Source organism: Mya arenaria, chromosome 7 (genome assembly GCF_026914265.1).
Source record: "Mya arenaria isolate MELC-2E11 chromosome 7, ASM2691426v1".
NCBI classification, from domain to species: Eukaryota; Metazoa; Mollusca; class Bivalvia; order Myida; family Myidae; genus Mya; species Mya arenaria.
This window is the reverse complement of record NC_069128.1, coordinates 16302316-16445359: the sequence shown is the minus strand read 5'-3', so window position 1 is coordinate 16445359 and position 143044 is coordinate 16302316. Positions and strand designations below refer to the sequence as shown.

The window sequence follows — 143044 nt, the reverse complement described above, 5'->3', positions numbered from 1 at the left end:
ATTAACTATCAACATCCAGATTATACTATTAACTATCAACATCCAGATTATACTATTAACTATCAACATCCAGATTACACTATTAACTATCAACATCCAGATTACACTACTAACTATCAACATCCAGATTACACTATTAACTATCAACATCCAGATTACACTATTAACTATCAACATCCAGATTACACTATTAACTATCAACATCCAGATTACACTATTAACTATCAACATCCAGATTACACTATTAACTATCAACATCCAGATTACACTATTAACGATCAACATCCAGATTACACTATTAACGATCAACATCCAGATTACACTATTAACTATCAACATCCAGATTACACTATTAACTATCAACATCCAGATTACACTATTAACTATCAACATCCAGATTACACTATTAACGATCAACATCCAGATTACACTATTAACTATCAACATCCAGATTATACTATTAACTATCAACATCCAGATTACACTATTAACGATCAACATCCAGATTGAATTAAATGCTTGTTGTTTACGTTGCTAAGCTATCAGAATACTCGGTCGCAATCTTTAAAGTTAATACGGATTGGTTCATGATATTTTACAATAGTTTAAGATACAATTAAGATTAAACCGATCAATAAATCAATGCCGGGTCGAGGGCGCCCTAGAGCGAGAAAAGGAGGGTAGAAGAAGTGAAAAATGTGCGGGAAGAGGCGCAGCCACGTGCATGGCGGCAAAGGCAGCCGCTGGAGATACCCTTAGCACCGCAGATACCCCTGGCGACGCAGATAGCCCTGGCACCACAGATACCACTGCCAAACGTGGATGGAAACTACATTGATGGTAATGTTATTGATTTTCAAGATATAATTGCTCGGTCCCAAATTTTGCCTCCTCTATCTACTGAAAATGTTGTTCCCACAAAGGATAGGCATAGCTCTATAGATACTGGGTGTTGCTTGACGGGGTCTGGTCAAGTTGGAACCAATCCCTTGAGTGCAATCTTTGGTGATGGCGACATGTCTAGTTTGGCGAATGGTGTTTTGTCAACACATGTACCAACACAATTATACCGACAAATCATGAGGGGGTTATATCAATTTGGCCCTTCTTTTAAAAGGGGTAATGGAAAGGAATGACACGTGCAAAGGTTCGGTGTCGTGTTGCCTCCGGTACAGCACTTGTGTTTATTCGACTTCTGTGGTCACAAATTCCCGTTAAAATGCGCCAAAATATTGCTTATATGCTGCTGTTGTTTTAATGCAATGATTTATAATGCAATACAATATTGTTTGTTAGGCCGTCGTTGTTTGCAAGCGTTGGTGACGGGTGGTCTCGAACCTTCGTTTGTTGCGTTCACACCTCTCGTTCGACAGCAAGGTTAACTTCTCACACCGAGACTACAAGGCCATTGTGACAGCCCACCATCCACCCTTTGACACATCGACTGTATATACACAAGGGTAATATGTGTGAAAGAGTTGCATCCCTTGTAAAGAAACGTATTTTGAATGACAAACATGTCAATGGATAAAGATTCCGACTATAAATCTGGATTAAACTGCGCGACGGTTTGATGATTTATTTTTTCAAAAATAAAGCATTTTAATAAATGTCAGATTCTTCTGTCAATGTTGAAGATTGCTTGCTGTCATTTTGCAGTCCCACGAGTATTGTGTGTTTTTCTCGTAGAACTGCATTTCTTGAATAATGCTATATCATAATCGCAAATACACATGTACATATATAGTTTGTATAATTGTATTTGCTTCGTTTGCTTTATTCCGTATTCAACAATGAACTTAAAGGCCATTCAAATAATTAAAATCTTCATTTACCATTCCCAGCCACATGTAAAGATGTCTTTAACAGGAATTAGTTTGTGAATGTTAACATCCGAAATCAAGATAAAATGTTAATGGCATTAAGTATTTTATGTGCTTTGTTTAACTAACTCTTTTTCATGATTAACATGCGCCAATGATTTTTTAGATGGTACTTTTAATGAATATAAAATGAATTAACAGTATAACAACAAACTGGAAAAAGAAAAACCACATCTGATTTCCAATTTCAAATCATAGTGATTTTCAAATTCAAATACTAGTACATGGCGATCGATTGTGAAAGATTATATATCCGAAAAAGGTCGATGATCAAACCTTTCGAATACTTCAGTGAAGCATTTACACTGCTCAGTTTTACCATAATCACTGTAATAGATGGACGCTACATACCAGCCTTTATAAGAAATATTTATAGCTACGTTGCCACAAATTCCCGTTAAAATACGCCAAAATATTGTTTATTTGTTGTTGTTGTTAAATGCAGTGATTTATATTGCAATAAAATATTGTTTGTTAGTCCGTCGTTGTTGGCTAGCGTTGGTGATGGGTGGCCTCGAACCATCGTTTGTTGCGTTCACACCTCTCGTTCGACAACAAGGTTATCTTCTCACACCGAGACTACAAGGCCATTGTGACAGCCCACCATCCACTCTTTTAACACATCGACTGTATATACATAAGAGTAATATGTGTGAAAGAGTTGCATCCCTTGTAAATAAACGTATTTTGAATGACAAACATGTCAATGGATAAAGATTCCGACTATAAATTTCGATTAAACTGCGCGACGGTTTGATGATTTTTTTTTCAAAAATAAAGCATTTCAATAGATATCAGATTCTTCTGTCAAAGTTGAAAATTGGTTACCGTCATTTTGCAGTCCCACGAGTATTGTGTGTTTTTCTCGTAGAACTGCATTTCTTGAATAATGCTATATCATAATTGGAAATACACGTGTACATATATAGTTTGTATAATTGTATTTGCTTCGTTTGCTTTATTCCGTATTCAACAATGAACTTAGAGGCCTTTTAAATAATCGAAATCTTCATTTACTATTCCCAGCCACATGTAAAGATGACGTCAACAGGAATTAGTTTGTGAATGTTAACATCCGAAATCAAGATAAAATGTTAATGGCATTAAGTGTTTTATGTGCTTTGTTTAACTAACTCTTTTTTCATGATAAACATGCGCCAATGATTTCTTAGATGGTACTTTTAATGAATATAAAATGAATTAACAGTATAACAACAAACTGGAAAAAGAAAAACCAGAACTGATTTCCAATTTCAAATCCTAGTGATTTTCAAATTCAAATACTAGTACATGGCGATCGATTGTGAAAGATTATGTATCCGAAAAAGGTCGATGATCAAACCTTTCGAATACTTCAGTCAAGCATTTACACTGCTCAGTTTTACCATAATCACTGTAATAGATGGACGCTAGATAGCAGCCTTTATAAGAAATATTTATAGCTACGTTGCCACAAATTCCCGTTAAAATACGCCAAAATATTGTTTATTTGTTGTTGTTGTTAAATGCAGTGATTTATATTGCAATAAAATATTGTTTGTTAGTCCGTCGTTGTTGGCTAGCGTTGGTGATGGGTGGCCTCGAACCATCGTTTGTTGCGTTCACACCTCGCGTTCGACAACAAGGTTATCTTCTCACACCGAGACCACAAGGCCATTGTGACAGCCCACCATCCACCCTTTTAACACATCGACTGTATATACACAAGAGTAATATGTGTGAAAGAGTTGCATACCTTGTAAATAAACGTATTTTGAATTACAAACATGTCAATGGATAAAGATTCCGACTATAAATCTCGATTAAACTGCGTGACGGTTTGATGATTTTTTTTCAAAAATAAAGCATTTCAATAGATATCAGATTCTTCTGTCAAAGTTGAAGATTGCTTACCTTCATTTTGCAGTCCCACGAGTATTGTGTGTTTTTCTCGTAGAACTGCATTTCTTGAATAATTCTTTTTCATAATCGCAAATATACATGTACATATACAACTTGTATAACTGCATTTGCTTCGTTTGCTTTATTCCGTATTCAACAATGAACTTAAAGGCCTTTTAAAAAATCGAAATCTTCATTTACTATTCCAAGCCACATGTAAAGATGACGTCAACAGGAATTAGTTTGTGAATGTTAACATCCGAAATCAAGATAAAATGTTAATGGCATTAAGTGTTTTATGTGCTTTGTTTGGCTATTTTTTTTTCATGATGAACATGCGCCAATGATTTCTTAGATGGTACTTTTAATGAATATAAAATGAATTGACAGTATAACAACAAACTGGAAAAAGAAAAACCACAACTGATTTGCAATTTCAAATGCTAGTGATTTTCAATTTCAAGTACTAGTACATGGCGATCGATTGTGAAACATTATATATCCGAAAAAGGTCGATGATCAAACCTTTCGAATACTTCAGTCAAGCATTTACACTGCTCAGTTTTAACCGTAATCACTGTAATAGATGGACGCTAGATACCAGCCTTTATAAAAAATATTTATAGCTACGTGGTCACAAATTCCCGTTTAAATACGCCAAAATAGGGCTTATATGTTGTTGTTGTTAAATGCAGTGATTTATATTGCAATAAAATATTGTTTGTTAGTCCGTCGTTGTTGGCTAGCGTTGGTGATGGGTGGCCTCGAACCATCGTTTGTTGCGTTCACACCTCTCGTTCGACAACAACGTTAACTTCTCACACCGAGACCACAAGGCCATTGTGACAGCCCACCATCCACCCTTTTAACACATCGACTGTATATACACAAGAGTAATATGTGTGAAAGAGTTGCATCCCTTGTAAATAAACGTATTTTGAATGACAAACATGTCAATGGATAAAGAATCCGACTATAAATCTCGATTAAACTGCGTGACGGTTTGATGATTTTTTTTAAAAATAAAGCATTTCAATAGATATCAGATTTTTCTGTCAAAGTTGAAGATTGCTTACCGTCATTTTGCAGTCCCACGAGTATTGTGTGTTTTTCTCGTAGAACTGCATTTCTTTAATAAATGCTTTTTCATAACCGCAAAGGAACATGTACATATATAACTTGTATAACTGCATTTGCTTCGTTTGCTTTATTCCGTTTTCAACAATGAACTTAAAGGTCTTTTAAATAATCGAAATTTCTATTTACTATTCCCAGCCACATGCAAAGATGTCTTCAGCAGGAATTAGTTTGTGAATGTTAACATCCGAAATCAAGATAAAATGTTAATGGCATTTATTGTTTTATCTGCTTTGTTTAACTAACTCTTTTTTCATGATAAACATGCGCCAATGATTTCTTAGATGGTACTTTTAATGAATATAAAATGAATTAACAGTATAACAACAAACTGGAAAAAGAAAAAAAAACAGAACTGATTTCCAATTTCAAATCCTAGTGATTTTCAAATTTAAATACTAATACATGGCGATCGATTGTGAAACATTATATATCCGAAAAAGGTCGATGACCAAACCTTTCGAATACTTCAGTCAAGCATTTACACTGCTCAGTTTTAACCGTAATCACTGTAATAGATGGACGCTAGATACCATCCTTTATAAAAAATATTTATAGCTAAGTGGTCACAAATTCCCGTTAAAATACGCCACAATAGGGCTTATATGTTGTTGTTGTTGTTGTTGTTAAATGCAGTGATTTATATTGCAATAAAATAGCGTTTGTTAGTCCGTCGTTGTTGGCAAGCGTTGGTGATGGGTGGCCTCGAACCATCGTTTGTTGCGTTCACACCTCTCGTTCGACAACAAGGTTAACTTCTCTCACCGAGACCACAAGGCCATTGTGACAGCCCACCATCCACCCTTTTTAACACATCGACTGTATATACACAAGAGTAATATGTGTGAAAGAGTTGCATCCCTTGTAAATAAACGTATTTTGAATGACAAACATGTCAATGGATAAAGATTCCGACTAAAAATCAGGATTAAACTGCGCGACGGTTTGATGACGATTTTTCAAAAATAAAGCATTTCAATAGATATCAGATTCTTCTGTCAAAGTTGAAGATTGCTTACCGTCATTTTGCAGTCCCACGAGTATTGTGTGTTTTTCTCGTAGAACTGCATTTCTTAAATAATGCTATATCATAATTGGAAATACACGTGTACATATATAGTTTGTATACTTGTATTTGCTTCGTTTGCTTTATTCCGTATTCAACAATGAACTTAAAGGCCATTCAAATAATCGAAATCTTCATTTACCATTCCCAGCCACATGTAAAGATGTCTTTAACAGGAATTAGTTTGTGAATGTTAACATCCGAAATCAAGATAAAATGTTAATGGCATTAAGTGTTTTATGTGCTTTGTTTAACTAACTCTTTTTCATGATTAACATGCGCCAATGATTTTTTAGATGATACTTTTAATGAATATAAAATGAATTAACAGTATAACAACAAACTGGAAAAAGAAAAACCACATCTGATTTCCAATTTCAAATCCTAGTGATTTTCAAATTCAAATACTAGTACATGGCGATCGATTGTGAAAGATTATATATCCGAAAAAGGTCGATGATCAAACCTTTCGAATACTTCAGTGAAGCATTTACACTGCTCAGTTTTACCATAATCACTGTAATAGATGGACGCTACATACCAGCCTTTATAAGAAATATTTATAGCTACGTTGCCACAAATTCCCGTTAAAATACGCCAAAATATTGTTTATTTGTTGTTGTTGTTAAATGCAGTGATTTATATTGCAATAAAATATTGTTTGTTAGTCCGTCGTTGTTGGCTAGCGTTGGTGATGGGTGGCCTCGAACCATCGTTTGTTGCGTTCACACCTCTCGTTCGACAACAAGGTTATCTTCTCACACCGAGACTACAAGGCCATTGTGACAGCCCACCATCCACTCTTTTAACACATCGACTGTATATACATAAGAGTAATATGTGTGAAAGAGTTGCATCCCTTGTAAATAAACGTATTTTGAATGACAAACATGTCAATGGATAAAGATTCCGACTATAAATTTCGATTAAACTGCGCGACGGTTTGATGATTTTTTTTTCAAAAATAAAGCATTTCAATAGATATCAGATTCTTCTGTCAAAGTTGAAAATTGGTTACCGTCATTTTGCAGTCCCACGAGTATTGTGTGTTTTTCTCGTAGAACTGCATTTCTTGAATAATGCTATATCATAATTGGAAATACACGTGTACATATATAGTTTGTATAATTGTATTTGCTTCGTTTGCTTTATTCCGTATTCAACAATGAACTTAAAGGCCTTTTAAATAATCGAAATCTTCATTTACTATTCCCAGCCACATGTAAAGATGACGTCAACAGGAATTAGTTTGTGAATGTTAACATCCGAAATCAAGATAAAATGTTAATGGCATTAAGTGTTTTATGTGCTTTGTTTAACTAACTCTTTTTTCATGATAAACATGCGCCAATGATTTCTTAGATGGTACTTTTAATGAATATAAAATGAATTAACAGTATAACAACAAACTGGAAAAAGAAAAACCAGAACTGATTTCCAATTTCAAATCCTAGTGATTTTCAAATTCAAATACTAGTACATGGCGATCGATTGTGAAAGATTATGTATCCGAAAAAGGTCGATGATCAAACCTTTCGAATACTTCAGTCAAGCATTTACACTGCTCAGTTTTACCATAATCACTGTAATAGATGGACGCTACATACCAGCCTTTATAAGAAATATTTATAGCTACGTTGCCACAAATTCCCGTTAAAATACGCCAAAATATTGTTTATTTGTTGTTGTTGTTAAATGCAGTGATTTATATTGCAATAAAATATTGTTTGTTAGTCCGTCGTTGTTGGCTAGCGTTGGTGATGGGTGGCCTCGAACCATCGTTTGTTGCGTTCACACCTCGCGTTCGACAACAAGGTTATCTTCTCACACCGAGACCACAAGGCCATTGTGACAGCCCACCATCCACCCTTTTAACACATCGACTGTATATACACAAGAGTAATATGTGTGAAAGAGTTGCATACCTTGTAAATAAACGTATTTTGAATTACAAACATGTCAATGGATAAAGATTCCGACTATAAATCTCGATTAAACTGCGTGACGGTTTGATGATTTTTTTTCAAAAATAAAGCATTTCAATAGATATCAGATTCTTCTGTCAAAGTTGAAGATTGCTTACCTTCATTTTGCAGTCCCACGAGTATTGTGTGTTTTTCTCGTAGAACTGCATTTCTTGAATAATTCTTTTTCATAATTGCAAATATACATGTACATATACAACTTGTATAACTGCATTTGCTTCGTTTGCTTTATTCCGTATTCAACAATGAACTTAAAGGCCTTTTAAAAAATCGAAATCTTCATTTACTATTCCAAGCCACATGTAAAGTTGACGTCAACAGGAATTAGTTTGTGAATGTTAACATCCGAAATCAAGATAAAATGTTAATGGCATTAAGTGTTTTATGTGCTTTGTTTGGCTATTTTTTTTTTCATGATGAACATGCGCCAATGATTTCTTAGATGGTACTTTTAATGAATATAAAATGAATTGACAGTATAACAACAAACTGGAAAAAGAAAAACCACAACTGATTTGCAATTTCAAATGCTAGTGATTTTCAATTTCAAGTACTAGTACATGGCGATCGATTGTGAAACATTATATATCCGAAAAAGGTCGATGATCAAACCTTTCGAATACTTCAGTCAAGCATTTACACTGCTCAGTTTTAACCGTAATCACTGTAATAAATGGACGCTAGATACCAGCCTTTATAAAAAATATTTATAGCTACGTGGTCACAAATTCCCGTTTAAATACGCCACAATAGGGCTTATATGTTGTTGTTGTTAAATGCAGTGATTTATATTGCAATAAAATATTGTTTGTTAGTCCGTCGTTGTTGGCTAGCGTTGGTGATGGGTGGCCTCGAACCATCGTTTGTTGCGTTCACACCTCTCGTTCGACAACAACGTTAACTTCTCACACCGAGACCACAAGGCCATTGTGACAGCCCACCATCCACCCTTTTAACACATCGACTGTATATACACAAGAGTAATATGTGTGAAAGAGTTGCATCCCTTGTAAATAAACGTATTTTGAATGACAAACATGTCAATGGATAAAGAATCCGACTATAAATCTCGATTAAACTGCGTGACGGTTTGATGATTTTTTTTAAAAATAAAGCATTTCAATAGATATCAGATTTTTCTGTCAAAGTTGAAGATTGCTTACCGTCATTTTGCAGTCCCACGAGTATTGTGTGTTTTTCTCGTAGAACTGCATTTCTTTAATAAATGCTTTTTCATAACCGCAAAGGAACATGTACATATATTACTTGTATAACTGCATTTGCTTCGTTTGCTTTATTCCGTTTTCAACAATGAACTTAAAGGTCTTTTAAATAATCGAAATTTCTATTTACTATTCCCAGCCACATGCAAAGATGTCTTCAGCAGGAATTAGTTTGTGAATGTTAACATCCGAAATCAAGATAAAATGTTAATGGCATTTATTGTTTTATCTGCTTTGTTTAACTAACTCTTTTTTCATGATAAACATGCGCCAATGATTTCTTAGATGGTACTTTTAATGAATATAAAATGAATTAACAGTATAACAACAAACTGGAAAAAGAAAAAAAACAGAACTGATTTCCAATTTCAAATCCTAGTGATTTTCAAATTTAAATACTAATACATGGCGATCGATTGTGAAACATTATATATCCGAAAAAGGTCGATGACCAAACCTTTCGAATACTTCAGTCAAGCATTTACACTGCTCAGTTTTAACCGTAATCACTGTAATAGATGGACGCTAGATACCATCCTTTATAAAAAATATTTATAGCTAAGTGGTCACAAATTCCCGTTAAAATACGCCACAATAGGGCTTATATGTTGTTGTTGTTGTTGTTGTTAAATGCAGTGATTTATATTGCAATAAAATAGCGTTTGTTAGTCCGTCGTTGTTGGCAAGCGTTGGTGATGGGTGGCCTCGAACCATCGTTTGTTGCGTTCACACCTCTCGTTCGACAACAAGGTTAACTTCTCTCACCGAGACCACAAGGCCATTGTGACAGCCCACCATCCACCCTTTTTAACACATCGACTGTATATACACAAGAGTAATATGTGTGAAAGAGTTGCATCCCTTGTAAATAAACGTATTTTGAATGACAAACATGTCAATGGATAAAGATTCCGACTAAAAATCAGGATTAAACTGCGCGACGGTTTGATGACGATTTTTCAAAAATAAAGCATTTCAATAGATATCAGATTCTTCTGTCAAAGTTGAAGATTGCTTACCGTCATTTTGCAGTCCCACGAGTATTGTGTGTTTTTCTCGTAGAACTGCATTTCTTAAATAATGCTATATCATAATTGGAAATACACGTGTACATATATAGTTTGTATACTTGTATTTGCTTCGTTTGCTTTATCCCGTATTCACCAATGAACTTAAAGGTCTTTTAAATAATCGAAATCTTCATTTACTATTCCCAGCCACATGTAAAGATGACGTCAACAGGAATTAGTTTGTGAATGTTAACATCCGAAATCAAGATAAAATGTTAATGGCATTAAGTGTTTTATGTGCTTTGTTTAACTATCTCTTTTTTCATGATGAACATGCGCCAATGATTTCTTAGATGGTACTTTTAATGAATATGAAATGAATTAACAGTATAAAAACAAACTGGAAAAAGAAAAACCACAACTGATTTGCAATTTCAAATCCTAGTGATTTTCAATTTCAAGTACTAGTACATGGCGATCGATTGTGAAACATTTTATATCCGAAAAAGGTCGATGATCAAACCTTTCGAATACTTCAGTCAAGCATTTACACTGCTCAGTTTTAACCATAATCACTGAAATTGATGCACGCTAGATACCATCCTTTATAAAAAATATTTATAGCTAAGTGGTCACAAATTCCCGTTAAAATACGCCACAATAGGGCTTATATGTTGTTGTTGTTAAATGCAGTGATTTATATTGCAATAAAATAGTGTTTGTTAGGCCGTCGTTGTTGGCTAGCGTTGGTGATGGGTGGCCTCCAACCATCGTTTGTTGCGTTCACACCTCTCGTTCGACAACAACGTTAACTTCTCACACCGAGACCACAAGGCCATTGTGACAACCCACCATCCACCCTTTTAACACATCGACTGTATATACACAAGAGTAATATGTGTGAAAGAGTTGCATCCCTTGTAAATAAACGTATTTTGAATGACAAACATATCAATGGATAAAGATTCCGACTATAAATCTCGATTAAACTGCGTGACGGTTTGATGATTTTTTTTTCAAAAATAAAGCATTTCAATAGATATCAGATTCTTCTGTCAAAGTTGAAGATTGCTTACCGTCATTTTGCAGTCCCACGAGTATTGTGTGTTTTTCTCGTAGAACTGCATTTCTTGAATAATTCTTTATCATAATCGCAAAGGAACATGTACATATATAACTTGTATAATTGTATTTGCTTCGTTTGCTTTATTCCGTTTTCAACAATGAACATAAAGGTCTTTTAAATAATCGAAATCTTCATTTACTATTCCCAGCCACATGTAAAGATGACGTCAACAGGAATTAGTTTGTGAATGTTAACATCCGAAATCAAGATAAAATGTTAATGGCATTTATTGTTTTATCTGCTTTGTTTAACTAACTCTTTTTTCATGATGAACATGCGCCAATGATTTCTTAGATGGTACTTTTAATGAATATAAAATGAATTAACAGTATAACAACAAACTGGAAAAAGAAAAAAACAGAACTGATTTCCAATTTCAAATCCTAGTGATTTTCAAATTTAAATACTAATACATGGCGATCGATTGTGAAACATTATATATCCGAAAAAGGTCGATGACCAAACCTTTCGAATACTTCAGTCAAGCATTTACACTGCTCAGTTTTAACCGTAATCACTGTAATAGATGGACGCTACATACCATCCTTTATAAAAAATATTTATAGCTACGTGGTCACAAATTCCCGTTAAAATACGCCACAATAGGGCTTATATGTTGTTGTTGTTAAATGCATTTATTCATATTGCAATAAAATAGTGTTTGTTAGTCCGTCGTTGTTGGCTAGCGTTGGTGATGGGTGGCCTCGAACCATCGTTTGTTGCGTTCACACCTCTCGTTCGACAACAACGTTAACTTCTCACACCGAGACCACAAGGCCATTGTGACAGCCCACCATCCACCCTTTAAACACATCGACTGTATATACACAAGAGTAATATGTGTGAAAGAGTTGCATCCCTTGTAAATAAACGTATTTTGAATGACAAACATGTCAAAGGATAAGGATTCCGACTATAAATCTGGATTAAACTGCGCGACGGTTTGATGATTTTTTTTTCAAAAATAAAGCATTTCAATAGATATCAGATTCTTCTGTCAAAGTTGAAGATTGCTTATTGTCATTTTGCAGTCCCACGAGTATTGTGTGTTTTTCTCGTAGAACTGCATTTCTTGAATAATGCTATATCATAATCGCAAATACACATGGACATATATAGTTTGTATACTTGTATTTGCTTCGTTTGCTTTATTCCGTATTCAACAATGAACTTTAAGGTCTTTTAAATAATCGAAATCTTCATTTACTATTCCAAGCCACATGTAAAGATGACGTCAACAGGAATTAGTTTGTGAATGTTAACATCCGAAATCAAGATAAAATGTTAATGGCATTAAGTGTTTTATGTGCTTTGTTTAACTATCTCTTTTTTCATGATGAACATGCGCCAATGATTTCTTAGATGGTACTTTTAATGAATATAAAATGAATTAACAGTATAAAAACAAACTGGAAAAAGAAAAACCACAACTGATTTGCAATTTCAAATGCTAGTGATTTTCAATTTCAAGTACTAGTACATGGCGATCGATTGTGAAACATTATATATCCGAAAAAGGTCGATGATCAAACCTTTCGAATACTTCAGTCAAGCATTTACACTGCTCAGTTTTAACCGTAATCACTGTAATAGATGGACGCTAGATACCATCCTTTATAAAAAAAATATTTATAGCTACGTAGTCACAAATTCCCGTTAAAATACGCCAAAATAGGGCTTATATGTCGTTGTTGTTAAATGCAGTGAGTTATATTGCAATAAAATAGTTTTTGTTAGTCCGTCGTTGTTGGCTAGCGTTGATGATGGGTGGCCTCGAACCATCGTTTGTTGCGTTCACACCTCTCGTTCGACACAACGTTAACTTCTCACACCGAGACCACAAGGCCATTGTGACAGCCCACCATCCACCCTTTAAACACATCGACTGTATATACACAAGAGTAATATGTGTGAAAGAGTTGCATCCCTTGTAAATAAACGTATTTTGAATGACAAACATGTCAATGGATAAAGATTCCGACTATAAATTTGGATTAAACTGCGCGACCGTTTGATGATGATTTTTCAAAAATAAAGCATTTCAATAGATATCAGATTCTTCTGTCAAAGTTGAAGATTGCTTACCGTCATTTTGCAGTCCCACGAGTATTGTGTGTTTTTCTCGTAGAACTGCATTTCTTGAATAATGCTATATCATAATTGGAAATACACGTGTACATATATAGTTTGTATAATTGTATTTGCTTCGTTTGCTTTATCCCGTATTCACCAATGAACGTAAAGGTCTTTTAAATAATCGAAATCTTCATTTACTATTCCCAGCCACATGTAAAGATGACGTCAACAGGAATAAGTTTGTAAATGTTAACATCCGAAATCAAGATAAAATGTTAATGGCATTAAGTGTTTTATGTGCTTTGTTTAACTATCTCTTTTTTCATGATGAACATGCGCCAATGATTTCTTAGATGGTACTTTTAATGAATATGAAATGAATTAACAGTATAAAAACAAACTGAAAAAAGAAAAACCACAACTGATTTGCAATTTCAAATCCTAGTGATTTTCAATTTCAAGTACTAGTACATGGCGATCGATTGTGAAACATTTTATATCCCAAAAAGGTCGATGATCAAACCTTTCGAATACTTCAGTCAAGCATTTACACTGCTCAGTTTTAACCATAATCACTGAAATTGATGCACGCTAGATACCATCCTTTATAAAAAATATTTATAGCTAAGTGGTCACAAATTCCCGTTAAAATACGCCACAATAGGGCTTATATGTTGTTGTTGTTAAATGCAGTGATTTATATTGCAATAAAATAGTGTTTGTTAGTCCGTCGTTGTTGGCTAGCGTTGGTGATGGGTGGCCTCGAACCATCGTTTGTTGCGTTCACACCTCTCGTTCGACAACAACGTTAACTTCTCACACCGAGACCACAAGGCCATTGTGACAGCCCACCATCCACCCTTTAAACACATCGACTGTATATACACAAGAGTAATATGTGTGAAAGAGTTGCATCCCTTGTAAATAAACGTATTTTGAATGACAAACATGTCAATGGATAAAGATTCCGACTATAAATCTCGATTAAACTGCGTGACGGTTTGATGATTTTTTTTTCAAAAATAAAGCATTTCAATAGATATCAGATTCTTCTGTCAAAGTTGAAGATTGGTTACCGTCATTTTGCAGTCCCACGAGTATTGTGTGTTTTTCTCGTAGAACTGCATTTCTTGAATAATGCTATATCATAATCGCAAAGGAACATGTACATATATAACTTGTATAATTGTATTTGCTTCGTTTGCTTTATTCCGTTTTCAACAATGAACTTTAAGGTCTTTTAAATAATCGAAATTTCTTTTTACTATTCCCAGCCACATGCAAAGATGTCTTCAGCAGGAATTAGTTTGTGAATGTTAACATCCGAAATCAAGATAAAATGTTAATGGCATTTATTGTTTTATCTGCTTTGTTTAACTAACTCTTTTTTCATGATAAACATGCGCCAATGATTTCTTAGATGGTACTTTTAATGAATATAAAATGAATTAACAGTATAACAACAAACTGGAAATAAGAAAAAAAACAGAACTGATTTGCAATTTCAAATCCTAGTGATTTTCAAATTTAAATACTAATACATGGCGATCGATTGTGAAACATTATATATCCGAAAAAGGTCGATGACCAAACCTTTCGAATACTTCAGTCAAGCATTTACACTGCTCAGTTTTAACCGTAATCACTGTAATAGATGGACGCTACATACCATCCTTTATAAAAAATATTTATAGCTAGTGGTCGCAAATTCCCGTTAAAATACGCCAAAATAGGGCTTATATGTTGTTGTTGTTAAATGCATTTATTCATATTGCAATAAAATAGTGTTTGTTAGTCCGTCGTTGTTGGCTAGCGTTGGTGATGGGTGGCCTCGAACCATCGTTTGTTGCGTTCACACCTCTCGTTCGACAACAACGTTAACTTCTCACACCGAGACCACAAGGCCATTGTGACAGCCCACCATCCACCCTTTAAACACATCGACTGTATATACACAAGAGTAATATGTGTGAAAGAGTTGCATCCCTTGTAAATAAACGTATTTTGAATGACAAACATGTCAAAGGATAAGGATTCCGACTATAAATCTGGATTAAACTGCGCGACCGTTTGATGATTTTTTTTTCAAAAATAAAGCATTTCAATAGATATCAGATTCTTCTGTCAAAGTTGAAGATTGCTTATTGTCATTTTGCAGTCTCACGAGTATTGTGTGTTTTTCTCGTAGAACTGCATTTCTTGAATAATGCTATATCATAATCGCAAATACACATGGACATATATAGTTTGTATACTTGTATTTGCTTCGTTTGCTTTATTCCGTATTCAACAATGAACTTTAAGGTCTTTTAAATAATCGAAATCTTCATTTACTATTCCCAGCCACATGTAAAGATGACGTCAACAGGAATTAGTTTGTGAATGTTAACATCCGAAATCAAGATAAAATGTTAATGGCATTAAGTGTTTTATGTGCTTTGTTTAACTATCTCTTTTTTCATGATGAACATGCGCCAATGATTTCTTAGATGGTACTTTTAATGAATATGAAATGAATTAACAGTATAAAAACAAACTGGAAAAAGAAAAAACCACAACTGATTTGCAATTTCAAATCCAAGTGATTTTCAATTTCAAGTACTAGTATATGGCGATCGATTGTGAAACATTTTATATCCAAAAAAGGTCGATGATCAAACCTTTCGAATACTTCAGTCAAGCATTTACACTGCTCAGTTTTAACCATAATCACTGAAATTGATGCACGCTAGATACCAGCCTTTATAAAAAATATTAATAGCTAAGTGGTCACAAATTCCCGTTAAAATACGCCAAAATATTGCTTACTAGTATTTGTTGTTGTTGTTAAATGCAGTGATTTATATTGCAATAAAATAGTGTTTGTTAGTCCGTCGTTGTTGGCTAACGTTGGTGATGGGTGGCCTCGAACCATCGTTTGTTGCGTTCACACCTCTCGTTCGACAACAAGGTTATCTTCTCACACCGAGACCACAAGGCCATTGTGACAGCCCACCATCCACTCTTTTAACACATCGACTGTATATACACAAGAGTAATATGTGTGAAAGAGTTGCATCCCTTGTAAATAAACGTATTTTGAATGACAAACATGTCAATGGATAAAGATTCCGACTATAAATTTGGATTAAACTGCGCGACCGTTTGATGATGATTTTTCAAAAATAAAGCATTTCAATAGATATCAGATTCTTCTGTCAAAGTTGAAGATTGGTTACCGTCATTTTGAGTCCCACGAGTATTGTGTGTTTTTCTCGTAGAACTGCATTTCTTGAATAATGCTATATCATAATTGGAAATACACGTGTACATATATAGTTTGTATAATTGTATTTGCTTCGTTTGCTTTATCCCGTATTCACCAATGAACTTTAAGGTCTTTTAAATAATCGAAATCTTCATTTACTATTCCCAGCCACATGTAAAGATGACGTCAACAGGAATTAGTTTGTGAATGTTAACATCCGAAATCAAGATAAAATGTTAATGGCATTAAGTGTTTTATGTGCTTTGTTTAACTATCTCTTTTTTCATGATGAACATGCGCCAATGATTTCTTAGATGGTACTTTTAATGAATATAAAATGAATTAACAGTATAAAAACAAACTGGAAAAAGAAAAACCACAACTGATTTGCAATTTCAAATGCCAGTGATTTTCAATTTCAAGTACTAGTATATGGCGATCGATTGTGAAACATTTTATATCCCAAAAAGGTCGATAATCAAACCTTTCGAATACTTCAGTGAAGCATTTACACTGCTCAGTTTTAACCATAATCACTGAAATTGATGCACGCTAGATACCAGCCTTTATAAAAAATATTTATAGCTAAGTGGTCACAAATTCCCGTTAAAATACGCCAAAATATTGCTTATTTGTTGTTGTTGTTGTTAAATGCAGTGATTTATATTGCAATAAAATAGTGTTTGTTAGTCCGTCGTTGTTGGCTAGCGTTGGTGATGGGTGGCCTCGAACCATCGTTTGTTGCGTTCACACCTCTCGTTTGACAACAAGGTTATCTTCTCACACCGAGACCACAAGGCCATTGTGACAGCCCACCATCCACCCTTTTAACACATCGACTGTATATACACAAGAGTAATATGTGTGAAAGAGTTGCATCCCTTGTAAATAAACGTATTTTGAATGACAATCATGTCAATGGATAAAGATTCCGACTATAAATCTCGATTAAACTGCGTGACGGTTTGATGATTTTTTTCAAAAATAAAGCATTTCAATAGATATCAGATTCTTCTGTCAAAGTTGAAGATTGGTTACCGTCATTTTGCAGTCCCACGAGTATTGTGTGTTTTTCTCGTAGAACTGCATTTCTTGAATAATTCTTTATCATAATCGCAAATATACATGTACATATACAACTTGTATAACTGCATTTGCTTCGTTTGCTTTATTCCGTATTCAACAATGAACTTAAAGGCCTTTTAAATAATCGAAATCTTCATTTACTATTCCAAGCCACATGTAAAGAAGACGTCAACAGGAATTAGTTTGTGAATGTTAACATCCGAAATCAAGATAAAATGTTAATGGCATTAAGTGTTTTATGTGCTTTGTTTGACTATCTATTTTTTCATGATGAACATGCGCCAATGATTTCTTAGATGGTACTTTTAATGAATATAAAATGAATTAACAGTATAACAACAAACTGGAAAAAGAAAAACCACAACTGATTTGCAATTTCAAATCCTAGTGATTTTCAATTTCAAGTACTAGTACATGGCGATCGATTGTGAAACATTATATATCCGAAAAAGGTCGATGATCAAACCTTTCGAATACTTCAGTGAAGCATTTACACTGCTCAGTTTTAACCGTAATCACTGTAATAGATGGACGCTAGATACCAGCCTTTATAAAAAATATTAATAGCTACGTGGTCACAAATTCCCGTTAAAATACGCCAAAATAGGGCTTATATGTCGTTGTTGTTAAATGCAGTGATTTATATTGCAATAAAATATTGTTTGTTAGTCCGTCGTTGTTGGCTTGCGTTGGTGATGGGTGGCCTCGAACCATCGTTTGTTGCGTTCACACCTCTCGTTCGACAACAACGTTAACTTTTCACACCGAGACCACAAGGCCATTGTGACAGCCCAGCATCCACCCTTTAAACACATCGACTGTATATACACAAGAGTAATATGTGTGAAAGAGTTGCATCCCTTGTAAAGAAACGTATTTTGAATGACAAACATGTCAAAGGATAAGGATTCCGACTATAAATCTGGATTAAACTGCGCGACGGTTTGATGATTTTTTTTTCAAAAATAAAGCATTTCAATAGATATCAGATTCTTCTGTCAAAGTTGAAGATTGGTTACCGTCATTTTGCAGTCCCACGAGTATTGTGTGTTTTTCTCGTAGAACTGCATTTCTTGAATAATTCTTTATCATAATCGCAAATATACATACATATACAATTTGTATAACTGCATTTGCTTCGTTTGCTTTATTCCGTATTCAACAATGAACTTAAAGGCCTTTTAAATAATCGAAATCTTCATTTACTATTCCAAGCCACATGTAAAGATGACGTCAACAGGAATTAGTTTGTGAATGTTAACATCCGAAATCAAGATAAAATGTTAATGGCATTAAGAGTTTTATGTGCTTTGTTTGACTATCTATTTTTTTCATGATGAACATGCGCCAATGATTTCTTAGATGGTACTTTTAATGAATATAAAATGAATTGACAGTATAACAACAAACTGGAAAAAGAAAAACCACAACTGATTTGCAATTTCAAATGCTAGTGATTTTTTAATGAATATGAAATGAATTAACAGTATAAAAACCAACTGGAAAAAGAAAAAACCACAACTGATTTGCAATTTCAAATCCTAGTGATTTTCAATTTCAAGTACTAGTACATGGCGATCGATTGTGAAACATTTTATATCCGAAAAAGGTCGATGATCAAACCTTTCGAATACTTCAGTCAAGCATTTACACTGCTCAGTTTTAACCGTAATCACTGTAATAGATGGACGCTAGATACCAGCCTTTATAAAAAATATTAATAGCTACGTGGTCACAAATTCCCGTTAAAATACGCCAAAATAGGGCTTATATGTTGTTGTTGTTGTTAAATGCAGTGATTTATATTGCAATAAAATAGTGTTTGTTAGTCCGTCGTTGTTGGCTAGCGTTGGTGATGGGTGGCCTCGAACCATCGTTTGTTGCGTTCACACCTCTCGTTCGACAACAAGGTTAACTTCTCACACCGAGACCACAAGGCCATTGTGACACCCCACCATCCACCCTTTTAACACATCGACTGTATATACACAAGAGTAATATGTGTGAAAGAGTTGCATCCCTTGTAAATAAACGTATTTTGAATGACAAACATGTCAATGGATAAAGATTCCGACTATAAATCTCGATTAAACTGCGTGACGGTTTGATGATTTTTTTTTCAAAAATAAAGCATTTCAATAGATATCAGATTCTTCTGTCAAAGTTGAAGATTGCTTACCGTCATTTTGCAGTCCCACGAGTATTGTGTGTTTTTCTCGTAGAACTGCATTTCTTGAATAATGCTTTATCATAAATGCAAATACACATGTACATATATAGTTTGTATAATTGTATTTGCTTCGTTTGCTTTATTCCGTATTCAACAATGAACTTAAAGGCATTTTAAATAATCGAAATCTTCATTTACTATTTCAAGCCACATGTAAAGATGACGTCAACAGGAATTAGTTTGTGAATGTTAACATCCGAAATCAAGATAAAATGTTAATGGCATTAAGTGTTTTATGTGCTTTGTTTGACCTTTTATTTTTTCATGATGAACATGCGCCAATCATTGCTTAGATGGTACTTTTAATGAATATAAAATGAATAAACAGTATAACAACAAACTGGAAAAAGAAAAAAACCAGAACTGATTTCCAATTTTAAATCCTAGTGATTTTCAAATTTAAATACTAGTACATGGCGATCGATTGTGAAACATTATATATCCGTAAAAGGTCTATGATCAAACCTTTCGAATACTTCAGTCAAGCATTTACACTGCTCAGTTTTAACCGTAATCACTGTAATAGATGGACGCTAGATACCAGCCTTTATAAAAAAATATTTATAGCTAAGTGGTCACAAATTCCCGTTAAAATACGCCACAATAGGGCTTATATGTTGTTGTTGTTAAATGCAGTGATTTATATTGCAATAAAATAGTGTTTGTTAGTCCGTCGTTGTTGGCTAGCGTTGGTGATGGGTGGCCTCGAACCATCGTTTGTTGCGTTCACACCTCTCGTTCGACAACAGCGTTAACTTCTCACACCGAGACCACAAGGCCATTGTGACAGCCCACCATCCACCCTTTAAACACATCGACTGTATATACACAAGAGTAATATGTGTGAAAGAGTTACATCCCTTGTAAATAAACGTATTTTGAATGACAAACATGTCAATGGATAAAGATTCCGACTATAAATCAGGATTAAACTGCGCGACGGTTTGATGATTTTTTTTTTCAAAAATAAAGCATTTCAATAGATATCAGATTCTTCTGTCAAAGTTGAAGATTGCTAACCGTCATTTTGCAGTCCCACGAGTATTGTGTGTTTTTCTCGTAGAACTGCATTTCTTGAAAAATGCTTTATCATAATCGCAAAGATACATGTACATATACAATTTGTATAACTGCATTTGCTTCGTTTGCTTTATTCCGTATTCAACAATGAACTTAAAGGCCTTTTAAATAATCGAAATCTTCATTTACTATTCCAAGCCACATGTAAAGATGACGTCAACAGGAATTAGTTTGTGAATGTTAACATCCGAAATCAAGATAAAATGTTAATGGCATTAATAGTTTTATGTGCTTTGTTTGACTATCTATTTTTTCATGATGAACATGCGCCAATGATTTCTTAGATGGTACTTTTAATGAATATAAAATGAATTGACAGTATAACAACAAACTGGAAAAAGAAAAACCACAACTGATTTGCAATTTCAAATGCTAGTGATTTTTTAATGAATATGAAATGAATTAACAGTATAAAAACAAACTGGAAAAAGAAAAAACCACAACTGATTTGCAATTTCAAATCCTAGTGATTTTCAATTTCAAGTACTAGTACATGGCGATCGATTGTGAAACATTTTATATCCCAAAAAGGTCGATGATCAAACCTTTCGAATACTTCAGTCAAGCATTTACACTGCTCAGTTTTAACCGTAATCACTGTAATAGATGGACGCTAGATACCAGCCTTTATAAAAAATATTTATAGTTACGTGGTCACAAATTCCCGTTAAAATACGCCAAAATAGGGCTTATATGTTGTTGTTGTTAAATGCAGTGATTTATATTGCAATAAAATAGTGTTTGTTAGTCCGTCGTTGTTGGCTAGCGTTGGTGATGGGTGGCCTCGAACCATCGTTTGTTGCGTTCACACCTCTCGTTCGACAACAAGGTTAACTTCTCACACCGAGACCACAAGGCCATTGTGACAGCCCACCATCCACTCTTTTAACACATCGACTGTATATACATAAGAGTAATATGTGTGAAAGAGTTGCATCCCTTGTAAAGAAACGTATTTTGAATGACAAACATGTCAATGGATAAAGATTCCGACTATAAATTTGGATTAAGCTGCGCGACCGTTTTATGATTTTTTTTCAAAAATAAAGCATTTCAATAGATATCAGATTCTTCTGTCAATGTTGAAGATTGCTTACCGTCATTTTGCAGTCCCACGAGTATTGTGTGTTTTTCTCGTAGAACTGCATTTCTTGAATAATTCTTTATCATAATCGCAAATATATATGTACATATACAATTTGTATAACTGCATTTGCTTCGTTTGCTTTATTCCGTATTCAACAATGAACTTAAAGGCCTTTTAAATAATCGAAATCTTCATTTACTATTCCAAGCCACATGTAAAGATGACGTCAACAGGAATTAGTTTGTGAATGTTAACATCCGAAATCAAGATAAAATGTTAATGGCATTAAGAGTTTTATGTGCTTTGTTTGACTATCTATTTTTTCATGATGAACATGCGCCAATGATTTCTTAGATGGTACTTTTAATGAATATAAAATGAATTGACAGTATAACAACAAACTGGAAAAAGAAAAACCACAACTGATTTGCAATTTCAAATGCTAGTGATTTTTTAATGAATATGAAATGAATTAACAGTATAAAAACAAACTGGAAAAAGAAAAAACCACAACTGATTTGCAATTTCAAATCCTAGTGATTTTCAATTTCAAGTACTAGTACATGGCGATCGATTGTGAAACATTTTATATCCGAAAAAGGTCGATGATCAAACCTATCGAATGCTTCAGTCAAGTATTTACACTGCTCAGTTTTAACCGTAATCACAGTAATAGATGGACGCTAGATACCAGCCTTTATAAAAAATATTTATAACTACGTGGTCACAAATTCCCGTTAAAATACGCCAAAATATTGTTTATATGTTGTTGTTGTTAAATGCAGTGATTTATGTTGCAATAAAATAGTGTTTGTTAGTCCGTCGTTGTTGGTAAGCGTTGGTGATGGGTGGCCTCGAACCATCGTTTGTTGCGTTCACACCTCTCGTTCGACAACAACGTTAACTTCTCACACCGAGACCACAAGGCCATTGTGCAACATGTCAATGGATAAAGATTCCGACTATAAATCTCGATTAAACTGCGCGACGGTTTGATGATTTTCTTTCAAAAATAAAGCATTTCAATAGATATCAGATTCTTCTGTCAAAGTTGAAGATTGGTTACCGTCATTTTGCAGTCCCACGAGTATTGTGTGTTTTTCTCGTAGAACTGCATTTCTTGAATAATGCTTTATCATAAATGCAAATACACATACACATATATAGTTTGTATAATTGTATTTGCTTCGTTTGCTTTATTCCGTATTCAACAATGAACTTAAAGGCATTTTAAATAATCGAAATCTTCATTTACTATTTCAAGCCACATGTAAAGATGACGTCAACAGGAATTAGTTTGTGAATGTTAACATCCGAAATCAAGATAAAATGTTAATGGCATTAAGTGTTTTATGTGCTTTGTTTGACTATCTATTTTTTCATGATGAACATGCGCCAATGATTTCTTAGATGGTACTTTTAATGAATATAAAATGAATTAACAGTATAACAACAAACTGGAAAAAGAGAAAACCAGAACTGATTTCCAATTTTAAATCCTAGTGATTTTCAAATTTAAATACTAATACATGGCGATCGATTGTGAAACATTATATATCCGAAAAAGGTCGATGATCAAACCTTTCGAATACTTCAGTCAAGCATTTACACTGCTCAGTTTTAACCGTAATCACTGTAATAGATGGACGCTAGATACCATCCTTTATAAAAAATATTTATAACTACGTGGTCACAAATTCCCGTTAAAATAAGCCAAAATATTGTTTATGTGTTGTTGTTGTTGTTAAATGCAGTGATTTATGTTGCAATAAAATAGTGTTTGTTAGTCCGTCGTTGTTGGTAAGCGTTGGTGATGGGTGGCCTCGAACCATCGTTTGTTGCGTTCACACCTCTCGTTCGACAACAACGTTAACTTCTCACACCGAGACCACAAGGCCATTGTGACAGCCCTCCGTCCACCCTTTAAACACATCGACTGTATATACACAAGAGTAATATGTGTGAAAGAGTTGCATCCCTTGTAAATAAACGTATTTTGAATGACAAACATGTCAATGGATAAAGATTCCGACTATAAATCTGGATTAAACTGCGCGACGGTTTGATGATTTTTTTTTCAAAAATAAAGCATTTCAATAGATATCAGATTCTTCTGTCAAAGTTGAAGATTGCTTACCGTCATTTTGCAGTCCCACGAGTATTGTGTGTTTTTCTCGTAGAACTGCATTTCTTGAATAATGCTTTATCATAATTGGAAATACACGTGTACATATATAGTTTGTATAATTGTATTTGCTTCGTTTACTTTATTCCGTATTCAACAATGAACTTAAAGGCCTTTTAAATAATCGAAATATTTATTTACTATTCCAAGCCACATGTAAAGATGACGTCAACAGGAATTAGTTTGTGAATGTCAACATCCGAAATCAAGATAAAATGTTAATGGCATTAAGTGTTTTATGTGCTTTGTTTGACTATCTATTTTTTCATGATGAACATGCGCCAATGATTTCTTAGATGGTACTTTTAATAAATATAAAATGAATTAACAGTATAACAACAAACTGGAAAAAGAAAAACCACAACTGATTTGCAATTTCAAATGCTATTGATTTTCAATTTCAAGTACTAGTACATGTTGATCGATTGTGAAACATTTTATATCCGAAAAAGGTCGATGATCAAACCTATCGAATACTTCAGTCAAGCATTTACACTGCTCAGTTTTAACCGTAATCACTGTAATAGATGGACGCTAGATACCAGCCTTTATAAAAAAAAATATTTATAGCTACGTGGTCACACATTCCCGTTAAAATATGCCAAAATAGGGCTTATATGTTGTTGTTGTTAAATGCAGTGATTTATATTGCAATAAAATAGTGTTTGTTAGTCCGTCGTTGTTGGCTAGCGTTGGTGAGTGGCCTCGAACCATCGTTTGTTGCGTTCACACCTCTCGTTCGACAACAAGGTTAACTTCTCACACCGAGACCACAAGGCCATTTTGACAGCCCACCATCCACCCTTTAAACACATCGACTGTATATAAACAAGAGTAATATGTGTGTGAAAGAGTTGCATCCCTTGTAAATAAACGTATTTTGATGACAAACATGTCAATGGATAAAGATTCCGACTATAAATCTCGATTAAACTGCGTGACGGTTTGATGATTTTCTTTCAAAAATAAAGCATTTCAATAGATATCAGATTCTTCTGTCAAAGTTGAAGATTGCTTACCGTCATTTTGCAGTCCCACGAGTATTGTGTGTTTTTCTCGTAGAACTGCATTTCTTGAATAATGCTTTATCATAAATGCAAATACACATGTACATATATAGTTTGTATAATTGTATTTGCTTCGTTTTCTTTATTCCGTATTCAACAATGAACTTAAAGGCATTTTAAATAATCGAAATCTTCATTTACTATTTCAAGCCACATGTAAAGATGACGTCAACAGGAATTAGTTTGTGAATGTTAACATCCGAAATCAAGATAAAATGTTAATGGCATTAAGTGTTTTATGTGCTTTGTTTGACTATCTATTTTTTCATGATGAACATGCGCCAATGATTGCTTAGATGGTACTTTTAATGAATATAAAATGAATAAACAGTATAACAACAAACTGGAAAAAGAAAAAAACCAGAACTGATTTCCAATTTTAAATCCTAGTGATTTTCAAATTTAAATACTAGTACATGGCGATCGATTGTGAAACATTATATATCCGAAAAAGGTCGATGATCAAACCTTTCGAATACTTCAGTGAAGCATTTACACTGCTCAGTTTTAACCGTAATCACTGTAATAGATGGACACTAGATACCAGCCTTTATAAAAAATATTTATAGCTAAGTGGTCACAAATTCCCGTTAAAATACGCCACAATAGGGCTTATATGTTGCTGTTGTTAAATGCAGTTATTTATATTGCAATAAAATAGTGTTTGTTAGTCCGTCGTTGTTGGCTAGCGTTGGTTATGGGTGGCCTCGAACCATCGTTTGTTGCGTTCACACCTCTCGTTCGACAACAACGTTAACTTCTCACACCGAGACCACAAGGCCATTGTGACACCCCACCGTTCACCCATTTAACACATCGAATGTATATACACAAGAGTAATATGTGTGTGAAAGAGTTGCATCCCTTGTAAATAAACGTATTTTGAATGACAAACATGTCAATGGATAAAGATTCCGACTATAAATCTCGATTAAACTGCGTGACGGTTTGATGATTTTTTTTTCAAAAATAAAGCATTTCAATTATTATAGATATCAGATTCTTCTGTCAAAGTTGAAGATTGCTTACCGTCATTTTGCAGTCCCACGAGTATTGTGTGTTTTTCTCGTAGAACTGCATTTCTTGAATAATGCTTTATCATAAATGCAAATACACATGTACATATATAGTTTGTATAATTGTATTTGCTTCGTTTGCTTTATTCCGTATTCAACAATGAACTTAAAGGCATTTTAAATAATCGAAATCTTCATTTACTATTTCAAGCCACATGTAAAGATGACGTCAACAGGAATTAGTTTGTGAATGTTAACATCCGAAATCAAGATAAAATGTTAATGGCATTAAGTGTTTTATGTGCTTTGTTTGACCTTTTATTTTTTCATGATGAACATGCGCCAATCATTGCTTAGATGGTACTTTTAATGAATATAAAATGAATAAACAGTATAACAACAAACTGGAAAAAGAAAAAAACCAGAACTGATTTCCAATTTTAAATCCTAGTGATTTTCAAATTTAAATACTAGTACATGGCGATCGATTGTGAAACATTATATATCCGTAAAAGGTCTATGATCAAACCTTTCGAATACTTCAGTCAAGCATTTACACTGCTCAGTTTTAACCGTAATCACTGTAATAGATGGACGCTAGATACCAGCCTTTATAAAAAAATATTTATAGCTAAGTGGTCACAAATTCCCGTTAAAATACGCCACAATAGGGCTTATATGTTGTTGTTGTTAAATGCAGTGATTTATATTGCAATAAAATAGTGTTTGTTAGTCCGTCGTTGTTGGCTAGCGTTGGTGAGTGGCCTCGAACCATCGTTTGTTGCGTTCACACCTCTCGTTCGACAACAACGTTAACTTCTCACACCGAGACCACAAGGCCATTGTGACACCCCACCATCCACACTTTAAACACATCGACTGTATATACACAAGAGTAATATGTGTGAAAGAGTTGCATCCCTTGTAAATAAACGTATTTTGAATGACAAACATGTCAATGGATAAAGATTCCGACTATAAATCTCGATTAAACTGCGTGACGGTTTGATGATTTTCTTTCAAAAATAAAGCATTTCAATAGATATCAGATTCTTCTGTCAAAGTTGAAGATTGCTTACCGTCATTTTGCAGTCCCACGAGTATTGTGTGTTTTTCTCGTAGAACTGCATTTCTTGAATAATGCTTTATCATAAATGCAAATACACATGTACATATATAGTTTGTATAATTGTATTTGCTTCGTTTGCTTTATTCCGTATTCAACAATGAACTTAAAGGCATTTTAAATAATCGAAATCTTCATTTACTATTTCAAGCCACATGTAAAGATGACGTCAACAGGAATTAGTTTGTGAATGTTAACATCCGAAATTAGGATAAAATGTTAATGGCATTAAGTGTTTTATGTGCTTTGTTTGACTATCTATTTTTTCATGATGAACATGCGCCAATGATTGCTTAGATGGTACTTTTAATGAATATAAAATGAATAAACAGTATTACAACAAACTGGAAAAAGAAAAAAACCAGAACTGATTTCCAATTTTAAATCCTAGTGATTTTCAAATTTAAATACTAGTACATGGCGATCGATTGTGAAACATTATATATCCGAAAAGGTCGATGATCAAACCTTTCGAATACTTCAGTGAAGCATTTACACTGCTCAGTTTTAACCGTAATCACTGTAATAGATGGACGCTAGATACCAGCCTTTATAAAAAATATTTATAGCTAAGTGGTCACAAATTCCCGTTAAAATACGCAACAATAGGGCTTATATGTTGCTGTTGTTAAATGCAGTGATTTGTATTGCAATAAAATAGTGTTTGTTAGTCCGTCGTTGTTGGCTAGCGTTGGTTATGGGTGGCCTCGAACCATCGTTTGTTGCGTTCACACCTCTCGTTCGACAACAACGTTAACTTCTCACACCGAGACCACAAGGCCATTGTGACACCCCACCGTTCACCCATTTAACACATCGAATGTATATACACAAGAGTAATATGTGTGTGAAAGAGTTGCATCCCTTGTAAATAAACGTATTTTGAATGACAAACATGTCAATGGATAAAGATTCCGACTATAAATCTCGATTAAACTGCGTGACGGTTTGATGATTTTTTTTTCAAAAATAAAGCATTTCAATAGATATCAGATTCTTCTGTCAAAGTTGAAGATTGCTTACCGTCATTTTGCAGTCCCACGAGTATTGTGTGTTTTTCTCGTAGAACTGCATTTCTTGAATAATGCTTTATCATAAATGCAAATACACATGTACATATATAGTTTGTATAATTGTATTTGCTTCGTTTGCTTTATTCCGTATTCAACAATGAACTTAAAGGCATTTTAAATAATCGAAATCTTCATTTACTATTTCAAGCCACATGTAAAGATGACGTCAACAGGAATTAGTTTGTGAATGTTAACATCCGAAATCAAGATAAAATGTTAATGGCATTAAGTGTTTTATGTGCTTTGTTTGACTATCTATTTTTTCATGATGAACATGCGCCAATGATTGCTTAGATGGTACTTTTAATGAATATAAAATGAATAAACAGTATAACAACAAACTGGAAAAAGAAAAAACCAGAACTGATTTCCGATTTTAAATCCTAGTGATTTTCAAATTTAAATACTAGTACATGGCGATCGATTGTGAAACATTATATATCCGAAAAAGGTCGATGATCAAACCTTTCGAATACTTCAGTGAAGCATTTACACTGCTCAGTTTTAACCGTAATCACTGTAATAGATGGACGCTAGATACCAGCCTTTATAAAAAAAAATATTTATAGCTAAGTGGTCACAAATTCCCGTTAAAATACGCCACAATAGGGCTTATATGTTGTTGTTGTTAAATGCAGTGATTTATATTGCAATAAAATAGTGTTTGTTAGTCCGTCGTTGTTGGCTAGCGTTGGTGAGTGGCCTCGAACCATCGTTTGTTGCGTTCACACCTCTCGTTCGACAACAACGTTAACTTCTCACACCGAGACCACAAGGCCATTGTGACACCCCACCATCCACACTTTAAACACATCGACTGTATATACACAAGAGTAATATGTGTGAAAGAGTTGCATCCCTTGTAAATAAACGTATTTTGAATGACAAACATGTCAATGGATAAAGATTCCGACTATAAATCTCGATTAAACTGCGTGACGGTTTGATGATTTTCTTTCAAAAATAAAGCATTTCAATAGATATCAGATTCTTCTGTCAAAGTTGAAGATTGCTTACCGTCATTTTGCAGTCCCACGAGTATTGTGTGTTTTTCTCGTAGAACTGCATTTCTTGAATAATGCTTTATCATAAATGCAAATACACATGTACATATATAGTTGGTGTAATTGTATTTGCTTCGTTTGCTTTATTCCGTATTCAACAATGAACTTAAAGGCATTTTAAATAATCGAAATCTTCATTTACTATTTCAAGCCACATGTAAAGATGACGTCAACAGGAATTAGTTTGTGAATGTTAACATCCGAAATTAAGATAAAATGTTAATGGCATTAAGTGTTTTATGTGCTTTGTTTGACTATCTATTTTTTCATGATGAACATGCGCCAATGATTGCTTAGATGGTACTTTTAATGAATATAAAATGAATAAACAGTATTACAACAAACTGGAAAAAGAAAAAACCAGAACTGATTTCCAATTTTAAATCCTAGTGATTTTCAAATTTAAATACTAGTACATGGCGATCGATTGTGAAACATTATATATCCGAAAAAGGTCGATGATCAAACCTTTCGAATACTTCAGTGAAGCATTTACACTGCTCAGTTTTAACCGTAATCACTGTAATAGATGGACGCTAGATACCAGCCTTTATAAAAAATATTTATAGCTAAGTGGTCACAAATTCCCGTTAAAATACGCCACAATAGGGCTTATATGTTGCTGTTGTTAAATGCAGTGATTTGTATTGCAATAAAATAGTGTTTGTTAGTCCGTCGTTGTTGGCTAGCGTTGGTTATGGGTGGCCTCGAACCATCGTTTGTTGCGTTCATACCTCTCGTTCGACAACAACGTTAACTTCTCACACCGAGACCACAAGGCCATTGTGACACCCCACCGTTCACCCATTTAACACATCGAATGTATATACACAAGAGTAATATGTGTGTGAAAGAGTTGCATCCCTTGTAAATAAACGTATTTTGAATGACAAACATGTCAATGGATAAAGATTCCGACTATAAATCTCGATCAAACTGCGTGACGGTTTGATGAATTTTTTTTCAAAAATAAAGCATTTCAATAGATATCAGATTCTTCTGTCAAAGTTGAAGATTGCTTACCGTCATTTTGCAGTCCCACGAGTATTGTGTGTTTTTCTCGTAGAACTGCATTTCTTGAATAATGCTTTATCATAAATGCAAATACACATGTACATTTATAGTTTGTATAATTGTATTTGCTTCGTTTGCTTTATTCCGTATTCAACAATGAACTTAAAGGCATTTTAAATAATCGAAATCTTCATTTACTATTTCAAGCCACATGTAAAGATGACGTCAACAGGAATTAGTTTGTGAATGTTAACATCCGAAATCAAGATAAAATGTTAATGGCATTAAGTGTTTTATGTGCTTTGTTTGACTATCTATTTTTTCATGATGAACATGCGCCAATGATTGCTAAGATGGTACTTTTAATGAATATAAAATGAATAAACAGTATAACAACAAACTGGAAAAAGAAAAAACCAGAACTGATTTCCAATTTTAAATCCTAGTGATTTTCAAATTTAAATACTAGTACATGGCGATCGATTGTGAAACATTATATATCCGAAAAAGGTCGATGATCAAACCTTTCGAATACTTCAGTGAAGCATTTACACTGCTCAGTTTTAACCGTAATCACTGTAATAGATGGACGCTAGATACCATCCTTTATAATAATTATTTATAGCTAAGTGGTCACAAATTCCCGTTAAAATACGCCACAATAGGGCTTATATGTTGTTGTTGTTAAATGCAGTGATTTATATTGCAATAAAATAGTGTTTGTTAGTCCGTCGTTGTTGGCTAGTGTTGGTTATGGGTGGCCTCGAACCATCGTTTGTTGCGTTCATACCTGTCGTTCGACAACAACGTTAACTTCTCACACCGAGACCACAAGGCCATTGTAACACCCCACCGTTCACCCATTTAACACATCGAATGTATATACACAAGAGTAATATGTGTGTGAAAGAGTTGCATCCCTTGTAAATAAACGTATTTTGAATGACCAACATGTCAATGGATAAAGATTCCGACTATAAATCTCGATTAAACTGCGTGACGGTTTGATGATTTTTTTTTCAAAAATAAAGCATTTCAATAGATATCAGATTCTTCTGTCAAAGTTGAAGATTGCTTACCGTCATTTTGCAGTCCCACGAGTATTGTGTGTTTTTCTCGTAGAACTGCATTTCTTGAATAATGCTATATCAAAATCGCAAAGGAACATGTACATATATAACTTGTATAACTGCATTTGCTTCGTTTGCTTTATTCCGTTTTCAACAATGAACTTAAACGTCTTTTAAATAATCGAAATATTCATTTACTATTCCCAGCCACATGCAAAGATGTCTTCAACAGGAATTAGTTTGTGAATGTTAACATCCGAAATCAAGATAAAATGTTAACGGCATTAGGTGTTCTATCTGCTTTGTTTAACTAAGTTTTTTTTCATGACAAACATGCGCCAATGATTTCTAAGATGGTACTTTTAATGAATATAAAATGAATTAACAGTATAACAACAAGCTGGAAAAACCAGAACTGATTTGTAATTTCAAATGCTAGTAATTTTCAATTTCAAATACTAGTACATGGCGATCGATTGTGAAACATTATATATCCGAAAAAGGTCGATGATCAAACCTTTCGAATACTTCAGTGAAGCATTTACACTGCTCAGTTTTAACCGTAATCACTGTAATAGATGGACGCTAGATACCAGACTTTATAAAAAATATTTATAGCTACGTGGTCACAAATTCCCGTTAAAATACACCTAAATATTGTTTATATGTTGTTGTTGTTGTTGTTAAATGCAGTGATTTATATTGCAATAAAATAGTGTTTGTTAGTCCGTCGTTGTTGGCTAGCGTTGGTGATGGGTGGCCTCGACCCATCGTTTGTTGCGTTCACACCTCTCGTTCGACAACAAGGTTAACTTCTCACACCGTCATTTTGCAGTCTCTTGAGTATTTTGTGTTTTTTTCTCGTAGAACTGCATTTCTTGAATAATGCTTTATCATAATCGCAAATACACATGTACATATATAATTTGTATAACTGCATTTGATTCTTTTACTTTATTCCGTTTTCAACAATGAACTTAAATGCCTTTCAAATAATCGAAATCTTCAATAAATTTTACTTCTTCCGGTTACATGTATATATGACGTCAACAGGAATTATTGTGAATGTTAAAATCCGAAATCAAGATAAACTGTTAATAATGGCATTATGTGTTCTAACTGCTTTGTTTAACTAACTCACTTTTCATGATAAATATGCGCAAATGATTCTTATAAGTTGCATTTGCATTGCCTGGAGATTGCGGATTTTGCATTGTTTTTTGGCAGTTGGTAGTTGCATTATTGCGTTGCGTTGCATTGCCAGGAGATTGCGGATATATGTTGCGGATTTTGCATTGGCTTTTGGCAATTGGTGGTTGCATTATTGCGTTGCGTTGCATTGCCAGAATATTGCGGATTTTGCATTGGCATTAGTTGCTGGGTTAACCCACGTTTCTAAACAGTCTATTCCAGCACGGGTAAGGCATAGGAAACTATAGCATTAGCAAAATGTTATTACATTATGTATATACATGTACACTTAATACAACGGGTCAGCCAAGTCTCTCTCGGCTTGCGTGGTTCGTGTCCACTCGGACTTCCAGCCGTGTTTCACTAGGATCGATTATGGAGCTCGTTCGTTTTCACCTATTGTCATAACTAATGCACTGTTTTCATCATCCCTTATCGCTTTTGCCACCTATAACTATAACTTCTGTGTTTACCACCCCTGACCGATTTTGCTAGCTTTAACCATAACTGTTTTTTTTTTCACCATTCCAAACCGATTTTGCCTGACCGATTCTGCCACATTCGGCCACAGCTACTGTTTTCACCTTCTTTGAACAATTCCGACACCTATGAACGTAAACGTACCAGTACGATGAAGTTTCGCAACCTCCCTGGTTATGTTTCCGAATGTTTTTTTTTATTTTTGATAAAGTGTATCATCGCTATGTGAAAATGTTCTTTAACGTATCCAACGTAGTAGCCTTTTTTTAGTTTATTAACAAGATGGTTGGGAAATATTGAATGATACAAATATATTTTAACCCTGGTTGACCAAAAAAAAAACAATTAATAAAACTTTGTTTAGAATGTCAACATATGAATACAAAACCGTGTTCGCGTGGCTGTTTGACAGGTAAGGTGAGATAAATGGCACTATTTCTTGTCAAACCTAAATGGAATCGGTCATGCTCAGGTTCAGTGTGCAGTTTTTATTCTGGACACGTGCTGTTAATTAATGTTCTATGGACTAATTAGTGGTGTTGGTCGTGGGGAAAGAGGTACACACTAAAAAAAACCTGTGGCAGTATTTATAAAGCATTGTAAGTCATTTATTAACTTAAGTTGAGTTCTTAAAATTTTCATAGTCACATTAAAAGTAACGAAATATAGTTGTTAAGACTAAAGCACTAAGGAAGATAGGTAGACCATCGTTTGTAATTACCTCTAACGACTTCTTTACCAAATCCGGTCAGCCAATTTTAACCAAACTTCATAAAATGGTCCTTAATTTTGGTCCTCTTTTACAGTGGAATATTCCACGTTTAGGTAATATGAGTTTCACAGATAGGTTCGATTTGCCTTAAACCACCACTACCTGATGCCTGATGGTTTGTTTTTGTTCCACCAATTTGTACACTTCAATGTCAAAAAGCTGAAAAAATCTCTTCATTTATTGAACAAATGCATGGCAACTCAGCAAAAACATTTTAGTAAACAGGTACATCTAGTCTCACTGTTAAGCAAGATTAATTTAAATTAAAGTATTAAATAAATTTAAAACATATACTTGAACAAACAGTTTATCTAATTTTGAAATTATTTTACCAGAATAGTCCTGAAGAGGTTCTCTTACAATTATGATTCTCATGTCGTTGCTATTATTTCAGACAAGAAGAAAGTGGGCCGTTTTTGTGGAGACCTAAACAAATATGAATGAAACGGTTGTACACAAAAAAGTATAATTTCGTCTGCAACCCGACAACCTATATATCTGCATGAAAATTACACCATAATTCCCAACCAAGTTTGCTAAATATTGTGCATGATGTCATGAAGAACGATGGAAAAAGGAACTCGGGTATGAGAAGCATCGTGCCCCTCTCCTCTTTGCGCCCTATCGGTGTGGGGTTCGACATCATGTCAATCTTCCATTACCGCTTCCTTTAGATGCACGCATATTTTATAAATTGCATTAATATTAGGGTATCATATGAACCCAAGTGTAGGCTTCAAAGCGGTAACATGTTATTGGTAACGGTATTGTAATGTTTATATGTATCTGTAACCTGGTTATTTGTGTCGATTTCCTATGCTTTTAATGTATCAGTAATGCTTCGAGGCCGAAACTTAAACAGTTATTGGTGGCGACATTGCAATGTTAATGTATCAGTGATGCGTAAAAACCATAACTGGGTTATTCGTGACGATATTGAAATGTTTATGTATCAGTAATGCGTAAAGACCATAACTGGGTTATTCGTGACGATATTGAAATGTTTATGTATCAGTAATGCGTAAAGACCATAACCTGATTATAGTGACGACATTGTAATGTTTATGTATCAGTAATGCGTAAAGTCCATAACCTGGTTATGGTGACGACATTGTAATATTAATGTACCAGTAATGCGTAAAGACCATAACCTGTATATTGGTGACGAAATTGCAATGATTATTTATCAGTAATGCGTAAAGTCCATAACCTGTATATTGGTGACCATATTGTAATGTTTATGTATCAGTAATGCGTAAAGTCTATAACCTGTATTTTGGTGACGATATTGTAATGTTTATGTATCAGTAATGTGTAAAGTCTATAACCTGGTTATTGGTGTCGATATTGTAATGTTTATGTATCAGTGATGCGTAAAGTCCATAACCTGTATATTGGTGACGATATTGTAATGTTTATGTATCAGTGATGTGTAAAGATCATAACCTGGTTATTGGTGACGATATTGTTATGTTTATTTATCAGTAATGTGTAAAGTCTATAACCTGTATATTGGTGACGATATTGTAATGTTTATTTATCAGTAATGCGTAAAGACCATAACCTGTATATTGGTGACGATATTGTAATGTTTATGTATCAGTAATGCGTAAAGTCTATAACCTGTATATTGGTGACGATATTGTAATGTTTATGTATCAGTAATGTGTAAAGTCTATAACCTGGTTATTGGTGTCGATATTGTAATGTTTATGTATCAGTGATGCGTAAAGTCCATAACCTGTATATTGGTGACGATATTGTAATGTTTATGTATCAGTGATGTGTAAAGATCATAACCTGGTTATTGGTGACGATATTGTAATGTTTATTTATCAGTAATGTGTAAAGTCTATAACCTGTATATTGGTGACGATATTGTAATGTTTATTTATCAGTAATGCGTAAAGACCATAACCTGTATATTGGTGACGATATTGTAATGTTTATGTATCAGTAATGCGTAAAGTCCATAACCTGTATATTGGTGACGATATTGTAATGTTTATGTATCAGTAATGCGTAAAGTCCATAACCTGTATATTGGTGTCGATATTGTAATGTTTATGTATCAGTAATGCGTAAAGTCCATAACCTGTATATTGGTGACGATTTTGTAATGTTTATGTATCAGTAATGCGTAAAGTCCATAACCTGTATATTGGTGACGATATTGTAATGTTTCTGAATCAGTAATGCGTAAAGACCATAACCTGGTTATTGGTGACGATATTGCAATGTTTATGTTTCAGTGATGTATCATGAAGATGGCGATGTCACGTCGACCATGGCGTTTCTACGGAGCTTCATGGCGTTCCACAGCGTTCATTCGGGGTTCTAGATGGCTTTTGTCTGCGTTCTCACGGCGTTCCATTTGTAACCTCGAACGCACTGCACGTGTACTGCTTTTTGACGGCGCTCACACTGAGCTGAAGGTGTTATTTTAGCATCACCTATATAAACGATATCTTCATCAGCTCTACATTCTTCCATATACTCAATAACAGTTGAGACCATGTCCGCCAAAAAGCCTCAAGCGCCTTGGGGCTCTCCTCCGTCGTCGTCTCAGAATGAGATCCACAACGTCTGCACCATCCTGGATCTGCTGGATCTGCATATAGGCAAGCAGTAGCCCCGCTTGTGGTGGCACATCAGTCATGGTGATTTTGCATTTATCTGTCCTTGTACTTTATTGTTGGGTTGGTTCATTGTCATGCAAACGCCGACTGACGCGGCAGAAACGCATTCGGAGCTTAATGATCGCCATAACGGTATCGTATAATTGTTTTGAAAGTTTATTAAGAAAAACGTCATTGTAAGCGCTGTAGACGCGCCGTATAAGCGCGGTAAAGACGCGGTGTCATCTCAAAGATCGCAGATCGATTACGCCGTACAAGCGCCACCTTTAACCATTGCGTTTGCACTGCGACTTCTGTGCGCTCCTGTGGCGATCCAGTGGCGTTGTCGGAGACCTTCCTGCCGGAGACCTGCGCTGCTACGGCGACCTAACGGCGATCCTACTGCGCTCTTATCATAACGACGAGCGACGGCGTTTGTAAACAGTTACATGTGACGATATTGCAATGTTAATGTTTTAGTAATACTTCTTGGTCGTAACCTTAACAGTTATCTGTGACGATATTGCAATGCTAATGTATGAGTATTAATTCTTGGTCGTAACCTAAACAATTTCCTGAGACGATATTGCAATGTTTATGTATCAGTAATACCTCCCTGTGTTTGTGGTGACGACATTGGAAATGTTTATATACCAGTAAAAATGCGTCAAGGCCGTAACATGAACAAGTATTGGTGACGATAGTGTAGTGTTTATGTGTGAATAATGCTTCAAAGTGTTAACCTACAGCCTTTGCATCACCAGTGACGTCAAACACACTGGGGATGGATACCGATGGTACGGAGGGAGAGAGAGATAATACATATTATGAAGAGACACAAATAAATCATTATAATAAACATACAGATACAATAAGACAGAAACATGTTAAATAACTACAAGCAGTCTTATAAAAATGTATGAAAATATATAACTAATTACATAATTAACGTACTATAAACAATAAATAAACCTAAATTTTCTTGAATTGTACGATTAAGTAAGAAATCACTTGAGGATGGCTACCGCCTTGGCCCGTTCAGTGTAGTAAAAACTTATTGTTGGATGCTACCACATATTGCGGGCAGTGTAGTAAAAACTAACTGTGTTCATTACGGCCTTGGCGAGGTCAGTGTAGTAGAAGCTGACTGTGGTGTTTACGGCCTTGGCACGGTCAGTGTAGTACAATCTCACTGTGGTGTTTACGGCCTTGGCACGGTCAGTGTAGTACAATCTCACTGTGGTGTTTACGGCCTTGGCACGGTCAGTGTAGTAAAAACTCACTGTGGTATTTACGGCATTGGCACGGTCAGTGTAGTAAAAACTCACTGGTGTTTACGGCATTGGCACGGTCAGTGTAGTAAAAACTAACTGTGGTGTTTACGGCATTGGCACGGTCAGTGTAGTAAAAACTCACTGTGGTGTTTACGGCATTGGCACGGTCAGTGTAAAAAACACATTGTAGTGGTAACGGCCTTGGCACGGTCAGTGTAGTAAAAACTCATTGAGGTGAATACGGCATTGGCACGGTCAGAGTAATAAAAACTAACTGTGGTGTTTACGGCCTAGGTACGGTCAGTGAAGGAAAAAGTAACAGAGGTGGTTACGGCCTTGACACGGTCAGTGTAGTAAAAACTAGCTGTGTAGGTTACGGCCTTGGCATGGTCAGTGTAGTAGAAACTAATTGTGGTGGTTACGGGCTTGACACGGTCAGTGTAGTAGAAAATAACTGTGGTGGATACGGCCTTGGCACGGTCAGTGTAGTAAGAACTGACTGTGTAGGTAACGGCCTTGGCACGGTCAGTGTAGTAAAAACTAACTGTGGTGGTTACGGTCTTGGCACGGTCAGTGTAGTAGAAACTAACTGTGGTGGTCACGGTCTTGGCACGGTCAGTGTAGTAGAAACTAACTGTGATGGTACGGCCTTGGCACGGTCAGTGTAGTAGAAACTAACTGTGGTGGTTCCGGCCTTGGCACGGTCAGTGTAGTAAAAACTAACTGTGTAGGTTACGGCCTTGGCACGGTCGGTGTAATTTAATCTTAATGTGGTGGTTACGGCTTAAGCTAGGCCAGTGAAGTAAAATCTCACTGTGTTGTTTACGGCCTTGGCACGGTCAGTGAAGTAGAAACCAACCAGGGTCGTTACGGCCTTGGCACGGTCAGTGTAGTAGAAACTAACTGTGGTGGTTATGGTCTTGGCACGGTCAGTGTAGTAGAAACTTACTGTGATGGTTACGGCCTTGGCACGGTCAGTGTAGTAGAAACTAACTGTGGTGGTTCCGGCCTTGGCACAGTCAGTGTAGTAAAAACTAACTGTGTAGGTTACGGCCTTGGCACGGTCAGTGAAGTAGAAACTAACCAGGGTCGTTACGGCCTTGGCACGGTCAGTGAAGTAGAAACTAACCAGGGTCGTTACGGCCTTGGCACGGTCAGTAAAGTAGAAACTAACCAGGGTCGTTACGGCCTTGGCACGGTCAGTGAAGTAGAAACTAACCAGGGTCGTTACGGCCTTGGCACGGTCAGTGAAGTAAAACCTAACCGAGGTGGTAACGGCTACGGCCTTGGCATGGTCAGTGAAGTAAGAACTCACTGCGAGTTTATACTAGTTTGACATTTTTTCTTCAGTAGATTTCGCCGTTTGCTTAACACTATTGTTAACGTTATCGCTGTTAACTTTCGTTAATATTCTGGGTTTAAAGGATACATTGTAATTTGCTGTATTTCAAACAAAAATTGTGACAGTCCCTTTTTGCTGTACTTGAATAAATGTAAGTAGCACACCATCAAATAGTTAACGTTTAAAAGTTAACAACGATGTTGTTAAGCACGTAATTACTTTAACAAAACTCTGAACAATAGGTCTTATTGTTATGTATAGATGATCTTAAACCAAATTTATTTCTATAATTCGAAACAAAACTAAGGAATATAATGTAATGGTGTAAGATTTGTTTTGTTACGGGAGGGACCAATAATGTTTTTTTTTTATTGAATATGAACGTTAGAAACAATGGGTTGTAAGCTTGAATGTGAATGAATGTCTGTATTCAGTTTGGCACCCAGTGCTGCCTATGCAGGGATTGCATAGAGAACTGAACAGAATATAACAAAAAATAATATATATATTTTATTAGGACTTTTGCAAAGTTCAGAGTAGTAGTGTTTGGCCAGTTCTGGCACATTTGTCCATATTATGGTTAAAAAAACAACACATTTGTCCATATTATGGTTAAAAAAACAACACATTTGTCCATATTATGGTTAAAAAAACACATTTGACCATATTATGGTTAAAAAACACATTTGTCCATATTATGGTTAAAAAAACACATTTGTCCATATTATGGTTAAAAATCACATTTGACCATATTATGGTTAAAAAACTCATTTGACCATATAATGGTTAAAAAAACTCATTTGACCATATTATGGTTAAAAAACACATTTGTCCATATTATGGTTAAAAAACTCATTTGACCATATAATGGTTAAAAAACTCATTTGACCATATGATGGATAAAAAAACTAATTTGACCATATTATGGTTAAAAAACACATTTGACCATATTATGGTTAAAAAACTTATTTGACCATATTATGGTTAAAAAACACGTTTGACCATATTATGGTTAAAAAACAAACTTGACCATATTATGGTTAAAAAACAAACTTGACCATATTATGGTATGTTATGATGTGTACCGAACGCAAAGCGTCGGGCAGCGCAAAGCGCCGCGGGCACTTCGTGCCAGTCCCTGGCGAGACTTATGATGTGTATATGGTGTGTTATGATGTCTTTACAAGCGCCAGTGTCCATAGGCCAGCGTGTGCACCCCATCCTCCTGAATGACCCGCTTGTCATCGTTTGCGCTCAATGCTATGTTGTTTAACTCCTCCATGAATATATATCATGACCGTGGCTGCGTATTACATTCATTTTTCGTAACTGCTCTTTTCGACTAAACGGACAGGTCTTGTAGTCATCAAAGCTAATCTCCTTTTTGACCACACTCTGCTTAACACCTTTGCACCGCTTTACTTCCTGAGGCCTCGCCAGGGGTTCGTTAAGGGAGCTCTGCGACCTCCTAGCGAGGGACGAGCCCTTACCCTCATACATCCTATAACTGTAAAGCTTAGCTCTTAGTCCTACAAACTCATGCATAATCTTTCCACCACATTCATCCTTAAACATTCCTACAACCTTTTTGTTCACGCCAGACTTGATACCAGATGGGTGATCAGCTGGGAAGTTGCTGGTATCAAACATTTGTTCTACATTTTCATTTATATCTGCTTAAAAGTCCTCAGTTTTAATCTCGTATGCTAAACTGTCAGTGTCAGTAAACAAAAGCTTAGCGCCGGACGTTCCATAAGCGTCCAAAATGTAGTTAGGTTTGATATAGTAGTAGTGAAATTCATACATCAAGGTTTTGCTCAGGTCAAGAATACACATCCCCAAGTAAACCGGCTTGTCAAACCTAATCTTGGTCTTTTTTATATGTACCGCTACGAGATATTCGTCAAATATGGTACAATGTTTGTAGTTTGGTTTTGCAGATAATTTTGCAGCCTTTGTCTCGTTGTTGACTAGCCTAATGTCAACCCTGTTTCGGATGTTTTCCATAGTCTTTCCAAAAACAGAGTTGTTCATGAGCTTAAAAAAGTCCTTTTCGAAGTCATTGGTTGCTTTAGCTCGAAGAGATGTGTTGAGATCAATGTACTGTCTGAGCCAAGTACTTTCGATAAATTTGATACTTCTATGGATCTTTGTTATTTTAAAACCCAAGCTTTCATAGAGCTTAAGATTTTCGTAATGCACTACGTATTTAGTTTTGTTATTGAGATTAGGGATAAGTTTTTCAACCTTATTTACAGTGACTTGTTCTGGGGCTAGAGGGTAGTCGTTGTGTAAATCATGTAAGTCTTTGGGATACTCTAAATCTACTTCGAGGATGCATGTCTCCTGTTTCCAATCCTCGAGTTCGCTTTCACTCATCCACTTTACACCACTTATAGGCTTGCTCATAGCCCATCCATACAGATTGTTTGCATCCAGATACTGTAGATACGTACTATCCATTTTAGGATCAAACTCATCCCCCATGTATTTATTATTAGCCTCTCCATATCGGGTTGTGATGGTTGAAACACCTCCTCTAATCCCCTTTTCAATCATGAGTAACATATCTGGATCGCTTTTCAATTCTAACTCAACCTCAGTTAATTTCAACGCAGCATCCCATGCCAAACCTGGTGCTGTATAATACCAGGCTAGGTCCAGGTTATAGTTTGTCAAGCATACATCACGGAAGGTCTCAAATACATCTGCCAGAAGCAATACATCTGACGTGAGATACAGATTGTGATAGTATCTCATTGTTTTACATTCAAACTCTTTTCAGACCTTTTGTGCGTGTAACATAGTCTTCGTCCGAAATGTTATCGCCACTTAACTTTGAATAGAATTCTTCCTTTGGAGGTAACTGTTTTTCAGCCAACTTTTCAAGACCATCGACGTAATCATAGGAATAGACACCCTTACGTATTATCAGCGCAAAGCGTTGGTCACTTTGTGCTTAACTCAGGTGCTCACCTTCATACTTACTTTCCAAGTTAGCAAGCAATGTTTTGAGCTCGTTTTGTTAATCTATTAAATCTTTTAAGAAATCAAATTCTCCTATATCTATAGCATTGCTAATTGGATTTTCAAGTTCTTTAATGTCTCGATATACAATATACTTTGCGGCGTTGTATTCTGCCTTATTAATTTTTTTCCTCAGATACTCCTTGATATTTACAAATTGATCTTTCTGAAGGTTACCTACCAGTTTATCTAGACTAGAAGCCATAAACTTGAAACTGTCAATAAACCGCAGCTTATGCTTCACTTCCTTTTCTTCCCCCTTTTTGTTAGTAAAACTGTCAATTACATACTGTTTGGTGAATGAGATGTATTTTTCTTCGTTGTTAGGGATGCAGTTAATATTACCCTCGGATTTGCCTAGATTTTCAATAAACAAATGACTGTCATACCCACTCAAATTATGAAATACGACTGGGGTAAATTTAGGTTTTCGATACTTGAGGTTGCAATCGTTATGAGCAGCTCCTCGATACTTACCAGAAAAATGGCAGTGATCTCTTACCCTATCCTCACCCAAATCTCCTAGACATATCCAGCATACTGTTTCCTTTTCGAAATCTCTTTGTTGTTTTTTGGAGATGATCATCTTAGCACGTCCACATTTTGTCTAGATGTCTTTAATGCTTTGTTCCAGGCTGTCAACAAAGATCTGAGATATATCCTCATCTTCAGTTTGCTTCGTGTAAATGATAGGATTTTGCTTTAGATTAATCATTTTGTAAACCTCATCATCAAAGCACTTGATATAGTAGCAGAACCCGCTAGATGTATGCTTTTGATATTGTTTTGTGTAAGACTCGTCAGGGTTGGGTTGGGCTGTATCCAACTTTTGTGTGAAGCTTTCAAAGTCAGCATACACAATAAAGGGTACTCTCATTGACTTGAAAAAGTGTAAAAAATTTAAGGTTGATCCTTCCTCAAGCATTTCAATCTTTACAGCATCATTGGAGTCGCAGTACTCTTTATGCTTACCTAAGGATTCCTCCGAGTTGAAAGAGTTAAGGCATCTATAACAGTAATGTCTTTTATGTCCGTTTTTACTCCATTCGGCGGACAACAACCTGCTCATGCTCTTAATGAGACAGTAGTGTTGTTTTTCCCCAGCATCTATAAGTAAAAGGTTAACGCAAGTGTAGGGGTCATGTTTGCTAATCCTAAGAGGATAGACGTCTTTATTTTCATAGCCGAAGACATTGACAGAGATGGTGGCATTTTCTCTTTCAAACCTATCTATCGCCTTTAGGGTAACCGGATACTCAATACCATTCATATTTAAGAGATCTTTATGACCCTTTAGTGATTTATCGATACGTTCTGAGTTTTTATCAACAGGGTTTAGCGCTCGCAATACACACCAGGTAAAACACACATCATCCTCGTTTTTCATGTTTATGAATGCCGTTTTCGATTCAAGCTTGTTGGGAAGTGGAATATAAGAGTTACCTCGCAGTGGTTGATACTTGACTGTATGTATCTCCAGACTGATGATATCTTTGAATACCCAATTACTACCCTGTCTTTGAAAGTTTGATATTGCTTCCATAATCCTATCAGTCATTGTGGTATACAGATAGCTCACATCTGTTCCTTCTAGATTAACCTCAATATGAGAGTGAAATGATGCAGGCTCTGATATAACATCACCTGTTAGTATACTGGTTCTCTCCATCCTACAGTTAAGGATTACTTTAATTTTCGTCATACGGTTCGCAGAAATAAGTCTAACAACATCGGGTCTTACGTAGCCGCTTCTTCCCTCAATTTCGTATTGCGTAGTAAATCTTCTTAAAGCCGACCTACTTTCCTTTACTACAAATTTTGTTTGCTTTTTAAACAAACCTTTAACCTTCTCCTTGAATGAGTTGAATGGACCTGAAATTACTTTCGGAGGAGTTGGTACATGATCAACCAACCAATCATACCACTTATTTAACTTATTTTTAAGGGAGCTCTTAAGGGAGCTCTGCGACCTCCTAAGGGCTCTTCCCTTGCTAAGCCTCGCTGTGGGATCGGTACATGATCAATGACATTATCTTTGACATGTTTTACCCGATGCTCTACATTTACGGGTTGTGGAGTAGCCTCTCCCATATCTGGTATACTTTCATCCATTAAAGATGAAGTGTGCTCGGTGCTCTGTGCTAGCAAATCCACTAACTTTGCTTTGCGCAATGCAGAATATCTTTTTAAGCCACGTTCTTTAGCCATGACTTTCAAATCTTTCACAGTTTTGTTATTCATTTTATTACATATATATTTTTCTTTAAGTCATTTTCATAAATTTCAATTTTTTCATAAACTCATCAAGATTGACACGAAGTGTTCCACATTACATATGATGAATATATTACATCATATTTAATGAACTAGGTTGGAAACAAAGTAGATATGTTAACTAAGTTTTGTATAACCTATTCCGATTTGGCACGAAGTGGCACGAAGTGCTCTGCACTAACTTTATCTTTATCCTCCCCCTCCTCAACTTTAACTAGGTACTTTTTATTCCCAACCTATTTTTCCAAAATGTTATGGTTCTTGGTGACTTTTTGATGAAACGAGCTGCCTTGTAGATGGATGGAAATTTATACTCCTTATCTAATGTAACATCCGTTAATGTCACATGCTTCGGGTTGTTTCTATTTGTCTTTAGTTGCGTCTGCGACTCCATTACCTCCTCAGGTAGAATACCTCTTTTTCCAACAGCTCTATCAATTGAGGTTTGTTGCAGCAAAAGTAGCCTTCTATTTTCTTGTCTTTCAAGATCTGTCTTAGTACTGATAGTTGTCATTTTATATCTAAAATACATTTTCTTTAAGCCATTTTTAAGATTTTTTTGGTTAAGCAAGCGTGCGAGAGCTCCCTTAATAGATAACACTCATCTTCTCTCCGTCTGACTGAAATGATAGCATTTTATCCGAGATGCCTAGAGCAAATGCTTGTGTATCCGCGGGTACATTTGCATTGAACTGCGCTTTGACCTTCGCGTCTGTCACAGAGCCTCTCACTCTGCTTGCTCACATCAAACACAAAGAGTGGGTATAAATCCATGTAATCGCTCGGAGTGATGTTCGGATTACTCACCAACTCATCCATGTGAAAACACTTGGATCTGAATGCCGCAGCGTCGCCATATACCCGACTAAACTGTTGCTTAATAAATTAAATATTGTAATCAATAGCGAGGTATCTAGTTTCATTTAACGTGACGTGCATTTTACTCACATTAACGTTGTCAAAGATAGCCGGATTCTTCAACTGATTGTTATCTTTTTCAGTCTGGAATCCAACAATAATCCAACGAGGTTTTTCTGGTGAAGACTTGACACTCAGGCTCCAGGTAAAGCTGGTGCTCTGAGGGACGGTGATGTTTTCACATTGTCTCATTCGGTAACCAACCGGTAGAGTCACCTTAGATTGAATCGTATTGTGTAGCTGAAACTTTTCAGCATCAGCTGGTAGCACGTGTTGCATAAACCATGAAAGCTTATCAAGAGTTACTTTACCAGGCCCCGCAGCTTCTAAGCGGAAAATTGCATCATTATTACCCTTTCTGGTGAGAGTCAACGTTTGCCTCATCCCATACAGGATTTTATTGTAATCCTCACAAAATCCGAAGATATGTTTGAGAGGTATCCTGAAACTAAAGGTTCCTTTAGGATTTGGAGATTGAATGATGTACCGTTGTCGAATACCAAACCCTGTATTATTATCAAGATGAGTAGCAGCCGCCGTGTCTTTAAACCACAGCTGATTTAACCCCTGACTTTTGCTAAAGTCATCGGAATATTTTAACAAACCTAACATGGTAGTCCCCTGTCTCGGAGAATTGATAGATTCAATCTCTTGCGAAGAGATCTGATATTTGATGTTACTAAACAAATACATAATTGCATTGTTTGTTAAAGAAACGACATCACCATTACCATATAGATCTGTGCCATTAGCCTTTGTGAGTCTACCTTCGACAAGGAGATAAGACTCACTCGGATGTGTGAATATATCTTGCGTCTCGATGCTGATTCTGATCTCACCACCAGGATTGTTTAGACTTGCCCCAGTAACAGGCTCATACTCTTTGTGTTCGTAGGATTCAATACTTTCATCTTTTATAGATGCCTCAGTAAAATTTAGAATGTCTAGATTACTCATTTTTTAAAATAACAAAATAATTTTTTTTTAACTTATTTACGAGAGAATGTTTTTTTAACCACCTTAAGTCAGATATAGTTGTGGGGTTGCCTTTGCACCTGCGAGGTATATGCTCCTACGCTTAACGTATTTTACCCTATTAAACTTAAATCCTATATTTTTCTTAATCTTCCTCAGACCTTCCTCATCTACTAGGCATTCATTTACCATTTTCTCTATTTCTTTCATCTTGTTCAGATGCTTTTCTATCAATGTGATAGGTACTCAGTCGGTGCCATACTTACCCTTTTGAACAGCCCCCGCCTCATCTTCACCACTCAGTTTTATCACCGCATTGTTAATGTTGATAGACGCAGACTGAAACTTGGGATAGTCAACTCTTTTGAAATCTAGATTACTCATGGTTTTTTAATATAATTTTGATTTCTTTAACTCATTTTCATACTTTTCAGAATCTACCATTCAACTTTCGAACAAGATCTTGTATAGCTATAGCATTTTGATTGACCCCTGAACCATTAAGGTGTTGATGTTTTCCGAGCCGCTGGCGAGGCTTTCCGAGCCCCTGGCGAGGCTGTGCCCCCGTTGATTTGGAGTCACACCTGTAAAAAATGTACTAATGATTTTATTTGCCCTTTCTTTATGTTTTTTTTTGGGGGCGAGCATTTTGGTCACCCCCCTTTCAACAAGTTTTATACCCGCATCAATAGCCGATTTTTGTCCTATCTGTAAAGCTTTCTTTTACCCTTCTCTAGCAATACCTAAGCTGACATCTCCGATAGCTTTTGCTGCTGTAGATGAAAACACTCTTGAAAGCATACTAGCAACAGAATCAAGGATTCCGGAGCCTCCAATAACATACCGACGTTTAAAACCACGATTTTTTATAATGAACATACTCTTTTATAGTTCTGAAAAGATCTTTTTAAATGTATCATTGTTTACTACTTTTTGACTCTTCAACTGATTTAAAATTAATACTATCTCATCCTTTACTCCGGTATTTCCCGCTTTCATGCTTGCCAACAGTAGTTCAACACGGTCTAGTATTACGTCTGTGGATGATGGATATACCACCCCTTCCCCAAACTGTTGGGGCTGCAATCGATCTTCCCCCAAAAAAATTAAGAGATTTTTCCACTTCCAACTCTTAGGTTTTTTCCTCTGTGTAACGTGTTCGTGCTGTACATTATACAGCATACTTATCATAGTCTTGCTGTGTGTAAACCTTATCATCTGGCACTTTACTTATCAGTAATTCCCATAGACCAGGTGTTCCATCATACTCTTTATCTCCAATAAGTATACTGTCATCGACTATCGTTATAGGTTTATCACCATTGAAAAAGTTTCCATGTTTATCATATATCCCATACGTCTTGTCAACACCATCCTTTGATGCAAACTTTCTCAAGTACTGTTCCGCAATAGGACCAATAAAGTTGGTTTCTTGAGTTTGAGAGACTTCAGGCTCCAGCATCTTGATACTTGGAAACTGAGGAAATGATAAGCACTCGTTCCTCGCTATCGAGTTGGATTCTCTTCAACTCCCTTTTGAATAGGTTTAAGCTCACTAAGAATATCCTCCGTCATCTCCCGCTGAGTCGATGTCACGGGTTTAAAAAAACATTGAGAGTTCACCTTGCATATTTTTGGTTCATCTACACGGTCGGTGATATTGTTTTGCTGAATGTTTCGTTTGGTTTTTAGATACTCTTGAACAATAAAGTCCCTCATCTTCGGGTCTGTTATTTTTAGAAACGACATTTTTTATAGGGCCCGATTTTTTTTCATCACGTTTTTCATCACGTTTTTCATCACGCTTTTCATCACATTTTCATCACGTTTTTCATCACGTTTTATTGTTGGCACTCTGATTCTTTTCAAACATTTTACGAAAAGACGTTCCCGCTTCTAATAATGTGTTTTTCATCTCGGAATCCATGGTTTTCTTAATGCTACGTCTCAATCCTTCTTTCATCTCCCTTAACTTTCTCAGCTCAGAAACTATCACGGTGAACTCTTCATCAGATATATAGTCATCTATAATAGCTTTAGAGATGTGTTCTTCGATCGTGTTTAGTTTTGATTCCGCCATTATTTGAATCTGTAAATGCTTTTCTGCTTTTAATGAGAGTTTCTTACTTATAAAACCTCCAACGATGCTAAGTAATTATATACCTGTAGCAGTGGCTTCCATAACAATTACCGCAGGAGTAGCAATAACGGTTGAAAGTAGACCTACCCCACCTAAACCAAGACCCATACTCACGGTTATGAGACCTGTATAAATTATCTGTATGATGTTGCTTGCGCTGTGATACTTTTTACTTATAGCTTTTTGCTTATCACGCTCATCCTCAAGCAGTCTTTGAACTTTACCAATTTTCTGTAACCGATATCCATGTCCTTTATCTAGTGGAGGTGCAGAAGCTATTGCGCCTCAAACATTATCGAGGGATGGATACAGTTTGTTGTTCTTTTGCTCTATTTCCATATTTTTAGTATGGATATATTTTTTTAACCCGCTTGTGGGGCGCAACCCTTGCGGGGGACGAGCCCTTGCCATCATCGTTAGTGGGGCGCAGCCGCACCCTTGCCCTCCAAGACGGATACCCTATTTTTTAACTCCTCCACATACCGTCTGAGATTAGTATATGAATCTGTATCCAGAGCATCCGTATACTTGTTAGCAGCATGTGTAGCAACTAAATCCGCAGCTGCGTAATCTTTTCTAACGTCTTCAAGTTTAGTATCTACATACCTTTTAACCTTTTCATCACGATTATTTGCATATGTTTTATCACGTTGGAAGATATCATCAGCATCATCCGTATATTTTTCAAGGGTGGTATCTACTCCAGTAAGGATATTTTGAAGTTGAATTATTTTTATACCGATAGAATCATCGAGTACAATGAGACTATGATCTGCATAATGTTTAGTGGATGCATCTTGATCAACACTCGGGTCAACTAAATTCATAATTCTATTTGTGCTCATATTAATAGGACCGATTGCCGTACTTGTCCCATCCCTTCTTAAAATAATATTGTTTATGTAAGTAACTGAAACTCCAGAGACTTCTGTAGGCCTCTCCCTACTACTACTACCAAATTTATCAACAGGCATTTTTATAATGTAGTTATTTATTTTTTTTAAATCAGACTGTTGATAATGTTTTGCAAGCTATCTCCATCTGACAATAGTTTCAAAACATACAAGCATAGATGCCCACATATAACTGTTCCAGCCTTTTGAACTTGATGTGTGTTGTATGTAATTGGCATTCGGGTGCTTTGCATCAAATATTTTATCAACTCAGTAGGTGGTTGTAAACCATAGCTATCAAAATAGAGCTTGTTTTTTTCATCTTTCCACCATGCAACCCAATGTGTACCACCACCAGTCCTAGTTCCATATTGATCATTTAGGTTGTCGTTGTCATCTAGGTTGAGTATACCACACTCCTTTTTTGTCCGAAAGCAAAAGTTGCGCCTGCGACTCCAAAGCGCCGGGCAATGCGGAGCATCGGGCACTTTGTGCCACTTTGTGTCAGCCCCTGGCGAGGCTTTAGACAATCATCCAACTCATTGCGCATAAACACCCCTTTAAAATGTGGTATTTTTAATAACTCCACAGCATCTATCAATTCTAGATTGCTTAATGGTTTGTTTGGTAAGACTACCTTGTCAACTGATATGTTCATTTTATAAAAACTATATTTTTGTTTTTATGTCAGAAAGGTCACTTCGTTCCACCCATGAATTAAACGACTCTGGATAACCGAGCCACTTTACAAGAGCCTTTTTACCCTTCTTTTGTATCACCCTCTCAATTCTAAAAATCTCTTGGTCAGTCTTTTGAAGCTCCTGCTCGTAAAATGTACCTTGAATTTCTTCTTTGTTGTAGTCTTTAATTTTGTATGTTACAGGGTTGGTATACTGAATCTATGATACTGTAAACACCTCCTCAGTCCATCTCGGTGTGTAGCCCTTTTCAAACGTTTTTTTTTTGGTAATCCTAACCCTATCACCAACAGCAAATTTTGGTTTTGAGCTTGTTGGCATCGGTGCTTTGGAGTCGCTGACGCAACTTTTACGTTCGGGATACAGATTTTTATACACACGATTCTCATTCTTTAACATACTAACTTCTACAGGAGTCATCTTTATCGAAGAATGCTTTGTGTCGTTAAATTGATCTACAAGATCATTCAATATATCAATGTACTTGTTGGTAGAATTAGCGCTAAAGTACTTCCACATTTTCTCCTTCATTGTTCTGTTCCATCTTTCAACCACAGATGACTTCTCTTCATTTTCCGTACTGTAGATCTCAACAAGGTTTTGTACATCCTTGTTATAGAACTTTTTACCCTTGTCCACCCACATTTTCTTCGGTTTCCGCTCCTTTAAGATCTGTTTCAATGCATCTGCAACAGACTTCCCAGTCTTATCTTTTAGCGGTATCATCCAACCATACTTTGAGAAGACGTCAATTACAGTCAGTAAGAACTTGACGTTTTTGTTTTCTCTGGAAAAGCTCTGCATGTCTACTAAATCAGCGGCCCAAATTTCATCTTCACCCTTAACGTAGACTCTTCTTTTTTGAAACTTTGTATTGACTGGCTTGTGTAGTTCGTTAGCTAATTGGTTAGTCCGAACTATTAATTTTGGGCTTTTTTTAAGTTGTTTAACACCCATCCAAAAGTTCATCTTAGTTCCAATTATTTTTTGGACGATGCTTCGGTCTAACCTTTCACGTAAAGATGGGTTGTAAATCACATCCATCTCTTCTATCATATTTTTATCACACACACGATTTCGCGTACCGGTATCTTTATTTTTAGCGTAGCACACATCATGATGATACGTGGCATTATCAACACGATTTATTGGAACGCTCCAAGGCTTAGGAGTCATGTCTTTATTCAGCCTTTTGTTTAGATTTGTCCCAGGCCCCGTGAAATTATGCCCCGGTAGATGCATTTCGAATGGAAGCTTGTTAATTAGGTTGTTTATGACCCCACTTCCGCTGTGTGAACCCTTGACATATTGTGTCTTTGTTGACCCACATTCCACGCATTTTCCACGCTTCATATTTATGTTATTTTTAGTAACAACATCTACTATATCCTTAGTATCAGTAGCTCGTTTACATTTTACGAAGTACATTTTTAATATATTACATATTAAAAAAATGGAAGTTAGTGATCTCTCATGGAATGAAATGAATTCAAAAAGGTTTAATAATGAACTACTCCCCAAGTCAATACGTGGAGTTATTATAGGTAAGTCAGGTTGTGGCAAGACGACCCTCCTCTTAAATCTTCTTCTACGCCCGGGGTGGTTGGACTATAATAAACTATTCGTTTTTATAAAGAGTCTTTTCCAACCAGAATACAAGATTCTTAAAAAGCGTTTGAAGAAAAACTTCCGAAAGAGGCTATAATTAGGCTATTCAATAATCAAGAGGAGATCATGAAATTGAATTGTTCTCCAGTAGCCGTAGTCTGACATCGATTGCAGTTTTTACGAGACGTCGGAGGATGTACCAGATCCGCGGGAACTTAGCTCAGAAAACAAGAACCTCATGATCTTTGATGACCTGTTGCTTGAAAAGCAAAACAAATGTGAGTCCTATTACATTCGTGGAAGACACTCAATCGTGGACTGGTTCTACCTATCACAAAACTACTTTAAACTCCCTAGACAGACTATCCGCGAAAATGCAAACTTTATCTGTTTGTTTTCTCAAGATCTCAAAAATATTAGCCACATCTACAACGATCATGTCAGCAGTGATATGACAAAGGATGAGTTTAAAATTTTATGTTAAAAAAATTGGGAGAAACCATATGGTTTTGTTGTAATTGACTTGACTTGTAAAAAACATAATGGAAAGTATAGGAGTGGGTTTGATAACTTTTACATCCCGGCTTAGTGCAAAAGGGTGCGGCTGCGCCCCACAGAGCATCCATTATTTAAAAAAAATAATGTTGTATTAAAAAATGAATGCAATCAGTATCTGTTAGAACGGATAAGTTGCGCCTGCGACTCCATAGCCCAAAATACAAAACCTAAACAATCATTCCAGATTGTGGTGAGTGATAATAAAACTGAAATTAAAACCAGGTTTAACCCACCATTACAATTCGATAAGCCTAAGAAATATGAAATGGCTCTAGTCAACCTAGAGACGTACAACAGCTTTCCAAACATCGATTCTACAAACAACGTCTTAAGGTACTCTCATGACAACGGTGTTACATGGACAAACATTAATATATCTGATCTCGAAGATGTTAACGTCTTCATTCAGTTAAAAATGAGACAAAATGGTCATTACGACTCCATAAATGATGAATTCTATATTAGATTATCGGCTAACCCCAACACCCTTAAATCAATACTCACGCTGGAAAACAACTACCAGGTTGATTTAACAGTAGAAAACTATCTCAGAACTGTTTCAGGGTTTGGCAGTAAAATTTACACTGCTCTCTACAACGAGTCTGAAAATGTGGTCAGCATCTTATCTCTCAACAGCATATAAGTCAACACAAATATAACTGCAGGTTCGATTTTAAATGAATCATCTTCACCTATAATATATAGCTTTTTTCCCAACGCCTCACCCATTGAAAACCCAAAAAACCTAGTCTTCCTATTACGATGGGCTCAATCAATAGTATGGAAACAGTGTTAACTGATCAAGACGGAAAACAGCTTAATCTTCGAGGAGAACAGTTGACTATACGATTCCATATTCGAAAGGCTTAGGAGGTCGCAGAGCTCCCTTAAGGGCTCGTCACTCGCTACCAAGCCCCTGGCGAGACTTAAAAAAAATAATGTTGTATTAAAAGTGAATTATACGAACGTAAAAGTGTCAATTTCGGACGGACAAAAGGAAAAGCTCAGATCAGCTCTTCAATCTGGAGAAGCTGTTTCCATAAGATTAAGTCATCACGACATTAATGGGGGAGATGTTCTTGCACTAACAAAAGCTCAAGTCACTAAATTGACAATAGCATATCAAAATGGAAAATGGGTAACAATCAAAATGAGTAAGACTCAAATCAGACATAATCTTAAAGTGGAGGGGGGTTTTCTTCCTATGCTTGCAGGATTAGCAGCTACAGTAGCACCCATTTTATTGAAAACAGTTCTTCAAGCTTTAGGTGTTGGAGCGATGTCAGGACTGGCAAGTACGGGTGTGTCAAAGTTAATGGGTAATGGACTATACCTTAAAAAGAGTGGATGTGTTTGTCAGGTTGAAACGGCTGTAAGGGGTTATATTTAAGACAAGCAAGCGATTCTGGTTTTCAATCGGTAGGGGACGGCTTGTACTTGAAAAACGAGGGTGTGACTTATGATGTGCAAGGGTTATTGTTAGGTAAAAACAGCCCCTTTAAAAGTATCCCGATCTTAGGAATGCTTTTGTAAGGGAGTTCTGCGACCTCCTAGCGAGGGACGAGCCCTTAGGCCTTGCTAGGGGCTCGGTACGGGAGCTCTGCAACCTCCTAACGATGACAAGCGGGTCATTCAGGAGGATGGGTGCACAAGCTGGCCTATGGACACTGGGGCTTGTAAAGACATCATAACACACCATATACACATCATAAGTCTCGCCAGGGACTGGCACAAAGTGGCACGAAGTGCCCGCGGCGCTTTGCGCTGCCCGACGCTTTGCATTCGGTACACATCATAACATACCATAATATGGTCAAGTTTGTTTTTTAACCATAATATGGTCAAATGTGTTTTTTACCATAATATGGACGGATGTGATTTTTAACCATAATATGGTCGAATGAGTTTTTTAACCATAATATGGACAAATGTGTTTTTTGAACCATAATATGGACATATGTGTTTTTTATCCATAATATGGTCAAATGTGTTTTTTAACCATAATATGGTCAAACGTGTTTTTTTACCATAATATGGTCAAACGTGTTTTTTTACCATAATATAGTCAAACGTGTTTTTTTACCATAATATAGTCAAACGTGTTTTTTTACCATAATATGGTCAAACGTGTTTTTTTACCATAATATGGTCAAACGTGTTTTTTTACCATAATATGGTCAAATGTGTTTTTTAACCATAAAATGGTCAAATGAGTTTTTTAACCAGAATATGGACAAATGTGTTTTTTAACCATAATATGGTCAAATGAGTTTTTTTTACCATAATATGGACAAACGTGTATTTTTAACCATAATATGGACAAATGTGTTTTTTAACCATTATATGGTCAAATTTTTTTTTTAACCATAATATGGACAAATGTGTTTTTTAACCATAATATGGTCAAATGTGTTTTTTTAACCATAATATGGTCAAATGTGGGGTTTTTTAACCATAATATGGACAAATGAGCCAGAACTGGCCAAACACTACTACTTTTCATCATCTTCTTAACTACAAATGGCATAGGTTATACATTATATGAAATAGAATCATAAATATGTTCAAAAATTATTTAAATCAGGTGAGGGTGAACAAAACTGTTATTATTGTAAATCAATTTTTAAAGTTGATCTTCTAATATTCAGAGCTTGTAGAGAGCGTCTATAACTCAACTCAACATTGTTTATTGCATTAGAAATATATACATATTCATACCAATTACAACGTATGCAAGACATGCATTATGGCAACAAATTGTTTGACAGAAGACCACAACAAAATTAAGGATACTAAAGGGGAAAAAACTAGTTTCTCAAGGTGTTTGCATTTTATATAAACTAACTACATATTACCATTTGTCATATTAAACGGCTTGTTAACAATGTTTTTCACTTTACGCGGAGTTTAACATGTCTAATTAATAACCGCATATTGATAAGTGGATGGAAGGTGTTATTATACCATTGCATAAAAAGGGAAATTTAGATGACGTTAATAATTATAGGGGAATTACATTCGTTAGTTGCCTGTCTAAGCTTTTTACAACTGTACTAAATAAACGCATTGATACATTTTGTAATGAAAATAACATAATTTCGGACGCTTAGTTCGGATTTCGGAAAGGACGATCAACTGTAGATGCTATTTTTATTCTTACGTCATTAGTGCAAAAATATTTGAATGACAATAAAGACTTTATGTTGTTTATGTTGATATGATGAAATGTTTTGATTCTATTTATAGAAATGCTTTATGGTTGAAACTGTACAAATGCGGTATTCAAGGAAAACTACTGAGAATAGTACGAGATATGTATCAAAAAGTTAAATCTTGTGTTAAATCATGTTTTACATAATCTGATTACTTCGACTATGCTGTAGGCCTCCGTCAAGGAGAAGTTATGTCTCCTTTACTATTTTCTCTCTTTGTGAAGACTTAGAATTATTTTTACAGAATGATGTAGATTCTGGACTTCTAATTGATGATATTGTCCTTATATTGTTGTTATTTGCAGATGACATGGCTATCGTAGGAAAATCACCTGAAGAAATACAACAACATTTGTATAGACTTTTAGAATACTGTAATAACTGGGGTTTATCTGTAAATATACTTATTATAAAACAAAAAATACGGTTTTTCGTAAAAGAGGAGGGCTATTGCCATCAGAACATTGGACCTACAATGGCCAGTCTATTGAATTTGTGAATGATTTTAATTACTTAGGAACTGTTTTCAACTATACTGGTAATTATGCTTTAAACCAAGAACATTTAACTGGTAAAGCTTTAAAAGCACTAAATGTATTATTATGTAAATGTAGGGAATATGACCTGAAACCAAAGAGTCTATGTCAACTATTTGATGCTTTTGTAGCTCCTGTTCTAAATTATGCTTCGGAAATATGGGGTTATACCAAGTCTAAAGAAATTGAAAGAATTCATTTAAAATTTTGTAAACGTCTATTAAATGTTAGAAAAAAATACATGTACAGCAAGTGTTTACGGTGAGTTTGGCAGATATCCTCTTTATGTACATAGATTTGTTAGAATTATACAATATTGGCTTAAGGTTGTAAGAAGTGATAATATCATAATGCGCACTGTATATAGGTATGCATTATCAGACTGTGTAATAGGAAAGAATAATTGGGTATCAAATGTTAGAAAGCTTTTGAGCGAGTTTGGCTTTGGATATGTATTTGATAATGCCAGTGTACCAAATGAAAAGTATTTTTTGTGTGAGTTAAAAACTAGAATAATTGATTGTTTTAGGCAAGAGTGGTATCGCTCTCTTGATAGTCCAGTCTTGTTTTTGTATAAAGACTTTAAAACCACTTTTGGTTATGAACATTATTTAGACATTTTACCTAAAAGCTTACGCCTATTCTTTTGTAGACTTAGACTTTCTGTTCACCCTTTAAGAATGCAAACGGGTAGATATAACCGTAATCGAATTCAACGTGATGAAAGATATTGTTTATGTTGTAATAGAAGAGATATAGAAGACGAGTTCCATTCTATTTTTATTTGTCCATGTTTTAATCTTATTATAAAGAAATACATCAAACGTAATTATTATATACGTCCGTCTGTACTAAAATTTATTGAACTGTTAAATTCAACAAATTGACAAGAACTTATAAAACTATCTTTATATGTCAAAGAAGCGTTATGTATAAGACGAACAACTCTTAATATTGAATTATAACAATGATTCATTTTTTGTTATATTTTTGTTCATCCTCACCTAATTTGAATATGTCCATACATCTGTATTCTAATTTACTCCTTATTGTATTACCTGTGTTCTCACCATGTGTTCAATTATTATATATATATGGTTAAGAAGATGATGTACATTGTACAAGTCTTAAGTAATTATCTGTTATGTTCTGTTCTGTTGATAAATTATTTTAATGTGTCTTGTTTTGACAAGACATGCTTGAACGTATTAAACCAACGCACATTACAAATCGATGATAGAAAAATAAACGTATTGTTAATTAAATGTCAGAAAGCCTTTTTTGACATTTGTTTTTATCAAAGCAGATACTTGTTCCTTTATTGGAATATATTCTTATTTACAAAGTACATGCTTACATTAATAATTATAATAGTTTTTTAAAGTGAGATGTTAAAGTGACACTCATATTCAAAATCAATACATGCACATGTATATCAAACATCAATTTTTACTTATACACCTTTAACTACTTACTAAATAATATATATATGGAAAATATTGATTACTGATAACAAAATTGTAACCGTGTATTTAATAGCAGAAAGCGCAAAAATATTAAATGATTGGTGAATGGTAAAAGATATACTGTGGTCAACTATAGTCTCATAAGGTAGAAATACCATGTGTTATGCTCATTTCTTTCAAGTTAAACTCAGTATCCTGCATAAGAACCATTGTTTTCGGCATTTATTAATCCTTTTTGGAATATTAAAATAATAGTATTAATTGTGGTAAATCTTATTTGGGAGTAAGAGTGCATCTTTAAGTATAAACTGAGATATTGTAAAACGCAATAAACGAATACAATTAATGTTCATCCGAGTAAATTCTTTGTGAATTAAGTTTTATGAAATGCGTTTATAAAAAAAAAAAACCATATAAATATAAGTACCTCAGTGTATATCGAGGCGTCAACAACAAAAATGTTCCATCTTCGTATTAAATAATTTCGTAATAAATATTTCATTTGTTTTTCGAATTTGTCCTCCGAGACGAGTATTTCCAAAGCAAAGTTTGTCAAGTTGCAAGGATTTCTATTTAAATTCCTCATTTCTCCCTAGATACTACTAACAAATTGCTTAGAATTACACAAAGCTACTACTTATATGTCCTCATATAACCTGGACCCTTTTTCTTAAAACAGCTTAAGTCATTTTTAAAGATAAGGCGATTTCCTAAGTTTTAGGAATCTATATAAAAGAGATGTAACAATAATATACATACACTAATGTATTGTTATATAGGTCAACAAAGAAAAAGTATTTCAGAAATAACCAAGTAATTACAGCATATGACCATTAGATACAAAAAGTAGGAAATTGACTTAAGTTAGGAAATCAATAAAGATGTGTGTGAATACGGGCCCAGAGTTGAGTTTTGTAAAAACTTATGGACCGGCGATACTGCAGTTTAAAGCTAATTATTTCTACAGAAATAATTTTAGAATTACCGGCACTTGTCGTATTGATTACATTACTTACGGCTTTTTCATATTTTACTATTGTTATAACTACTTAAATTAAGTTACCGCATCACAGAAAAATGTATTTATACGCGTTGTAAAAAAAACCGTAAACGAACATACATCAGAAACGATGTTTCTGAAGAAATCCTGTCCGTGCCAACAAATTTAGTTCTACGATGAAACGAATGGTGAAATGAATGGGCTTAAAAAGGACGGCTCTAGAAAACACCTCGTCCAAAAGACAACAAAGTTCCTGCGAACAAGATTTTAGGTAACTTTGCTGTTTGACTTCATCCGTGATAATGTAGAAATTAATACAGCTGCTCACAAACTGTTGAATTATAAATGTGATGAAAGAGGTTTTTGTCAAGCCTGGAATAGTGTAGACTGGGATGATAGATTAAAGATAGATATGTGAGCATCCTTTTATAAATGAATATGACAAGTGTATAAATGATCAGGTACCAAAATCTAAACCACCAGTTAAGGGTCGAAAACAGACCTGGATGGATGAGTAAAGATAATAAAATAGAAATTAAGAGAAAACAAGTATTTGGCAGCGCTAAGAGATGTTGATTTTCAAGATTACAAAATTGTATGGAATAAGGTTAATGAAGTTAACCAAAAGAAATTATGAAAAAACTCTTATCATCTGAACCATAACAATTTTGGCGATATGTAAAAAATAAAATCCCTAGAAAGTCATGAGTATCCAGTCTGAAAAAATCTGAAAATTAATGTGTGTCTTCAAATCAGGATAACGCAGACGTATTAAATGACTTTTTTTACCACTGTGCTCACAAAAGAAAACTTGAAACAAACCCCGGACGCAGAAAGATTACTAGTAAATCACATTTTGAATGAAATAAACATTTAGTGACACTCTTTTAGCGTTAGATCCTAGTTAATCTATGGGTATGGACAATATACACCCTTATCTTTTGAAAACTTGGCAAACATATTTGCATAACCATTGACAATCATATTCAGGAATTCTATTCATATTGGAACTTTACTAAAAGCTTGTAAAGAAGCGAGAATTACTCCAATCAAGAACAGAACCAAGTAACTATAGGTCTGTGAGTCTTGCTTCTATTGTCTATAAATTGATTGAGAAAATAAGAAAACATTGATTTATACTTTTGCTTATTAAAGAAAACAATTTACAGTATGGCTTTCCGAGTGGTAGATAATGTCAACTACAGCTATTACGTGTAATAAATGCCTGATGTGAGTTCATTGATGTTAGAGTGAGTTGGGATACAATATATTTAGACCTAGCCAAAGCATTTGATAAAGTTGCACATTGTCGACAGGTGAAGAAATTCTGCTTATATGGCATTGCTAGACTGTATTGGATTGCCTGAAAGACTTTCTAATTGGCAGAAAACAGTGTGTGCCTGTGAATGGTAGTACCTTGAGAATGAATACAGTGGAGAGTGGCATTCCTCAGGCTGGTGTCCTCGGACCTATTATGTTTATCATCTATGTGAAAGATTCCAGACATTGTCAGCAGTATGGTGAAGGTTTTTGCCGATGATACAATGTTTTATGCAGCCACATCAAATTCCACTGTTCTTCAGAAAGACCTAGATAGTTTGTCCAAGTAGGCTGGAGATTGGAATCTGTCTTTCAATTTCAACAAATGCAAAGTTATGCACTATGGACACGATAATCGTGAAAAAGTCATATTCCATGCAAAGGAATAGAACTTTTAAACGTTGTTGAAGAATGTGATATAGGTGTTGTATTTCAGTGGGACATGAAAACAAATATATATTATTATTAATTCACTTATTAATTGGTTTATTGGGAAAACATATACAGTAGGCATAAGCCCATGAGTACAGTACACATATATTTACAAAGATTAACAAAGCAAACAGTATTGTGTCAATAATCAGAAAATCCTTTAGTTTTAGAGACAATATTGTTTTAGCCTATAAACTGCACTTGTACGACCACATGTGGTGATTGTTTTCTGTCGTTTTTATCCCTACTTGAAGAAAGATATCAATTTTATTGAAAGACTACAGAGGCGTGCAACTAACTTTGTTTCATGTGCCAAATATCTTATCTACAGTGAAAGACTGGCTTACCTTCTCTTAGTTAGAAATGATTACGAGGTGATGCTTTACAGACATTCAAAATAGGTAGAAAAATTGACAAGTGCAGTCTTAAACATTTTTTAAGCTGTCAGAGTCATCACCTAGAGGTCATTCCCCCAATCTTGATAAGTCAAGTTGTAAAACCATATTCAGTTTTCTTTTTGTGTTGGACGCCATTTTACAAAGTCGACGTCAATGTTACTTTTTCTCGACTGTATAGTATATAACTAATTCCAATGCAGGTCCAAGTCACTGGGATACAATCGTCCCTTTTTGTTTAAGAGCGACTAGACGATCAACTCTTGCTATATGGCGATCAACTCTATATGCGGGCATGGTATGGCAATCTCATGGGTCAACGTTAGGGCACAGACTTATAATCATCATCATTATAATAAATAATAACAATAGTAATTATAATGCCATGTGCAACGTCTGTGCGAGAAGGCGTTAACTAATGGTAACAGTGGAAATACGCGTATTTCGACATGGGGGCTTCAGGTCATACTAAAACGGTAGGTATCTTCGGTCAAAATGTTAATTGGAATTGTCCGTATATTTTAGACAATATTTAATTTTTCATTTTACGATAAAAAATGGCATGTGATAACGCTAGATAAACCATTAGTAATAATTGTTGGCGTTGTCTGGACATTTAAGTGTACAGCTGGGCGTTGAACTTTTAATCTACCTCATAAGAACGAAACCGTATCATCACCCGTCTGACACATTACCGTACGATAAAAAAACACGAATGTTAAGCTTTATTACAGCCTTAACAAAAAGTTTAACATGCGATATCATGGTATATTGATAACATTAATGCAATCTTTGATTGGTCTTTTGGTGTTGTTTATCTCTCACGGCCGTTAAACAAGAACATGGTTACAGTTAGGCTACTGGGCTTGTCCCAATAGGTTCAATGGTGTTACGCGAATCGAATCAATTACATGTTTGAGATGTTCAATAAGTGAAGCTTGTTGGAAAGAAGTATATAATCTTTAACAAAGACAATTAAAAAGCAATCTGCCGACAAGATCGTTCTTGTAACTTAACCACAGAATAGACCCGGAAGCCCTAAATGAAACCACAGCATCTGGACTGATTCATTGAATAACCAATACATTATGTAAACGAAGAACGGCCTTGTCGTCTTCAGTTTCGCTCCGTTCTTGCACTTATATAAGGAGAAACACGAGTTATATCAAATATAACTGTCAACTTCAGCGTGGGCAGTGGATATTGTGACTACGCCTATATCTATGAAATATATCATGAATACATCTGTATGATTATAGACCATTGAATAGTTGAGTGTCAGTGGTCTGACAGACTCCCCCGATATATCTTGAACATAACAGTAGGCGAGCCTATTTTCCGCATGTTCTTTTCTCAACTTTTATTCAATTAGTAATTAAAATATTCCCCGACCAACCGACCCACTTATAAAAGTTTGAGGAGGGCGATCACAAATAAACATTCTTTTTTTTGTAGGACGACCCTTGATGGAAAACAATCAAAGTTGAGACAGAGCAGAATGCAGACTACAACATATGACGTCAACATAATTTTACATGATACTTCATGAACTGTTACACGAAAATTAAAAAAAAATCCAGATAGTATGGTGGTTGATTTCTGCCATTATTGTGTCAATTGCGCCAATTGGCGTGGAGAGAAAGCGCGAGGCGAACATGCGAAATAATTATGCGGCGTATTTTAGCTCCACCATTTGGTGTTTTTTTCTCCCCGCCTTCTGACCCATTTTGCACTTGTTCCTTACAAAAATAATAGTATCAAGACAATGAAATTGCGCAAAATGATCGGGCGAAAATGCGCCATATGGAAGGGCAAATATACGTCGCATTGTTATTCCGCAATTTTCGTGCGAAATTTTCGCCTCGCCATTTCGCGCATTTTCGCCCAGCCACTTGGCGAATTTTCGCCCCGCCATTTTGCGCATTTTTGACTCGCCACTTGGCATATTTTCGCCCCGCAACTTGGCATATTTTTGCCCCCGCCACTTGGCAAATGTTCGCCCCGCCACTTTGTGCACTTTCGCCCCGCCACTTGGCGTATTTTCGCCCCGCCACTTGGCGTATTTTCGTCCCGCCACTTGGCGTATTTTCGCCCCGTCACTTGGCGTATTTTCGCCCCGCCGCTTGGCCAATTTTCGTCCAGCCACTTGGCATATATTCGTCCCGCCACTTGGCCTTTTTTCGCCCCGCCATTTGACGGACTTTTACATGTTCGTCCTTGTGCACTGAAAAGGTGGAAACACAAAATGGCAGAAATCGGCCACCATATAATCAAAAACGCCTATCTGAGAATTGCACCGAATAATTAGTGTTTCGCCCATGCAATTATCATTTCAAATTCTACATAAAACACACACAGGACGTGTATTTTATAGGCTATCAATCATTCTAGGAATAAATCCATGACAAAAGATAAGTTTCTAATGCATTGAATGCATACTTTAATAAGTTTAATACACTGCGCAAATCATTTATAAATTTTACGCACTTTTGAACGCACACATACTGACCATGTTTTCATCTTTCCTTCAAATTGACACACACGCACGCCAAATGAGGTGAGAACACTAATTTTGATGTTAAAATAATTGTATGTCCGTCCAGAGACAAGCGCAGGTTCCAGTTTAGTAACGCTCTTAACAATTGCATTACTTTAAGCTAAAAATTACAAACTAATTTCTGCTAGTATCTTGGCGTGTGTTTATAAAATTGTTTAAAATAGTTCAATTTTAGAAATATTTGAAAACAGGTGTCGCCATATGTAAATTATGCGAGAGTCTTTTAATAGTCACACGACTCCTTAAGATAAGCTACATAAAACACTTTAAAATTGACCTATTGTTATAAATAAATGTAAGCCTTACCACAGCGAAATGGTCAATGGAAAATAGTGCTGACTGGGTGTTACCGACGCGAAACGGTCAATGGAAAATGGTGCTGACTGGGCGCTATCGCCACGAAACAGTCAGTGCTTACTCGGGGTTACCACCGCGAAACGGTCAGTGGAAAATGGTGCTTATTGGGGGTTACCACCGCGAAACGGTCAGTCAAAAAAGGTGCTTAATTAGGGCTACCGCCACGAAACGGTCAGTGGAAAAAGGTGCTGACTGGGGGGTTCCACCGCGGAACGGACAGTGGAAAAAAGGTGCTCAGTGGGGGCTACCGCCGCAAAACGGTCAGTGGAAAAAAGGTGCTGAGTGGGGGTTACCTCCGCGGAACGGACAGTGGAAAAAGGTGCTCACTGGGGGCTACCGCTGCAAAACGGTCAGTGGAAAAAAGGTGCTGAGTGGGGGTTACCTCCGCGGAACGGTCAGTGGAAAAAGGTTCTGACTCAGGTTACCGCCACGGAACGGTCAATGTAAAAAGGTGCTGACTGGGGGTTACCGCCGCGAAACGGTCAGTGCAAAAAGGTGTTGACTGGGGGTTACCGCCGCGAAACGGTCAATGTAAAAAGGTGTTGACTGGGGGTTACCGCCGCGAAACGGTCAATGTAAAAAGGTGTTGACTGGGGGTTACCGCCGCGAAACGGTCAATGTAAAAAGGTGTTGACTGGGGGTTACCGCCGCGAAACGGTCAGTGGAAAAAGGTGCCGACTGGAGGTTAATAATACACTACGGGTACAAACCAAGTAGCTATACTATTAACAAAGACACAGGGTTCAGGTAAAACAGACACTGAAAAAGAGACACATAACGTACAATAAACAGACAACACAGACAAAGCACATACGCACTAAACTATATGTAACAATGCGCCCGGGTTCACTGCGAAAAAGGAGCTCACTGTGATAAACTAGTTTGACGATACAAAATCGCACACTTGTCCCAACATGTGTTAATAATTAGTTTTTTATTTTTTGTCTTGGAAAAGCAATTTTTTGCGTTAACATCTGCAAACAAATGATAAAAGACGGCTGACAAAAGATCAGATCGCAGATTTTCATAATTCCATTCGGAAAAATGTTTTATGGCTAACTAACGGTTTAAGAAAAATGCATAAAACATCGATTTTGGAACTTGAATATAAAAATCTGCGATCTTATGTTTTGTCTTATGTAACTGGTTTCCATGGATTTTCGCAAAAAATGGCTCGTTCCAAGACAAACAATAAAAAAAGTTGTCAAAACGTTCAATCTGTGAGAGTGCAGCTTTAAGAACTTATATATACAGCCAGAGAAACATCTAACTCCTATAAGGTACGATACATACATACAAAGACCGCTATCCGACATAAGTTCCCCGGAGTAATAGTTGGAACATATTAGGAAGAGTCTTAATGATTAATAAGAGCGGAGCTGAAAATCTTAAAATCTTATTCAATAAGATTTTACTTAATATTTTCCAAATGTCCTAAAGCAGGCGGGGAACCAAAACATAACGTAATGTCTATTAAGTTGTAGAACCACAAGTCCTAACAATTAGGCGTGGCACTTATTGCAGGCTGATATGCGATTTCATTTATACGGGATATATAAGTCGTATTAACAGGTTACTAAGTCGACGTAACGAGATTCATTTGCCGTTTAAACAAGATACGTAAGTCGTTTTTACCATTTAACGTTTCAACGCGTACGTCGTAATTTGGCGAGGACAAAATAACATGTTTTTCACTTTTATGCCACCATACAATAACTTATCTAAAATCTAAATCGGCTGACATCATTTTTTGAAAAGCATAATGCTTTTTCTTTAACATTTATTACTTATCACAAAACTTATAAACCGAGTTAACGTGACTTCTTAGAAACAAATTTTGAGCGCACGAAAAAATAAATTTCTTTAATCCTCATTTCAGGAGCTTTTATTGTTTATTTGGAACGAGAAATAGTTTCATTCATGCTCCAATAAATCGTGCTAATCAAAATTCTGAAATTAAAAAAAAATACCTAACTAGCGCGAGGTCAATGCCACGTTAAACTGACGTTAACGCGCACGTAGAAAGATCCAAAATTGCCAGTAACGTATAACCATTTTTACACAGCTGACAGGGCTATTAAGTATTGCCTCTTTTAATTTGACAACGTTCTGGTGTCCTTAAACCGTGCATGCCGTGAAAGAATGATTTGTCTAATGTAAAACTAACGTAAGAAAAAAGGTCTCCACGTTTACACGTTGGGTGGAACTCGCGATGCGAATCCTGTGTAAGGTCAAGGTCACTCCGATACTATAAAATGAAATCACGTGATTTTCCGTTTACTATCGCTATGTCGATGTACCGAACGTAACGTTGAAACGTAATTTGAAATTCAAAGAGAAGGGTGATCGCAAATAGTTACAATTACAGCTCGTGATTTTATCAGGATATTTTTAAAAGGTAGATACAGCTTCACAGTTTATTTGAGGTGAGATATTTTTTACGTTTCTTCTTATTATTATTCTTTAAGCAAACGTTAGTGACGTTAACGCTTCAAACTTGCGTGCGTCACCTTTCAAACGTTCACGTTTGCGTCGATATCTTTAATGATATAGAAATGTTTTAAAACATATTTGAAATACTGCAAATCATTATATCATTACTGCAAAAAAATAACAGGAAGCATATACTGTATTTTTCATGACAAATAATTGCTAAATGTTTCACACTTAATGCGTTTAACGTGTTCGTAAATGTTTTAGTTCAATTGCAAAGGGGTGAATAACGCATGCCAGAGTCCTGATTGTTTTTATAGCCTGTATAGTGGACATCGACATTGTTTTGTATCACGAAAACTCTGTTCGGCAAGTCACAGAACATGTACAAACATTGTTTGAATATTCCCTACATTTGTTGCTGCAGAAAAATCACTTCACCCTTGTTTTCGTTGAAGAGCCTTACATGACATTTCTGTCATTTTTATACGGGAATAGATACAAGTTACTGGCATTGGTCGGATTAAAATGGAAAAACAATCATTAAAGAAAAACAATCGTAAAAGTTCAAATGATTCAATCTTTGATATGTTTATTTGTGTCAATGTATGTGATATAAATAAGTGATATTAATGCAATTGAAATTTGCTTAAATGAACGTGATCTGCAAAAACAGAAAATTAAAAACCGTGTCAACTGGTGAAATATAAAACGTTTAAGGACGCATGTTAAAACTATCTTGGATATAAAATACTTTGATTAAAATATTATTTATTTATTTAATACGTTTATTTGTAAGTGAATTTTATCCATATTTTGAAAGCGGCGTACATTTCAATTTCAGCTTTGGATAGTCGTTATTACTTGACAGGTATGTTTATCTTTTGCTTTATTCATTGCCCACATAGCTAGCAAAATTATAAATGCAGTTGCTTAATGGTATGCAAATGGATGACAATACAATAGTGTACAGCAGCGAACTCAAACCCCATCAGTTCAACATTATTGAAAGGCTGAGAGCTGCACCCTCACAGATTTACCATTTTTACAACTTTTTTATTTGTTGTCTTGGAAAGATCTTTTTTGCGTAAATATCTGCAAACCAATGATATAAGACTGCTGACAAAAGATCAGATCGCATATTTTCATATTTCCGTTCGATACTTAATGTTTTATGGCTTAAACCGTTACTAAAGGTTTAAGAAAAATGCATAAAACATCAATTTTCGAACTTAAATTAAAAAAATGCTGCGATCATTTTTTGTCAGCAGTCTTATATAACTGGTTCCCATGGATTTTCGCAAAAATTGGCTAGTTTCAAAACAAAAAATAAAAAAGTTGTCAAAACGTTCAATCTGTGAGAGTGCAGCTTTAAAACATGTTACAAGTATTTGTAATAAATCCCGTTGAACTGGGTTTGGTAATTAATGGTAATTTGAGACAATTAGACGTCGTAAACTCATTCTCATTCCATATGAATAATGCATTGCGGACAAGCGTTAAATTACTTTACCGAAATGAATATGAAAACTATAAATGAAAAATATGACTTTTTAAAACCACTTTCGGCCAGAACTAACCACCAAAAAGATGCGTGTAAATGTTTGGATTAGAACAGCTATCTGTCCAGAATGACAGTTTCATGTGACAATACGTAAAGACCTCCAGTGTTTTAATATTCAAATACTATCTATTTCCAGATTTTTTTTCGATAAAGAAAGAAATTGCCTGCACAATATCTCATTAATATCATATCGTGACGTTCTCTTCGTTTTATTAAGCTGTGTAACGTCGTAAAGCGATTGTTGGGAATCTGATTTTAATGAGATCGTTGACAGCATTGCTATTATGTCAATATGATCAAACAAGAATATCTCTTGATTATAGTTTTGAACTTCATAAGATACCAATCAAGCGAATCCAAATTGGGTTGATCTCTTATTCTACATAGCTTCTAAATTACCTTTTTAAATCACATTCGTGCTTTAATTTGTCCCAAATCTACACTTGTTACACCCGTTAAAACTGTTCTTTCACAGCGAAAAAACCGATACCGATATATTTTGTTTTCCCATGTTTGATAGTGATTCCTTTGATTTCAACTTTAGTGCAGTAACTCCCGTATCGGATAATACCAAGTAGGCGGAGTAAAACCGTTTAGGAACTAGCCATCGGATATTTACTAATACCCTACGCTATTTATAGAACGTTGTCCATGGCAACATCTTATTGACAACATTGTGCAAGACAGTTACGTCACCGACTACCTACGTAATTATCTCCATACACATTCGCACTGAGACCTCGTGTATAATTCCGGCAACTCGGGCTGTTGATACCGTAACTATTACTTTTATTGCAGAAAGATATTTAGTAACATTTTTCTTGGTGTTTGCGCAGAGCTTCTTAAAAAATAAAAAAAATAAAACACATGATATTTGAAACATTTAGTGCGGTAAATTCGATGACCAAAAAATAAATTTGTTGCGGACTTAGATAAAATATCACCTACGATACATTTTGCACGAACAAGTAACGACGGTGCCGTTAAATGTGTTCAATGTCACAACTAAAAAGTGTTAGTGTGCTTATATCAATTACTAAAATGTATGCTGCTGTTTACCGTATTTATTACGTTTATGGAATGGTATAAAACATAAATTAAATAATGCTTTCGTACCGTAACTTGACAATATCATTAATTTAAAATGCAAAACGTTTTGTTTGTGTATGCAAAGAAGCTAGAATCTAAATTTAATGTTATAAGAAGGTCATTTAATAATATCTTCTAACTAAAATGGAAAACAGGGAATGTCATGGGCATTTAATATATTTTTGGTATGTAAAGATAAATAAAATTAGCATATTATGGAGTAATTGTCAAGAAACAAGACAAGACCTTTATTACGTGATGCAGACCTCCACACACAATAAAAATTTGAATCTGACAAAAACAACAACAATACCACTTTTGTTAAACGAACAATAATCACACCACTTACATATAAACATATTATGATGATTTATTGAAATCATGTATAATCATTTCAATATATATATATATATATATATATATAACTTGACGCATTTGCTGGGGCGTAGCCAGCCCTCTATTCATGTGGATTCATAATTGTGGTAGGGGGTTCGGGGGCATGCCCCCCCCCCCCCGGAAACTTTGAAAACAATTGTGGAATCTCGTGCATTGTGGGCATTCTGTGTTACGTTATTTAGTACTTGAAAATGGACAATATGTACCAACAAATAAACCCTTAACTCTGCAGAATTTTGTAAGGATAATGTGGATTCAGCCGCGTACTCGCGTATAGGCAGCTACGCACCTGATATGTAGTATATAATAAATGAAGATTGATTAAATTCATTAAATATGATAAGCCATGACTTCAAGTATACATTACCGTCTTCTAAATGCAGTGTACAAGTAAACAACAATACAAGTTATGCATTATATTCACATTTCCAGACGCCAGTAACACATACAACTTATTAAATTCTTGTTAGAACTGTACAGTAGTTGATGGGTATAAATGATACACGCAAATTATCATACACCCGTCAAGAGAAGAGGAAATGGTTCTCGACTTTTACTTCGTTTTTCGCACATATTTTGCAGTCTTTACTGTTCAAAAAAGAAAACGAGGGCAAAACGCTCTTCCAATCATTGACTGGTTATATTTTATTCATAAGTTTTTAATTTCTATGTAGATATACGAACAACCAGTCTGTAAATAATGTAATCGGTTGCATAGCGCAGTTTATCCGTTTTCTTGCCGCGTTTCTTCTCTTGTTTTGTATGTTACACTGGATTTTGGTTAAGCTTCAATGTATTCCATCGATAGACATTGGTCAAGGCAAAATTAGCAAAATATGATATATACGAGATAACATAAGCATATGGTTAACTTAGTCAGTGGGATGTCTTGATAAAAGTGGACTTGACCAGTAGAACATTTATTTTGTTGCCCATTCACTTATTTCAGGCATGTTTGTAACAGTCTTTGACACTTGAGTGCTCCATTTTTGTGCCTAATTGATTAAGTGACTAAATAAAGGTTAATACTTATGTGAAAAACTACAGAAACAAGCTCAGTAAGCCAAACGTTTAAACTTAAAACCCCATTAATGGCACAGGCTCAACGCTAAGGACATAGAACACAAAAACAAAACGTCATAAACAAGAAACATGGAAAGCAAGATTGTATTCATGTGTCACGTGTGAACAGTTTTCACAGCAACCGGAAGTTGTGAACCATTTAGACGACAAAAAGTGTAGTTTTACCTCGTTTTCCTAGACTCAGGTGTACCAGGTATACGAACATGCTCTAAGGGCAACGCAAGATCGTTTATTGGCATCGTGAATGAATTGCTATTTCATTTTTTTCTGTAATTCTTTCTGATTCAAATTTTTAAAGTGTTTAATGCTGCAATATATGCCTATATCCTTAACATAGCTTTAAGCAAATGGTGACAAATATCGACAGCTTAAAATTATTATTAAAGCTGCACTCTTACAGATTTACTGTTTTTACAACCTTTTTATATTTTTTGTCTTGAAATGGGCAAATATTTGCGTACATATCTGCATACCAGTAATAAAAGACTGCTGACAAAAGATCAGATCGTAGAGTTTCATATTTCCGTTCGAAAATTAATGTTTCATGGCTAAAAGCGTTACTAACGGTTTAAAAGAGATAAATAAAACAACGTCAATTTTTTAACCAAAATATAAAAATCGCGATTTTTTTTGTCAGCAGTCTTATATGACTGGTTTATATGTATTTTCGCATAAATTGGCTCGTTCAATTAAGGAATGAATTGCGGAGTTGATGTCATTATCGGGGTATGAACGCAATTGGGTTGGTCAATGTGTGTGGAGTCCGAAGGACTCCACGCGTACTTTGACCAACCCAATTGCGTTCATATCCCCGATAATGACATCAACCCCGCAATTCATTCCTTATATTTACACCAATAGTTCATTATTTCATTCAAGAATTGTTAAAAAAATACTTCATTTCATTTAAGAAAACCTTTCAGTAACCCGTTCTTACCCATTCGGTAAATAGAACGACCCGACTATAACAGGAAACATTTATTTCAAATGACGTCACAATAACGCGGGAAAAGATCAACCACTTGAAATCACTTTAAAACGTAAAATTGAAACACTTCTGGTACCAATATATTTAAAATATAATAAACTAACACTTTTAAAAATGTTGAGCTATATTTTACGGGACATGCAGACACAATACAACCAATAACAAGATCAATAGCTTTCATGTATATTGTTATGCAATGAATTACGATCCGAACATATCCGAAGATGTTGCGTTCATCGATTGATGAACGCAATTGCCGAAAGGCAGTTCATTTAAGGAATGGAAGTTGAGGTGTAAATATAGACAAATAATTTGTCGTCAAAAACGTTCAATCTGCGAGAGTGCAGCTTTAAGACCAAAATGAGTAAATAAAAAAATATATTGACGCATGCGGTCATGACACGTAACTTGTTAATGACGTGTTTCATCCTAATGTTAGCTATTGTTGCAATATCAACACCATGCCCTTGCGAATAGCGTGTTGAATATTATCAACATGATCCTTATAGGAAAACACGTGTAAAACACGAATATTATGTCTGCTCATAACAGGATTACATGAATAACTATCATGAAAACGCAAGCGTCAAATATCAACTTCAACCCCATACTTGTTACGTAGTTGAAATAATTTCCTCGTATGAACACGGTGTTATTAGAAACAAAACAACGTGTATCATGGGAATTTTTCAGTTGAATTTACGACCGTTTAAGAGAGGCTTAACGTTGAAGTCGAAGTCCTCTGTTGTTTATTGATTGTGGGACGGTAACGCATATCGTCATTAAAATGCAATAGGAACCATGGGACAAACACATCATCTTAAATGGAATACCACTTTAAGCTGGTTCTATAGGACGTTGTCAGCGCAGCTGTGTGAAGTTAGCTAAACATACGACATTGGACATTCAAAATCGAATGTTGTGCTGGCACGACATTGGACATTGGACATTCAAAATCGAATGTTGTGCTGGCATGACATTGGACATTGGACATTCAAAAGTAAAAGTCGTGCTAGCACGACATTGGACATTCAAAATCGAATGTTGTGCTGGCACGACATTGGACATTCAAAAGTGAAAGTCGTGCTAGCACGACATTGGACATTGGACATTCAAAATCGAATGTTGTGCTGGCACGACATTGGACATTGGACATTCAAAAGTGAAAGTCGTGCTAGCACGACATTGGACATTCAAAATCGAATGTTGTGCTGGCACGACATTCGACATTTAAAATCGAATGTTGTGCTGGCACGACATTGGACATTCAAAAGTGAAAGTCGTGCTAGCAAGACATTGGACATTGGACATTCAAAATCGAATGTTGTGCTGGCACGACATTGGACATTGGACATTCAAAAGTGAAAGTCGTGCTAGCACGACATTGGACGTTGGACATTCAAAATCGAATGTTGTGCTGGCACGACATTGGACATTGGACATTCAAAAGTGAAAGTCGTGCTAGCACGACATTGGACATTGGACATTCAAAATCGAATGTTGTGCTGGCACGACATTGGACATTGGACATTCATAACCGAATGTTGTGCTGGCACGACATTGGACATTGGACATTCAAAAGTGAAAGTCGTGCTAGCACGACATTGGACATTGGACATTCAAAATCGAATGTTGTGCGGGCACGACATTGGACATTGGACATTCAAAAGTGAAAGTCGTGCTAGCACGACATTGGACATTGGACCTTAATAACGGTTTGAAATCATCCGCGGGACACTCATTCATTCTCTGAGGTTTACTTAGATCTGTTCACAAAATGGCCGATTCCTTTTTAATATCAGTTTTTTTGATTGGTCACCAAAAGTATGCATACCTTGTATAAGTTATTTTTTAAACAAAAGTCTTTGATGATTATAAAAGTAATAAAATGTGAAATGAAAGAGCTAGTTAAAGCGCTATTGTTTCTGCGGATTATATTGAGCAATAAAAATATAACACCTTTACTGAACATATTCCGGTTTACAGCAGGGTGTCCACCTTTGATGGATTAAAAATATCCAAATTGAAATAAGGCGTATGTTGTATATCAACAATTAAAGCAATAAACACAATTTATGAGTAAAAGAATACGCAATCGATTGCAAAATTGCGTCTCACCAAACAATAATTCATATTGAGGTTATACAATTACAATTGTAAAGGATCATTATTTAGTGATATATCTACTGCCTTTATGTATACAATGACTATATGTACAATTTAGATTTCAATTTATTGGGGCTAACATCTGCAACATTTTATAAATGTCGCACTCAATAAATGTTCAAATATAAAACAAGCAGTTCAATTCGACTACAATACTGACCACATATTATTCAGCTAATGGACGCGTGAACTGCTCAAATCTATCTTAAAGGACCATTCGAAGTCTCTGTCTATCATGGGTCCAAAATTTATATTTATTACCAAGACAACTAGCCAGCACGACATATTATTTTGAATGCCCAATGTCGTGCTATTTCGATTTTGAATGTCCAATGTCCAATGTCGTGCCAGCACAACATTCGATTTTGAATGTCCAATGTCGTGCTAGCACGACTTTCACTTTAGAATGTCCAATGTCCAATGTCGTGCTAGCACAACATTCGATTTTGAATGTCCAATGTCCAATGTCGTGCTAGCACGACTTTCACTTTTGAATGTCCAATGTCCAATGTCGTGCCAGCACAACATTCGATTTTGAATGTCCAATGTCCAATGTCGTGCTAGCATGACTTTCACTTTTGAATGTCCAATGTCCAATGTCATGCCAGCACAACATTCGATTTTGAATGTCCAATGTCCAATGTCGTGCTAGCACGACTTTCACTTTTGAATGTCCAATGTCCAATGTCGTGCCAGCACAACATTCGATTTTGAATGTCCAATGTCCAATGTCGTGCCAGCACAACATTCGATTTTGAATGTCCAATGTCCAATGTCGTGCTAGCACGACTTTCACTTTTGAATGTCCAATGTCGTGCTAGCACGACTTTCGCTTTTGAATGTCCAATGTCCAATGTCGTGCCAGCACAACATTCGATTTTGAATGTCCAATGTCCAATGTCGTGCTAGCACGACTTTCGATTTTGAATGTCCAATGTCCAATGTCGTGCCAGCACAACATTCGATTTTGAATGTCCAATGTCCAATGTCGTGCTAGCACGACTTTCACTTTTGAATGTCCAATGTCCAATGTCGTGCTAGCACGACTTTCACTTTTGAATGTCCAATGTCCAATGTCGTATGTTTAGCTAACTTCACACAGCTTGTCAGCGCTCACTTACAAACGTTATCCATTGCTGTTCAAATAAATTTGTAGTTTAACATTATATATTTTACAACGATTGTGAAGAAAGCTATGATAGCTTATACTAAGTCACTCTTGTTGGCACGATGTTGCGTGAGAGTGTGGTCTTGTGTTGTAGGGGAAACCGGCTTGGTGACCACTAACCAAACTCACATGCGCCCAGGCCGGGAATCGAACCCGGCTCGCCTTGGTGAGAAGCAAGTGCGCTAACCACTGCGCTAACCGGACAACCAAAGCAATGTTCAGTTTTTGAATGTGTTAACATGCATTTATTTGTCTGCGATTAAGGTTCCGTTTTTTAATAAGTTAACATGCTGTGCTATCATGCATGTACTTGTCTACGATTAGGATTCCGTTTTTGAATGTACTATCATGCATGTACTTGTCTACGATTAAAGTTCCGTTTTTGAATGAGCTTTCATGCATTTACATGTTTACGATGAATGTTCTCTTTTTGAATGTGCTATCATGCATGTACTTGTCTATGATTAAACTTCCGTTTTTGAATTTGCTATCATGCATGTACCTGTCTACGATTAAACTTCCGTTTTTGAATGAGCTTTCATGCATGTACTTGTCTATGATTAAACTTCCGTTTTTGAATGTGCTATCATGCATGTACTTGTCTACGATTAAAGTTCCGTTTTTGAATGAGCTTTCATGCATGTACTTGTCTACGATGAATGTTCTCTTTATGAATGTGCTATGATGCGTGTACTTGTTTATGATTAAACTTCCGTTTTTGAATTTGCTATCATGCATTTACCTGTCTACGATCAATGTTCCGTTTTTGAATGTGTTATCATGCTTTTTCTTGTCTGTGTTCCCTTTTTGTGCGGCCATCTGGACTTTGTACCTTGTGACTTGCCTTGGAACTACTTTAATTCTATGCGTTTTACGCGTTTAATTTTCATCGTGAATTATGCTGAGGCTAGTCCTTTGAACCATGACAATAAGATGCTTTAATTAATGACACTTAATGTCACTAGCATTCAAAGCAGGTATTTGTTTAATTAATCAATTAAACATTTTTGTCTTTAAATGCTATAAGTCAAGTGCATTTCAGTGTAAAAATTATTCATCGTAACAAGGACAAATTGATTCTAATCATTAACTTACAAGAAACTTGGAATTTAAATGACAATAATAATGAAGTAATTAAAAGGGTAAAAACTCATTTTAACATTTGGACGAACTCTTGTGACGTAAAACCAGACCTTTAAAATTAAAGAGACACTATGATCTTAAGTAAAAACGTAATAGATTGTTTCATAACTGTAAAGAATTATATGTTGTACGCTTACATAGTTTACTACTTGACCTTCAGCTGTAAAGCATAATTGGTGTACAATATAAAAAAAACGCTGCTACGATGACGCGGCAGACCAATTGTAAACTGAATGAAAAGATATGTTTTGAAAAATATAATGATATTGTTTTTTTGAATTTCGAAAAATATTTGTATACACAGTTTGCAAGTATAAGGAAGTACGTATATGATTCAGATGATGGATTATTATGGCGATGTTAGATTGAGCAGATTGAGTAGTTTTTCGTTTGATTAACAAATTCTTTGTAAAGCAAAAATCCTTGCTTAATGATATATGTCATTTGATAATGCTCGTATGATGCTCTTGCCAGACAAATTGGCCCCTTACCAAATCGGCCACTTGTCGAAGTGTGTCAGTTCGGCCCCTTACCAAATCGGCCCATTGTTGAAGTGTGTCAGTTCGGCCCCTTACCAAATCGGCCCCTTGTTGAAACGTGTCAGTTCAGCCCCTTACCAAATCGGCCACTTGTGCAAGTGTGTCAGTTCGGCCCCTTACCAAATCGGCCCCTTGCTGATGTGTGTCAGTTCGGCCCCTTACCAAATCGGCCCCTTGTTGAAACGTGTCAGATCAGCCCCTTACCAAATCGGCCCCTTGTTAAAGTGTGTCAGTTCGGCCCCTTACCAAATCGGCCCCTTATAAATACGTATGTCATTTCGACCCCTTCCCAAATTGGCCCCATTCTTTAGACGTTTCGGTCCCTGATTACGAAAACCTTTCGGCCTTTTTTATATCACATGAATAAATATGTATTTTGTTAAAACTGTTGGAAATAGATATAGATAAATAAAAGACTTCAAAGAAAATTTGTCTTTGATGCAGCCTTTGCAAAATAAGGGGTTATCATGTTTCTGTTGAAAATCAGTAAGGGCCGAAAAAGGGCCAAATTGTTTCAAGGGCGGATTCGGAAGTGGGCCGAATTTGGTAGTGGGCCGATTTGGTAAGAGGCTGATTTGTTTCACTACATTTTCGATTTGTCCATGAAATGTGTAAATATAAAAATGAAATGCATTTGTAAATATGAATGATCCTGAGGTTTGTCACAATTACCGCGACCATAAACTGAATGTCAATGTCATGCATAACACGAATACTCCAATGTTAAACTTTAATTGCATTTCAAGATGCCATAAAGATTTCAATCATATTTGACAGGACAGATTAATGCTTATTAGTAAGTAACCAACATTTAAATGGCACACTAATAATAAAGTTATTATTTAATAAGTGACACTCGTACTAAAAATCAATACATACACATGTCTATATATAACAGACATATTGTTTGAGTGATAAACCATTAACTTCTTACTAAATAATGCATTTATGGAAAATGTTAATTACTGATGACACCCTGACGGTTAATGTCTGCGTACCATGCACTGTCAAATGTAGACAGGATCCTCTGTGCCGTCTGTTGAAGGTCAACACTTACGGAAGTCTACCCAAGATCTCGAACCCCAAAAGACTAATTTCCAGCTGCGTGGGCGCTGCTCTGTGCGCCGGGGCATTATTCTGGTGGAGAATAATGCGGTCAAGGTCCATATTCGGTCGTTTCTTACGAATCGCGTGCACGAGATCTCTCCGCAGTACCTTGGAGTAATATTCAGCATTTACGGTCCGACCTGGCATGCGATATTGCAGAATCATGCCCTCTCGATCCATAAAGAAAATATACACTCGTCAGTTGTGATTATGCGACATAGAAATTCTTCTATAAGGAAACACGTATACGTATAGAGCGGCTGATGGATTATTACAGAGATACTAGACTGTGCAAATTATGTCGTCTCCATTTGATCAAAACATTTCTAGTTCCTCAAAAAAGAAAAAAAAGATGAATATATACAAACAAATACACAAGTTTAATCATATATGGCCTTTAAAAGCATTAAAACTAAGGCAGTAGACATTTTGTTTGTATGGTTCATCTCAGACGTGCAAACACAAATTCTTAGAATACATTACTTAACGGGATTTTTCATCAGAACCAGGAAAAACTAAGTTTTTCTTATTTCTTTTCAATCAAACAGTTATTTTAATAACTAACAACTTGAGACATTAAAACAACAACAACTGTAAGGTTTCACACTGTAATTCACACTGAGCACACTATTTTATGGGCACGATGCAGAAATGATAATGTAAAACAACATATCCATATCGCCACGATGTGATAAGTGTTCACATATACTCTCATGATCACTCGTCATCGAAGTTTGTTCACTGCTTTCATGTATAAAAAGTACCTATGCGCGTTGTAGAGATTAGAGATAAAACATAATACAAATAAAAAGTAAGATATCTATGGATATATTCATTCGAAAGAAGCGAATCTAGTTACCCACGTTAACCGTATGGGCGGCCCCAGGTGACGCCAAGTGACGTCATCACAGCCTGAAGGAAGAACGTAGTCCCCATGACATTCGCCATCTTATGCTTTACATGGATCGGTATTGAATCATTTCAAGATCTCTCCGCATATTGTCGTGATTTGAACGAGCCATTTCAGTCAAAAGTTTGTGGAACATCTCATGGTCATAATGTCTAAGCTATCAGACGTGTTCTCAGGATAATACTCAATGTCGAATTATTGTAGAATATATTACATTATTTTCCCATATAAAAGAGATGTTTTCTTCTTCAGACGAATAGGCCAATGATTACAAAACCGGCGTGTTAACGTAGATTTGATTGAATATTTGCATGTTTTTTTCTCACTTTTTTATATTAATCATATTAATGATGGCAACGTATGGATTGAATATTTTATTGAAGTCTTTTAATCGAAACGAACAACAATACACCGCTCTTTCTTTTTTCAACCATCTTTATAATTTCAATTTCAATTTCAAAACCAATAAGGGCGCCTATATTCTTTGACGGAAGGTTGCCAACTAACACATTCGCGAACGAAAGTCATGAACCGAAAGAGGCCTTGTTACAGGAAGAACGTACACAAGAAACAATTATTTTCTTCGTTTAAACCGAGCCTGCCTTACACCTGAGAGAAATGATAACTAAGATTGTCAAAGCTGAAAAACAGGATAACTGCGGTAGATTTTGAATGTTTGTGCTGTATGCGAGATATTTTGAAGGATATTGTTTTTTCAATAAGAGGTTATATAAGTTTTGATTTATATTCTGTGTGTGGGAGGCTCCTGATCTTGTTAAATGGTTTATATGAGTATAGTCTTTTCAAATTGGATTGCAATTCTACGCACTTTGTGTGTGTCTATTGCCTCTATTGCCTCAATTGTCTCTACGGTCTCTGTTGCCACTATTGCCTCTATTTCCTCTCAGGGCTAGTGCCTCTGCTGCCTCTATTGTCTCTATTGCCTTAATTGCCTTATGTCTCTATTGTCTCTATTGCCTCTATTGCCTCTATTGTCTCTAGTGCCTCTATTGCCTCTATTGTCTCTATTGTCTTTATAGTCTCTATTGTCTCTATTTCCTCTCAGTGCTAGTGCCTCTGCTGCCTCTATTGTCTCTATTGCCTTTATTGCCTCTATTGCCTCTATTGCCTCTATTTTCTCTATTGCCTCTATTGTCTCTATTGCCTCTATTGTCTCTATTGTCTCTATTGCCTCTATTGTCTCTATTGCCTCTATTGTCTCTATTTCCTCTCAGGGCTAGTGCCTTTGCTGCCTCTATTGTCTCTATTGCCTTTATTGCCTTATGTCTTTATTGGCTCTATTGCCTCTATTGTCTCTATTGCCTCTATTGCCTCTATTGCCTCTATTGCCTCTATTGTCTCTATTGCCTCTATTGCCTCTATTGTCTCTATTGCCTTTATGGTCTTTATAGTCTCTATTGTCTCTATTGTTTCTATTGCCTCTATTGTCTCTATTGCCTCTATTGTCTCTATTGCCTCTATTGTCCCTATTGCTTCTATTGTCTTTATAGTCTCTATTGTCTCTATTGTTTCTATTACCCCAATTGACTCTATTGCTTCTATTGCTTCTATTGTTTATGTTACCTCAATTGTTTCTATTGTGTCTATTGTCTCTATTGCCTCTATTGCCTCAATTGTCTCTACCGTCTCTGTTGCCTCTATTGCCTCTATTGTTTCTATTACTATTGCCTATAAAAGTCTTTATTGCCTCTATTGCCTTTATAGTATATATTGCTTCTATTGCCTCTATTGTCTATTGCCTTTATTGCTTCTATTGTCTATCGCCTCTATTGCCTATATTTCCTCTATTGCCATGTGTATTTTAACGCTTGATCATAGTATGAATTTTGTGTACTGTACTCATCCTTTTAGTTACCCAGTACCAATAAAAACCAACACTTCAAAATTACAATTACATCTATGCTTGACAAAATTTACCGCACAGCTTACTTTCTGAAGTGTGCATAAATTAATCTCAGCTAATCCAACCACAGATGCATGTGTGGTAAGCGTGATATGTTTGGTAAGGACGCTGTCAACTTCGTATATCAAAGCCATACGTCAAGATGGCAGCGTTTCATAAATCAAACTCAGTTTTGCAATACGTCTGCAAACTATGGCGTTAACACTTGAACTACTGTAGGAATCTGGTGCATTCAAATATTTATACTGTACACAATAGCAAGTGGATTGGGCCTTAATCAACTTAAAGCGCCATTGTCGGCACTTTTCATTTAATCAAATATAATATACATTTTTCATAAATATAGTAATAAAAATAATTAAAAGAAAAAAAGTAGAATGGGAATATAGTAAATAGAATTTTAAAGACTCATTTTGGTAATCGAATATTCGAATATTTGATCGAAAGAATTACCGAATATTCGAATATCGATTTTGCGATTCGTTGGTATCCATAGGTTAGAAAACAATTTCAGCCACCTCAGATAAATAGATACAATAATTTAACCATGCTAGATATTCTTATCTTGCCCACGGGCGAAAATGCCCGTATGGAACTCCTTTTTTAATGGTCACAACATTGTAATTACCTCCCTTGTTGAAGACTGTCGTCAGTAGCATCAAGAAAATCTTGTCTTATGGTAATATTTAGAACGCTAATTAATTATTTCTCGCTTCAAATGTTACCATAAAACAGTTTTCAAGCACCATTCAAGAAATAATGCTTGATTCTCCCTAGAACTATTTAAAAAGACCGATTTGACTATAAACATTAACTGGATCATTGCGCGCATATCCATGACAACAACGTGCTATCGCATATCCATACGCAATTATTTTCACTTAGCACAAAAGAGTTCCAGCAAAAAATACGTTTTTACTTAATTTTCTTTAACTGAGGTGGGGGAAAAAGCATCTACCATAGCCGCTCGGGTAAGATAAGTTCATCCCGACCCTCGCGCAGGGTGTTTTGCGGAAACTCGGTAAACCTCGTTTCCGCAAAACACCCTACGCTCGGGTCGGAATGAACCTATCTTACACTCTCGGCCATGGAAGATACTTATAGTCTTCAGTCGGGCACCTTATCAACTGCACCATGGTAGACAGATGATGTTGACGAGTGTTAAACAACTTACAAACATAATAAAAAACCCATCAACATTTAAACGAACGTTGCCAGCATTTGAATATTAATTGTTTTTATTAATTGATCAATTTAACATGTACCTAACAGGGGCGTAACTAGCCCTCTATTCATGTGGATACATAATTGTGCTAAGTGGATTTCGGGGGTACGCCCCCTTGGACAATTCTAAAAACCATGGTGCATTATGGGCGTTCTGTGTAGCTTTATTTAGTACTGGCAAATGGACAGTTTTAGGATCATGTAGTCAAGTACGCATACTGCAACTTTCGCTTTTTTTTTAAATTTCTTTTGTCAGAACCATATGGATTCAGCCGCGTATTCGCGTATAGGCAGCTACGCACCTGCCTTAATATCATGTTATAGTACTATTTATTGAAGCATTTTTATGGTCAAAGTTAAAATGGTTAGATTAAGGAAAACGTATACATTGTAATATACAATGTAACAATGCACATGTAAAAACCTAATACGTGTACGAGGGCCAGATTGCCGCACAAAAGAGGAACTATATCGCAGAAAAGTATGTAGGAGCCATTCAAACACTCATGGTGACAACCCCCCCCCCCCCCTCCCTCTCTCTCTCTCTCTCTCTCTCTCTCTCTCTCTCTCTCTCTCTCTGTCTCTCTCTCTCTCTCTCTCTCTCTCTCTCTCTCTCTCTCTCTCTCTCTCTCTCTCTCTCTCTCTCTCTCTCTGTCTGTCTGTCTGTCTGTCTGTCTCTCTCTCTCTCTCTCTCTCTCTCTCTCTCTCTCTCTCTCTCTCTCTTTCAAAATTATTGTCTAGTAAAGCAAAGGCCCAAATGTTTGAAGTCCACTTGCATTAAACCTTGTATTTACTTAATGTTTAATAGAAAAAAAAACCTTTTATATTTATCTTGTTTTTTTGGTGTTGTTATTTTAGATTTTATTTCATTCTGTTGTATCAGAGTCGTTTAAAATAAAAATAAATAAAAACTTCTATACCACCGCCAATGAGCCTAAAATCAAAAACCAAACATAAATAACAACACCACACGACACCAAATGTCGGCTTGGGTGACCTCATTTGTTTAGGAACAAGAAATATATACCGGGTTGAATTAGGACACTTCTCAGTAGCCGACTACCTACTAGAACAAAGTGGCGACAAGAAATGTAACTTTACTTTATGCATCTCCCAACAGCCAGTAATATTGTTTTCAAACAATTACAATTAACATTCAAATGCTGACAAAATTCGTTTAAAAGGTAAGCCCGTGGACGAACTCTCGTGACGTTATTTTTGTACTTTATATCAAACGCGTCGACACATGCAGGAAAAACATTTGTAGTTTTATTTAAGAGACAATATGATCTAGAATGTAAACCGTGATATTTCGTTTCATAACCATAAATATATGTTTTGTACTTGCATAGTTTATCGCTTAACCTTAAGCTGTTAAGCGTACATTAAGTATATGTTGAACAATGTTACGACAGGCGCCTAGCTAGGGACAGTATGGGATTACGCAGATCGATGACGGACAGCATATTAACCCATTCATCTACCCCCCCCCCCCCTTCGGTTTTTATTTCAATTCGGGGGTTTTGGTATGACCAAAACTTCGACCTGTCATAATTTCTTATTTGCGCACAGTCAGCTACGCGCCCGTACGATGACGCGGCAGACCAATTTCTAGCTAACTGAAAAATATATCGAAATCCAATTACTTTTCAGGAATTTAAAAAAAAAATACAACATAATAATTATATACACAGTTTGCAATTATGAGAAAGCACGTATATTGTGCTCATGATGGCATATTAAATTGTGTTTTGTAATGCATACATAATATCATCTTAAAATTGAGTAGTTTTTCGTTTAAGAAAAAATCAACTCCTTTGGAAAGATAAGCAATCGACTGGTATTTACAAGCAACAATGATATATGACATAAATGAAATAAAGCCTGTATGACGATTGATTACATTTTTTTTGCAGTTACTCGCATCATCAAAGTATTGTTACGTATGTATTAGTTAGCTCTTTTTGCGTAGTGATTGGTGAACTTCTATATTGACGTAATGTACTTCTGATTTTTTTTAATAAATAAAGAATATTTATGATTTTAGATATTGTCATATTGGCATTGGGCCTGAAACTTGTGCCTCTAAACAGGATTGCAGGGGCGGTACCAGTATTCGACGTAAGAGGGGGTGGAACTTAGGGGGCGTAACCTTTTGACTTTCGCACTTACCACAGAACCGAACTAAATATGGTTTAATATGGTGACAGGGGGGTTTGGCGGTACTCCCCCAAGAACATTTTAACAATGTCTAGTCCGAATATGTGCATTTAAGGCGTATTTTATTACTATTTTCCTCTTTTATTGAAATAAAATGTAAACCTGGACGATTTTTGGGGGTGGGCGCCGGATGACCCCCCCCCCGGATCTGCTAGTTGGTTGTTTTAATCATGTTTATACCTTGTCCCTGTAGTTTTCATTGAAATGTTACGGCCAGTACGCATTCATACTAGGAGATTGTAGATGCTATTACTTACCCTAAAGATCGTGCATTTTATCAAACTTAATTTCATACGCATTTATCTTTTGCGTTTTAATCATTTTTTATTAAGCTTGTGCTGATTCAGTTCTGAATTGTAGTTCGCAACATATTCGTAATTAAATCTTTTTTTTATCTTAATGAACCATGAACACTTAAGTCCTTGAGGGTTTGTGAAACATCTCGTGGTCAAAATATCAAAATATCCCATCCATCCATGAGAAGTTCTCTAATTACAATGTCCTAAGGGTGATTCTCAATGTCTGCAGACTGTAGCAGATATGACGGTATTTTCCTGGAAATTAAACTCCGTTTCAAAATGGCGTTCCCTCCGCACAGAGACATACACACTTAATCCGGTAAATCTGACACATAGCCGCCAGTGGCTAGTGTCAGTTATTGATAACAAGTAATCCGATTAGCTACATCGTTCGCATATCCAATAAAGACCAATATTGAATTCCAGCCCATATCTGCTGTTTCTTACAAAACATTCACTCTGAAACATAAGGCGGCTAAAGGGATTCCCGACTGACGTTTTAAGTTGTCCGTTTTGGACAAATTATCAGATGTCACAGGAATGACCCAAAAAAACGAACACAAACGGCAACTTATGGAATGCTCCTCGTAAAACCGACGATCTACTTATAAAAACATCGGCCATAATTTCCCGAGACGACTCGCGCGAAACACATATTTATTAAACAACGTGGACTTATGTACGCGGATTTGTTTTTTTTTATTATTTTTTAAAATTCCTCATGGTTCTCTGAAGTTTATGCTTATGTTATATACTAGTATACTTTATCGTGAAAATGTCGTTTATTACATCGTGTATGATGTTTTGATTTAGGTCTCAGAATTATATTACATTTACGCGTAAATATGAATCTGGTAAATATATTTAGATATAGGGGAAAGAAATTTCCAGTGAGTTTATCAAGTTAGATACAGGTTCACTAATGTAAATACCAATAGGGTGTTAAACGTGAATCGCGTATCATTTAGTTCCATAAAGGTTTTACTGTCGATTACATCTATATTTATCACATTCGAATGAGAACAAGTCCAGCAGCCTTGTTGAACATGCTATATCAAACCGATACTTCTGTTAGCTTAATCGGTGTTTCCGATTTTCCTACAGAGAAAAAAAGACAAGAAAAACAACAACAACAGAAAACACAAACACAATATTTCAAATTAATATTTCTGTAATTCAATAAAGGTTGAAAGCTAAGTATTATTGAAAAAGAATGGTTGTATCAACGACTGTATGTAGGCGCTCCCCTGTCCACGTGTCTGTTCGTGTTTCCCTGTATCGTGACCGGTATGGTATTTGTGCCTTAAATTTGACCTATGTATGATCTTCAATGTGGTTTTACATTAGTAAACATGAATCATCCTATTGATGGATGTTTTAAAACGACCATTACATGTTTAAAATATTGGTTATGAATGTCAATAGCATGCAAAAAGTATGTCTTAATTTACATTGTAAGTGTTTGAGTTTGAAAGATCTCAATCATCATAGACAGGAAATATTGTCGACCTATCAAAAGCAGTTAATTAAATGACACAATGATAATAAAGTCATTAATTGAAAGCTTTAGATTTGACAAAATATCAGAACTGTAAAACACGACGACAATGGCCGAAATGTATTAACAACATGCTTGCAAGAAAATTCCTGGTTCTGTTTTTAAGATCGTGACAGAAACAATGATGTAATTATTTTTTCATAGTTTTCATTTTATAAGTGTATTTCATGCCATTAACTTCAGATCTTAATAGGTGTATATGTAAAAAAACGACGCAGCGTCATACCAAAGGCATAAAAGAAAGATATACGTTTAATTCAAATAAATTTCAGTAATTCTGAAAAACTAAATGACTATTTGTGTATACATAATTGCAGAAGAACACACATATAAAGTGCAGGGTTAACATGGATCAACTTAAGTACTAGTATAAATAGCATATGTAACTTCGCCATTATACTCAAAACCTCTTTTGTAACATGTTGGTTATGCTTTTGTCTACACACGATTAACATTTCGTTGAAAATGATAGAGTACAGAAAAATGTATTCAATTTTGAAGTAGACCGCATATTAACTGACCAGACTGACCGTGAATGGTGACCAGACTGACCGTGAATGGTGACCAGACTGACCGTGAATGGTGACCAGACTGACCGTGAATTGTGACCAGACTGACCGTGAATGGTGACGTGACCAGACTGACCGTGAATGGTGACCAGACTGACCGTGAATGGTGACCAGACTGACCGTGAATGGTTTAACGTATCACATTTGACGTACGGTTTCAGAAAGTAACAAATTTATGATTCCGACTAAGTACTTAAACTTAGAAATGGCATTTATCTGTTAAACGGCAATTCCCAACCAAATCAGGGGTTTGTGCTATATTTGAGCAAAATAAAACACAAATGGAATTGAAAAATTGAATTTTCCATCATTGTCACAAAATAAGGTTGTAGAGACGTTTTTTTCTTTCTCCTAGCCTTTTATTTGCTTTCATTGCGGCTATATTTTCCTAGAAACGACCTTTAAAGATCAATGCCTTTAACATATACCAAACACAGACTACTCTGACGGTTTAAGACAGTGGTTACTGCTTCTGTGTGTATAGGGTAATATATTGTTGAGTTATAACAAAGCGAATTTGTGTTTTTCTTGTCATTTGTATGACATTTACCAAACCATAGCACATTTTGAAATACTTGCATTAGCATCTTCATGCTGTTAATATGATTCATCTATATGTCTTTTCAAAAATGTCAAAAGTTATTTTTCTCGTTAGTTCTTACAAACAAATATCATGCTTTCATAACCACCACTTTTAAAGGTCATTAAACCAACGACAAATTTAGTCTGAACACAATAATGTATGGACACAATGAAATGACATTGTTTAACAACAAATCGACACGATGTAAATAGTGTTCAAATATACACTCATAATCACTCATCGATGAAGTTTGTTCATTTCTAACACTTACAATCAGCACCCTTGTGCATTGTTAAATGAGAGTTACAAATATAATCTTTGGAAAGACATATATATGTATTTACATTGTTTTCCCATATGGATTGATTGGTACATATAAATATTACAAAACATTACAATTTAAAGCATAGCGTTCTTTGTCAATTGTTTGACGCTTTTGTTGGGACCACGTTGAATCATGTATCTGAGATATGGGGATATTAAAAATCGAATGAAATCGAGCGTATTCACCTTTAATGTTGTAAATATATACTTGTTGTTAAAAAGGGGTTCATGCAACAATTCCGTTTACGCTGAAATAGGAAGATACCCTCTATACGTCGATAGATATGCTAGGATTACAACAGTTTGGTTTAAAACTATTCAAATCGACAACATTATCACATAATGATTGTATAGTGACATGTAAATTAGTCTTGATTATCGAAATAACAGGGCCATTAAGGTAAACTCTTTGTTAGATATGTATGGTTTCATATATGTATGGTTAATTCGGAACACTTTGTCTAAGGTAAGATTGGCATCACATAATCATCACATAGAAACATAGAGCTCAACGTTTATGAACTGTGGGTAACTAATGATTTAGAAGACGTATGTCATTTTATTATAATATGTCCTGTTAAAATAACAACCTCAGAATTGTTTTTAAACCACGACTTGTGATATTAGAAACCCTAGTATTTACAAGTTTATCGAACTAATGTTATCAAAATACATAAGCATACTAAGAAGCCTTGGTAAATTTATAAAGCACGCATTACTGTTAAAGAGTTCTTATATAAATAACACTGCCCGCCTGCCTGCCTGCCTGCCTGCCTGTCTGCCTGTCTGTCTCTTTATATCTCTGTCAAGTCTCAGCATATTGTCGTACCTTGTATATTTTATATACTTCAGCCGAAAGATTGTGATATATCTCATGGACCAACATACGTGTTCGCTAATTGCTTTGTCTTGAGGGTAATGGTTAATGTGGTATCACCGTAGAAGATATTACATTATTTTCCACGAAAATATTTCTCTCAGACGATTAGGCCAATGTTTTGCTCTTTGTTTGACATGTGTTAACAGACATAAACTTGGAGTTTTGTATTGTGTCTCTTCATCTTAAAAAGACGGAAATATTCAAAATAATGGTGGAAAGTTAGTTTGAATAAAACATCATTGACCTTCTCATTGCTATTGGTAATCAGTTTTGACCGCGTCCTGGCAGATTCCACTTCGCGACATGAGTTAACCAAAATATTCAAAAGGCTCGCCTTACTCTAGAGGAAAATGAGAATAAAGATTGTCAAAGCTGAAAAAACAGGATAACTGCGGCAAATATTAAATGTCTGTGCTTCGTTCGAGATGTTTTCGAAGGATATTGTTTTTCAATAAGATGTTATTAACGGCTGTCTAGTTCGGGACATTCTGTGAAAAAAATGAATTCGTTAAAGGCTCCTGATCCTGTTGAATGGTTTGTATAAATCTTGAATTTTCGAAATGAATTATAATTTTACCACCATTTTAACCAATATGTTAGGTGATTAGAATTGTTTTGCTGTTTGTGATAGTGTGTGTCTCATAAGTTATTTGGCTTATTATTATGATTCACATTGCATGCGAGCTGTGAGTTTATAACCCATCGCCTATAAGCCGGTTTAAACCACCCAATGATTGTTATCAGGCTTAAACCACCCGCTTTCCACCCGTGCTTGTAGCCCGCTTTGGTCACAAGTGCTTGTAGATCGTTTAAGTCATCAAGTGCTCGTAGATCAGTCTAATCCCCAAGTTCTCGTAGACCAGTCTAAAGGTTACACACCACCATTGTTATTCCCTATATAATTCAATGTAAAATTATAATTTTAGACAACATTTAAAGGCATTTCGAGCGAATGCAGGCTATGATAACCACATATATTCTTAAAGTACAAGCTTTAAATTACCTTTTAAGCCAATAAAAAAGGGGGGTCAAGTTATTCCTAAGAAAAATCACTCCACTTGAAAAACAAACTTTAAAAATTGCACCGTCCGCCATGACAGATCTTCCAAAATGACCTTTCAACTATAGGGCAGCGGTTTATGCTTTAATCTCTACTCTAAATGATAAATCAAGCAAGAATAGATACTTTAGGTATAAAAGTTTCAGGAATAATGATAGTTTTGATTTACAGTGTATTGAGCATGTGAAAACATGTCTATCAATCATAAGAACATTTTTTTTTATTGAGAATTTTCCACACAACCGAAGTACATATGACGTAATGGTGACGTCATTCCTAAACCCCAGGTGCTGACAGACCTGTCTTAACCCCAAGTGTTCGTAGACCAGTCTAATCCCAAGTGCTCTAGACTGGTTTAATTCCTAAGTGCTCGTAGACCGGTCTAAACATCAAGTGCTTGTAGACTGATTTAGTCCCCAAGTGCTCGTAGACCAGTCATATCCCAAGTGCTCGTAGACTCGTTTAATTCCTAAGTGCTCGTAGACCGGTCTAAAAATCAAGTGCTCGTAGACCGGTCTAAAAATCAAGTGCTCGTAGACCGGTCTAAAAATCAAGTGCTCGTAGACCGGTCTAAACATCAAGTGCTCGTAGACCGGTCTAAAAATCAAGTGCTCGTAGACCGGTCTAAACATCAAGTGCTCGTAGACCGGTCTAAACATCAAGTGCTTGTAGACCGGTCTAAACATCAAGTGCTCGTAGACCGGTCTAAAAATCAAGTGCTCGTAGACCGGTCTAAACATCAAGTGCTTGTAGACCGGTCTAAACATCAAGTGCTCGTAGACCGGTCTAAAAATCAAGTGCTCGTAGACCGGTCTAAAAATCAAGTGCTCGTAGACCGGTTTAAACATCAAGTGCTCGTAGACCGGTCTAAACATCAAGTGCTCGTAGACCGGTCTAAACATCAAGTGCTCGTAGACCGGTCTAAACATCAAGTGCTCGTAGACCGGTCTAAAAATCAAGTGCTCGTAGACCGGTCTAAAAATCAAGTGCTCGTAGACCGGTCTAAACATCAAGTGCTCGTAGACCGGTCTAAACATCAAGTGCTCGTAGACCGGTCTAAGCATCAAGTGCTCGTAGACCGGTCTAAACATCAAGTGCTCGCAGACCGGTCTAAACATCAAGTGCTCGTAGACCGGTCTAAACATCAAGTGCTCGTAGACCAGTCTAAACATCAAGTGCTCGTAGACCGGTCTAAACATCAAGTGCTGGTCTAAACATCAAGTGCTCGTAGACCGGTTTAAACATCAAGTGCTCGTAGACCGGTCTAAAAATCAAGTGCTCGTAGACCGGTCTAAACATCAAGTGCTCGTAGACCGGTCTAAACATCAAGTGCTCGTAGACCGGTCTAAAAATCAAGTGCTCGTAGACCGGTCTAAGCATCAAGTGCTCGTAGACCGGTCTAAACATCAAGTGCTCGTAGACCGGTCTAAAAATCAAGTGCTCGTAGACCAGTCTAAACATCAAGTGCTCGTAGACCGGTCTAAACATCAAGTGCTCGTAGACCGGTCTAAACATCAAGTGCTCGTAGACCGGTCTAAACATCAAGTGCTCGTAGACCGGTCTAAAAATCAAGTGCTCGTAGACCAGTCTAAAAATCAAGTGCTTGTAGACCGGTCTAAACATCAAGTGCTTGTAGACTGGTCTAAACATCAAGTGCTCGTAGACCGGTCTAAAAATCAAGTGCTCGTAGACCGGTCTAAAAATCAAGTGCTCGTAGACCGGTCTAAACATCAAGTGCTCGTAGACCGGTCTAAACATTAAGTGCTTGTAGACCGATTTAGTCCCCAAGTGCTCGTAGACCAGTCAAATCCCCATGTGCTCATAGACCAGTCTAAATCCCCAAGTGCTCGTAGACCAGTCTAATCCCCAAGTGCTCGTAAGCCAGTCGAATCTCCAAGTGCTCGTATACCAGTCAAATCCCCATGTGCTCATAGACCAGTCTAAATCCCCAAGTGCTCGTAGACCAGTCTAATCCCCAAGTGCTCGTAGACCAGTCGAAACTCCAAGTGCTCGTATACCAGTCAAATCCCCATGTGCTCATAGACCAGTCTAAATCCCCAAGTGCTCGTAGACCAGTCTAATCCCCAAGTGCTCGTAGACCAGTCTAATCCCCAAGTGCTCGTAGACCAGTCTAATCCCCAAGTGCTCGTAGACCAGTCTAATCCCCAAGTGCTCGTAGACAGGTCTAAATTATTTTCAAACAACTTGGCACACAAATGACCATGGACTTTTAACTGATAAAAAAGTAGATTATAACAAATCGAAGGCTATCCCGATCAAGCGCCAGATTAATTGTTAAGAACTATCCTTCCTCATCCATCTTTTACACTCATTACCTGTTTTGCTGTGTCGATGATGGAGTTGACGTATACGAACATTTCAAAACTTTAAATATTTTATTTTTTACAAAATAAACTCCACAGCTCACTTATATAAAACTGTAGAATCATTAATCATTATTAACTTATCAAACCACGAGTGCATGTGTGGTTAGCATGATATGTTTAATAAAGACGTTTCACCTTCGTATATCAAAGCAAATCGTCAAGATTAGATTGAAGCGTTTATTAAATCAAACCCAGTTTTAATTCAAATATTTATGCTGAACACATAAAATTGATAAAATCCTAAAAAAATAATCAGGGGGGTACTCGTATTTTGAATCTGCAACGGTTTAAGTGAGGATTTTGAATCTGATATATAAAATAATATAACCACAAATTGCATACACTCGTACATGTAAATTAAAATATCGTTATCCTTACATAAATTGGGGATACTGCCTTTGAACAGTAAAAAATGACTGGGAGCTTCAATCGATATTTTATTCTAGAATTTCAATAAAATATTTCTGAGACCTGCTTTGTTAATCAGTTTACTTTCAAAGCTCTTATATGATCTAAATTATGCTTGGTTTGTGTTACATCATGTAAAAAATAAGTAGGGTTACAATGCAGGCTTTCATTTTACTTTTATTATTTATATTTTTAATAAACGGTAGGATCGGCGCCTCTTACGTTGGTAGGGTCGGGTAACACAAACCAGAAATATCTTAGGTCTCGTAAAATTCCCTTACTCTTAGGGTAACCACGAATCTTTGAGTTGAACAGTAACACTATATGTAGCAAATTTGTTAAAAGCAGCAAACGATTCGCAAAAATAACCGTATTTTTTTTATTCCGCAACACGTCTTAAATCAACTTTAAATTGTTGTATACTAACATTGTTTTTTCCCTTTAAGCAAAAACACATTTCGGAAGTTTACTCCGCGTTCAGCGAACTCTTCTGACAAAAATGCACTTATTAAAAGGTGCATTGTAGACGGACAGATTTATCAAAATATTAAACGTGAAAAATAACGTTCACAGCAGCGTAGCAAAACTAATAATAATTTAATTACCACGAGGATACCACGGACTAACCATGGACTTTAATAAATAGTAAGTGGTGTATCTATCTTTGTTTTTATTCAATTTCATGTTTTATTTTTAATATGTATGTGTATATATGCAGGAATTATTTAGCCAGTTTCCAGTTTAGGACTTGGGATTATAGTAATTAATCAAAATAGTTGCTTGCAGTTATTGTACGAAGATATGAAATATACATATAAGCATTATAATTTTAATGATATTTTCGTAAAATAACATGACCTTAAATTACAATACTTACTTTGTTACGCAACTATAACTGCTCACAAGCAATGTTACACACATATTCTTGTGATGGTTATTTTAAACTTGGTCAACCATTGACCATTATTTAATGATGCGGCACAGGTCCTATCCGATAGTTTGATTATACTTGTTGAAACTTATGGAACTTATATGTATATTAATAGTAATTTTAAAATGCACTCTCACTCCCAAATAAGATTTACCACGATTATTACAATTGTTTTATATACAAAAAAAAGGATGAATAAATGTCAAAATTAATGTTTTTTATGAAAGATACCGAGTTTAATTTGAAAGAAATGTGCAGAAAATACGGTATTACTAAATTATGAGAGATCGCAGTAAATCTTTGAGCACTCACCAATCATTTAATATTTTTGCGTATTCAGCTATTAAATATACGGTTACAATCTTGTTATCAGTAGTTTATATTTACCATAAATACATTACATAGGAAGTAGTTAAAAGGTTTATTACTCAAAATTTATGTTTGTTATACATGTGTATGTATTGATTTTGAATAAGAGTGTCACTTTAAGAATACATTTGAACGTGAAAATAAAAAGTATGAATATTTCACGAATGATACAGTGATGATAAGCATCATGCAAAGACATTTTAAATAAATGACCTCTTGTATTAAATATTTTGGAATATCCCAATAAGCCATGCTTTTTTAAATCTTAATTTCTTTTCACAAGCACTTCACAACCATATTTTCATTGACCTAAAACGACAAATACATCATATTTTTAACCATAAAAACCACAATAATAAATACATCTGAAACATTCTTTCTTAAATCTCAATGAACAGGATTTTGAGTCACCTTGACACGGACACGATCTGATAATTGGCGTACTTTGTCACGATGTATTTTCCTTTTATGACAAGTGTAGTTTATATGTTTTCGGTATAAAAATGACAATTGGACGTAACACACAAGAAACTTTATTGTTTTTGATAAAAGAATTCATTTCAAATGAAACTACAGAGATGAGCTATACTCGAATAATGATTGGTCAAGAAAGTCACGTGGTCACTTCAGAGAAAAAAAAACTAATTTAAGTTTTACAGGGTCAAATGAGTTTGTATATCGATAATTCCAGATAGGTTGTTGTTGTTGTTGTTGCTGCTGCTGCTGTTGTTGTTGATGATGATGCTTATGTTGTTGTCGTTGTTGTTGCTGATGTTTTTGTTGTTGTTGCATTGCAGATATCACTTATCAAGGAACTCTTAATCACGATATTTTAACACTGTTTTATAGTCATTTGGAGTGTTATAAGATCTTGTTTCATATTTCATAAGATACGACCATGTGACCATATGGCCACGTGGCAATCCCTCATTTAATAATTAGTTGAACACACGTACTGTCCGCAAATTAATGTGCCTGCCACCCGTTTTACCTCTGGGCTTAAGGACAGGCTAAGTTTGGTCATCACGTAGCTAGTTGCTGGCTGAAGGCATTGTATGATGGATGCATCTGGCGAATAGCGACGAATTTTGTTTTTAACAGTCACACATTTACTAGAATGTAGGAAGTTCGTTTAAATAACAACATTGAGCTGTTCATATCTTTTAATGAAAGTGACACTGTTATTCAAAATTAATACAACACATGTATTACAAATATACATTTTGACTGATAAACCTTTAACAACTTACTAAATAATGCATTTATGGATTTCAACTACTGATAACAAGATTGTAAACGTGAATTTAATAGCAGAAAGCGCACAAATATTAAATGATTGGTGAATGCTAGAAGATTTTCTGTGGTCTACTATAGTCTTAAAGGTAGAAATACTGTGTTTTATGCACATTTCTTTCAAATTAAACTCGGTATCCTTCATAAGAACAATTGTTTTTGACATGTATTCATCTTTTTTGGAATGTTAAAAATATTATTAATTGTGGTAAATCTTATGTGGGAGTAAGAGTGCATCTTTAACCAAAACCTTCCATCAGCCATAATGTCTTCAACATAGTTCACAAATAAATACATACATGTTCAACTGAAGTAAAAATATAGAACGTGTTCTTTGGTCATGTGGTTTTGTAATTCAATTAAAATTTCAATAAAATTATACAACTTTTATCACGCATATTGAAATGAAACCAAGTCAGAAAATCAGACACACAATATCTTTATACGCTGTAGTTTTAGCAATATTGAATATATATTTTTCTTTCAATGTATAAGAAGTTTGGTTCCTTAACTTTACTTCAAAAGTGCTAAATGTCTAACTGATAAATTAAATGCTAAATCAATGCTGAAAACACACTTGCAAAAATGAAAAGTATTTGGCCGAAAATAAGGTCCGAATAAAAAAACTATGTTATAGTTTCCACAGGGGTTTGGTCTATTGGTATACGTGTCCGCCTCTCACTCAAGAGGTTGTGAATTCAAGCCCCACCAGGGTGAGAATGGTCTTGTGATATAGGTGTCCTCCTATCACCCAAGATATTTTGGATTTGATCCTCTCCAGGGGTACTTTATCATGGCCGCTCAAAAAAAGGACACAGTTCTGGTTTCTGCCCAGGAAACGGACCGGGGGGTGATCTTATACGCTACCAGCTTTCGTCACAATCGAGCTGAAATAAATTAATTTAAACTGAATGTCAACACATCAAAACTCCAGGGGCTGTCGTGTACCACTTGCAGAAGTCTTATCAAAGGAAGATAGAAAGTACCCCTTAAGTTATATATTAGGCATTTCAAACTACTAAAGCTAGTTTTAAGAATGTATATAATTCATCCATTTCGTGTATCCCCTCAGCACGCGTGAAACGATCAACCGATAATAATTCATTAATTCAATGACGTATTCAGAGAAAATATAGTCATCAAAACGCTGCAGAAAGTGTTTAAATATAATGTAAAACCTAGCGTTCATCATTCATCAAGGAAAATTGCTTTTGAATAAATTGCCTTACGCATTTAATACAGAAAATTGTGTTAACCATTGACAATCACACGGAAACATCTGTTAGACTGGATAATCAAGTGAAAATTGCTTTTAGACATGGATAGCCGAAATAAAAAGACCTCAAGCAAATATGGTGATGAGGAAATGACTTTCAGGAAAGATCACAATGATAAAACGGGTTTAAAAAAGGATGGTTATACAGAAGAATCGTCTTTTAGTATAGATGCTAAAGATGAATCACCGTTAACGAAGAATAAAGAAGACAAACCGGAGGTTAATGAGGGAATAGATAACCCCGCAATGGGTTTTGGTGAATAGTATGTATATTTGTTCGTATACTAAAGGGCTACAATCTTGGGCTGTTACTGCAGTGCAATAGTATTATTCTTAGAACTATTATTGAAATGCATTTTATTTCTACCGCTCTTTTGGACAACTTACTTATAGTTAAATAAAAGCCAGTACAGACACACTCTTATTTATTATTATTATTTATTATTGATTTCGGTGGTTAAAGGGATAAATTTATCGCTTTAATGAAATAGCTATTTCACCCTTTCAAACAGTGAAATAACAACGTTTTCACTGTTTCGTTTGTTTAAGCCGTCTCTAGCTACGTGATCTTTGATGGTCACTCGGGTAAATATATTGCGATCATACAGTGGAACAAATAATTATCCTTTATATCATAAACGACATGAAATATTTTGATATACAACTTTTGTAATACGTTTTGACTTGACGTAATTCATGAATAACGTGCTGAACATAACGCTGCGTTAAATCCTTAAGCGTTATAATTATAGCGACGTTCATGTTTTCATGCTCTAAAAATCACAAAATTTATTATTTATGAAATAGCTAAAACATTACAACTGATATCCACTGTATAATAATTGTTTTGATTTGAGCATTTAATATATAAAATCATCACAGCGCATTGACGCAGTGAAATTAACAATTATTCTAAATATCAAAAATGATGTCGCCATCAATTTACGCATTAAATATTTTAATATATACCTCACATAAATTTGTCCCTTCTTTGTATATATAAACTCGATCGGTCCATATATCACTGTATTTTGATGAAAATCAAGTTTAATGACGTCAGCGGTCAATATTATATTTTTGGCTGGTCCGGACCTCGCCAAAAATGTAATATGGACCGCTGACGTCATACAATTGGTAAGTGCGGCTTGCTATTTTGAAAACGGCGAAAACTTGTGGCAAGTAAGCATTATTAGCTTTGTTCACTAAAACACATTTAAATCGCTTTAAAAATATTGAATTGTAGTGAAAAGTGTTCGTATAATATAAGAAATATAACTTTTGTATTTTTAACGTCATACATAAAAAGTTGTGAACTCAACGCGTTATTAAGCTACGTTTCCATGTATCTAAGCATGGATGTCTGTAATTTTGCGCATAGAAATGCAAACACAGGACTCCAGTCCAGCACTTACTGCACGACACACCACAGTTAATTAAAACAATGTTGCGTTATTTGCGTACGTATCATAGAAGAAGAAATTCTTTATTTAGATCATTAATATCATACAATGATCTGTTCAAATTAGGCCAAAATGACCCACAGCTTACACATTTTAAAACTTACAAACAAAATGCTTAAACATTTCAAAATTTACAAACAAAATGACCCATGGCTTAAACATTTCAAAACTTACAAACAAAATAACCTATGACTTAAACATTTCAAAACTTACAAACAAAATGACCCGTGGCTTAAACATTTCAAAACTTACAAACAAAATGACCCGTGGCTTAAACATTTCAAAACTTACAAACAAAATGACCCGTGGCTTAAACATTTCAAAACTTACAAACAAAATAACCCGTGGCTTAAACATTTCAAAACTTACAAACAAATAATTGTTATTATTGTATTTCATGTGGCCGACTAGGAATCAAACGAAACTGTTAAGACAACGAATAGACACATGATTAATAGGCAAAAGCGTCTTATTTACAGCTTTGAAAACTCCTGAAATTCCAATCAGCAGAAAACAATATACAGTTCTGCATAGTGTACACTTTCTGGATTCCGACTTATCATTATGACAATAACAGTCTGTTAAAACCACGTGATAAATTGCGTCATAAATGCTACGTCGGAAGGCAATATTTTGATTTGAAAAAAGACTTTAAACAAAGATAACTTCACTATTTCTTCACCATTTTAAATAAAACATAGCGCAGTCTACGCCGCTTACGGAGACCCACCTTCGGTCTTTTGCTAGAATTTTATTGAGAGTTTAGTTTCTTAAAACACTTCGACAAACCTTTTCACAATACGGCCGTCTGACGGAGCACTGCAAAAACATAATTTTGGAAACAGGTTTGTCGAAGTGATGAAACTAATGACCCCATCAAATTTTGGTAATAAAACAAAGGTAGGTCTTTAAGCGGCATAGACTGCCCTTTGTTTCATTTAAAATGGTGTTGTAAATGAAAAGTCATCTTTGATTTAAGACTTCATTTTAAGCATTTTTTTTGCCTTCCGACGTAGCATTTATGACGTTATTTATCACGTGGTATACACACATTGAATAATAATTCTCAAATATTAAAACTCTGTCCTGACAAAATAAGATCTGTTGTTTGTGATGTATAAATGGTCATAAGGCTTATGCTTATCAATGCTGCGTCAGAATCTGTGTATCCTTTTAAAGCTGCACTCTCACAGATTAACCATTTTTACAACTTCTTTATTTTTTGTCTTGGAAAGAGCAAAATTTTGCGTAAATATCTGCAAATCAATGATATAAGATTGCTGACAAAAAATCAGATCGTAGATTTTCATGTTTCCGTTCGAAAATAAATGTTTGATGGCCTAACGGTTTAAGAAAAATGCATTAAACATCATTTTTTGAACTTAAATATAAAAATCTGCGATCTAATTTTTTGTCAGCAGCCTTATTTAACTAGTTTCCATGGATTTTCCCAAAAATTGGCTCGTTCCAAGACAAAAAAAATAAGAAAGTTGTTAAAACGTTCAATCTGTGAGAGTGCAGCTTGAATTGAAAACAAAAACCTTAGAGTTTATTATATCATTCACATCTGGCCCCAATTTCTCGAAACTTCTTAAGCTTAACAGGCTTAAGTAGCTTATTTTAATAAGCCAAAATACATACTGAAATTGAATTTTGATAAATGAAAACTGTTTAAATGTGATAATCATAAACATAACTCCTATCTAAAGTATAAAAACTCTTAAAGCAGTGAATATTATCCATATTATTGAAAAACAAAAATAGTGAGCTTAGCTTAATCCTGTTATAAGGGACTTAAAACGTTTCGAGAAATTGGGGCCTGAGTTAACCTAATAGGGGAATGTGTCCGGTTTGTAAGTCATAAAACATTAGAATTAATATATCAACCCACGTCTTCCCGGACTCCGTAAAACACATTTTCATGATTACGTCAAAAGCGCCAATTAAATTAGTGACATTTAGGCGTAAATAATAAGTTCATGTTGACATTAAAAGTGATAATTGACTAAGGTTGTTTTTAATTCTTTCATAAGCAATACTAAAATGTAAACGCCTTACGTGTTCTTGGGCGATTAAGTATATTTTGGAATAATCAAAAAGGTATGTATGCCGTATAATCTTTAATTCATAATTTTGTAAATACTTTAATGTTACAACTGATGAACCATTGGCTGTTCGATCAATTTTGATCAGTTTCACTACTGTTTTACAGTTAAATAAATAGTTATTATGTTGTGTTCTTTTTCGAATTCAACTTACGTTAACAGTTTAGTATCAGCAATATTTAAAGCCGAACTCTCACAGATTGACCGTTTTAACAATTGCTTTCATTTTTTTGTCTAGGAATGAGCCATTTTTAGCGTAAATATTTAGAAACCAGTAATATAAGACTGCTGATAAAAGCTTACATCGCAGTTTTTCATTTTTTATGTTCGAAAATTCTGTTTTATGGGTCAAAGCGTTACTAATGCTTGACAAAAAATTGAATTTTCGGCAGTTTTTTCCCGAATAATTGAGAACTATTCTATTGTAAGCTATATGATATAACTAAAATGAAGTCATTGATGCCAAAATCAACTTATTCTGAGACATAACATCGATATGTTAAAACTGTCAATCTTTGAGAGTGCAGCTCTAAATTCACAACGGTTTCGATGTTTCACTGTTGGTAAACAATCAATTGATAAAATAAGGACATTGATGGTGGACTTTAATGAAACATGTACAGGCGAAACCCGTTGGCTCGAAGTCGCTTGGCTCGAAATCCTCATTGGCTCGAACTGGATGTAAAGGACCGATTTCTTTATACTTAATTTCAGCATTCCCGCTTGGCTCGATTTTTCCGAGACTCGATGTATTTTCTCCGGTCCCCGGAAGTTCGAGCCAATGGCAATGGTGTTCGACTGTATATACTTTAATGGATGTTCCCTTTTTATTAAGGATATGTGGAATGATATCGTCACCACAGGCAATCCATCTCGTAAGGGCATACCTTTTGAAGAAAGATTTTCCCACAACAAACTCATCAATTAAAAATAAATAATTTTGTTTTTGTTCAATAAAAACTGCAAAAGAACGTATAAGAAAAAGCAACTTTTAAATTACAAGAAGTCGAAAATTTGCAAAACATTAATTAAGCGTTAAACTCGAAACATTTTTAACAGTCAGGCCTGGACAAGTACTTGAGGTTTAATGTTCGTATTATTTCGTATTATATACCGCGAACTACATACTGTTTTTAGAGTGTGTTTTTTTGGTACAAAAATCTGAAACCGTTTCTGTGTTCTACCTTTAAGTATAGTTTTAGTCCTCAACTGGGACTTGTATTATTCAAGACTGCAGACAAGTCCGAAACAAATATTCAAAGTATTTAGCATATTATGTAAAGTTGTATGATAATAGCCCGTCACATTTTGCAAAATGCATGGTGCACGATGTTCCATAGCTGCATAACATAGCCATTTAAGTTTTATAAGAACCGAAATCACATTTCTGTCCCCATAGAGACACAAGGCCAAAAATAAAATAAAAATGGTTTGGTTATGGTTACATCCTTTTCAAAAACAGATGGGGTATACAGGTAGGCTTTTTTATTTTTTTATTAGGCTTTATATAAAAACGTAATTTTCATCATTGGAGAAGGGTGTGAAAGTAATCTTCTGTATAAAGCTATATAGGTTTTTAACTTATTATTTTTTATTATTTTTTCCAACTGACTGTGTTAACACGGTAGGGACGGCGCCTATTTCGTATGTAGGGTCGGGTTACCTGAACCGAATGTATTCTTTTTCGGCCTAATGTCCCTCTTATTTGTTAGTTAAAACCAGTGTAGCTATTCAGTTTTTCAAGTCCTGTGCATTTATTTATTATAAATTCCGTGTGTCCATGCATAGCAGTCCGTCTGATTCGCATGACAATTTTTCATCCAAAGACAGTCATTTATCACATATGACGCGGGAACGCAGTATAATAATACCTCCCATTTGTTTGACACTGACGCGAGGACCGTCAAATCAACGCCGTGGCGAATATTTCATATATAGCCAGTACATTATTGTGACATGCGACTTTATACTCGTTATTGAGGGGGAATCAGGGTCATTGGGGCCAAGTTACCATTTCGGCCTAGTCTGATTAGCCCAGTTCAAGCTCAGTCTGGTCTATTGCTATCTGCCTTTTTAAAATTTATATTGAAGCTGCACTGTTTGAGTGACAAACTTTTAACTTCTTTCTAAATAATGCATTTTAGGAACATATTCATTACATATAACACGATTGTAACCGTGCTTTTAAAAGTTTCAATAGCTGAACACGTTAACATATTAAATGATTCGTGAGTGCTAAATTATTTACTGCTATCTAATTTCTCCAATCATAAGGAAATTCCGTGTTTTTGCACCTTTATTTCAAATTAAACTCGGTATCCCACATAATAATGATTATGTTCGACATTAATTAATCCTTGTTGGTGTATTAAAACATTTGAATTAATTGCGGTAAATCTTTTGGGAGTAAGAGTGCATCTTTGAATAAGACATTGTAAATAACAGGAAAATCAAATGGGAAATAAGCTATACCGTATCGTGACTGCACGGCTAAGTTCTCGACAATAAATATAGATAGATCGTTTCCATCTTCAAATAGTGACATTCGTCAATGTCGTTGCCCTTGACAACTCCCATTGCAAAGTGCATACTTTTTGCTTCCAATGCCTTTTATAAAAACACGCTATCAAACGCTTTCATTTAGATTCCAAAAAGTTATACTGATTCAAAATATTGAACGTAAGCTGTGACTTGATAAAGGCCAGCGTAAAATATACACTAATAGCTTAAAGCTACAAAGATTGAACGTTTTGATTTCTTTAATATTTTTTGTCTTGGAACGAGCCAATTTTTGCGAAATCCATTGAAACCAGTTATATAAAACAGCTGACAAAAAAAAGATCGCAGATTTTTCTATTTAAGTTAAAAAAATATTGTTTATGCATTTTCTTAAACCGTTGGCATAAAACATCAATTGTCGGAAGGAAATATGCAAATAAAAGTTGTACAAGTGGTATAACTGTGAGAGTGCAGCTTTAATGCCTTTAAATGTAAAAGGAGTACAGCTTTTGAAATAGTATATCTCACGGATTCTTATTCAAGTTTATTCAAAGAATCCAGTTCATGATAACATGACAGCATAAGTATATGAGACTAAGGAAAACATAATAAAAAACGAGGCTAGTTTAGAAGAAAAGAACATGCAATATACACATACAAAGCGATAGTTAATGGGAGAGACAAATGTTTAACAATGTTTTAAACGAACATGTGTGATATTAATAAGATTAAAGTAACTCTAATTGCTGTTTGCATGTAAGTATATATGTATTAACGTCGTTAAAACGTATTCAAATATGCAGATTTGAACAAACATGTATCCTTAAGTGTTAATGCATTGTTAATTATACACCTAACCATCTGTGTGCTATTCGTCAATACAGACTTTGGTGCGTAAATGCACTCAACTTAAACATCGTAATCTGTCTTGAGATGAAAAGTTAAGAAAACAGTTTAACGTAGCTGTATCTAAGTAGTAAGAGTTTAATTTTGGTCGTCTAAACCACAAAGTCCGCATGCTGGATACAGCTCGGCTCCGACTTATCGTTTCGAAGACAAACGCGAATGCTGATTTTTTTTAGTGATCGGCGCGAAATGCAGCGCGAATGTCTTTATTTCAGCCATTTCGTATGTGTGAGCTTCTATAAAACTCTTTCTGAATGACTTAATGAACATTTGGTTGTTGTTTTCATTATTAAATTGGTCAGGTTCGTAATCTGCTTGATGACTTCGTTTGTCAGAGCTCTTCTAAGTGTTTGAATGTGAATCTGTCCGGCGATCCCATTGGCGGAGGCAAGAGTCTGTACACTAATGGTTATTACAGTAGTACTTATTATGCACCAGTTAATTGTAAACACGGCCCCCAGGTCCGGGGAAAAGCGGGGACTTTGACTTACGGTCCAGCCAATCCCGGATAAACCCCCGCCCTGCAGGTACACACTGCTGGTAGAATCCCCGCCAAATACCTCAGCACCCCGATGGACATCTTAGGTAGTGCCAATTCCCCGCTAATTTCGGCGCGGAAACAAAACCACCGCATTCACTCGGCACTGGAAGGTAAAAACACGGCCCATTTTCCCCGCTTTCCACGGTATACCCTATGACATGGGGGATTACAGTTGACTGGTGCAGTATACTAGTGGTACAGACAAATTAAACATAAACCCATCCAAACGTTTTGCTATACGGCCATAATAAAATGGTTTGGTTTTGTTTAAAAAAATGGTGTTCGACATTATATGAAAAAATCGAATCAGCTAGTATGGATTTTAATCAGTCAGGTGAAACAACAGCCAAATACTTATCACGTGAAAGTATGCATTTACCAAAAAAATGGGCAATATGTTCGACGCATCATGCAACAACAACTATTTTAATTTAATTCGTAACCATTTTAATTACTTTGTTAATTTGTCATTGTTATACTTTTACTATCGTTTACAATTAGAAGTACGTATGCCCTGTGCCATTCGTTAATATTTTACTGGCAATCTGACACTGCAATGTTATATACGAAGGTTGTCCCATCTCTGAACATTTCAATACAAGCAGGCCAAGTTGACAGGCACACGCCATAAATCCACGCTTCGCAAACAAAAGCGGTACTGTTTAATGAGATGATATATGAACATTAAAATCTCAGGAAAGTCTGAAACATGATGACCCTGGGCCGGTATTCAATATTGGGCTTAATCAGATCTAAGAATGATGTAGCTAATCGGATTATTTGTCATTAATAACTGACCAATAAGTGAATGAGGTCAATGATGCATGACCATAAGATTAACTTAAGTTAATATTTAATATCAGCCCTGGGAACCTATTACTTAATAATTGTCAATTGACGAATATTGGAGTCTGAACGTTTCGTAATTCGTATGTAAATAGAGGGCACCCCCCCCCCCCCCCGTTCGTATACATTTTAATGCGAATACATAATGATCATAAAGATGAAAAGCTTTTACTGCGAACAGCACAAAAACAGTTAAAAGCACATTATTTTGAAATTTTGACGTCCTAACATTACGTTGGCTTGTGCCACGACATGAACATGGGGATTTCAAAATAGATATATAGAATTTAATCTGTGCACAAAGGTTTATATTTACCTCCAATTAAAAATTGAATATATATATAAGCCGAAAATTGTACATGTACAAATTTGAATTTGTTTGAAATGATTTGAGTACTGAAAAAGACATATACAATAAGAACGGAAACAATATTTGTATGCTTAATATGGCTTGCTAATCGTGTATTTGAGCTCGAAACTCGCAGGAAGTCGATATGAAGATGAGAAGTTTTCAAATGACATCGTGGTTGACAAAATGTATGCTCTATTGACATTATCAATCCACTTTGAGAAATTACCCGAGTAAATCATTTAAAAGTGGAATAACGATACATCATAGGGCAATTAAAACGATGCAGTATTTCATTGAGACAACTATTGTCAAGATTACACATTTGTCTGATGTCGATAAATTGCGAAATGAATTAAGTTGCCAAATTTATCTCGTTTTCTTTGATCTTCAAGCATAAAGGCGTGAGATATGACCTATTGCTACATAGTCTTATCCTTGTGACAGCAAATGTAATTGATTTACATACCATTTGTATCTGGGGCATCCACCAACTAGGTTATATGGCTATATAACTTACTAGTCAATTTTTTGATAAGAATATTCATCAAGTTATAGTTAAATTAAGAATGGGCGTAGTGAAACTAGTACTTAAATTGCCCATCTGCAATTTCTTTTATCTCAAAAAGCTCATTTTATTACAACTAAATGTAATTGATTTACCTAACGTAAGTATCTGGGGCATCCACCAACTGGGTTATGTGGCTATATCAGTTATTTGTCAATTTCTTGATAAGAATATCCATCAAGTTATAGTTAAATTAAGAATGGGCGTAGTGAAATTAGTACTAAATGATTGTCTATCTGCAATTTTTTTTCTCTCGTAAATCTCATTAGACTACAACTACCGATTTGCCATGCTGTGCTCAGTGAACATAGTTTATATTCAGGGGCAGATCCAGGATTTGACGTTAGAGGGGGCGTAACTCTCGGGCGTGACCCTTTGACTCTTTTTCCTCCCTCAGAACCGGAATTTATTTGTACTAAAGTGCTGACAGGCGGCTTTTGGGATAACCCCACCCCCCCCCCCCCCCCCCCCTCCACCCCCAAACATTTTTTTTATAATTCCAAGTTCGAATGGTGCTTTTAGGACGTATTTTATTCTTTTTTACTCATATCTTGAAATAATAAGTAACCTTGAACGTTTATAGGGAGTGGTGGAGCGTATCTGGTGCCCCCCCCCCCAAACAGATCCGCTTTGATATTTCATCCGGATAAAGAACATTGCAAATGGTCACATATTTTATAGCTTGCGCCACGCGTTTCATTCTTACTTGACATTCGCCGTCATAAAAAGTTAAAGACCACATTCAATCATTTAGATTAATCGTTTAATGACGTTGTTTCGGCCAATTATTTATTTGGCTACACTTTTCAATTACTCATTTTTCTTTAAATACAATACGAATACTAGTTGATGGACACACACTGGACGATAATACCAAAAGAACGATAAAAAAAACAAACCATTGAACAGAACAGATTAGAACAGAACATTAATTTATTGCAGTTTGAACATTCAACATAATTACGTTCAAGTAAATAAATCAAAATGATCCTTGATCATTGACAAAAAATAATATGTGTTCATAAAGGCATTATGATCGGCGAGTCAAAATATGAAACGAACGAAATTTAGTATTTAAGACGTAATATTGTAAAATGTAATGAACTCATTAATTTGATTTTAAAGAAAATACATGTTAATTCGACCTTGAACATAAGTGTATATAATACCCGTCACATGCATGATTCAAGTCCTATTAGACACTCTATGATAAATACAAAACGTCCTAATATAACAAAACACGGTATGATATTACGATGACAAGATACATATGTTATAAATGCAGTCGAAACCCGTTGCCTCGATATCGCTTGGCTCGATTTCCTCGTTGACTCGAACTTTTATTGAAAGAACCGATTTTTGTGTTAATCTAAGTACGCATTCCCGCTTGCCTTGATATCTGCGAGGCTCGAAGTATTTTGCCCGGTCCCTGGAATATCGAGCCAACGGGTTTCGATTGTATAAATATATCAATAAATGTTGTGGTTACCGCCTCGGAACAGAGAGTAAAACAAGTAGATTTATGATAATTCTTTACTTTCAGTTTCCATGTAAACTACACCAGCAAGTCTAATCTCAAGGACCTGGACAAGGATCCGGACAAGGATCCGGACAAGGACCCAGACAGAGAATCAAACGCTTCAACAGACTACTCAAACGCAACCATGTCCACGGAACAGCCGACAATTGAAAATGAGTATTTGAACGCTGCTGAGGCGGCAACGGAACGCGTTGCTTCCATTATTGGTAAGAAATATTTACATTTTTGGCGATTAATGCATTTCGTGTTTTGTGTGAGCTGATTTGATACCTACACATTGGAGCATAAACAACCTCTTATAGTACTTAGATTAAATGCTGAAAGTCTTTCACGGTGTTAAGGCTGAACTTAGGCGACTTGCTCCCCATATTAGAATACAACCTACATATTCAGCCAATGAAATTGTAGATAGGTAGTAAAAGTAGTAGCATTAATCATTACGAATTTCAACGTTCGTGTCTTTCCACTCAATCAGGAATATGAAGGTTATGAAGTTGACTATTTGCTGCACGTCTATTTTAGTGTCAATGTTCATGTTGACGCCGGTATATGTGCGTTGCATCACAAGAAGACGGATTTTGAGCACAGAAAATGCTAATACAACACAGTTAATTTATAAATTTACATTTCCAGATGAAATTCTGACTCACGACCGAAGTAACAGCGTTATTTCAATCTAAACAGAAACAATCGCTAATATGACATCAGTAAAGAGATACAATTTCTAGAAAGACAAAAAGCTAGTTAGACCCTGTGAAGTCTAATTTCACCAACTCAAAATAATTATTTCCCTCATGCAACATTAACGTTATGCTTGCTATGAAATACCATACACTCTTAATTACTGTCTTTGAGAAATCTTATTTAGATTGCGTTTACATTCAGGACAACCAAAGACAAAACATGAAGTTAGAAAGCTATTTTTGTCATTCGCTGAAAATTGAATTTTAATAACTCTGTATTTTTCTCATATTGTCAGGGCTCACAATGACGGAATCGCCTGTGAATGTGTTGATCTGAAACGCGATTCTCGCGACTATCGCGTTTTCATTGTAGTTTCGTGATTTCGCGTTTTCATCATCGTAGTTTCGAGTATCGCGTTTCAGATCAACACATTCACAGGCGATGGCCCCAACGGCATTCCATACACAATTACCAAATAAACGTCCAGCGCTCTTTTCATAATGACGTTTTCTGTTCTATTCGTTAGAGACTGTCTTTTTTAATACCGTAAATGAAATGAATAGAGGTGTTCAGTCATCGTCGAATTACATAAGACATATCCATGAAAAAACATAGATATCAAATATAAAAAAGAGAATATATGCTGTAATTCTGTATGTTGGTGTTTTGTTACAATCTAAATTATTTGATTGATTCAAATGCTCTATTTGAACACGCTACGCTGCAAGAGAAGGTCGTTTACTTGAGATCTGGTTGAAAGTACATTTAAACTTTATTAAATATTAGATGTTCGCTATTAACGGCATTAAAGACCAGGGCGAAGATAATTAATGAAAGTTAAAAGTGATTTCTCAGTTGAAATGCACGTAAAAACATTGCCTTTGTTCAGCAAACGTAGCAGTAAACTGCCGTTTTCGCCACAATATATTTAATAGCAGAAAAAAACTGTATATAAAGAAACCACATGTATTTTTTTTGTCCTATAAGAAAGCAATATTTCTCGAGTTTTCCAAAATATATATTTCATTTAATCAGCAGTTAAACGTAATTTGTTTTAATCAGGTGAAGCGGTAAATATAAACAGCGGCTGGCCCAGACAGTGGGTATTTTACGCAATAAAATGTTGACCACTGAAAACTTCATGAAACCATTTAATTGTGTTAGTACATTAATACTGCTTCATGGGAGGTCTTCGGGAAGTATGTTTGTGGAATATGTTATTTCATGAAACTATTTGAAGTGTAATGTACCTTCAGCAAAGTATTCGTGTAGTGAAATTAACATTTCAGGGAAAGTATTTATGCGAGTCATTTACATTTCAGGAAATGACTTTGATTGTACAGACCTCTTCTGCCAGATGGACATGTTGAGGCCGTACAAGAATGACATGGTCTGGAAAGAGGTTGCAAGGTATAGAGACAATTAAGATCTCATTTGTCATTATTGCCATAGCTTTGATATCTAGCTGCCTGGCTTGACCGTCTAGTTTACAGCTTACCCCAATGACTGGCTACTAATCCTGTCCCTCTAGTATTCATTGTTTATAAACACCTAATCCTTATGATTGGCTACTTGATTCGTCCCTCTAGATTCCATAGCATTATTAACATTTAACCCCAATGACTGGCTCCTATTCCTGTCACACTAGTTTTCATTGTTTTATTAACACATAACCCTAGTTACTGGCTACTTGACTCGACCCCTAGATTCCATTGTATTATTAACATCTAGCCCCAATGACTGGCTACTAATCCTGTCCCTCTAGTTTTCATTGTATTATAATCACCTAACCCCAATGACTGGCTACTGGTCCTGTCCCTCTAGTTTTCATTGTATTATAATCACCTAACCCCAATGACTGGCAACTGGTCCTGTCCCTCTAGTTTTCATTGTATTATAAACACCTTACCCCAATGACTGGCTACTGGTCCTGTTCCTCTAGTTTTCATTGTATTATTAACACCTTACCCCAATGACTGGCTACTGGTCCTGTTCCTCTAGTTTTCATTGTATTATAAACATCTTACCCCAATGACTGGCTACTGGTCCTGTTCCTCTAGTTTAACTTTTTTATTAACACCTAACCCAAATGACTGGCTACTGGTCCTGTCCCTCTAGTTTACCTTATTTATTAACACCTAACCCCAATGACTGGCTACTGGTCCTGTCCCTCTAGTTTACCTTTTTTTATTAACACCTTACCCCAATGACTGGCTACTGGTCCTATTCTCTAGTTTACATTATTTTATTAACACCTTACCCCAATGACTGGCTACTCGACTCGTCCTTTTAATTTGTATTGTATTATGTATAAACACCTAACCACACTGGGTGGTTGCTGAACTCGTACCTCTAGTTTTAATTGTATTGTTAACTCCTTACCCAAATGACTTGCTTCTCGACTCGCCCTTCTAGTTTTGATTTTATTATTAAAACCTAACCCCAATAATTTGCTGCTGGACCCGTCACTCTAATTTGTTTCCATTTAAATATTAACACCTTACCCCAATTACTTGCTACTGGACTCGTCCCTCTAGTTTCCATTGTTATTTTAACACTTAACCCTTACTCCTCGACTCGTCCTTCTAGTTTTCATTTTATTATTAACAACCTAACCCCCTTGACTGGCTTCTGGGTCACTCTAGTTTTCATTGTAGTATTAACACCTACCCCGAATGGCTGGCTACTGGTCCTGTCCCTCTAGTTTTCATTGTATTATTAACACCTACCCCAATGGCTGGCCACTGGTCCTGTCCCTCTAGTTTTCATTGTATTATTAACACCTACCCCCAATGGCTGGCTACTGGTCCTGTCCCTCTAGTTTTCATTGTATTATTAACACCTACCCCCAATGGCTGGCTACTGGTCCTGTCCATCTAGTTTTCATTGTATTATTAACACCTACCCCCAATGGCTGGCTACTGGTCCTGTCCCTCTAGTTTTCATTGTATTATTAACACCTAACCCCAATGACTGGCTACTGGTCCTGTCCCTCTAGTTTTCATTGTAGTATTAACACCTACCCCCAATGGCTGGCTACTGGTCCTGTCCCTCTAGTTTTCATTGTATTATTAACACCTACCCCCAATGGCTGGCTACTGGTCCTGTCCCTCTAGTTTTCATTGTATTATTAACACCTACCCCCAATGGCTGGCTACTGGTCCTGTCCCTCTAGTTTTCATTGTATTATTAACACCTACCCCCAATGGCTGGCTACTGGTCCTGTCCCTCTAGTTTTCATTGTATTATTAACACCTACCCCCAATGGCTGGCTACTGGTCCTGTCCCTCTAGTTTTCATTGTATTATTAACACCTACCCCCAATGGCTGGCTACTGGTCCTGTCCCTCTAGTTTTAATTGTATTATTAACACCTACCCCCAATGACTGGCTACTGGTCCTGTCCCTCTAGTTTTCATTGTATTATTAACACCTAACCCCCTTGACTGGCTTCTGTGTCACTCTAGTTTTCATTGTAGTATTAACAACTACCCCAATGACTGGCTACTGGTCCTGTCCCTCTAGTTTTCATTGTAGTATTAACATCTACCCCCAATGGCTGGCTACTGGTCCTGTCCCTCTAGTTTTCATTGTAGTATTAACACCTACCCCCAATGGCTGGCTACTGGTCCTGTCCCTCTAGTTTTCATTGTATTATTAACACCTACCCCCAATGGCTGGCTACTGGTCCTGTCCCTCTAGTTTTCATTGTATTATTAACACCTACCCCCAATGGCTGGCTACTGGTCCTGTCCCTCTAGTTTTCATTGTATTATTAACACCTAACCCCCTTGACTGGCTTCTGTGTCACTCTAGTTTTCATTGTAGTATTAACAACTACCCCAATGACTGGCTACTGGTCCTGTCCCTCTAGTTTTCATTGTATTATTAACACCTAACCCCCTTGACTGGCTTCTGTGTCACTCTAGTTTTCATTGTAGTATTAACACCTACCCCCAATGGCTGGCTACTGGTCCTGTCCCTCTAGTTTTCATTGTATTATTAACACCTACCCCCAATGGCTGGCTACTGGTCCTGTCCCTCTAGTTTTCATTGTATTATTAACACCTACCCCAATGGCTGGCCACTGGTCCTGTCCCTCTAGTTTTCATTGTAGTATTAACACCTACCCCCAATGGCTGGCTACTGGTCCTGTCCCTCTAGTTTTCATTGTATTATTAACACCTACCCCCAATGGCTGGCTACTGGACTCGTCCCTGTACTTTTTATTTTAATATTAACATCTAACCTCAATGGCTAGTGGGTCTGTTGAAAAAGTTGCTTTAAAGTTGAATCGTTATGTAAAAAGACCTCAGTGTCTGGAGACTAAACAAGAACATTCTCACGCGTCAATCATATATTTACATTGTAACGATTAAAGTAAGTCTTGTAGCATTTGTCTCAAATATTGACACCGCGAATAACGCATGTTCTGATATTTGACAGCTTGTTGCGGGCTGCATTACATGGCCCAACAAGTGCAGAACGATTGAATATAAAATTGCACAACTAGTTAACAGAAAGTGAACATAAGTGGAGGTCCGAGTTCACTGGTTTTAAAATGATACGGTACATCTAATATTACATCATAAACGTAGACTAGGTTGTTTCTGTTTAACAATGGTTGATTTTAACAATATTTTAACCACGGGCGGTTCCAGCAATTGACGTTAGAGGGGGCGTAACTTAGGGGCGCAACCTTTTAACATACGCCCCTCCCTAAGAACCGAAAATATATGGCATCAACTATTTGCATATTAGTTTGGGGTTACTGCCTAATATCATTGTTACAATTTGTTGTCAAAAATGGTGCGGTTTGGACGTGTTTTATCACTTTTTTCTCTCCCATATTGAAAAAAAAGTAAACTTGGACGATTTTAGAGGGGGCGCGCGCCGGGTGCGTTCCCCTCTTAACCCGCTAGTGTTTTTACGAAACATGAAAAAAGGGAAACATTCGGGGTTTTTTTAATATTGATGTTATGTAACTGTGTTTATGTGTGGTTACTTTCAACCTGCAGTTAACGTATCTAGTATATATGTATACAACGATTATAAATATTCTTTGTAGGTATATTCAAGAGCACAATTGTTATGTATTGTGAAATATAACTGCCGTAAGATAACATGTTAACGTTCGTGAATTGTTTCGTGGTAACCACTTAATTATCTAGTTAATATTCCAGTTTGTTTTTGGTAAGATAAATATCATAAGACTAAAAACAGAACTGTCACCTAATACTTTTTTGGCTGTACAATATTAACTAGTTATGGTTAAGTAACCAGTAAGTATGTTAAGTGGAATTCGCAAACCATAACTAGATAACCTGTTAGTGTTGTACAGCTGAAAAAGGTAATAGGTGGCATTTCTGGGCACTTTCAATACTGTTTTAGTCCTTTGATATTTATCCTACCAAAAAGATAACGCGAATATCAACTAGATAGCTAAATAATTATCGCGAAAATTAAGTGGTTGACACGAAACAATTCGCCAACGTTAGCAGGTTATCTTATGTCAATTATATGCCACCATAGTTATGCAATATTGACCTTCATGCTGAATCGTTATTCAAAATAGCCGACCACGTGACCTATAACATCTAAATTGACCAATCGAATGAGCCCCCAACATTTCAGGTGGATTCGGTACGAGGAAGCGGTGGAAGAGGGTGGGGAGCGTTGGTCGAAACCCCATGTGGCCTCTCTCATGATGGAAGCTCTTCAGGATCTTCAGAGCATATTGTCAACTTGTCCAATGTTGCTTGACCTCAATGCAACATCCATGGCAGAAATTGCAGGTAATGGCTTACAGTAGTCTCATTTAAGAGTTTCAAAGCATGGAACACAGAGCTGAGAGTGGTCTAGTGGTAAAGATGTCCGCCTCTCACTCAAGCAGTCGTAGGTTCGATCACCTCAAGGGTACTTTCTCATGGCCTTTAAAAATGTACACAGTTTTTGCCCAGGAAACGGACTCGAGAGTGATTCTATAAGTTCAGCTTTCGTCACAATCGAGCTAAAATAAATTAGTATATACTTAAGCATGGAACATATATTTGAACCTCCATTGGAGATATTGCAGATAAATGATTACAGTAGACTCTATAAGGTTTGTCAATGCCTTGAACGTAATTGAACATCGATGACAGAAATCGCAGATATTGTTTTACAGTAGGCTAATTTGGGCTTCCAAAGCCTCGAACATTATTGAACGTCCATGGTAGAAAATGGAGGTAAAAGCTTACAGTCCGCTCATTTAGGACTTTCAAAAGCCTGGAACAAGTTTGAACCTCCATGGGAAAAATTGCATGTAAATGCTTACAGTCCGCTCACTTAGGACTTTTTAAAGCCTGGAACATATTTTGACTTCCATTGTGGAAATAGCAGGTACAATGTACATGAAAATAGTAGGCCGGATTAGGAGTGCCAACGCATTGAACGTAATTTAACATCAATGACAGATATTGTAGGTTAATGCTGACATTAGGCGCAATTACATGTAGGACTATCAACCTCTTGAACATAATTGAGCATCCATGACAGAAAATTGCAGGATTATTCTAACAGACTGCTTAATGTTGATTGTCAAAGCAACATAACTGAAGCATATAGCGGAGTTAACAGTAGTTATTACATCGTTAAAGCATAGTTAGGCAGGTGGACAGCGTTGACCAACACCCTGGTACGGTGGCACAGAGGTGACATGTGTATGTTTTTATTTATCTCGTGCGCACGACATACTTAGTCGTGAGCACGAGATACTAAGTGGTGAGCACGAGATACTCAGTCGTGCGCACGAGATACCCAAGTCGTGCGCATGAGATACTAAGTCGTGCGCACGAGATACCCAAGTCGTTCGCACGAGATACTATGTCGTGCGCACGAGTTACTAAGTCGTGCGCACGAGATACCCAAGTCGTTCGCACGAGATACTATGTCGTGCGCACGAGTTACTAAGTCGTGCGCACGAGATAATTCAGTCGTGCGCACGAGATACTATGTCGTGCGCACGAGTTTCAAAGTCGTGCGCACGAGATAATTAAGTCAAGCAAACGACATAAATAGACATTTATTCATACTTTTTGGAATATTTAAACAATATTATTAATTGTGGTACATCTTTTTGTGGGAATAAGAGTGCATCTTTAATAACTTGACTTACCCAACATCAGAATCTGTTCCCTACGATATATACAGTAAATATTCTATTCAGTGTCAGGCAACTAGAACAGTGTTTTAAAATATTACGTTACTTTAAATGATACAAACAAAACAGTTAAATGAATTAATTCATACTTAGTGAATTGTGGACGTTTCTCGATTGTTTACGACGCGTATGACAAGTTAATTGTATAAGTCATGTAAATGACAGGCGGACCATATTTCATATTTATTAGTTTTTTAATTTTACTTTTAATTGTATTTTTCATTGTTACAATTTCAATTTTGTATTTCGCTCGTTTTTAACAAATTACACCATTTTTATACTGTTTTAATAGTTTTCAAATGATTGAGTGTCACTTAATTAATGGCATTCCAACTTAGTATATGATAGATTTACGTAATAAAATGCGTCAAATGTTATCAAAAGTATTCTTGGAAAAGTTCGCGCCAGCATCTACTTATACCACGACGATACAAGCGCGGTCAAAACACAGAAACCTACTGACAACAAATATCATAGTGTTACGTACATACAATAAATTGATTGTTTTTGATATGTCGGATCTGAGTAATTAAGTAATTTATCTCTATCATATAGATGTCAGAAGACTGTTTTTTTTTGTTGTTGTTGACAAAAATCGTTTTGCTTAACAATAGCTGTTAAAGTAATTTAGTTAAGTATAAAACAAATACGTACACCTTGATGGATGGTTACATAGTTTTTACCAATATATTTATAAATGATTTTAAGCAACTTTTGAGAATTAAGCATTCATTATTAAAATCTCCGGCATCTTCTACATGACTAACGTGCAAACGATTAAACTACGAACCTCATTCGGAACTTTTCGGCAATTTTTCTCGAAAACAACCTCGGGTGTATATGGACGGTTTACATACTCAGAAATCGGTATATTTAAGTCCGCTGCAAGTAAACCGCGTAGTAATTTAATTTAGCAATTAAACTTAAAACTCAACTCTTGGTGGTAATGTTAATTATAATCAATTTAAACTTAGATCAATAAATACAAGCTAAAACACTACATTTAATTAATGATATAATTAAAAAAATACGAACGACTTCAACTGACGAACCGGCATACATCCGAGGTTGTTTTCAAGAAAAATGGCCGAGGAGTTCCGAATGCTACGAACCTGGGAGTAGGACCACACGTTCTGTGTTGAGGCTAAATAACAACTTTAACCCCCCGAGTAAGCATTAGTTGTATCGCATTTTGTTTTTTTGCCCCAGTACGAACCAAATAATGTAATACTTTAAAAATAATGATCGTCAACGCCGCCTTGCTTTCTGAATAATTATATTCAAATAATAGAAACAAAAGAAGCTCTTTTATCTGAGATACAAGATACAAGAGATCCAGGTATGAAACTGTAGCTCTCTTGCGAAGAAACCTCTTGGTTACGTGCTCGGTGTAAAGCGCCGATATACGGGATACAACAGTAAAGCCGATTATTAGCAAACTCTGGCGTCAATCTTTCATCATAATTATTCGTTAAGGGGCAGTTTTGAGCGCAATTAGCTTTAACGCTCCGCCGGACGACCGTTCTTTATTGTGTGTTTTTAATTCATCTAAAACATGTTTTATTCAACTTAACAACAATCCGGACTCTCCTTATACATCTCGACCTGAGACTATGCGTCAACTTATCACGCAATGATGTTAAAACTCTTGCACAAGATCCTTTAAAGTATCGGTTAAATTCCGGTCAACGTTCCTCAACATGCATTATTCTTCTCATGCAATCGTTGATAACAATTATCTCTCCATATCAAAACTCTTAAGATAAGATACCAAGTTATTGTATCGTTACTACGGCCTAGGGAAAATAGGATACCTGCTAAATGGCACATACGACTGCCAGACTAAACGATGCCAAAAGTCCACATAGTGAATTCATAATACCAGGGGCGTACCTGAATCATTTTGAACTGTCAACGAGGTTTCAACATGTGATAATCTGAATATGTTACATGGGGAGTAAGGTCCCCTGCTGTAGGATAATTATGTAAAATACATTTACAGTGTGTGTATACCACGTGATAAATTGCGTCATAAATGCTACGTCGGACGGCAATATTTTGCTTCGAATGAAAAAACAATGATTACTATTTTTTCACCATTTTGAATGAAACATAGCGCAGTCTACACGGCTTACAGAGCCCCGCCAACGGTCTTTAGCCAGAGTTTGATTGAGTTTGATTAAAAACACTTCGACAAACCTTTTCACAAAACGGCCGTCTGACGGAGCACTGTCAAAACAGGTTTTTCGAAGTGTTTGATGAAACTAATCATCTTATCAAGCTCCGGTAATAACACGACGAAGGCGGAGCTCTTTAAGCAGCATTGACTGTCCTTTTGTTTCATTTAAAATGGTGTAGTAAAAGAAAAGTTATCTTTGTTTTAAGTCTTCATTAAAGCAAAATGTTGCCTTCCGATGTAACATTCATGATGTAATTTACCACGTGGTATACACACACTGATTTATAAAGGAACCAATCACTCCGTAAACATTTAGTCAAACTCGGTGAAAAGAAGCCCCCCTAGCCTTCGATGTTTATTTCTGACTTCCGAGTTATAAGCATTTGCCAAATCGCGGCAACCTATATTCATATGTACATCCGGGCGTACTGGAGCATGCCTTAGTACGCCCCTGAATACCGCTACCATCAAATATCGTCATACAAGTGCTGAAAATTGAAATTTCAGCACGCCGAGCTGCATGGCAGAGTAAAGGAGTCCCACGAAATGATACATACGTCGCTAATTGTCAATCTCATCGGTATCAAAAAGTCCTAGCAATTTTTAATGTGACTTTATATATTTATTAGTTCAAAATGTTTATTTAATTGTTACTCTACGATGACCAGAACAATTTTGAACAACTAAATGAAACCGCGTTCTTTGTAAACTACCGCGTATATTCGAATATTCGACACCTTCCTTACCGCGTATACTCGACATCTCTCGTACCGCGTATATTCGATACCTCTCGTACTGCGAATCTTCGACACCTTCCGTACCGCGTATACTCGACATATCTCGTACCGCGTATATAGGACACCTCTCGTACCGCGTATATTCGATACCCCCCATACCGCGTATATTCGATACCTCCCGTACCGCGTATTTTCGATACATCTCGTACCGCGCATATTCGAAACCTATCGGGCATAAGCTTCGGCTCAACCGAACGGAAATAACAACACTTAAAACGTAAAGATACAACCTTCAGATGCAACCGGAGCGGAACGTTTCACACACCCAAAATGTTATCTTCAAAGTTTTTTAAAAGGCTTTCGGCGCTAACATTTAGCTTAACAAACATAAATATTCAATTTGTGTTGCAAGATTCGCTTTCTTATCAATTGATGAAAGCAGATATTAGCATAATCAAATATAAAAAACGATGTTTCCATTAAAACTTTTAATATACATTTGCATGTGTTGTTTTTCTCTACCTTTTTAGGATGTTTTAGCATTTAGCATGTCGCTGGTAACGCATTTTTATTATCACAATGTAAGAAGATTACAAATGTTTTGTTTAGAAAATATTGTCTTTATAGATTATAAATGTATTATTTATTTCATAATATCTAGGTCTTATCGTATATTGCATGTTGATTTAAAATGTATTTGTCTGCAAGAAAGTACCAAATTTTATATTTCGTTCAAAGCTCAGATCGAGTTTAAACATTCTTGAAAACTGTTCCTTCGAAAATTCAAAATACATACCGTGTACAAACATTACAGTGTCGGTCTTTAAAGCTGCACTCTCAAAGATTGGACTTTTTGACAGTTTTCTTTTTACTTTTGTCTTTGAACGAGCCACTTTATGTGCATGTGCATGGATACCAGTGATGAAAGGCTGCTTTCAAAAATCAGATCGCAGATTTTTATATTTAAGTTCAAAAAATGATGTTTTATGCATTTTTCTTAAACCCTTAGTAACGCTTTTAGCCATAAAACATTAATTTTCGAACGGAAATATGAATATTAAAATCTGCTATCTGAAATTTTGTCAACAGTCCTATATCACTGGTTTACATATATTTACACAGAAATTGGCTCATTCCACGACAAAAAAGTTATCAAAACAAGTGCAGCTTTAAGAGAACATTCATGAACAACTGCAACATAGTCAACCCCAGCAACTCCTTCATTCCATTTACGGTCTGTTCAATCATCATTTAGGACAGAAAATGAATTATATTCTGGTTGGAGGATTTGACAGTTTCTAAACAACACTAAACGCAAGAGATAGTGATATATAAATCAAGCAAGCCCACATGACAAGGGCATTGTCGCCTTAAAGCATTGGCACATTCTTTACGTCATTGAAAAAAATATTTGTCACCCCATTCTTTATGAAGGCATAAGCCTTTGCATTGTCCGTCAGTTCTTCAGCCTCTAAGTTTGAAATGCGAGTTAGTCATTAGTAGATAACCTCTAGATTTATTTTGAGATCAGTAAGTCAAAAGTCAAGGTCGCGATGACCTTTAAGAGGAAACACGATATGTTGGCGGTGACCGTTAACTGAAAACGGTTTCCACTCCTAAAGCACTCTTGCACCCAGGAACTTCATAACTAGTTTGTCAGTTTGACATGAGTAGAAAATGACCCCTATTGATTTTGAGATCAGTAGCCCAAAGGTAAAAGTTGCAGCGGCCATGAAATGAACAAAAATCGTAGATGACCCGTATTGATTTTGATATCGGTAGGTCAAGGTATCAGTAACCTTCAGGTGAAACACCAATCTAGTTGCACTTATGCAGTAGATGTTAACTTTTGAATACGGATGAATAAGCCACACTTCATGGGCACCGTTGGTTTGTCTCCAGTCCAAAAGTACAAATCCCATGTCCATCATTCAATATTTCTCAACTACGACTACAGAATGGAGGAGACAATCACTTTTGCAAAAAGCAATCTTTAGTTTATAACATGCTTTCCGCGCTTTTTGATTACTTAAAACATGTTAATCATATGTTCTTCACCTCGTTTCAGACGTTTTCGTTAGAAATAAAATGGCAGCAAATGGCGACATCTCAGTGTACATAACGAGAAAGCTATGCTTCATTCTGATATGTTTTATACTTGTTTTCGCAGTTGACGTCACAAATCAATGGGCAGCAGAAGGAGACATATCTCTGTTCATGAAGGGAAAACTATGCTCACTCCTGACTAAGCAGCACAAATTCCAACACTATGAAAAGAAGAAGAAGCCCGGGGCATCGTCAAACAACCTGCAGAAGTTCTTCCAAGAGGCCCATATCAATAGTACGTATATCAATGATAGTGCTTAGAAACCCTGGATAATTTTGACTCATTTTAAAATCATATTTCAAATATGACAGAGTTACCTCCTTTTAATAATGTGTATCATTATAACTATAATCCAAGTACGATCTGTAATATATGGTTGCATATAACTGCCGTAAGATAACATGTTAACGTTCGCGAACTGTTTCGTGTTAACCACTTTAATTTTCGAATCGTATCTAGTTAATCAGTAAGTAAGTTACTTACTAAGTGGAATTCGCAAACCATAACTAGATAACCTGTTAGCGCCAGAATCTGGAATGCACTTATAGGTAACTGGTTATACGAATCTTATCTACTTAACCAGTTAGTAAGTTACTTACTACCTGGAATACGCAATCCGTAACTACATAACCAGTTACTGCTAAAAGCCAAAAATGCATTTATGCATACATGTAAGAAGAAACTTGAATCTAGTTAACCAGTTTTTATGTTACTTGTTAAGTGGAATTCGCAAACCATAACTAGTTAACCTGTTAGTGTTGTATAGCTAAATAGGGTAACAGGTGGCAGTTCTGGGCACTTTCAAGGCTGTTTTAGTCTTATGATATTTATCTTACCAAAAAACGTATGACGAATATAAACTACATAGCTAGATAATTATCGCGATAATAAAGTGGTTAACACGAATCAATTCGCGAACGCTATCGGGTTATCTTACGGCAGTAATATGCCACCATACTAAAATAAACACTAAACCACAAGGGTTTTGTAAATACCATAGTTTGTACTTTACATGTGTAATTCGGTTTCAGAGTTATTTCTTAAAGCTCGCGGCGATTCATATCGCGTCAGTAAGTATTTGCAAAGGCACTGTTCAGAAGATTTTCTTCCCCCTGTTTTCTCCCTTGTTATTAAACTGCGAATTTTTTTCAGTAGTCCGGTATTTTGCTTTGCTACTTTTCATATAGACATGGCAGCATTCTTCACCACCTTAATATCAAAACTTGATAAGTAATTGTAATTACACAAACGCACGTATTTATTTCTTGCACTTATATCTCTGCTAATAATAAACTCATTATATCCGACATTGGCCGACTATGGCCGAGAAATCCTTGGCTATGAAGTTAATGACGGGTGAGTTTTCATGAAACTTCATGAAATTTGTTGTAGCTTGACCATTAGGCGAGCAAGATGTATCCGCGCAGCAATACTGTTTATAAGACAACGCACTAGAATGGGAATTGTTGACAATATGTCCCATAATATTATAATGCGATATGCCGAGGTTTTCTCTCCAGGTTTGAATCTGCTTTTGTTCTTATATACATGCTTTCCGATCTCATGATCTCTCCTCTCTCTTCTTTTTGTGATTATTCATGTTTTTGTGTTGTTATTTACTCAGTGTTTTATCTATACAATTTCAAAATATTTGTGTCGAATCCCTTTTTATAACGCATCTCAATGTTTAAGCCATGATTTTTTTTTCAACAAGAAAACCAAACCGTTCGAGACATCGCGAATAAAGTTTTATTCCCGAACGTTTTACACAGAAAAAGATAAATAGTCTTAAGGTAGCGTTTTCTTCAAGATTGGAAAGTAAATGATATGTAAAAATATATTTATCATATTATTTCAGAGGCATATGATAATAACGACGCCAATCACCTCAGTCCGGATAAACCGGGGCTACCGCGCGTGGCGTCAACGTCTCCCGATTCCCCATCGCTTGCTCTCGGGGAGGTATAAATATTATCTTTCTTAATCATAAATCGTACAAACCAAAGACCATATGTCCTTGATGATCCCAGTTAGCTTTCTCGGAGGTATGTATACTCTTTTTTGGATGCAGTCATAAAACTGGAAGAAACAGGGTTTCCACATAGCATTGTCTTCTTTAAATACACGGAAGTGCCCAGTAGCCTGAAGGTTTAACTGAATGTTTATTTTACGACACACTGATCAAACCAAACGAGAGACATACGATACCACAGAACAAGGGAGTCCACGAATTATCAATAGCGAAGACCATCTTCTCCTGATTTCCACTCTCTTGTTCTTTACTCCATTGTAAAAGTTGAGTTTTAGAAACAATGGTATCAGTTTCCTCCGCATGTTGAAGATAAAAAAATTCTAAACGTTGATGTTGTTGAGTTAATGGATTGTTTTTACGTAAGTCGTCATATGTAATCATCTCAAATGGACCCGCCTAAGATTTTGTAACGTTGTAAAGACTGAACTTATTGTGCGTTTTATTCAAATGTTGTTTCCCTGTTGACAGATTTGGAGCTTTAAAGTTAGTCATATACTGGACAAAAAATATTTGAGCAAATTTCAAACATGCGCATTCATGACCAAGTCATGTTATAAAACCAAATTAAGGGTATATACCAAAAGTTGAACGGTGGTTAAGATGTCCGATTTTCATATAGAGGTCGAATGTTCTCTTTGTCGTTCAACAAGTACACCAATGCTGATAATTCTTGAGAGTTATTCAGATCAGCTTATAGCTGTCTTCGCAGCAAATGAAATTAGCCATATGGTAATATAACTGAAAACACTCGACTAAATGTCTACCTTTATTCTAGATGAACAAGAGCTTTAAGCGGAAGATACCTCCAGGAAGTCAGGTCGTCAACTTGTTGGTCGGAGAAGTCCCGGAGCTGCCCAAGATTATCGCAGCCTTTGTCAGACTCAATGTATAATTATAGATATGGACTTTTTTGCTTTGACCAGTCAAACTTTTAATATAATTATACATTAAACAGATTACAGTCGAGGGTAATTCAAAAACGTATCGTATGAATAATTACATGCCTAAATTTGCGGTTTACTCTTAACTTCTATTTCAATATAGTGGTCAATGCTTTATTTACAAAACATGAACGTTCCGTAGAAATTGATGATGTGATAAAAAGGGATTTAATTTTGAAGTAGACGATCTCATAGTTGGACTGTGTACTGAGGACATGGTTGGGTGATACCATTGGAACTTTAATCGTGAAAATTAGGAATAGATATATTAAGATATTTAAAACTGGTCAACTTAGTATTAAAGACAGCTTCAGTAATGGATAAAACAAACACACTTTTGAATATGAATTGAATAGATGTTAGAAAGGAGATGATAGGAGATTTTCCTAGTTAAAGGCAATTCGAAAGCCCTTGAAAAGGGGGTGCTGTTGTTTCTGGACATGAATAAAAGTGTGCTTAACTCCAATTATCATCACTACATTGTTGTCGTAGGTCATCTCCTCAAAAATGTACATTCGGGAAGGATATATACAATTCAAATACTGGCATTTCAAGAAAATATGTCAGTGCCATGAACATATAGCTAAGGCAGACTATTCTGACTGATTATGATAATGGCTAGAATGATTTAAGAAAATGGTTGTGTTCAGTGAACTTATTTTGAAGGCTTACAACAAATCAAGTTCGTATATGAATTGAGGTTTGCATAATATCTATCATTTCATGAAACTGATATTTTTGAAGTACCCTCGTATTTTTCCCGATTGAAGATATAAGGTGTTTGGAAAGCTCTAACCAGCATAATTTAATATCTAACTTTAATTCATATTTCATATTTTCACATTGTACAACGAATTTACCCTAGAGAAAGGCGTTAGAAATTAAGGAGATAGCTGAAAGCTTATATTAAATTGAGACTCTCATTTTGTATGAAGGACGCTTGCAATGTGGGCGACATCACGGAGGTCGACCTTGACACCAAGTTCATGTTCATCATCATTGGGACCAAGACACATCTTGGCCACTGCGCAGAAATGTGCCGATGTATGGCTACCCTCTTCACTGACGAGGTAATACATGTTCTCTGTGTTAGATACTTTCTCGACAATTACCTTGACAATTCATTCCACATTGAATGCAGGGACTCATCAGTAAACGTAAACGTAAATATATCTGTTTTCTGGAAGTGCAGTCGTGGATTTGAAAAACATCGTCGAAGGGTCCTCAAAGTCATATGTTGCAATTTTATGAAAATAAACCCTATTCAACAACACAATTAAATCGAAAGATATCATCAAAATAATTTCTTTATTTATATTTCCTACACAATTTCCAGTTCTTTCGTATCGTTGCCTTCCGATGCAAGTCCCGACAAGACCTTCTTGCGGGCATTCAAGAGTTCAACCTTCATTTGACAGTGCTTCCCCCGGGTGTTTGGGATTCAAGCACACGTATTGAACCGCCAGACGAGAAACCATCCCAGGTTAATGCATACATCAAAGAACTGTAACACCAACTTTCATCTCGTGTTTGCCTGGTGTCTGAGGTCATAGCTCACGTTTTGATCCACCGGAATGATACTCCCTGACAGATGAGTTTCTGTGTCTTAAGTCAGTCTCGTGATGGCTACAATTTACAGAACACAACTGTCTGCGAAAACAGTACACATGAACACGAGAATTCCTTACAGTTTCTTAGAAGTTTATTTTAAGCTGCAATTTAACGTATTGTGTTAAGCCTTTGCCTTGGTCATTTAAACAGATATCTCTTTTAGATTCCGGCCACTGCGTTTGGCCCTTAAATACTCATTTTTATGATTATGTTTTAAGGTTTTAATAGCACAGGTTATCATGTTGAGTATTTAGGTTACAAGTTACTTGTTGTTAAGGTTTGTTATTACAATCGTTACGTCTAAATCAACCGCAATTATCCAACTTATAATATTTATCAAGACTTTCGGATGTTAGATGTTGTTCCCATCCTTATAGGAATATCGAAAAGCTGGCACACTGCCAAAGAGCATGAGTAATGTGTCCATGGTCGACCTTGACAAAGGTATGAACGGGGATATTCCGGGGGAAGGTGAAGGCCATAATGACCCGACCTTGATTAGAACTGGCAGGTAAGTGTAAACGTGAAAGTATTAGAAAAAACTATGTACTGAATAGTTGAGTATAAGGATTTGAGCGTTAATATAAAGATATTGGCCAGAAATATTTTAACTAACGTACTCGCAAATCCTTTATTGTGAATGACGCGTTTAAAACGTACACTTTTGGTTGCGCTAAAAAGTTTTATGTCCACTAAATGTTAATCCATAACCTCGGTTTTATCTTAAAGGATATTTGGAGGACTCATAAACGACATCAAGCGGAAACTTCCATGGTACTTGAGTGATTATAAAGACGCCTTGCATATCCAATGTGTAGCCTCCTTCTTCTTTCTGTTTCTGGCGACCTTGACACCTAATGTGACATTCGGCGGACTTTTGACACAAGCAACAGATGACTATATGGTAAACTATTTAAGTTAATCTTTATTCCTTATCATCAGCAGGCATAATGAATCTTCCCAGCAGTCAAAGACCTTGTTTATTTATACATCAATTTAATGGATATGTGTGATTAATCGATTTGTAAAACAGTCTGTATCTTTTATATTTTGGTTTTATCTATCTCGTTCTTGTTCTGGTAAATTGATTGTATCACTAAATCATCTTTTCATAATGTATGTTATTAGGAAAACGTTTTATTGTTCTTACTAATTTCATTACGCGGACCCCCCCCCCCCCCACACCCCCTCCCCCACACACACATTGATTACTTTTTGCCGAAAACAAACCACGAAGTTTATATTTACAATTATCAAAGTCCTAAAAAATTAAGCACATTTTGGTTCTGATCACATTGTCGTCAAACACAATTGTGCAGAATGTACGAGTGTTACTGCTTGTCCATGTATTTAACTACATCTTATGATTATTTTTTAACAGTAACATACTGTATTCACCTTACAGGGCACAATGGAATGTATCCTAGCAGCGGCCATTTCTGGGGTACTGTTCGCACTGTTTTCGGGTCAGCCCCTGAACATTCTCGGCAGTACGGGTCCTATGTTGGTACTGGAAGGAATTCTGTTTAGATTCTGCAAGTTAGTTATATAAAACCTTTAGGCATGAATCAACTATTTAAATATATAGAAAATTGGTTTATCATAGTATATGCACATATAAGCGAATGTTAATAAGATCGGAAGGCCGCACGTGTATAAGATACAACATTATTTACATATTTTTAAACAGTTTACAATAGTTAGCAGGAATCGTTCATATGTTTCATCATTATTCTTTTTTTTCAGGGACCAAGACTGGGACTTCATGCCTTTCCGTGTATGGGTCGGTTTCTGGACTGCCTTTTTCATATTCCTGATTGTTGCATTTGACCTGAGTGCCTTGGTTCGCTACATTACACGATTCACTGAAGAAAGCTTCGCTTGCCTCATAGCACTTATTTTTATTGTTGAAGCTTTTAAAAAGACAATTGAAATTGAAAAGGATGTGCCAGTTCATTTTCGCCCTCCCACAGACACACTTGGCTGCTTTTGTCTATTAGGCAATGAGACAGGTGGAGAGGCTCAACTAAATTTCACAACAACGACAACTCTGGTAACAGAAACCACAACCGCTGCTGTAGTGTCTTCAACTTCATTCCTCGGGAATTTCAGTAATATAACGAATGTTACAACAGTGTCAAATGTGACCACGACAGCTGAGGTATAAATAGTCTTGTGTCCAAAAATGAATTTTCTGTTAAAGAGGATTGATAAGTAATGGTACTTTTGTCTCAAACAATATATTCAGAACTGTTAGACCATTACATTTAACATTTGATAAGAATTGTTTTATTGTAACGAACCTAAACTTACCAACGTATTTTCAGCCTTTGTCGGCCTTTGCACAGCAGTGCATGGACCTTGGTGGACTATTACAAGGGCCATGTGACCAGAAATACGTTCCGGATGCATTCTTCTTCTCTTTAGTTCTTTTCTTCGGAACTTACATCCTGGCAACAGCACTGGTTCACTTTCGACACAGTCTGTTCTTTCCGTCAATAGTAAGAAGATGTATTTGTAAATAAAACATACACTTTTTTGCAATCATTTGGTGAGCTATTGATTGAGATATTGAATATACATGCAATTGAAATAAATCTTAGTATGTTTTCTTTCTGGCCTGGTCGCAAGTTACGAAAACAATCATACTTAGGATGAATTTTCCTAGTTTATGTTAAAATATCGTTCGGTTGCCTTTTACTCAGCAACGATATTGCCACCTTACTCATATCCTTTGTCAATGTAATTTAAAGTTACACTCTTATTCAAAATCAATACATACACATGTATAACAAACTTAAATTTTGACTGATAAACTTTTAACTACTTAATAAATAAAACATTTATGAAAAATGTTAGTTACTGATAACAAGATTCTAACCGTGTATTTAATAGCAGAAACCGCAAAAACATTAAATGATTGGTGAATGCTTAAAGATTTACTGTGGTCTACTATAGTCTCATCAGGTAGAAATACCGTGTTTAATGCTCATTTCTTTCTAATTAAACCCGGTATCCTTCATAAAGAACCATTGTTTTGTCATTTATTCCCTCTTTTGGGAATATTAAAACAATAAAAAATAATAGTGGTAAATCTTATTTGTGTGTAATTGTGCATCTTTAAGCAATCGTTTTCATCAAGTATATATGATAATTGCAGGTTCGAACGAATGTCAGTGATTTCGCGGTGCTGATATCAATTGTCATTATGGTGGCTATCGATGCTAGCCTTGGTTTGCCAACCCCAAAACTCACAGTGCCGACTGAATTTAAGGTAAGTACAGCCAAAACAATGCATTTTAATTATTCCACTGGTACGTTTGGGCGTAAGTGTAAAACATTTTTGCCTCAGTTAAGCATGTAAACATTACTTTAATAAAGTATACCAGGGTGAGGAATTACGTGACTTCAACGTGGTTCTCGCATGAGTCGCCACGAGTCAAAAACCGATGTAAGCATACAAGTGAATGACGTTAATTTCTAAACATATTTTTTTGTCAGAAAAAATATGAATATATTTCCTAGCCTATAAAAGATAATGCTCTTTTCTGTTTCTACAATGTGAAATATTTGAGATTTGCTTGCATTTTAATGATGCAATCCTTTCAACCTGATGGAATTTTGTAGAACAATATGTAACGCTGTGTACGCCGTAATTTACTAAAAAGGGTAATGTGAGAACCCCATTGAAGTCACGTGACTCCTCACCCAGTATACTTATATACGTTTAAGCTGACAAAGCACTGTTGCCTCGGTTCAATAACTCAATTATGGATAAAAACTGGTTGATTGCGGATTATCATTCACATTATTTAGTTCATGCCGGAAGTAAAAATTGATAAGCATTTTAAAACCTTATATTCACCTTCAGCCAACAAAGCCCGGACGCCCTTGGTTCATCAACCCTATCAGCGAGAAGAATCCGTGGTGGCTGATGTTGTTCAGCGCTGTTCCAGCTCTTCTTGCAACTATCCTCATATTCATGGACCAGCAGATCACAGCCGTCATTGTTAACAGGAGTGAGAATAAGCTCAAGGTATACACTCAGGGCGAATGATATTTGAACGCGAACAAAACTCTGATGACCAATTTGCTTGGATGTTTCCTGCCCAATCTAGGTTTATACTAATATATCTAACGGTAGAATTACGCTAGTATAATACTTTTTTATTCTTATAAACTCGATTAAGGGAAACATGGAACCGGCCATATTCTTTTCTTATTTTAATAATAACAAAGAAGCTTCAATATCACGCCCAGTAACCAACCACTCATCGAAGACCCTGACAGAAGCACAAGGTTTGCGTCTAATAGACACTAACCGAAAACGTTCAACATGATACAACCACAAATACATATACCACGTGTCTCAAAATATCTTTATTAATAAATGTTAATGTTACGCCATAGAACGGTAAATGAACATGACTTTTATTCTTAAGTCACTCATTGCCTTTTTTGCTTCAATACCTCTGCATAAGTAATAAATGACCTTTTGTAATACATACTCATATTTTGTAATATAAACAGGATTCTTCTTTGATTTCGGTGACCATTCTCTGTTTATTTAAATTCGTATTAAAGACATACACGAAATCGCTCCGTTAGCGTTACAAATTGAAACTAATTATTCGAGTATTATTTAATACATTGTCGATTTATTCCCTATCGTGGATGCAAAACTTAAACTGTTTTGTTTTCAAACATTAGAATACAAAGTTAAACAAGCAATAACAGAACGAAGCAGCACAAAAGTTCTTTATGCAAATTCAACTTATTATGAGGATTATTATTTTTCTTTAACCAGAAAGGATCCGGGTACCACCTTGACATGTTAATTGTTGGTGTACTGGTCATCATCCTTGCCCTGTTCGGGTTGCCGTGGTACGTGGCTGCCACGGTAACAGCGCTTGCTCACGTCATGAGTTTGAAGAAGGTATCTGAAACTACAGCACCAGGAGAAAAACCAACATTCCTTGGAGTAAGGTAATGAAATATATACACACGATCTCAAATATGATACTTCATGAACATACGTCTTCCAGAACATGCACTGAGAATTTCTAGGCAACCATCCGAATGTATTGCATTTATGACAACCAAGAATGCCCTATGAGAGCTAAGGTACACTCTATTTTAATGTGGCTAAGTCATACGGGAAGAAGACGTCGGCAACAATACCTTACATGTTAACAATCGTTTAATCGTTTACATGATTAACATAATTGTATGTGTTTTATGTACTTGCTTTCAGAGAGCAGCGGGTTACTGCCCTTCTTGTAGGCATTTTCAGTGGGTTGGCTGTTCTTTTCACTTCTGTTCTAAGGGTTAGTATTCAACAGATCGTAACAAGAAGTTTCACATACTGTTAGAGATATTATATTTCTTGTTATGCCATAGCATAATTTATAGTATAGCAACAAGTCTTAACGTGAATACTACAATCGAAAATTGTATTCTTCTATTGTACTTTAACAAATTTACAGTTTTAAATGTGATATATCCTAACTTTGCGTATTTGTAAACGCTTTCTAAATTATCTGGCCATATTATCGCAAAACGTACTATCAATATAAGTTATGATATCAGTTCATTTTACCAAAGATCATCATGAATTGAATCGCATAATGTTTTTACTGTTTTAAAATTGCGTCAGATCATAGATTATCTTGAAAAGTAAAATCACTATTGTAAAGTTTCAAATAAAGTAAAATAAATGGAATAAATGAGTTCAGATTGAGAAATAACATACATATCCTTGATGTTGATGCCAAATCAGTTGTTAAAGTTATAAAGTAACTATATTCGTGAATTATTCTTTCCAGTACATTCCAATGCCCGTGTTATACGGGGTCTTCCTGTACATGGGTGTGGCCCCACTTGGCGGCATGCAGGTGTGTACAAATTGAAATAGTGCTTGTTTTAGTCATTTGTTATATATCGCATAGTTCTCGTATTGTTATTCCGTTAGTGCTATTCCATACAACCCACATTGGACGGATGAAACAATAAATGATAAAGTGTAATTTTGAATAGTTATGAGTGTTGTTATAAGGGACAAATTACGTCTAATAAACTCTTGAAGAAGTAGGAAGAAGAATAGTCAATTTTGGAAAGAACGTTTCAGGGGTGGGTTGCATGTTAAATGGAATACTTAGAAAGTTGATTTGAAATTCGTCGCATTTTCGATAAGTAAATTGATTATACGAATTTAAACGTTACAGTGTCACCTATTGTATTTCGAATGTGTTTCTTAAATAAAAGTCGCATTTTAAAAATCAACAACATTTAGTCGAACAGTTTTCCTTCAATATAGAAACTGTAACCGCACTATCAAATTAATTCACATTGCAACATTTTAAAAAATCCTCATATTACAGTTCATTATTTGATATTTAGCTGATCCAGCGACTCATGATCATTTTCATGCCGGCCAAGTACCAGCCTGACCACTCTTTCATCCGAAATGTCCCACTCAAGAGGGTCCACCTCTTCACTTTCATCCAAGTCGTCTGTCTAGCTATCCTTTGGGTGGTCAAGAGCGTCAAGAGTATCTCCATTGCATTTCCATTGATGGTAATATTTGCATTGATTTAGTAGTTTATGTTGTTTATTAATACATTAGTTAACCTTACGCTCAACCTATATCAGGCTCCAATATCACGAAAAAACTTATGTCAATTCTCAATCTAAGTCTAAACCCATAAAAAGAAAACACCTTTTTTCTTGCAAGTAGGTCGTCTGTCTTGCTGTCCTTTGGGTTGTAAAGAGTATCAATAGTGTTATTTAAACCTCTAAAACGTCATGGCGTTCGAGAACGTGGTGATCAAGAACATTAACTGTGTCTGCATTGCCTTCGATAGGCGAAACTACTAAGAATGATAGTTAAAACTGTGTTATACCATATAAAGATATTTAACAGATTTTTTTTAAACAGGAGCAATTCGGTATATTTTGTATATCCCTATCAAAGAGTTGTTTAACCTCTAGGTTAAATAATCAAACAAACGCATACTTAGAGATAGTGTACATAACAATTTGTATTTCTTATTTTATTGATTTCTATATGTGACGCAGCTGGCATTACTTTGGTGCATAATATATCATCTTCTTAAAGTACCTGTTTTACCCTTATTGATAAAAAACAAAGCAAAAGGAAAGCCAATATTATCATTATAACTATGTTTGCCTAACCTGCCTCACAGAAGAAGCTAAAATGTTAAACTGGTTTTATTTTCAGTTTTATACCGAATACATCGAATCATTGGTTTCTTTTTCAGGTGCTGCTCATTTGCTTCGTCCGAAAAGCGCTAGACAAGGTATTCACTCAAAGAGAACTAAAATGGTTGGATGACATTTTACCGGCTACCTTTGTGAAGAAGGAGGAAGCGGAGATACAACCGGTTGACGGGTCAAAGGTCAAAATAACGGTGGGTTTGCAGTTGTGTGTATGTATATCGTTAAGTGTTAGATTGGCCTTGATCCTTGGGCATTTAAAAATGATGTAAAATAGTAGAAGTCAATGTTCTTTTTTTTGCATCACAGTCTGTCTAAAATATTGATAATACTATTAAATAAAATTTTAATTTTCTCTCCAAAATGAGTTTCAGCAACTCTAATGCTGTATTCCAATTAAAAAAAAAGACAAGAAAAATGATTGCCTTTGCCGGGATCTTCCAGCAATAGCAATACCTTATACTATATTTCAAGTCAAACTACAATTTTATTTTATGCAGAAACTCGATTATGTATTGCAGATTGACTCTGGTGACGATGATGACGAGAAAACAGCCCGGCGTACAGTATCAAACCCGGAAACGGAAACAGATGGGAAGACAGAAAATGGCCTTCCGAGTCGTCTGGCGCTTGAATCAAGGAAGAGTCTGACATTTATTTGCAAGACTGATATTGATCGTATCAAGGCAATGACACCAGAGGTAATCACGGACCGCCGGAAGTCGCTCATATATGCTGCAGAACGCAAAAAGTCCTTGGCTTCAATGGATGGGGATCACAAGAAATTCTCGCCTCCCTCCCATGTGTTTGGAAGGAAATTGTCGTGCGAAGCTTACTCTCCCCATTTCTCGCCACTGCCGCTTTTTGGAGGAAATGCGGGACACTTGGAGGATCCGCATAATAAACTGAATAGAATGTTGTCATTACCTGCTACAATTACTGACGAAAACGAGGCGGACTCTGATTCAGCGTCAAGCAAATCTATTAACTCAACGAAAAACTAGAGACAAGTGTGACCTCTTATAGATAAAAAGGTTTATCAAAGGTGTGTAGTATCACGAGTGTATGACAGAACATTTTGTAGACACAAGATTGCATTATATAGCTCAAACCATATTTTGTCAACGTTGTTTGTACATTGAATGTATGTTTTTAAGCCGAAATCATCAGAAATCATGTCATTTGACTTCAAATCAATTCTATAGGCTTTTGATTATTCGGATGGAATACCTAGTTGAATGTTATGAGTTTGATAAGGAGTGTGATGTGTTACTGGGTTTGATTTTTGTTAACATCGTTGTCTAAGGAAAACATGTCCGTCTTACGTTTTATATTATGTCAGCTTTACACATTGTTGTTTTGTACATTTCTTGTATATTTTCTTCCAATTCATATCAAAGACATTTGCCAAACTTTGACTATGCAATTTCATTTACCTGCGTAATACTTCTTTTGTACAAATGTGTACATATATTAGACATGTATATACAAAACATACTATATATAGTCCTAATCGTTTATATAGCAGAAATACAAGACCAATAAATATTTTAAATTTAAAGTCGTTGTTTATTGACCTTGGTTATTTTACTGACGAGTTAAGGAAAGTTACTCAAAACTATTCTCTTTTTCAAAAAGTGTTTTATATCGGAACATTCGAAAGTAATATATGTTTTAAAACTAGGGACCTACATACTCGCATCAGATTATTATCTTCAGAACAGGCAAGGTTCAAATACTTACATGCCTTATTAGAAGTGTATTGCTCCTTGAGAACCAGTTTGAAAATGAAGAGTTTCTTGATATTATGGAAATGATATATCTTTTGAAACTCATTTATTATCAGCTCATAATTAAGAAATTGACGTTGAAAAAAAAATCTGATGTATAATTCATAAATGTTGAAACGAAAATGTACTGGAGAAAGATATCTCTATGATGTAACCCCATATGGATACTTACCTGTTAGGAAGGGAGCGGAAGGCCGCAGGTTCAAACCCAAGCGACTTCATACCCACCGACGACCGCAACGTTAAACTATTTGGTACCAGTAGCTCCCTTGCTTGGTGCTCGGCATTGAGAGGGTAGTATTGTGATAAATAGTGAAAAAAGGGTGAGTTAATGCGCATATAAAACATTTAAACCCCCACTGAACTCGTGTTTCAGTGATCTCTTTTTCCACTCACTATTACTAGAGGGTAGCCGCAATATTTATTGATAAAGTGCTTGTTTGATGCATGTATAGTCTGTCTGTAGTGTCAGCACGCTTTGTGCCTCTCGTTTAGTGTTTTGGGATCCTAAACTTGGGCCTCTAAACCCGCGTGCTTAACTATTGTGATTTTTCCTGTAGTTTTCATTGTAGTACCAAGGTGTATATGTATGAACTACGTGAACGAAAAATACCTCTAAATTAAAGAGCAACGTTATCTAGAAATATAACACCAATGCAATAGTTAACATTATGTAGTTCTTAATAGTTTATTTTAATTAAATTGTACAATCTGTTTATTTAATGCTTGCGTTGTTAATAGCTAAACGTACATTTGACGATTAACTTTGAAAGTAAATAATACAGCACCCCTGGTTTTCTTTATACTCTTCAGCTCGGGCAAATCGAATTGTAACACAGTCAACGACCATAGCACCAGCCTAAATAGTGATTTCTTTTACTGATTAAATTCAGAATCTAGTGATTCTACTTATTCTAATAGTTAGTTCTTGTAATTTGACAGAATACGAATGCGTCAAATTTATGGGTAGACTGCATGCTCGGGAAGAAAGCGATTGTTAAAAATTTGCCCAACACAAAGTGTTTTGTTTCATTTCCTTGCATTGTACATTGCTCAATTTAAATTATACCAACATCTGCCACATGCTTAGCAAAAACAAACAAAACAAATAGCACTTGAGTGTATGTCGAATTAAACTTTGGAAATGAGCACTCGACTAAATTATTTTTCATTCCGTTGCTATAAAGCCAATGTGCATTGCTATAATATTATGCCATATTAATGTAGTGCTCATTGCTTTATTTCTATTGCTGGGAGATCTCTGCAAAGTCAACGGCGTTAAATACTGTAAACAAAATCAAGTTATATCAATTTTCGTCACGCCAAACGCTTTAATAAATGATTTAAGTCCGTAAAGCCACACTTTGCGTCAGGCCTCTTGGACGCTTCTAATTAACATTCTGTCTGATAGCGAAATGTGTTGACTAGAAGATATCTTTGCTAAATAGGTTTGTGTAACTGACCTATCATTTATTAACATGAACATGACTGTCAACAACTTTTGCAGCAATGTCCCACAATCATAAATTGTAAATTAAATATGTTACATAAATATTAAAATATCACAATAGTACAGTGCGACTTATTAGTATGGTATACCAAATGGATCCTGCTGTCAGTGCAATACATGTTTTTGTTTTTGTTAGTTTCTCCTTTTTGTTTGAACATTCTTTCTTTAATAATATTACTTTTATGTTTTATCTTGTCAAGTTATTATCAAAATTTCCATTTAGTTGTTGTTGATTACATTGAAAATTAAATTAAATTAAAAACAAACGAACTGCTATTTGGTCTTTAAACATTATACTACACGCAATAGTATGCATTGTCTAGATTACTACGCACTATCACATTACCAACGGACAAAAGTGACAACAGAGTGTAAAAAGCATTTTGAAACAATCCACAAAAAAAAACATTTAATACATGCAGTTGAAAATGGACTGAAACAGATTCTCTGACATACCAAGTCCTGTACGCAGCTGGAACACTGTTGGAGGTTCTTTGAAGTTGATCAAAGTGTACAATGCTTGTTCTGTTAAGGTCGCCATTTTCTCTGTAAAAATGATAGTACCTATTGCACTGCATTTCGAAAAAAGGGGAAAATAAATCATATCAACTTCTGGAAATATATGTTTTTACTTAGTATCGTACCACCTATGTATGTTTGACACATTTCTGAAAAATGTTTTACATTTGATAACATGAAAAAGCCGACAATAACAACTAATCCAAATCATTGCGGATTTAATACTTTCATAACTTACTCATACAATACGATAATTGATACCAATCAATAATTAACCTCATCAAGTATTAGAAATATCTAATCACAGTCTGTCTATTAAAACGTATAAAACAGTCCATCATAAATTTAAACATATATTCTTGTCACGTGTTTATACATATACTTGTACTTTGTCACATTCAGACATAGTTTTAATAATTGAATTACGTTTAACAAATATTTCGTTCCGATCAGAAGAAGTCAGTTATTTATGAAACTCAAATACCGATGGATAAACGTGGAAATAACGTTAGCACGGCTATGAAACAGCCATTGACATTCACAGCTTGCTTTAGATGTCCACGTCCAATGGCCATTGCTTGGTAATATTCAAAACTATTATGAAAAAAATACATTTCATAGTAAAATCAGGAGTAAACTTTTTAGTTAAGTAAAACGATCTTATAATTTTGTGTCACTGTTTAATTTTCGCACTTATTTTGTTCATTCTTTAAACGTACAGAACAGCACGTCTAAATTATGTTTATGTGTCATACTAATAATCGGAAACACAGTTATTATTATTTCCTGTGCGAAGATCGCTCTAATCAAACTTATAAAATCATCTTTATCGATAGATAATCAATCTGATATAAATTAAGTGCCTGAAAAGAATGTTAACTGATTGCTTCAATTTAATGCGATCCATAAAATTATATTGTATTTAGTTACATTGACCGTGTAACATTAAAGGAACTTTTCAGCATACGAACAATGTATTCTTGTGCGCTAAATGTACTGCTAATTTTGAATAACATCACATTGAAAGTGTTTTCTCGGTGAGTAAAGGACGTGTATGGAAGGTTAAAAAGAAATTAAAAAAACTAACAAGCCAACACCTTCTACGAGACCTCTTAACGACTGTATAGCTAAAGGAATATAAATGTAGAACACTAAAGAACATTTTCTGTTAAAAGTAAAATTCTCCTTTGAGCCGACGGTCAGATCTTCCAGCCATTGATGAAAAACTGTCCAAATTTCTTCACATTCTCAACCAAATATACAAACCTGAGAACATTTTCCGGAAGCCTCTAGTTCATTAGTCGAAGCGTTCTTAAAATATAATCTGGACTGGGCGTACGTATATTAGACTAAGAAGGCGGCAAAGCAGTTTATACAGGAAAGGTGTATGTATTACTATTGCCTGTCTAATTTGTTGGTTAAATGTAAACGTCACAAATATTGCGAAACAACTTAAAAACGATTATTCATGCTCATTAGCATATGATAGAATATGTTATGTTGTAATGTACGTGAAGTTATAAAGTGGCCTAGCGGCGTGAAGTTAGCGGCCTAGCTGCGTTAAGTTAGCGGTCTAGCGGCGTGAAGTTAGCGGCCTATCGGAGTGAAGTTAGCGGCCTAGCGTCGTGAAGTTAGCGGCCTAGCGGAGTGAAGTTAGCGGCCTAGCGGCGTGAAGTTAGCGGTCTAGCGTCGTGAAGTTAGCGGCCTAGCGGAGTGAAGTTAGCGGTCTAGCGTCATGAAGTTAGCGGTCTAGCGTCATGAAGTTAGCGGTCTAGGTGAAGTTAGCGGCCTAGCGTCGTGAAGTTAGCGGCCTAGCTGCGTGAAGTTAGCGGCCTAGCGGCGTGAAGTTAGCGATCTAGCGTCGTGAAGTTAGCGGTCTAGCGGCGTGAAGTTAGCGGCCTAGCGGAGTGAAGTTAGCGGCCTAGCGGCGTGAAGTTAGCGGTCTAGCGTCGTGAAGTTAGCGGCCTAGCGGAGTGAAGTTAGCGGTCTAGCGTCATGAAGTTAGCGGTCTAGCGTCATGAAGTTAGCGGTCTAGGTGAAGTTAGCGGCCTAGCGTCGTGAAGTTAGCGGCCTAGCTGCGTGAAGTTAGCGGCCTAGCGGCGTGAAGTTAGCGATCTAGCGTCGTGAAGTTAGCGGTCTAGCGGCGTGAAGTTAGCGGCCTAGCGTCGTGAAGTTAGCGGCCTAGCTGCGTGAAGTTAGCGGCCTAGCGGCGTGAAGTTAGCGGTCTAGCGTCGTGAAGTTAGCGGCCTAGCTGCGTGAAGTTAGCGGCCTAGCGGCGTGAAGTTAGCGGTCTAGCGTCGTGAAGTTAGCGGCCTAGCGGAGTGAAGTTAGCGGCCTAGCGGAGTGAAGTTAGCGGCCTAGCGGCGTGAAGTTAGCGGCCTAGCGGAGTGAAATTAGCGGCCTAGCGGCGTGAAGTTAGCGGTCTAGCGTCGTGAAGTTAGCGGCCTAGCGGAGTGAAGTTAGCGGCCTAGCGTCGTGAAGTTAGCGGCCTAGCTGCGTTAAGTTAGCAGTCTAGCGGCGTAAAGTTAGCGGCCTAGCGGAGTAAAGTTAGCGGCTTAGCGGCGTGAAGTTAGCGGCCTAGCGGAGTGAAGTTAGCGGCCTAGCTGCGTTAAGTTAGCGGCTTAGCGGCGTACAATTAGCGGCCAAGCTGCGTGAAGTTAGCGGCTTAGCGGCGTGAAGTTAGCGGCCTAGCGGCGTAAAGTTAGCGGCCTAGCTGCCTAGCGGCGGGAAGTTCGGCACTTTTTTGAAAAAATGTTGATAATCGCTTCAGATTGATAATTTGTGCATTAAGACAGCTAATTTATCCTTGTTTTAGGATAAAACGCATAATTATAAAAATGCTCTAAAATGGAAAACATTTTAAGGCCGCTATGTTCATGTATGAATAAACACATCGATTTATCATCGTTTTCCAAGAAAACGCATGATTAATTGCTTTGAAATAGAGGAAAACTTTGGGCCGCTAAGCCGCTAACTTACCGCCAATAGGCCTCCAGGCCGCTAGGCCACTAACTTCACGCCGCTAGGCTGCTAGACCGCTAACTTTACGCCGCTTGGCCGCTATCTTCACACCGCTAGGCGGCTAACTTCACGCCGCTAGGCGGCTAACTTCACGCCGCTAAGCCGCTAGCTTCATGCCGCTAGCCCGCTAACTTCACGTGCATTATGTTGTGGAAGAAACCAGAGTACTCAGAGGAAAGACAATCGCATGACTTCGTGACCACGAGCGAAACACACACGGACTAGGCCGGGAATCAAACAAGGGAGGCATTGGTGATAGTCCAGTGTATTAATCACTTATTTAACCGGTGGTATTTTGTTTCGTTGTTATTAAATTGAATGAATGTGTCCGACTCTGTGCTCCAATTTAATTCATGGTGGCTCGCCCCAAACATTATCACCGCGGGGAAATATTCAAATTCATGGTCAGCTGCAAAGGCATCTCCAAGACTATTGTAAATGACAATGTTGTCATTTCTAATGAACTTAAGTGCCCCATTTATGACGAGACAATACTCTCGCAACTGTGAAATGTGTCATCTTATGTGTGAAAGCCTGCCAGAACATATCATGTGCTAGTGTTATAAGATCGATCATGTGAGGCAAACACTGTGGGAACATGTCTTTTATCTTAAAGGTCTGCTTTATTTTAGTAAGTTCATGACTCTATGAGGAAGAGAACAGTGTCAAAATATATTAAATATTTCGGCAGAAAAGTCGGATTGGAAATTGGCAAGTTGGGGAGTAGCAAAGGTGCTTAAAACATGTTTGAATGTACTTTAATCAGAGCAATATAACCTGACAACATGTATATAGCAGTGGGTGAATACCACGTGATAAATTACGTCATATATGCTACGTCGGAAGGCAACATTTTGCTTAAAATAAAGACTTAAATCAAAGATAACTTTTCTTTTACTACACCATTTTAAATAAAACAAAGGGCAGTCAATGCCCCGCCTTCGTTGTATTGCCAACGTTTGATGAGGTGATTAGTTTCATCAAACACTTCGACAAACAGGTTTTCAAAATAATGGTTTGACAGTGCTCCGTCAGACGGCCGTATTGTGAAAAGGTTTGTGAAAAGGTTCGAAGTGTTTTAAGAAACTAAACTATCAATCAAACTCTGTTAAAAAAACCGAAGGCGGACCCAGTAAGTGGCGTAGACTGCGATATGTTTCATTTAAAATGGTGAAGAAATAGTGAAGTTATCTTTGAATAAAGTCTTCATTGAATCAAAATGTTGCCTTCCGACGTAGCATTAATGACGCAATTTATCACGTGGTATTCACCCACTGTATAGGTCTGTAACCGTGTCCTTATTGTGGTTGTTTTTCTTCGAAGATGTATACGAGCAATAATAATAAGAAATAGGTGAAGCGGCTCTTTTATGTACTGTGCAGGTACGTTGTCTTTTGTATTCACATAAATATATTATAATAGAAACTGGTTCAATTTCGTAACTAAAATATATAATACAACATGCAGCGTAATACAAAGAACTTTAAATTGTCTACAACAATATAAACCAACTTTTCACATGTGTATATCAATATTATTAAAATCATTTTAATTTTGATTATTCTTATGCAGTTTGGAATGTCGAAATTTGCTTTCGCTTCTAACTTCCAAAACCCTGCAATTATAAACAAATAAACCAAACACCATGAGCAATTACTCATGTATATATATATATATATTGTTTATAAAATTGAGTTTCTATCTTCACCTACTTTGCGAGTATAGTTGTCTTTATCCCTCGACATTAAGACCAGCATGTCATTAATTTAGTATATAATTTTCCAATGTTGTGTATATAGAAACATGCATTATTTGACATTTATGATGTAGTTTGCTAATAATTAAACCTGTTGTATATATGTTATGCACTCCATATATGGAAGAAATAAAAGATATATCTAACCTTAAAGTGATTCACTCACATATTGCATGATATCATCTAGTTTTTCAAACTTTGCTGAATTAGTAATATTCTATGCATATACATATTTTATTATAATATAGTTTGGTCGCTAATAGCGGATCTTCCCCACTCTTGTTAACAGTGTCCTGTATTTTTTTTAAATAACAAAAGTATTGAAACTTTATGGTTATTAATATTTATGTTTTACAATTATGAATACCAAATGCTTATTAACTTTGGCTGCGTCATTAAAATCAAGGTTAATGAACCGCTTGACAAAGATTTGCTTAACACAGAAATCCAGTTTAAATTTGAAAGTGAAACTTGGCAGACGACGCTTGCATATCTTAATATCAACAAAATAGCTTCAAACCGACACCAATGAAGAGGTAAACCATTCATCATAATATTTATCAAGTTATGACTTATACTTTGCCCTTACTTAGCTTGATATTAGAGTCATTGAACTGGTGGTTCTTCCACATCCGCCGCACCTGACCTGGCCCCGTTTGACTTTGCTAATTTCCCGGAGTTGAAGTCTTACCCCAAAGGTCGCCGATTTAAAAGTTTGCGGGAGCTACAGACGGGTGCAAACGCATTAATACACCAGTACCCGGCAGAGTACTATCGGGATATAATCTTCTACAAATGGCCAAAGAGACACGAACGCTGTTTATAATGGCCCGGTGCCTACTTTGGGAAGAAGTGCGAGCACATACAACAGGATAGGCGACGTGGTATACGTCGTCGAACATATCAGGACGCGGGTCGACAGCGCGATAGTGTGCGTCGTCAAGTCGGCATGATTTGATGTAGGAGAGACAGACATTCCTGATATTTACAGACGCAGTTGAGGATAGAACGACGTTTTTGTTGATATATTTTTTATTAATGCATGTCTTATACTATTAATGATATAGAGGCAGTCTACGTAATTATTGATCACCCCTCGAACATATATGTTACAGCTATCACAGCGAAATGTAGTGGAGTCGCCATTAGCTGTTAACTGGTGCCAAAAGATTTAGCGGGTTTTGTACATGAAGCAGGGGTTGTCTAAATTAGAGTTTTGCCTGTCAATATACATAATGTTATTGATGTTGATCAAACTTTTGACAGGATACATTTGTGAAGAGTATACTAGTATACTGTAATCTTAATAAAAACTCAACAAATTATTCAGGCCCAGTACAGTTTAGTAATTTGTTTATGAAAATCAGGAGCTATATTCTTCTGTGTATAAAATAAAAAAAAAACATTTCCTCGACAGCATCATGTTATATTTTAGCTTGTTGCTTATTAATTCATTTGCAAACTCTGTGCATTTATACAAAATGGATCTTTCTTAATGTCAACTATTTCCACATGTCACCACAAGTAAAGTATCAAGATTTTCTCATTTGTTTTATTTGTTGTGTATTTTAGACATGGGTCTTTCACGCAAAAAGCGTCCATCAACAACATCTCAGAGGAAATCTAAGAAAATATGAAAGAAGCATAGAAAAAATGTCGCCGACAAAAAGGGAGATAATTCTGAAAGCCCTCTTCAGTGTAGGTCAGTCAGTGTATTTAAGAAAGGCAGCAAAAGATAATGATTTACCATACTCCGTATTGTAAAGACGTTGGGCAGGGGATGTTCATATGTTTAAAGTGAAAAGACCAAAGACTATTCTTCGTGAAGCTGAAGAAGAATACATGACAAACTGGCTGAGTAAAGTGGCACAAAGGGGAATGGGACTAAGAATGTGTGGTGTGAGTTTTTAGACTTATTGCAGGTTCTTATTAAGAGAGAAAAGAGGAAAGTGCCATTTAAGGGTAGACGACCAGGAAAGAAATGGTACTATTCATTCATGTCCAGAAATTCCCATATCATAAGCACAAGATATGAAACCGATTTGGAAATGAAAAGATCAAAGGTGACAAAAGAGAAAACTGACCAAAAGTATAACAATTTCAGGGACTTTGTCAATAAGGGTCTGACTGAAAAGCCTAGCCGGATCTGGAATGCTAATGAAGCAGGATTTTATATGGGATAAAAAGGCAAAGTCATAGGACCAACCAGACAGGACCTGGGTGTCCCTCGCAAAACTAGTGTAAAGACTTACACTTTTGTTTTGTGGGAGTGCTTCCGGCCAATAATGCCCCCTTATTTCGTGTATTCTGAACCTAAGCCTAGGGGATATAACCCAATATTCGCTATGTTCATTGACCACTTTGACAGACATGCAGGCCTTGCTCTGCCGGTAGTGTTGCTTATTGTTAGTGTCAGCAGTGTGACATGATGCCAAGGAACTCTCCAGAACTTTCTAGAACTATTACGTGTCTAACCAGCAGAACTCTTACTCATCGAACCAACAATTGTTCAAATGTTATTTTTTTATTAAAATGTTCATTCTGAACACTTAACCACTATGGCAATCTGCACCAGTTAAGATACTTTTTGTTAAATAATGTGTTTTGATGAGACGAGCTTGTAAAATAGCTGTATTTCTTAGTAATTTTGTGTATTTGAAGCATGTCTGCAAATGTAGATTTTATCATGTATTTTGAATGGATTTGAAATGCTGTATATTAAACTGTTAACTGACACAATAAAAATGGATTTATGAAGTGTCTTCATACAAAAAATCCAACCGGTCAAAGTTGTATTTTCAAACTATTTCCCAATACAATAACCCTCAGTCACAGTTTTGGTGTATAAACGTATGAACTTTACTCGTTATCCGAACTAAGGCCGGTGGTTGATGATTGGAATCAGTCATCATCATCATCATCATCATCATCATCATCATCATCATCATCATCATCATCATCATCATCATCATCATCATCATCATCCACCGCACCCACCACAACAACCACCACCACCAACTTCACCACTTTCGTCATCATCAAATATCAGCAACATCTACATATCATCATCTCGTCATGATCATTGTCGTCATCGTCACATCATAATTAGTATCATTGCCGTGGTGCATCATTATTATTATTATCATCATCATCTTAGTCGTCGTCGTCAAATTATCATTATAATACTCATAATATTCGTCGTCGTCGTCGCCGCATTATCACTATCGTCGTCATTGCATCA

The 143044-nt window shown here is 35.9% G+C and overlaps 1 protein-coding gene and 1 pseudogene across 3 annotated transcripts; both read left to right on the top strand.

The window, feature by feature from the left end:
* Nucleotides 1-66055: 66055 nt before the first annotated feature.
* On the top strand, nucleotides 66056-132771 carry LOC128240738 (electrogenic sodium bicarbonate cotransporter 1-like). Of its 3 annotated transcripts, XM_052957550.1 has the most exons (24): nucleotides 66056-66201; nucleotides 67053-67079; nucleotides 106484-106686; nucleotides 108487-108574; nucleotides 112798-112958; nucleotides 119451-119621; nucleotides 120419-120457; nucleotides 121246-121349; nucleotides 122195-122305; nucleotides 123296-123430; nucleotides 123697-123843; nucleotides 124349-124482; nucleotides 124701-124875; nucleotides 125377-125510; nucleotides 125718-126132; nucleotides 126299-126472; nucleotides 127132-127245; nucleotides 127843-128007; nucleotides 128779-128957; nucleotides 129226-129298; nucleotides 129797-129865; nucleotides 130371-130547; nucleotides 131252-131401; nucleotides 131729-132771. In XM_052957550.1, exons 3-24 carry the CDS (start codon nucleotides 106605-106607, stop codon nucleotides 132209-132211), a joined length of 3480 nt encoding a protein of 1159 aa, XP_052813510.1. In that variant the 5' UTR covers nucleotides 66056-66201; nucleotides 67053-67079; nucleotides 106484-106604; the 3' UTR covers nucleotides 132212-132771. The 3 variants fall into 3 exon arrangements, with proteins under 3 accessions (XP_052813510.1, XP_052813508.1, XP_052813509.1); XM_052957548.1 differs by lacking the exons at nucleotides 66056-66201; nucleotides 67053-67079 and adding an exon at nucleotides 95596-95929; XM_052957549.1 differs by lacking the exons at nucleotides 66056-66201; nucleotides 67053-67079; nucleotides 120419-120457 and adding an exon at nucleotides 95596-95929.
* Nucleotides 132772-141377: 8606 nt separating this feature from the next.
* Nucleotides 141378-142232, top strand: LOC128240956 (uncharacterized; annotated as a pseudogene).
* The last annotated feature ends 812 nt before the right edge of the window (nucleotides 142233-143044 follow it).

Bases quoted from the DNA above. Each gene is read 5' to 3' on its own strand.
- LOC128240738 (XM_052957548.1), top strand. From the start codon at position 95,709: ATGGATAGCCGAAATAAAAAGACCTCAAGCAAATATGGTGATGAGGAA. The intron at 122,306-123,295 runs GTATAATTATAG...TTTTGTATGAAG, and splicing joins CAGCCTTTGTCAGACTCAAT to GACGCTTGCAATGTGGGCGA. The intron at 127,246-127,842 runs GTAAGTACAGCC...ATTCACCTTCAG, and splicing joins CAGTGCCGACTGAATTTAAG to CCAACAAAGCCCGGACGCCC.